The 144,179-nt window shown below is 38.3% G+C and overlaps 3 protein-coding genes and 2 long non-coding RNA genes across 8 annotated transcripts in view; 4 read left to right on the forward strand and 1 right to left on the reverse strand.

The window, feature by feature from the left end:
• The first annotated feature begins 4,756 nt into the window (after nt 1-4,756).
• Nucleotides 4,757-35,047, forward strand: LOC135479026 (LIM and senescent cell antigen-like-containing domain protein 1). 4 transcript variants are annotated; one of them, XM_064758735.1, is made up of 13 exons: nt 4,757-4,868; nt 21,500-21,610; nt 25,279-25,324; nt 26,595-26,661; nt 27,148-27,268; nt 27,720-27,791; nt 29,242-29,319; nt 29,746-29,841; nt 30,080-30,134; nt 30,537-30,629; nt 31,827-31,875; nt 32,732-32,807; nt 33,890-35,047. In XM_064758735.1, exons 1-13 carry the CDS (start codon nt 4,858-4,860, stop codon nt 34,002-34,004), a joined length of 990 nt encoding a protein of 329 aa, XP_064614805.1. In that variant the 5' UTR covers nt 4,757-4,857; the 3' UTR covers nt 34,005-35,047. The 4 variants fall into 4 exon arrangements, with proteins under 4 accessions (XP_064614805.1, XP_064614803.1, XP_064614804.1 ...); XM_064758733.1 differs by lacking the exon at nt 4,757-4,868 and adding an exon at nt 12,238-13,880; XM_064758734.1 differs by lacking the exon at nt 4,757-4,868 and adding an exon at nt 17,769-17,809.
• Nucleotides 35,048-58,074: 23,027 nt separating this feature from the next.
• On the forward strand, nt 58,075-69,065 carry LOC135479591 (uncharacterized). The gene is made up of 13 exons (XM_064759482.1): nt 58,075-58,081; nt 59,748-59,864; nt 60,155-60,272; nt 60,669-60,837; nt 61,903-62,047; nt 62,695-62,832; nt 63,432-63,635; nt 63,935-64,063; nt 65,258-65,368; nt 66,375-66,494; nt 67,305-67,386; nt 67,985-68,110; nt 68,722-69,065. Exons 2-13 carry the CDS (start codon nt 59,754-59,756, stop codon nt 68,829-68,831), a joined length of 1,563 nt encoding a protein of 520 aa, XP_064615552.1. The 5' UTR covers nt 58,075-58,081; nt 59,748-59,753; the 3' UTR covers nt 68,832-69,065.
• Nucleotides 69,066-72,925: 3,860 nt separating this feature from the next.
• On the reverse strand, nt 72,926-114,992 carry LOC135479883 (uncharacterized). Its single transcript, XR_010445881.1, has 3 exons — nt 114,872-114,992; nt 99,805-99,978; nt 72,926-73,425 (listed from the first exon to the last, which is right to left on the reverse strand). It is a non-coding gene; the product is annotated as an uncharacterized LOC135479883 (long non-coding RNA).
• LOC135479444 (uncharacterized) lies at nt 94,655-97,540 on the forward strand. Its single transcript, XR_010445851.1, has 3 exons — nt 94,655-95,205; nt 96,178-96,231; nt 96,509-97,540. It is a non-coding gene; the product is annotated as an uncharacterized LOC135479444 (long non-coding RNA).
• A 23,343-nt stretch (nt 114,993-138,335) lies between the features above and the next one.
• LOC135479716 (HHIP-like protein 2) overlaps nt 138,336-144,179 on the forward strand; it is a 13,143-nt gene continuing 7,299 nt past the window's right edge. The window contains exons 1-3 of the mRNA XM_064759619.1: nt 138,336-139,280; nt 139,795-139,880; nt 143,615-143,793. Of these exons, the coding sequence (XP_064615689.1) occupies nt 138,336-139,280; nt 139,795-139,880; nt 143,615-143,793 (1,210 nt within the window). The remainder of the gene's footprint in view (nt 139,281-139,794; nt 139,881-143,614; nt 143,794-144,179) is intronic.

The raw sequence follows: 144,179 nt of genomic DNA on the forward strand, positions 1-144,179 counted from the left end.
GTCCACATGCTGATATATAAAATTTTTCCCATCTGTGACCAGCTTAGCTGCAATGGTAGGGAAGTATGGAAATTTTAAAACTTCTTCTATATGCAAGACCGTTGATCCGGTTGGTAAGCATGCGCAACGCCTCTGGCGGAATCGAGTTTGGAAATTGTATACACATCTGTTGAGAACTGTGGATTGGTCGTTTAAGTCGTTTAAGTCACGTGGTTATCTGTTTTTGAATTTTGAACAAACAATATAGCAGTTTTTTTATAGTTTGACCTTTTCTCTTTTCTGCAGCGTATAATTTTTCTGTAAATTGCAATTAAACCCCGAAGATGTGTGGACTTTTTTTGGTTTCTTTTCAAGGTTACGTGACCGGAGGTCATGAGCTATATCAACTACATGAACTGCTTTTCAATGTTGCCTCATGGGAACGTATGGTTACGGGTGATAGTTTTGTCATAAAATGCGTTTAAAAGCTTACTTTCTACAGAATCACGTTACAGCAGTTTTACCCATGACAAAGCCAGCATGCTAGAAGGGCACAAATTACTCCTATGAGGCTGAATGTTGGTGACGGCAAAGATCTGTATTTGGTCTTACTTTTAGCTGAAAATAGTATACAGCTCTAAAAAAAAGATTTGAGTTATAGCCCATGTGTAATCTACTTTCCGCCATATTGCCATCGACAAGCAGCTTTTTGGTGTCTTTTTTGAGAACGGCTAAGGCGCTTGATTGAATATATCATGAGACCCGAATTTTCTTTTTGGGGGAGCATTTATTTCTGCACATTTAGAGATTTTCACAGATCAAAGATCTGCCTGTTACACAATATTTTAGGTATACGCAGAGAAAAGACGTAGAGAAAACAATTGTGGAAGCCATGCGGATATCTATATACACGGAAAATCATTTTGGTCAAAACTGACTAGCATTATTTATTTAGTATGCACTTCTATTTTTGGGGACCTGTTTCTGCTTGGCAGACTTGACTTTCTCTGTGTTATCTGCATTCAAGTTTCAAGTAATGTTATCTTTAAGATTTGTCTTAGCAGAGGCAGACTTGACTGGCTGTGGTGTTCTGGCTGGAGTAGGGCCCTGGTATGACTTGAACAAATATGTGGGGGACATAACTGGGCTAAATTCAGACCAGTTGTTGTTGTTGTTGTTATAATCCCGACAAACATCACTGGAATTTGTATCCGCCAGTACATGCGGAATTTTAACAGAGCTACAAATGTTTTTTGGTTGTACAGAATCGCCAAAGCCTTTCTTCAGAATTTCTCGCAGATGCAGTAGAAATGAAAACCACGAGACTGGACAGGCCAAACTTCCCTTCTCACTCGTCGGCTTGAGGGCATCAAAGGCTTCTAGCACGTCCTCGTACCTGGCGGCCTCCATGTACAAACTTGTCTCGAACATTTCGGCCTCCATCTTTATCGCGTAGATGTCCGCCATCACCCTGTCTCTGTCAGCCTCCATTTTTCTCTTTACCACTCTCAGGTTTATCAGTCTGTCATGTTCTCTCTCAGTGTTTTCTCCCACCATTTCCGTTTCCCTGTATGAAAGAAAACTATTTCTCAAAGCACCATCATTAAGATACAATTAAGTATTCATCCGTCTTTAAACCGTACTCAAGAACTTTGTATTCAAATATTTTATTCTTTTTAATATGTGTCCTCAACCAGCTGGAGGTATTTACCTTGAGAATCATGTGAATATTTAACGGATTTGGCTGGCTATAACGTTTGACACTCCGGTGATCTTCTTACTCACTGGCTGAGGAGTAGTTCTTGGGGCCTTCCTGATTTTTGTATGCTTATCCATATCTGTGAATATCAAATGTGGCAAAATCTCAATTGTGCATTATGCCAGATTTTAGTTTGATTATTTTATTTTGATCAGCTACTATAGACATTATGGTTAGTTACATTTTAGATAAGTCCATATCTTCGCTTACCTAAAGATCTGCAGGTGCCAACGCTCGATTTGAAGACTGTAGGGGATGGTTTTCTGGGAGGAATGGGCGACTCCTGAGAGGCACCATTTTGATTAGCTGCTTTGACCGCAAGTGTTACGTGGTCAGACACAGATCGCCGACTGAGCATGTCTAGAAATAGAAAGGAAAAGAAAACAGTTATACACAATTTTCCTCACATATAACATTTGCTTACATATTAAATGAATCTTGAATAAAATAAATCTTTTAATTCCCCACTCCTCTGCTTTAGTTTTGTTCAGAACTTACCTTGACACTGTGAAAGGCGTTTTCTGTTATGGCATTTGTTTTCTGATTTGTTTCTGATTTGTTTTCCTTATGGCATGTCTCTTATGGCAGAATCCTCTTCTGTAGCGGCTTTCCGTTCTTGAGGAATGGCGTCCCATTTTTATCTTTCCGTGTAAAGTAAATTTCCTAAAGCAATAAATAGTACATGGTCTTATATAAAGCAGAATTATGAATATGTATACAATGTAGTGTTGTCTCATTTATGAATACTGCTTAACGGACTTGAGCTATTTTAGTCTGAACGTAGTTCTGATAGTATTGCAATGCACACAGACGTCGCGTGAAAGTTTCGTCATAACAAAAATGTCATCACTAGGAATATGCCACCAAAATAACAGTTCCATAGTAACAAAAGTCTGATGTTACCCTAACTGTCCCGAACATGCTACACAGCTAAGCAAGCTAATCGTAACCTCCTTAAGACAAACTCCTCACTTTGTTGTAAAAGATATCGAATTGCAAAAATATACATCGTAAGGATATGTGAAAACGTTTGATTCATTTGTCGTACCAATAGTTAAATCTGTCTTAAAATAGGCCATGTTTTAACCTCGGTTCTGACACAATAATACGAAGAACTCAAATCTGAATTAATAAAAACAGAATAAACTATGGGAAACTATATAGTATGATAGGTTGACAAAGAATTCACACGATTTCAACAGATACTTACTTAATTTACGCATTTGTAAGCTTTGTGCATTGCTGGCTTTTATCAAGATATAAATCGGGGAAGTGTCCTGGCGTCACATCCGTGTGACGGACACCAAGACCGGGGGTGTACTGCACGTGACATTGTTACTTGTATTCTAACGGCTTCTGTGAAGACTTGCATTACCTCCCCTTATTGCACTACATGTCAACCGGGTATCAACAGGGCAATAGCCAACTATCTATTAATACCACACCTACAGACGTCACACTTGGTATATTGAGGAAGTCCATACGTGAACGATAGTACGATAATACGATAGTATTATGTAGAGATATAGCCCAGGTATCTATTTGGACAGCTATTGAGAGAGGCTCTCACTAGTGTGATTATTTATTTATTTGATTGGTGTTTTATGCTGTACTCAAAAATACTTCACTTAACCTTATGCGACAGCGGCTAACAATATGGTGGAAGGAAATCGGGTAAGCCCGGGGCCCTAGTGGGATAAATAGGGGTTATATTGGCATCAGGTGACAGCTAGCCCGAAATATAAATACCGGTATCATCAATTTAGATTACCAAGTGTGAAGCCCGTAGGTGACGGTATGATCAGAGAGAAACTCATATCGCCATCCAAAGAGCCGCACCCTGTGGAGTGTGCTAATCAAATACTGTGGCTGGGTATCAGGGGATAACCCGCATTCAGTGTTATTGAATTCAGAAAGTATGAAAGCTGTTGGAGTAGTCTTTACCGACAAGACGTAGACGCATATATTAGGTCTGCTATTTTCAGTGGCGCCCACTGAGGGTGATAATTAGGAATTATGAGTGCCACGTGATGTATATCCCGGATCCAAGAATGTTTCACTTACACGAAGACGTAATTTATACATGTATGGAACATGTGCCGGTAGCCCCCTTTATGTAGTCTTGCCGTGCACATTTATTTTCAATCTCATCGGATCAGCAGTTCTGGGGAGAAGTTTTTCTTAAAGATTTCCATTCTTCTTCAATGTGGCGACTAAGTGGGTCACAGGTGCATAAAGTTTTATACACCGGCTTGTAGTCCAAGCGATTGGGTGATTTGGTTCTGTCGCCGTTTTCGACAGAACGACATGCAAAAAAAAAAAATCAGAGAAAAAATACTAGCGAAAACAGTTAACATAATTCATTAACTGGAATAAGCCTAACATATAGTTTGGACCCTTATTTATGGTAGCGAAAGAAAGGAGTTATTTGGTAAGCAATAAGAAATTTTGAAGCCAATTTGAGAATCAAAGGTTCACGATGCATAGGCCCCCAGGCCCTGCCATGTGCCTGCAAAATAGATCAAGGTGGAGGGCAGTCTTGAATCAGTATGACAATTATAATTTGCATGTCTCGTAATCGAGACATATCTATTTTTCTGTCTTTTCGTTCATGTAGGCCAACAACTGGCTCTATTTGTAAGCCTGTTTCTAAATTTACAGGAATGTACACGTTTCCGCATGAGTGTAGCCTATCTATAGGTGTGCATGTGTACCGTACGGGTCCTACTAGTAGGCCTATACCAGGTAACTTAATTAACGTTAGTTGGATGGTGTAAATATAGGCTATTGACTTGCTTTTTCGTTAAATATCGGTGTTCCATTTAAAATAAACAGAAAGAAGTTTTTAAAAGCCTTGCACAAGTTTCGGCGCAGTCTGTGCCACAGGCAACACTGCTGTAGGCCTATGCTTGCAACCCTACAAAGTGAAATCTGATCCGTTCTTGACCGTAGAGAGCCTCACAAATCAGAGCACAATCGCCTCCAACGATTTCCTATTTCGTCTGCACCGGAAGTGATATCACATTCAAGAACTTCGATGGCAGTGGGCGAGCTTTTCCCCATCTCTCTGAGCTTTTGAAGGTTTGGTCACACGTCACAAGTGAACAACGTTGTCCTACATGACAGGCAGGTAAGTAATATCAGTTCAGATAATCGGCGGTTTGTTTGCTAACAGATAAAGCTTGAAAAACAAACTAGAAATGCGATCTCAAGTTGTTGTTGTTGCATATTGTAGTAGAAGAAGTTGTACACTATAAAAAGTTTTTGCAATATTTCGCATTTTTTGACAAAGTTTTTTCATCATTTATTATTCTATTAATATTAGGTTAATCGGGTATTGGTTGTGATTTTTACAGCCATTGATTAATCAAAGTATGACTTCATGCAGAGCATTTGAGACGGTTGTACACATACTTGTTGTTGATGCAGGTTGCAGGAATATTAGCCGCATCTGCTGTGATGGTTACTGTACCACTAGGAACGAAATACCTCCCACTCTCTCTCACCTGAACAGGTCTCCTGCCACCATGCTGTCACCTACGCAAATCAATTTCGTTCACGGTACAGGATGGACCAACTCTAAAAGCAACAAGGTACGCTCTACTTTCACATGGAATTTGACCATTTGTGAATAGTGATGATGACAAATTGATGGTCGGTGACCTATTTAGGTGAGCTAGTGGGAGGTATTTCATTCCTACCAAGGTACAGTGGCATTGTGAGGAAAATTTGGTCAGGTGGCGCGCTTCCCTAGTGTTTCTGCCCTAGGGAAGCCCGCCCTCATGTGTAGCACAGTTGTAGGGACGCCTGGCCTAAGTTGAACAGTACGGGGATGATCTAGTAGTTGTACACTGTGACATTGTATTACAGTGATGCTTGTGAGATTGACAGCGCAGGCTACAGGAGTATCTGTGTAGGGTTACTACTGGTAGTTGTACACTGTCACACTTTATTACAGTGATACTTGCGAGATTGACAGCGGAGGTTACAGGACTATATGTGTAGGGTTACTACTAGGGGTTGTACACTGTCACACTTTATTACAGTGATACTTGTGAGATTGACAGCGGAGGTTACAGGACTATATGTGTAGGGTTACTAACAGTAGTTGTACACTGTCACACTTTATTACAGTGATGGGTGTGAAATTGACAGCAGAGGTTACAGGAGTATATACATGTATGTAGGGTTACTACTAGTAGTTGTACACTGTCACACCTTATTACAGTAATGCTTGTGAGATTGACAGCGAAGGTTACAGGAGTATATATGTAGGGTTACTACTAGTAGTTATACACTGTCACACCTTATTACAGTAATGCTTGTGAGATTGACAGCGAAGGTTACAGGAGTATATATGTAGGTTTACTACTAGTAGTTATACACTGCCACACCTTATTACAGTAATGCTTGTGAGACTGACAGCGGAGGCTACAGGAGTATCTGTGTAGGGTTACTAACAGCAATTGTACACTGTCACACTTTATTATAGTGATGCTTGTGAGATTGACAGCGGAGGTTACAGGAGTATCTGTGTAGGGTTACTAACAGCAATTGTACACTGTCACACTTTATTATAGTGATACTTGTGAGATTGACAGCGGAGGTTACAGGACTACATGTGTAGGGTTACTAACATTAGTTGTACACTGTCACACTTTATTACAGTGATGGGTGTGAAATTGACAACAGAGGTTACAGGAGTATATACATGTATGTAGGGTTACTACTAGTAGTTGTACGCTGTCACACCTTATTACAGTAACGCTTGTGAGATTGACAGTGAAGGTTACAGGAGTATATATGTAGGGTTACTACTAGTAGTTATACACTGTCACACCTTATTACAGTAATGCTTGTGAGATTGACAGCGAAGGTTACAGGAGTATATATGTAGGGTTACTACTAGTAGTTATACACTGTCACACCTTATTACAGTAATGCTTGTGAGACTGACAGCAGAGGCTACAGGAGTATCTGTGTAGGGTTACTAACAGCAATTGTACACTGTCACACTTTATTACAGTAATGCTTGTGAGACTGACAGCGGAGGCTACAGGAGTATCTGTGTAGGGTTACTAACAGCAATTGTACACTGTGACACTTTATTACAGTGATGCTTGTGAGATTGACAGCAGAGGTTACAGGACTATATGTGTAGGGTTACTACTAGTAGTTGTACACTGTGACACTTTATTATAGTGATGCTTGTGAGATTGACAGCGGAGGTCGACAGTTTCATAACCGGCATATTTATTGAATACTCTCTCCTCTGTTGTAATGACATAAATGGCTAATTAAGTTGTGATGATGTTAAAATTTATGACTTGACATAGTCATATTCCCCAGTCTTTTGCAGCTCGATGATAATTTGAGATTTAGTGGTTGAAAGTTATAATGATTTGGCTGACATTCTGGGTGCATTCTGCTGATGAGAGGTTGGTAGTTTTCACCTAGGCTGCCAAAAAACAGAAAAAACTCTTGTATGAAGTCAAAACTATAATATACTAGCCACAGGGTTTTGTTGTATAAACTGGATTTTGGTCATGACAGTATGCTAATCCAATCAGTTTAACCCTGATGCTTTATTTTTTACAGCAAAACACCAATCAAAGAAATAAACAAATTTCTTTCAGAAAATATATACACTCAAACAACACTTACCTTGAACCTTGTTGTGTTCTGCTAAAGCATTTTATGTATTGATATAAATCACTAAAATCTGAATCTTAATTTGGTAAAGTATTCCTTGATATGTCGATACTCATGAGAATTTCAAATGGCAGCTTTTAACAACATTAAGTTGTGCTGTTGGATTTCCTAAAAATGAAAATGAAGAAGAGCTAGACCTGTCTTTACCATCCACTAAGTGATATTCCTAAGAGGGCTAATGATCTGTAATAAGTATTACTTTTATTTTTTTATTTGATCATTATTTAAATCTGTACACAAGAACTTTTCACTTATATGGTGGTGAACAGTTTTATGGGTGGATCAGGCCTGGATTGAACCTGCACCTTGTAAATAAATTATAATTACCTACTAGTAAGGTAATGACTATCTATATCATAATGCATCCACTTAAGATAAATACCTGTGCCACTGTCTTTAAATGGGACATGCAGTCCAGTTCTACTCAGACGCTGCTTCGGTGGCCAATAAATGGTTAGAGTGCCTGTCTCGAAGTCGGGAGACCGGTCATGAAACCCGGGCCAAAAACTTTAAAAAGGCTCCTTGTTGCTAGCTCGCTTGGTGCTCAGCACTTAAGGGCTAGAGCAAGGAAACGGGACTGGTTAGCCTAGTGTCAGTATAATGTGACTGGATGAGGTGACATGTCTGGTATCTTTGGCATGATGCTTTAGCAGCAGAAGCACTTTGGCTGCATTGACTTGACCTGCCACAAGAAGACATAGTGTACTTGTATACACACCTAATGACTTGTCGTAATATGAAATACATGTATTGTCAAGTGTGCCATTAAACCCCAGGCATTCATTCATTGATTTGCTCCAGTTCTACTTTGGAGAAAATGAACTGATTATCATTAAAATCAAGATACCACGTAGTGTTACATACTCACATTTAAATGTATGGAAAATAATTTATTATAAGGAAGTGCATATATGTAGTTATGTTGCCTGTAGATAATGAATATACTGGTTGATGCGTGCATATATCATTGCACAACTGAGCACCAACTTAAAAACTTGCAGCCCTGTGTCATATAGCTATCCACTACTTCTGATCAGAATATTTGTGGTTGTTAAATTGATTGAGTCCATACATGTACATGTGTTTGCTTGGATTAGTCCCACTGGGGACAGCATTGTCCTCTTTTGAATATACGTGTACATGTACATGTATGATGTGCAATGTTGTCTTCATTTTGACTCAATGTGGCTGAAATGCATATACTGCCAGTTGGGCATTAAGCCACATTCATTCATTCATTCTTTTCCTTACAGTTCACAAAAACTTTGATTTTATATTTAGCTTGTTTAACCAAATGCAAGGTTGATGATGGAAAGATTCGTGGCTCTCTTAAATATTAGCATATTAAACCGCAAGCACTCACTCAACTCTGTTAGTGGTGAATCCGTTTGTATTTCAGGTGTACATGGTTATTTAGTTTAAGAGGAGGGTATAAAACAGTGTATAGTGTTGAATTTTAAGACATGAAATTCAGTGGTTATCTCTCTTACAGGGACTAATTCCTCAACCTTGTTGCTTTTGAAAGAACAACTTTTAGTGAGATTTATGCACCTTTTGAACTTGCTTTCAAAGATTTATTTATTTATTTATTTTTCTGATTGGTGTTTTATGCCGTACTCAAGAATATTTCACTTATACAACGGCGGCCAGCATTATGGTGGGTGGAAACCGGGCACAGCCTGGGGGAAACCCACGACCATCCGCAGGTTGCTCCTGGGTCATTACGCTGCGCTAGCGCGCTAACTGACTAAGCCACGGATGCCTCGCTTTCAAAGATAAAACTACGTTGAGTGAGTTGACAAATTTCGGAGCTTCAGAAAAAGCAGAATTTTATCAGTCTACACAGAATAATCTTCTCAGAATATGCTTGAACAAACACCTTGCAAACATGCGGAAAGTTTGAAGAGTTACAGTTCATTTATGTTGTGATTTGTGGCTGCAGTTGAAATTTGTTTTGTTTTTCCCCTGATTGACACCTGTAATTAGCAGTACTTTTTTCCTCTGTCATTGTTGTCAGACTCGTGTACTCGCAGGTCCTGAGCATCACATACATGTATGCACAGTATGTCAGTGTGTAATAGGTAGGTTTGGAGCCAGCTGGAAATAAACGTGGGTTAAACCAGATTCTGTCTGCTGAACTTGTAGACAAACAAGTTCTGCAACTTTCTACATAGGCCTCTGCATTCTATAAACCAGATACATATAGATATCTCAGGCTTTACTGTATCATTTACATCTACATGTATATATGTATCAGGCGCACTGTACATGTAAAAGTTTCCCTCAATCTATAAGTTTTACATTTTGAGATTTTAACATTGTGGTTTTACCTACAAAGGCTAGCTAAGCCTGTGACATCCTAACATCTGGAGTTTCTACGTGTGTGTATGGTAAGGTGGCTAAAATAACACCAGGGGGATTTTCTCACCCAGGAATTTGTGCAACTGGTTCCATGTGTGGAAACAGTTTCCTGGAATTTTGAAGACTTTGTCCTGTTGGTCTGCTTGTCATTGGAACCATGCCTGTCCATGTGTCAGAACTGTTGTGAGTATAGGATGTTCACATGTGCATGTATGTAATTAATATTGAGGTGTTACATTGTTACACGTTACATGTACGTATCTACAGTTCATTGTGTACTTACATTCTATGATTAACCCACTTATAATGAAAAGAAAACACATTTCATTTTAAGTTGCTGTTTAATGGCCATCAGTAGAAGATTGATGTCAGTTTGAAACTTTATAAATATATACAGGTACTTGCATACATCTCATGAGAAATGTATTTATTTATTTGATTTGTGTTTTGCACTGTATTCAAGAATAATTAGCTTCTACAATGGTGGCCAGCATTCTAGTGGGCGGAAAACGGGCCTACGCCCATCTGCAGGTTGCATGCAGACCTTCCCATGGAGAAGAAGCAAGGATGACCTGAAATGATTGTTGATTGAATGATTGCTTGGGGTTTACATCGTACTTAACAATGCTCCAAAAATCATGTGACGACTAGAAGCTATTAGGCGTGTGCACATATACTGTGTCCAAACATGACAACCCACCCACTCACATTATGCTGACACCACGCTAACCAGTCATGTTTTCTTGCCTGTGACACCCTAACCTCTCAGTGCTGAATGTCAAGCGAAGCAACACCAAGTACCGTTTCAAAGTCTTTGATATGACCTCAGATCTTTCGACTGCAAGGTGGACGCTGTAACCATTAGACCACCGAAGCAGAAGCACAACATGGACTTGAATGAATAAATGTGAAGTACATGTAATACAATGCATTCTCAGTTACACACAGGTGCTTGGGTAATAAACTTCAGGCTTCTTCACATTCATATTTGTTGATTTTTCAAGTGACACATTTTGCTTGATTCTGATTGATTTCTCCACTCTATGAGGGCCATGTAAGATGTTCTAGTAACATTTGATTAATTTCTTGTCAGAAAAACTTCAGTGTTTTAAGGCCTTTGTGTGCCTCTGAAAGTGCATTTTTACAGCCCAAACTTAGGTGAAATGCTGAATTTATTTACAGGATAATTGGCTTATTGCATCATACTAACTTTGCATGAAATGGTTGTATATAGGGTTAGAATATCTATTCAGTCAGACATTATTGCAGCACTCTACCTGAACTTTGATATGATGTAAAACTTTGGCAAAACAATTTATTCATTTCAAATGTACATACTGTAGTGTACAATAATGTATACACTTGCAGACTTATTTTTACGCGTTTACAAACTTGTCTTTAATGATTCCACAAAAGATGGATTTTCACATTTTGCATGAAAACACTGTGAAGACTTGAAAGTTTTATATATCTGTATTGTTTTTCGGCGGAAACATTATATTTGTCTGCATAGTAAAGCAGTGAAGCCTAATCAGATATACCAGTACATGTACATAAAGTATTAGGCTGAGAGTCGTTACTGTCAGTTTTCTTTTTAACACATTTTTAACAGTGTAACTCATACAAGTAGAGCCACACAAGGCTGTCACGACTGATGCCAATTTAACAGATGTCTGTATGCCTTTCTATAATTCCATTTGTTACACATCTAGATAATACTTTACTTATAGTAAAACATTTTTGAGTGTGGCATAATCGAATAATGAAGTAAATAAACCTGCTTGTAAGGGAGTTTGATTGAAGTTCCGTGAGGAATTGTATGAAGACAAAGTGAGTAGCTTGGAGTGTAAAGGGGAGACAACTTTAGCCCATAAAGCAATCTGAACTAACAAGATTTCTCTCCCTTGTTTAGATTTCTCAAACAGCATTGATTCTGTCCTTATAGTTGCATACACATGCAGTCACAGATTTACCCCATGCTGTGTTATTATTAGTTGTCACAGTTTGTGAGTGTCTGTAGTTGTATTATTCAATCATGAAGGGTTTTCTCTTATAATTAATGTAATTATTATCTACATGCTTTTGTTAGATAGATATTTGTATATCTTCTCAATCACTGTAATCGTCTTTGGTTCATGTCGTGAATTTAGTGTACCGGGATACCAAAGCCTACAAGAAATGAACGCACATGTCTGTATAAAGTTGGCTTTAGTTTTGCGTGAAGAAGTTTGCCAGGTTTACACTGGTGAGCTGTGGTGATTTCGCACAACGTTCCTCCACTGAAGCAAATAGATGTAAGATAAACAGTGAACTAGGACGCACGTATATACACTTGGCTGATTTATACCAACGGTATTGAGAAATTACTTGTAGAATACTGTCAATGACCTAAGAAATATACATGTAGCTTATGATGTGGAAACTTAGAAATATCTGACATTTAAAGATAAGAGGACTGCAGGATGTGTGTTGGAAATTTACAGTCCATTTCCTGAATCTCTTAAGTACACCCCCTCTTCACTGAAGTTGTGGTTGTCACATGTACATGCCTTAATGTGTAGGATGCTGATTTAGGAGGGGCAATTTAGGAGTGTGTTAATTCTGTGTACATGATGAACTTACATGCATTCAGGTTGCGAAGGTTCATGTACTGTACAATTTACTATTGGCCTTGAAAGAGTTGACTGCTGATGTAGTAGTCTTAAATAGATAGCTGATGTGATCTGTGGCCAGAGGGTGCATCTTCAAAGTGTGTATGACTCTTCTGTGGCTGCATCTGCTAACTGTGTAGGACTTTTCTGTGGCGACATCTGCAAACTGTGTAGGACTTTCCTGTAGCTACGTATGCAAACTGTGTAGGACTTCTCTGTGGCTACATCTACAAACTGCGTAGGATTCTTTTGTGGCTACATTTGCAAACTGTGTAGGGCTTTTCTGTGGCTACATATGCAAACTGTGTAGGACTTTTCTGTGGCTACATCTGCAAGTTGTGTAGGACTTTTCTGTGGCTACATTTACAGACTTGTAGGACTTTTCTGTGGCTACATCTACAAACTGTTTTGGGCATTTCTGTGGCTACATCTACAGACTGTGTAGGGATTTTCTGTAGCCGCATCTGCTAACTGTGTAGGACTTTTCTGGGTGTATAGGTGTATAATTTACAAACCATATAGGCTGGATAAACAAATTGTGAATGACTTTTCCATTCGTACCCTGGTTTGAGATGCATTGATTGACAGTCAGACATTGTTACCAACTACATGTAGATAGATGTACTTGCTGACTTGTCTTCACAGCATTTCTCCTGCATTGAAAGGCACTCTCTATACTGCAAAGCCAAACGGATGTACCTGTGCTTAATAACCAGGGTATACCAGATACCCTGTAGGATGCTCATTGTGCATTGAAGTACTTTAATAATTGTTTAGTTTGTACTTGTATCATTTTGTCTGCAAATTTTGAGAACTTCCATCTTACTCTGACATACAGATGTACTGCAGTATTGTTTGTGTATACAGCTAGGACCTGAAGCCACACTTTTTGTTGGTCACTGGCTGATTGTGACATTTGTGTCCAAGTGTCGCATTTTGTATGAGTTGTCAGAAGTTGTCATCTTGTTCTGAAATACAGATGTACTACAGAATTGCACATGTATACAGCTAGGACCTGAAGCCACATTTCTTTTTGGTCAACAGCTGATGGTGACATTTGTGTCAAAGTGTCAGTGTGGTACATGTATGTCTAGGGGCGTGTAAACATTGGGATGCTGCTGTGACTGACTAGACCACAGGTTTGCTGCTGTGACTGACTAGACCACAGGTTTGCGTGAATATCAGACCTATTCTGTGCTTACATGCAATCACATTTTTGCCATCTGGTATGAAGGAAGAGGACAGTTCCTATAGTTGAGTTCCGTGGTGTAGAGCTAACTTTAGTTGATGTATTGAGGAGTGGCATTAGAATACTCAACACGCCTTTTCTCAGTGTTTTGATTTAAATCTTTGTGAGAAATTGTTTGTGTTTATGATTTGTCCATCATGATGGAGCAAGGCTTAAAGGCCTCTTATGGGTAAGTTGAATTTTTTTTTTTCCAATGTATGTAGTACATACATTTTTACATTTTAGAGTTGCTCGGAAGTATAAAAATAGGCAGTGGGTCGTTAACTGCATAGCAGCAATGATGAGCGAAATCGTAGTTTTTTGAATACGGGCATTTGGTTACAAGGTGTGGGCAGTTCTTGTAGCAGCCGTTTACATTAGATTTCCCATGATCCACTTTACAATTTCTAACCAAGAGGTTGGCATATTTTTCCACCAGGTGGCTTGAGCTTCTACAGATGACGTAACATGTACTGTGCAGTGGAAACTAGATATAGGGAAGTTGCATATTTCTGAGTAATGGACATCTGACAATATATATATATATACATATATATATATATATATATATATATATATATATATATATATATCAAGAATCTGTAGCCTGGCTTTAATATACTAATACTGTAGCGAGAACAAAATGAATATTCATGAGAGGGTAGTTATTTATTACTAATAATGTGACAGTTAGGTGAGGTGATGTTTATGACAAGTGTGTATCTGACCTGTACAATATGTAGAAATGATGAATGTCACTGACATAGTCTGTAGAGGTGTCATTGTGACAGGCACCTGTCTGCCACAGCAGTGTGAAATGTGACACCCTGTAGACTAAACACACATGTATATTTACAGTGTAACAGGAGTTACTATATTGATTGTTTTTGTTATTAAAATATTTCTGATGATGTTGTAGGGTAATAAACCTAAAATTTTATCCCGAAATGTCCATTTTTAGAGACAAACAAATGTACATATCTACGACTTTTGCCAATGAAACTTACATTTTTTCCTCAGCACTTCATAGAAAGATAAAGCGAGAAACAGGACTGGTTGGCCAGGTGTCAGGATAATGTGACTGGGGCGTCATGTGTGTATTGTCTTCAGCACGGTACATCCGTGGTGACAGTAACTAGCTAGCTAGCTCTGCCACAAGAAGGCACAGTATATGTACATGCACCTAATGACTCCTCCTCGTCGCATGACTGAAAAATTGTTAAGTACAATGTAAAGTCCCAAGTATGCACACACATACATTCATATATGTACACAAAATTTTCCTGCAGGATACCAGCCGACAACCCAAACAAACATCAAAATACCTTTATTTTATAAGATGAAAAACTCTCAGAATCCGGCAAAATGTGCGAAATTTTAGGTGATTTACTATACACATGTTTATTGTATCTACAGAGTGTGAGGATGCTCATGAAGCCTGCTAGTGTGCAGCATGTGAGACTGGATGCCGGATGTGTTCAGGGTGTAACCTCTTGTGTGATATGATATGTACAACAGGTGTCTACCTGTAGCACCCCAGTCGGTAGTGATAACCTCTCACCTTTTCTGCCATGTCAAACAAATCTTGTGGAGCAAAAAAGTAGCTATAGCATATATTCAGTGCTACTTGTACATGCATGTGGACAAGTAAATTTTATACTTGAAAACATCTGTTGGTAGTTTGAATAACAATTCTTAAATCACTTTCATGTACATGTAATATAATGACATGCATTTTGTGGCAAAATACACAAAAAGCAATAGAAAGAAATACATGTTTGTTTCTACTGACAGCGTATGTAAACTTACAATGATTTCAAATAGAATAAAGTGTAAGTTTATGCATGATCAGTTTCTGGATGCAAAACAATAAAACATCTATGATGAAGCCAAAATGTAAAGTTTTATTATATTCCATGTGATCTTTTGCCCTTTTGAATTTTTGAGCCTTTTGATGTTGGTGTTACATGGTGTTGAAAGAAAGTAGCGCCAAAATATGTCGCTGAGGTATCATGCTGGGTCACTTCTACATGTAAATGCACATGTAGGCTGTTTCACCTTAAATTTATATACATGTATGTAGTTATAAGAAAACCTTTGAGATACTTTTTACTGGTATACATGTACATGTAGCTGTATTTAAAAATCTTATATTTCAAGCCAGGTGTAGTGTATAAAAGCAGCAAGTGTGCAGCCATGAGTTTTTGTCCGTTATATATTCTAGCACTGACTCGATACTGTTAAACACCCTGCTCTTGATATTACAGATAATTAATAATATATACACATTTTCACTGCAGGTGCATGCATACTGTCTGGAAATGTTAACAATTTCCTTATTAAAACCACATGTTTTACAGTATGTAGTATGAGAGGTTCAAGGTACTGGCTTATCACTGCATGGTCGAAGTGGTTTAATAGGCAAAGTAAGAAAGGCTCTGGAAGATGCCTTTTACTCCAGGTAATTTTGTAATGACAAATTGAATTTGTCCACATTTTCCAGGTGTAGTAGGTTTTATACAGTTTGCATTCCATTCAGGTATTGTGACAGGTAGCATGGGGAGATAATCTCTTACACTGACAGATAACAATGGAGGGGCTGTATTACACATGGAAGGGCTGCTTGAATGAATGGTCCACCCTTAGAGGCATTGCCATATACCATGAATACTCCACATGAATGCGTTCACCTGTCGTGCCTGTTTAGTATAAACTGAGAGTCGGTGAAGGGTGACAGTGTATAATGTATAATACCCAGTATCATATGAGTGGCTGTTAATCATGGATTTATTGCACATTATGTGGATGTGTACCTACATGTACATGTATATATACATGGCTGCTAGTACTGAAGACAATTAAGCTGTTGACAGCATCATCAGTGTGATAGAAGAGATTAATTTCTTGCTATGGGGAGTCTTAAGTACATTTGTTCCAGTGATAATAACATTGACCTGCAGTGTTTCATGTAACACTTCAAGAAGGATTACCTATACCTTGATGTATGGCGTAAAAACAAAACGGTACATACATGACACAATGTGTGCAAATGCATGCACATATGTATCCTGTCACAGCGGGTGTCAGATATTACAGTCCATGGACCAAGGCCCAAAATTTCAGATGTTGGCACCACCCAGTAGGGCCTAATTGACTTGGCTATTTTGAAGTTGATACATGTACATGTTTTTAGTTCATATTTTGATATGATCAGGATGATAACTCTCACAGACAAGTAGCTTTGTATAGGAAATGCCCGTTTTAATAAATGTACAAAGTGTTTACCGTTAGAAATATGTCCTTAACTAATTTAAAGTACCGGTATTCTTCTCAAACATAATGGCAGATGTGTTGATTGAAATGACATTTTAGCACTCTCTGGGTTGGGAGAGGGGTAAGCTACAAGGGTGAGAAGGACTGCATCAGATATTACATGTACACATATTCTAATTACAGATGTAGCATCCTGTTTCAGTGTGCATCACCACATTCATACCAGCACTAGATGAATTGTAGTGCAGGACTTTGTACAGTACTTACTTGTACATGTAGGCGGTCTAGATTTGATATTACAAAGGGATCATTACACAATTATCATATATACTTTATAGGTACACTTGTAAAATATCCATAGACAACACTTCTGCCAGTAGGGTATGTACATGTACACTTGGCCTGCATACTTGCCAGAGGTTTATACATACTTAGAAATCTGCTGACCCAGGCCATGTCAGTACAAGGTGTGGTGTTTACATACTGGGACATTTAAGAATGTTTTAATCCTTATTGTATTTTGGCTAGAGGAGAGTTACCCTCTACCCCTATATTGTGTGTGCCTTTATCCTTGCTTGCAGGCTTGTTCAACACAAACCTTTAACACAGGCAAGCTACACCTCAGTGGAAGCTGCCATTCTCTCTGTTCTTTACCTGTCTGATGAACAGATGTTACAGAAGGCAAACTACCTTTAGTCACAACGAGGATTTCAAACTCTGTCGTGTGTTGACTACCGTGGCTGTGCAGAACATGCGTCCCGGAATGCTGACATTTGAAATGAGAGGAGTATAAACAGAGAAAGAGGGACAGGTTAACGGGATGGAGTTTTGTTTCGTTGCGTTCAGGTAGATAGTGAATCTAGGTCAGGTAGAGCTCTGTAGTTTTGAAATGTTACTGATAGTGAGGAATTCAACCCACTGCATACATGTACCTTTAATAGGTTGTTGATACTTGTGCATTTTTGGGGAATGAATTGTGTCCAGTTTGTGAAGTATGACATTTTTATGAAGCCAAGTCAAAAGTAGTGTTTACTATAGAGCTGAAGTCAAGTGGTTGGATTTACCTTGAATTCACCGTGTAAACTTTGTTAATTTTCACCTGGCTGAACAGGTGTGTCTGTTATATGAGCCCTACACTTGATACAGCATGCTGTTACGACTAGGGTCATGCCAATGTATAGGCACACAGCATCTCTAGATAGAGCACTCCAAACACAGCCTGTGTCAAAGTCATTGACAGGTTTTGTTTATTTACCCACTCCTACCTCATCTGCAGTAATTAGATCACCACATTGCGCAACGGCGGCGACCAATCATATGGAACATTGGACAGGTGGTGTGTTGACCTAGGCTATTCTCACCTGAGCTCTTTGTGATCAGTTTAGTGTATAGCCCTGCTTAGATACCATTCTGCCAAAGACAGACATTATGTCGCGTTATGGCCAACGTTCCCTGTTAAAACCACCAGCAGCGATGAACTTGCGAGGCAAACTCAGCCTCCAAGACTTGAACGAGAGGACGGAAAGTCCGCTGTTTCAAAGGCGTATGTTACATCGGCAGCAAGAAGAGTTGAAACTTTTGGACGATCATGTGTTATCAGATATCAGGTGAGAATGTTATTGAACAACAACAACAACAGTTGAGCACAATGAATAGGAAGTACGTGTGCAAAGTAATGTATATATGCACAGTAGATAATTGTTGGCTTTGTAGGTTGGGGTCGGAAATGGTCAACTTTAAAATAACAATGGCTTTCATTCTACCAAAGTTTTGAAACATAGCAACACCATTATTTGCTTTTTAATAGAAATACATAGTGCACATGTGAAGGGAATGTTGAAAACCCAGCTATTTTATTAAATATGTGATGTTAAATCTATGAAAGCACTGTTGTGCTTGTGATGGCCATCTTAAAATTCTACATTCTGTCTATGACGTGTGCTGTTGACAGATAGCGTACATGCGGATGTATGTATCTGTAAAGAGGCTTCATCTTGAACTGTTTCCTCAGCAGTAACCAGTAGATTGGGCCACACTAATTGAAATTGTTTTCCAGGCGGAGTAAGTCTTTATTCAAAGTTGGAGGATATAAGAAAATAAAACTTCATCTAAATTGTGAAAAATGTGGACCATCCCAGCAATATTTCATTTTTAAGATATATTTATAATGAAAAGGCTTGAAGAAGTTTCAAATTTTTGGGGGGTTGGATTTTCAGCTCTAGTTTTATTCCATTTAGGGATTTTACTAGTGTCGCCTTGTCTGTAAAACACACAAAAAATGTTCGTATCGCTGATGAGGTTCAAAACTGATGCTGCATTGATGAAATTACTGCACGTATGAAAGTAATATTAGAACTGTACCTGTGATTATTACCTGATAAATGTCAACTGTCTTCATGCACACCTGTACATATATTTGATGTTTATTGATTGGGAGAGATTGATCTGCAGAATAATGCATGTATATGTATATGTATACTGTGTATGCACGTGTACCTTAAAGGACAAGACAGCACCTAAAACATATTTCAATCAAAAGCAGGCTAGTCAAGCTTTGTAAAAAGTATCATAGTTTATTATTTGAATGAGATGCATGAGTCCAGTTGTACGGTAATTCTATTGTAATTTTGTAAACATTTAATAGGGGTAAGAATTACCGGTACCAGCAAAACCCCTCCGGAGGCTACGACGTGAACCAGGGATACCCTGGCTGTGCATCTGAAGGCTACTCATATTTAACTGTATAAATGAAATAGCAGGCCTGCTGTATAAAGAGCTCATGCAGTGGAAGAAATATCCTTCCAGTCCAATGTCTGAGGAAGCTATCTATCACTTGATCCTTCTTTGCCGAAGTCCACAACCTTAATCTACCATAGGCTTCTGCTTATACTATCATACAGGATATACCTTCGATGTTAGAGAGCTAAAGTTATCGTCATCTTGCTGTCGATAATGGAGGCACACTGTGATAAAACAAAGTTTCATTTAACTTTTTCTGGTTTGAAAAAAATGTTTATAAAATATTTAATGCTGGTTTAAGATACTTTAAATGATAGTCTTGCAGAGGTCGTAAAAATTAGTCAGGTGTTGTCTTTCGCTTTAATTCAGAATATTAAACTGTCAGCTTCAGGTGTCCAGGCTTGTTACCAGGGTCTGGTTTCATGAAAGCGTACTTACATGTATATTCAACAAAAATATAAACGCACAAACTTAAAATGCTTTATTTGTTCAAATAACCTTTTGTGAAATGTTCCCCTACCCCAAAATATTTAATTGGGTAATAATTGATTTGTTTTCCTCAAATTAACCTAATTGTTGAGTGAACATGTCATTTAGAAATGAGAAAAAATAAAACAATATAAAAATAAGAACTCACTTGGCTTGGAAGTTGCAGGTTATGATTAGCGGGCTAACTATGTGCTTGTCACTTACAAGTGTAAAGTGCAGTACAAGTAATCGACTTTGGTGTACATGTAATACTGTACATATATGTGTATTGTACACGGAGGTATTTTTGAATCATGTATTTAAAGGCTGGTGTACATTTACATGCACATAAGTACATATTTATGTATGTTTGTTTGATGCTTTAATAATATTTGACTGTGTTTTCATAGTTTAGGCTTACAGTTCATAAAGGTACATGTATCTATGTACTTGTGTTTTGCGGCTTTATTCTGGTAAAATACCGACTTGACTAGTCGTGGCGTATTAATTTTATCTCACTAGTTTTCATGCTTGAACATCTCCATCTTGATTTATGGTCCATTATGGCCAGTTTATAATATTAAGTATACATGTGGTTGTCATTGGAAGCAGTGGTTTAATGGTTGACTGGTTTGTCCAGTGAAGGATGTTCTACTGGAACACATGTACCTCCTTAAGACATGATAATCCATGCACAGCTTTATACAGACTTATATACATGTATGACTGTGTATTCTTTTATAGATTTCAAAGGTTGTTTGTTTAGTGTCCTGATGAACAAACAAATATACCATGGTGTTAGCACAGGATAAAAGATTCCCACAGATCTTGTGTAATAAAAATGCACAGCACTGTGCTAAGAGACTTAAAAGGTACATGTGGAGCTGAGGCTGGGTTGTTGCCTCCACAGTATAAATGAATGACGCTTATCTTTCAGTTGCATTTTAACACTCAGGACTCCTTTTCAGTTCCAGCCTCTAACAGGGAATTGTAGCCTGATCTGAGATAAAAGTTTGGGGCACCAAGATAAGATTCAGTTGAGACAATATTGATAAATAACTACCTAAATAAGGCCTTTCAAGGCTATCTCAACACAAACCAAACTGATCATTTGGATATTTAAAGATCACCCTTGCCTGATTGAACCTCAAACTAGTGACTTCACCCAAACTGCACAATATAAGCACTTAGTTGTATTTTAGTCTTTTGGTGATGTACCTTCAACCCACTCGGCATTCAATCTGAGCTCTGTCTCCATGAAAATCCAGTCACACATGCTGGAAAGTCTCCCCTACTTTTTCTGACGTTTTTTCTTGTTTCTCATTGCAGCACCACAATGTCTTTGGGCGGGGCAGCGTGCACTCGCTGCGGAGAGGGTTTCGGCATCCACGAGCAGATCGTCAACTCTAACGGAGAAGTCTGGCACACCCAGTGCTTTGTGTAAGTTATCATCATATAGCAGTATCAGATTTTATCTACAGTTACCTCTCAGCTGCAGGTGCTTGATTGATATATTCTACATTCCAGCAGTATAATGTGCATCGTGGTGTTCTTAAAGCTTGTCAGTAGTAATGATATGTGTACATTTAATACATACTCTCTTCTGTACTCACAAGCATTTTGCTAATTGTCTTTAATAATATAATGAAGCTATGAGATCCAACCTAGGCCCTCATCTAGACAGTTATCATGCTTTCCTAATCACTGTTAATTTCTCATGATTTTGTAAATGCCCATGTCAGCTGCTGTGTCTAATCTGCTGTGAAATCTTTACAAGTATGAATTGGTTATGCTTTAAATTTGACATATTGACACTGTGCCAACAGCACATGTTATAGTGCTTGGAAACAACAATATGTGCCACAGGTAGATTTCTACAAGCAAGTACAGAGTAGATGACTACCAACTGTCCATTGTAGCCATCTGGCTTTTTTAAACTAACTTTCTGAACTTAAGAAGGGGATCATAGTACATGTGACAAAGTGACAAAAGCGGTTGATAACTCTCAGGAAAACTGGGTCAAGCTGTGACAACAAGCATGTTGAGCATCAGACTTTTGAAAATTTGGCCATTGTTTTGATAGTTTAGAAAGAAATTGTATACAAAGCATGTAAAGTGTATTTAAAGGATAATGAAACATACTACATGCTGTGACAAAAAGTGACAAATTTAACAAATGCATTTTGACAAATGTAAAAAAAAAAACACTATGCAAAAATGACAAATGGGCCAGAGTGGGAAAAAAATCCTGTAAAAGTAATATCATTAAATCTATGTGGTGAATAATCCAATTCCTGGAAAATTTATATGTGTTTGTTAAATTGAGAGTTTCATCTGAAACTATAAATGTACATGTACGTGTTTAGCGGTTGAAAATTGAAAGTACATCATTGGCATCTGAACCTACTGTTAGTAGATTTATTGTACACAAAGCTGTACATGTACATGACAAAATGCCATTGATATATTTATCTGTGTTTAATAGTGAAATATTAAGGCAATTGTGCTAATTTTCCCCGGTTAACAACTCTGACATTGTTTGCATGGCCTCCCCCTCTGTCAGTGGCTTTACCCTCGTACAGTCATTCCAAAGTTATTCCCAAAGCTTGCCAGTGACCTCATTCATGTCATTATGAGCTATTAACATTTTGGTGTCATTCTCACTTCCACTCGCCAGCGTCTATTTCCACTTGGAGCTGGCATTGTCCATGTACATGAAAAATGTACCCAATTGTACCAGCATTATTAAACCATGCTCGCTGTGTAAATTGTAGATGTAAATGCGTCTTTAAGCTGCTAACGCAACAAGCGTGTGTCACATGTGCTATTAAGTGTGAAGAAAATGTAGTGCATGTAGTTTGCCAACATACATGTAGCTGCTTGTCTACCGTATAGTCTGTTGTGAAGCTAGTGGCATTTTTTTGCTTTCGTAGTCATATGGAGACCAAAGTAGGAACTTTGGAAGTTGCGTTGTTGCGTACTTGCCAGGCACTGCTTGTTCTCATATCTCCAGCTGTTCATACCCCTTTACCAAGACAAGGTTAATACCCTTGAGTGAAACCGCAGTATTGTCTGACTATGCATGTATAGTGCAAGTCTATGCCGTGAGCTTTGGAAGCATCTTGACAGCAACCCTTAACTTGTCTTCGATTGTTAATAACATGGCTACTACGATTCTTGGTGGTGGATCTACCCCATCTTGGGGCTTCTGTAACGACGCTTTCTCTAGGCAGGAATGGCACAGAGGCATGATGGCACCTCGTTTAGCGCATGGTCAGAAATGTCATGAGCGCTTAGGCCCTCAAGAGCAGATGGTGAATTACAAGGGGGAGATCTGGCACCCCCAGTGCTTTGTGTAAGTATGAGTGGAACTGACCCCTTGACTTCTCCATACAGTAGATGTACATGTATCTACATGAATCCCAGTCCTCATGTCAGTCTTTTGAAAAATGGTTTTTCATGTATATATGTATTAACCCCAGTCATGTGATATTCTGTTTTGGTTTGTACAGGTTGGGTGTAATTCTTAATCCTGTGTTTTTCATTGTAAACCCTCTCATTCATTTGAACACTGTTGAATAGAAATCCCCTTTTTCCCCTCCTTCCGTTACCCCTGGAATGCATACTCCATTCTTTGCTCTTCAGAATTGGAGACTTTACATGTAGAGAAAAGGTTTTGAAAATGTTGTTTTTTTTTTGAGGTGAAGTCACTCCACTATACATACTCATGTATGAGTAAGGAACTGTTGAAATGTGAAGTACAGTAGGAACCTTGGATGTCTGAGTTATATGGTACCCCCCTCTACCTTCTGGCATATGAAGGAACAACTTTCAGTATAATTTATGCAGATGCATAATTTGGAGACAAAACTACATTGGTTGGATGGGTTTCACAAAAAGTGTAATTTTATCAATCTGTACATAAGAATGCCTTCAGAAAAGCCTGAATAAAGGGCTTGCAAAGATGTAAAGTCGTTGAAGAATTACAGTATTGGGACAGATAAAAGAACATAATATAATGACAAAGTCCTTTTATTATTAAAAAGTAATATTAAATGTATTGACTTTTAGTGTGTACATGTACATGTAGGTGTAATGTGTAACATATAACAGTGTTTTGATATTATGAAAGTGCTTTGGTGTTCGGTACATCTATATCTGCTATGAAGCTTTATATATTTGTGCGTGTAGTGCTTTTATCCTTTTTGTTTGAATTTATTAACATAAACAAACATGAACATGTGAAATGTAAACATGTAACACTGTATGATAAGCCCTAATATATTTGATAGACTTACATGTACATGTATAGGGTTCATGTTACCGATTTACACTGATTATAAACAACAGTACATATGTATTAAAGTGTTATATTATGCCACAATATTGTGGCATATTTACCTTAACTTTGTCATAGTTGTGCTCATTGCATGCTTTTTGTGTTGCCTGTATTGTCTTCTTTATTTTCAAGTCTTGTATATTATCTAAATGTTTTAGCATTAATACATTAACCTCACATCATGTCCATTTCTTCAGTTTTATACAATTTCAGCAGGATGAGAGTAAATCAGAATTTAGTTGTTTGCATGCATTTACATGTAGAAATAATTTAATTACAAAGTAATATACAGTACTGACAAGAATCTTACTATAAGTGTACATTGGTACAGAAATTCCCTTTTGACCAGCAGGGAATGTCCAGGCGATTGTTTTGTACTGATATCCCGTTACATGTGTTCATGATATGGATATGTCATGTGACATGTGTAAATCCAGGCTGCTAGACAGAGAAAGCCATCATCATTTAAGTGCAGTGCCTGTAAACCAGGGCCCACTTTCACTAAATTTCTTTAATCAATTTTTTGTAACTTTTGGTAAATAATGTCGCCTTGTGACAACGTCTTTTTACGAAATTCAAAAAGTTAACAAGAAATTTGACATAAGAAGTGTTGCGAAAGTGGCCTCTGGCTATAGGGAGAATATAATAACCATTTTTATCTTAACGAGTGAGACTGTTGCTGTCTTATTCTTACTTGTTCTTCTATGTATGTAGTAATGTCATTTTGTGTGTAAAATGAATTAGTCATCATAAATCTTGTTTTCAACAGGTGTGCCCAGTGTTTTCAGTCATTTCCTGAAGGAGTTTTCTATGAGGTAAGGGTTAATGGCATTTTTTCTGAATTACACTGTAAGTGTTGCAGCCAGGCATGCCAGGAGATGATAGTGGGCTATGGTTCAGTGGATCAAAATGCACTTGCCATTTAATGACTAAGATACAAAAGGTGCGGGTTCAAACCCACCCTTTGGTAGTGGATTCGTAGATTCCCCTGATCTCATGGCTGTCACCACACCCATGTGGCTGTTTACGCTGTCCGATCTTCGTTGAAGATCACTTGTCTGCTACCAGTATGGTGGTCAGATTTTTTACAGTACATGTATCTCTGAGGTGGGAAAAGTTTAAATACCAGAGACTTGCCTAGGGTTGGTGATTTATGTCTGGTTTGCTCCACCTACGAAAGCAGTTGCCATCATCAAGTAAGTAAATATATGTGGGAGGCCAGCATTACCAGTTTGCTATCAAATGGGATATTGTTTAGCATAGTGTAAAACTCCAATCAGATAAGTAAATGTATACCATGAGATTGTCGTGCCTGCACATGTACATGTACTGACAGTGAAGAAGATTGTCAAATGCATACATATGTAGCAAAGCACAATATTATTAACCTATGTTATGGACACCATGAACTTTCCAGTTTCCTCCCCCCCCCCCCCCCCTCTAAGTCTGTAACTTCACATGTACATGCAAGTGTCCGACTGGTGAGTCATTCACTCATTCAGCTCAAACTATAAATTATATGATCTCAAAGAAAGCCCAGGCTCTTACAAAGATGACATCAGATCATGCAAATATTTCATACGCAGCTATATAAATGATTGTCTGTTGTATTTTGTGTATTCCCACCTTGCTTTACAATGTCTCTATAATATAATGGAATCTAATAAATGTCACACCTCGTACTCATGATTAGATTTTTGTTCAGGGTAGCATTCTGAATTAATCACAAATATCATGAATATCAAACACATTGACCACTTACATGTGGTTGAAATATTCTCCACTCCAAAGTCATAAACATGTATATAATTCAGATAATAGTACAAATTCAGCTAATAAATGGCCCCATGCATGAGGTCACAGGCTCAAATCCAGCTCTTGCTACATGAACATGTATTTCAGCAGTGCCCAATGTCTGGCATTTCATGACTGTAACTGACAAGGGCAGGTGGTTTATTCAAAGTACTGCAACAACTACATCTATATTGTTCTTCAGCCATAAACCTGGCAGCCATTATATTCAGTGACTTTTAAATTACATGTAAAAAAACCTGTTAAGTCCAATACAATTTTTGTCTGTTTCAGTTTGAAGGCAGAAAGTACTGTGAGCATGACTTTCATGTTCTGTTTGCACCCTGCTGTGGCAAGTGTGGTAAGCATTTTGTTTTCTCATGTTCTACATACCATGCTGTAGAAGAAAATGTTTTCTACCACTATACATGTACATTCGTCTTTGGGATTTAGTTTTCTTTCAAACTTGAGTGCATTCTATGCAACATTTTTCGTCTGTTGTTGTTTTGTGAGATAGCAAAGCATTATATAACATTATGGAAGAATTATTTATACTAATAAAATGTAATTATACACAAATAAGGCATACATCAATGTAAAACTCAGTGTACAAGTTTTTTTCAGAAAGATGATATATTAAAGCATACCAGTGTGTATCTCGGACAGGCTTGAGTGCAGCTTACATGTACATGTTATGGAAAGAAGTTAAGGATTCCTCCTGTTCCCTTCTTGGCTTTTACAACTTTTATAACCAGTTAGCATCAAATAAGTAAAACCTGAAGCAGGATGTTAAAACAATAATCACCTGTAATTGCAAATTGTTCTGTTATCCTCTCCCTTTTCATAGGAGAGTTCGTGATTGGCCGAGTCATCAAAGCCATGAACAACAGCTGGCACCCGGACTGTTTCCGCTGTGAACTGTGCGTGGGACCTCTGGCTGATGCTGGCTTTGTCAAAAATGCTGGCAGGTAGATAACCTTAAACTCTGTAAAAGTAAACAAGCATTTTTGTTTTTAGTGGGAAATATTACATTCTGTTGTTTGCATTAAATTATCAAATAACTTTCACCTCTCACCATGTATTTTTCCATATATTTTTGAAATTCATTTCACTTCAGTCTCTGTGAGTCATTTTTTGGTCACAGTGCTTTTCTGGTTACATGGCAACACAACCATTAAGGTTGCAGGTTTGATTTAAGGTATTGCTGGTTTGGTTGCAGGTTTGATTTAAGGTATTGCTGGTTTGGTTGCAGGTTTGATTTAAGGTATTGTTGGTTTGGTTGCCGGTTTAAGTCAGGAGGTTTACTAGATACCTGGCAAAGTTTGAGGGTTTATGCTCATTTCCTCCACCAATAAACCTGATTGCCTTCGTGTAAGTTAATCACAAAAAAAAAAAGTAAATAATTATTCTCTCTTCCAGAGCTCTTTGTCGAGAATGCAATGCCAAGGAGAAAGCAAAGGGCACCGGAAAATATGTCTGCCACAAGTGTCAGTATGTATCACAAGGCGGGTGAATTATAGGCTGGAGTTTGTAAACTTGTAGGGGGCCTCAGTGGCTGAGGTATTTAGTGTCCAAGCATGGTGCATGCGCATTGAACCAAAAGCCTCTTACCAATGCGGTCGCAGTGAGTTCAATCCCAACTCATGCTGCCTTTCCCTCCAACTATACATGGAAAGGTCTGCCAGCAATGTGGGGATTATGGGTTTCCAGAACCCAGTTTCCTCCCATAATAATGGCATGAATTACTTCGAATTTGTAAACTTGAAGGACTTACGGCAATACAAATGTTTTATCATGTTTATGTGTTGGGCATTGGAGATATTTGTCTAGGTTATTAATTAAATGATTAATTGTTGATGTTTTACTCTTAAATAGTAAAGAAATTTGAAAATTTTGAGTTATCAAATTTATATCAAAATTTTATGACCAAATTGAATGTATGTGTACTATCGTTTGCTGATTTGCGTTAAAGGGAGATACTGCTGAAAGAAATTCCGAATTTTTGGGTTGGTTCAGTTAAAAACAAAAATGAGCTGCATTTGACTCCTTACTAAACCTCCTGGGCCTATATTTTCCAGAAAATGTCAATTAAGAGAATTCTAAGGGGTAATCTGTGACTGGTCTAAACTGTCCGCCCAACGAGATAACGTGCAAATGAGGCAGCACAAAGGTTCCCCATGTAACATTGGGTCATAGATGGCTCATGGAAACAATTCAGTAGATTGAAAGCAAATTAGAAGTCAAGTAAATCAATACGATCTTCCTCTCTATTGATAATGTTTTATGAAGTACTCGTAATTGCCAATGGCAGAGCTGAAGTTACACGGTAGATCGCATACCTCAATCCACCTGTTTTGGCGCAACATGCTCTTGCAGACCATACGTCAAACATGCATTCAGGTAGAAGACATGTAGAGATGGTACTTGTGCTAACATTTCCTTGCTCACTGAAGAGTTTTAGCACGGCTTACAGGGCACACCGTACATGAGATGTGCATTCTGGCAGTAGCTGTGTAGTGATTCTACTAGAGCTAACAGTTGCATGTTAAGGGAAGCATCAGTGTGTTTATTGGTCTTGTCACAGACATGCACAATGTTGTCAAGACACTCCTCAGACCCCCACAGACCCTGAACCTCTCCCGTCGTCTAGACAACAATGAGAGGTAACTGACTAAAAAAGATCAGACCTTCCAAATACAGCAATTTGAGTGAGTTGATGGCCAAAGGGAAACCACAGATAAAACTAAACATTCCATCCTTCACTCAGATTCAGATAGGTATCAGTAGACATTTGGAAGCCTGAAGTGTATGTAGATGAGGTCTGAAATAGCAGCACAATTTTTGGACGTCGGCAGTAAGTCCCTTTAACAGTCAAGATGGCCATACTTGAAATTATATAAGTAGTTCTAGATTTTTATGTGTATTACTTTCCTTCCTTCAGTTCTATCATTGAGGAAGGTCACATCAAGTTCAAGGGGGAAGCGTATCACCCTTACCACTTTAACTGTACCTCATGTGGGTAAGTGTCATTAGTGCCATTACAAAGAGGGCATGTGTCAAGATAGAAAACTCTGAGTGACAGCTGTGGTGTAGTCTTCGATATGGACTACAAGTGTAGGACACTTGCCCTCAGTGGACAAGTCCATGGCCCAGTTTGTATGAAAGTTTATTAGCTAATACTGGTATTAAGTCAAACTTTATAATAAGATTTTAGTTAATTTGAGCAGCCGATGAAGTGTTAAGTGACTGTACACTTCATGCCCTAAGTTGAAGACTGTGTTGATCGAATGCATAAGAAAGATGTACATGTATATGGGTTTAAAAGGATAAAAGGGAGAGTCTTGTTCCTATCATGAACTTCAGTGGATATTTGTCAGATGTCCAATAGGAATGTTGAGAAATGAAATCCTGTTTTAATTTTGACAACTTATTTTCACTTTCCCAGGAGTGAGCTGAATGCAGATGCAAGGGAGAAAGGGGGAGAACTCTACTGCCTACGTTGTCATGACAAGATGGGAATACCTATTTGTGGAGCATGTCGGTATGGTGATTACTGTAAACGTTTGATCATTTTCTGTTGGCAACATGTTGAGTGCCCATGTTAAAGTGATTTGATGGATTTAATTTATTCTCCATTTTGGTTCTGGTGAAATAATATTTTGTCATTTTTTTTCAGCGACCTTAAATTTCACAGGCCACTTTCTTACCTTTCAAAGGTAAAAATGTACATAACACATCTTTTCAACATTACATAAAATCTGTCTTTTTTGTTTTTGTAGTCGGCCTATTGAGGAGCGTGTTGTTCATGCTTTAGGAAAGACCTGGCATGTAGAGGTACGATGAAATTCTTTGATTGTCCAATTTCCTTATGCTTTTACGCATAAACATAAAGAATGTTGTAGACACACAGTGTAAAAAAATATTATTTCCACTACATATAAACACATGATATTACTGTATTGCAATTATTGAATTTTTTATGTGCATCTCTTCTAATCAGGTTCTTATTTTTTAGGACTTCTTGGATATATACGAAATATGTTTCACATAAATAGTGAAGTTCATTGCCCTGGAGTATGTTTGAGAAATTGAAGATGTCATTTAAGTCAAGGAATGTGGTACACGTGAATTTTTCTGTAATAGGAATTTAAAAAGTATGCTACAGAAAACCTCTGTGTATAATCTTGATGGCTGTAAAGGGGTTGTTTATCAAGCTGTGGATTCTTCTGTTCCCAGCATTTTGTCTGTGCTAAATGTGAGAAACCGTTTCTGGGAACCCGGCATTATGAGAAGAAAGGTCTGGCCTACTGTGAGATTCATTACCATCAGGTAAATAACAAGGACAAACACAACTGCAAATATGAATGTGTCTGAATAGGGTTTGAGTTCTCATGTGTGCTTTCTAATCGTGCCAGAAACAGCTTTCAAAACTGGGCATTAAGTCTAATTTGTTCCGCTGGCAAAATTATAGTGACAGGAATATTTCATATTTGGGAAATAGGGTAATAAAATGTGCTGAAGTGTTCTTTTTTTTTTTTTAAATGTGGACAAGTCTGACTGTTGTCAGATAGCCTGACTTCAATGTAAGGAGGCCGAAATTAAGGCCTCTCAGGCTTGAAACTCTATTGTGTGGATAGAGCAATGCAAACAGGACTGGTTGGCCTGGTGTCAGTATAATGTGACTGGGTGGGGTGTGAAGTGTGGTGTCTTCGACAAGATACTTTTGCGGCTGCAGCACTTTAATGGCATGGATTGGCACTGCCACAAGTAGGCACAGTATAAGTACGACGTTAAACCCTCAAGCATACATACATATGTGCAGACATTATTATCCTTTGAAAAACTGTGTTGCATTCTAGGGAAAAATGTCAAATGAAACTTTATCTTTTAGGGTAGAACTTTAAGTTTGTACCCTGCTTCAGTCAGTTGATGGCCATATTGGATTTTAATGCAAAAGCTTTAAAAGGATACTTCTCCAAAACAACTGCATCTACTGACATAGGAGTAGTACAGATGTTTTCACCAAAAATGAAAAACATTCAATAAATGCAGATTAAAACATTGTCTAGTACACTTTGACATCAGGATTATTAATCTGCAAATTATTAGTATTTCGCTGTGATATGTACATGAAGCCTTCACGAAATTAGAACACATAATCTTCATGTATGATTGCATGAAACATGGGATCAGACTTAGATACATTGCTTTGTATTGTTTGTGTCTGCGGCTACCAACAGTTGATATTTATGTGATATCAGCCGCGCAACAATGTTTTCTTTCTGTCAGTAAGTTCGAGCCCTACTGATGAAATTATGCCAGCAATCTTTTTATTACGTTTTTAAATGTCTTATGAAAACTGGAAATGATCATACGCCGGAAATAATACTAGACACATGGAAATAATTCCACCGGATATTCCACTGAATGGTGACAAAACTGACTTAATTAGAAATGACATTATTGTTACCTGAAGAGCACCTCACCAACAGTTTTTTATAATTAGTTTTGCTGTTTGTTTTTCAGCTGTTCGGTAACATATGCTTTGTGTGTAACACTGTCATTGGTGGAGATGGTAAGTCACTGTCTGATAAATAAATACCCGTACCGGTTCTCAGTTTGTGAAATTTCAATCAGAATTGTGTTTTTTTTCTTGCACATGTAAGCCTGTATGATAAATTTGAAAATAGAAACTTAGCTGGCACAATAAGTTGGTAAATTCTGCCTATAGGTTATCCAAGTTCATAAGTCTGTCATCCCGAAATACTTACATAATACTAATATAACACTTATACGATATAAAATTATATTTTAAATAATGACAATGTACCAGATTTTACTTCAGCCTACACGTGCATTGTATCTTGATTTGCTTCACTGAAAATAGTAAGTTCACATATTTTGTTTTTGAGATACCTGTGTTTTTGACAATGTAACTCCACTTGATGGCTTGTGTAGTTCTGTCGCCCTCACAAAGGCCCTCTGGCTATGTGGTTTCAAAGGTTGCTGTGCTGAAGATCATTAATGCTTCATTTAGTACTGCGATGTTGAACCCCAAGCACTCATTTACTCACTCACTCATTTAGTACTATGGTTTTCTGATAGGTAGGGCTGATTTCACATTTCTGACTTCGCCACAGTGCTTGTTTTTAGGTACTGGAATTTGAAAGTTTGGTACATTTATCTCAAGATCACATTTATGAGGTGATGAACATTTTAAATTATTGAATCCAAAAATAATGTCTGAAATTGTGTTTCAAATTTTGACTTATCAAGCCAGTAATGGTAAATTTGTGGAATTGGCCCCTGGTAGATTCACTAGACAACCTTAAAGCCTTATATACACCTGTGTTTCAGAAACTGTTTGTAAGAAAAAAAAAAGTCAAGAAATAAACATGTTAATAAGTAAAAAAATATCTTTTCTCTTACAGTATTTAGTGCCTTCAACAAAGCCTGGTGTACACACCACTTCTCCTGTTATATCTGTGACAGAAAAATGGGACAAAAGTAAGTGTTAAGCGTATCAGTTCGCTGCATAGTCACCTCTTCTGTAATATCATAATATTGCTGTATGTATTTCACATCATGTTCAAATTCACATTGGGGCATCTATGTGCTAGAGCAGCACAAATTAGGGAACCTTTGTACCAAATCAGTCACTGTGAGTTCAAATCCATCTAATCCATCAAATCCTCTCCGGTCGCACGAGGGGAGGTTTGTCAAAAATGGGCAGATGTCCTTAAGTATCTCCAGGGCTCAGCTCATTTTTTTCCCACGTTAACTGTTGACCGCCATTGTACAAATGAAATATTTTTGAGTACAGCGTAAATCAGCAATCAAATAATGAGATTCGCTATGGTCAGTATTTACTAAGCAATATGTAAGTTAAGCCAAAGAAAAAAACTTATTTTAGACATGAAAACCTGTATGTGCACAGTTGTGACTTTTTTTTTTACTTTTCAAGGTTGTTGTTATATGACTGAAAAACTGTTATGATGTTAAGCTTCAAGCATGCATGCATACTTTTCAAGGCAAACCATTTTATTTATTTATTTATTTATTTGATTGGTGTTTTATGCCGTACTCCAAAATATTTCACTTATGCAACGGGGCCAGCATTATGGTGGGAGGAAACTGGGCAGAGCCTGGGGAAAACCCACGACCTTCCCACTTACGGCCAGAGAGGAAGCCAGCATGAGCTGGAATTGAACTCACAGAAACCGCATTGGTGAGAGGGTCCCGCGTCATTACGCTGCGCTAGCGCGCTAACTGACTGAGGCAAACCATTTTAAGTTGTGAGGCACACTGTATTTCACCTAAAGTTTTCTTATGTCAAAATGCACTTCAGAAATCGAACTTCACCAAAAAATTATTACATGGTTATATAAGTTGTATCAATCAGTCAGAATCAAACAAAATGTATCACTTGGAAAATGCTAAAGTTAGGTAAAATACAGTAACTCTTTAAGTTATAAAAGTCTGCAGCGTGGTATTAAACATCCGTGTTGACAAAATAATAAACTCCTCAATCATATGGCATATCTTATGTTCTTTATGTATTATGTTCACTTTTTTCTTTGTCTTTACAGGACAAAATTTTTCGAATTTGATCTGAAACCAGTGTGTAAATTATGCTACGAGCGTTTCCCTGGTGAGCTGAAAAAGAGGCTGAAGAAGGCTTATGAAGAACAGAACAAGAAATAGGCTAACCCACTTTAGCCCCGAATGCCAGGCTGTTTAATGATACATCAGTCGTGGCTGTCTAGGACCTAGTCTTAAAAGGCTTATGAAAAACAGAACAAGAAATAGGCTAACCCACTTTAGCCCTGAATACAAGGCTGTTTAATGATACATCAGTCATGGCTGTCTAGGACCTAGTCTTAACATGGTTAACATACAACTGTCCACATATTTATTGTTGTTGTCATTAACATTTGTGTAGCCACAAATGTATTGTCCGTGCCCACTGGTGTTCAGTCCTGAGGGTATATTTCGCTAAACTAAATGTCTTCCCTCTGTTGTTGTTGTTTTTTTATTTTGGACCATTTTGATATTCGTTTCTTAGGTGAATGTGTACCTCAGCAACTGTTATTGTCTCATGGTTCACTCCAATTTTTGTTCTCTTTATATGGACTGAAACTCATGCCATTCCTTTCGCAGAGGTCCAGTTTCAAAAATGGTTAACAGCAGTCCCTCTTTTAAGCAGAACATCCCTTCATACCCATTAGCGGCTCTAATGATAATTTGTTTTCAGTCTGTAAGGAATAGTGCTTAAAAAGCCTTACTATTGTTATAATTGTGATTGATTCTCATCATTTATAGGATTTTCAAAATTATGCAGAATTCTGTGTGGAGCTTTGTTGCCTTAAAAGCAATTGTAACTACACATGGAGGCCTAAAGGTTAAATTCCTTTGAAATAAAGAAAAGGAATTTGTCAACCATTTCCGCCATAGGACATTTTGTAATGCAGACAAGACCTTCAGCCTTTATGCCAATAGCCTTAAGGCTTCAGCCAATATGCATTGATATTTATGGCCTCAAGCCTTTACGCCATTATGCCTTAATGTACATGTACATGTATAACATGTTAGTAGATGGCTTACTTGGGGCCTATCTCTCCAAAACCAAAGAGGAAAGGCCATTTTTATGGTTTGATCATGCTGCCAAACTTAATATTATTTTTTTTTTTTCAATTACTGAATGTTCATGTAAATGGTACATGTAGTTCAAGTGAGAAGGTTATGTTCTCTGAATGATTACTGATAGGTATGGATGGAGGCAGCTTTTTCCACACACTGCCGACTTTGGCCCAAGCGAATTGACCATTGCACTGTTATAGTACATAGGTAATATGTTATCAGTTTGCCTAGAAAATCCCATTACAATGGTAGGAGTGAACAAAAGACAACCCAGCTTGGCCTGGCAGAAGTTCTCCATTATGGCAATGGTTCTCCATTATGGCAGTGGTTCTCCTTCATGGTAGTGGTTCTCTAATATGGCAATGGTTCTCCATTATGGCGATGGTTCTCCGTTATGGCAGTGGTTGGCCAGATTGCTTTACTGTCATGTTGGGAGGCAAATCCCAGAACCCTGGTTATTCAGAGCTTCTGTAAGACGGAACTAAATACCAGGGTCAGATTGTCCAGAGCTTTTGTATGACTAAATACCAGGGTCTGGTTGTCCTGAGCTTTGGTATAACTAAATACCAGGGTCTGGTTGTCCTGAGCTTTGGTATAACTCAGTACCAGGGTCTGGTTGTCCTGAGCTTTGGTATAACTAAATACCAGGGTCTGGTTGTCCTGAGCTTTGGTATAACTCAGTACCAGGGTCTGGTTGTCCTGAGCTTTGGTATAACTAAATACCAGGGTCTGGTTGTCCTGAGCTTTGGTATAACTAAATAACAGGGTCTGGTTGTCCTGAGCTTTGGTATAACTAAATACCAGGGTCTGGTTGTCCTGAGCTTTGGTATAACTAAATACCAGGGTCTGGTTGTCCTGAGCTTTGGTATAACTCAGTACCAGGGTCTGGTTGTCCTGAGCTTTGGTATAACTAAATACCAGGGTCTGGTTGTCCTGAGCTTTGGTATAACTAAATACCAGGGTCTGGTTGTCCTGAGCTTTGGTATAACTCAGTACCAGGGTCTGGTTGTCCTGAGCTTTGGTATAACTAAATACCAGGGTCTGGTTGTCCTGAGCTTTGGTATAACTAAATACCAGGGTCTGGTTGTCTTGAGCTTTGGTATAACTAAATACCAGGATCTGGTTGTTCAGAAGCGTATTATACTATGCCCTGTCTATAGTGATTAACATGCATGTACTTGTGAACAACTCGACCAAGATCTTGGTATAAAAAGTCCATATTTTGAAACTTGTGATTTCTTGATTCTTGATTCTTGATTTTATAATAACGTGTATCCATTGTAATTACATAGATTTAAGACTTCTGTGTTAAGTCCGGCATTTTGCATAAATGTAACTGAATACTGGTGCATTTATTAGTGAAGACACATTTGAGCAACTGCACAGAGAATACGATAGGGATGCGGATCTAAGCTTGAGGCATTATAGAATAAATTATTATGGCATACGGCCACTTTGGCAGTTTGCCAACCGTGTCTTGGAGACATTTTGTCATAACAACGTTTAGAATGATTTCGTCTTACATGTATGTCTGGGTAGGCTATCAGCCCATAGCAAGTTTTGTGATGTGGACATTTTAGACGGGGTTTGCCCAGTTTCATGGAGAATGGCAAGGTGACCTTCAGCTTATGACTGATCAGCATTTATAAATATATATAATGATTAATGTAGGTATAAGTAGATTGGACAGTTGTACATGTATTGTAGGTAAAATAGCATTTTGTTTAAACATAGCGTAATTTGTTTATGCATGGAATACGGTATAGCTAAGAATTTCAGGTGATGCTGTATTTGTCATTACTTTATAGCTTGTAGAAGTGTTGGATTATTTTTAATTTTCATTTTACGATGATAGTGTGGCTTTAACCTGATGCCAACTAATGTGAGAAGTTCATTTAAAGGTTTCGGAATAACTTCCGTGAAAATCTTGAAAAAATTTTCTGGCTTATCTCTTGGTAAAGGATAAAACACTGCGCTCTAGTCCATGCATCATCTGGAGGTATCCAAAATGTCAAATATTCGATGAAATACATTTTGTTCTGTTTTTTTTCTTCATATCTTTTGATTCAGTTTTTAATAGATTACACAAAATGCGGTAATATTTTAACTCCTGTGACTTAAATGTTTTATACAAGTTCACATTTATGGCAAGAAGAAAAGCATAGAAACTAGCGTGCGTTATTTGGTTTAGAGGCGTGAGTGGGGGCTAGATGTGGAATTATAGTGCATAATATCTAATGTGGGTAAATGTAAATAGACAAGCTGCTCCATATGTCAAAACCCAACATGTAGATATGTAGTAAAGAATTTAATGCATCAAAGCTTACAATTCAGGTAAAGATGGTTTATCATCTGCTTTGTTGTCTCTTCATTAAGTAAACGACATCAGCTCGTGATAAATTATTTTCATAATTTGTCGAGATTTTTGCATATTCACGTAAATAATATTACGCATGTAGTGTGTTGAAACGGAAAATGGAATTTATAACGGATGGCCATAAATCAAAATATTAAAAGGCAAATTAGAGAGTGTTGTGCAAGCGCTGTTTACAGAATATCTGGAATTATATCACGGAATTCAAGAAAGATAACTCTGTACTTTTGATCTTTGGCACCGATTGAAACTACAGGGACAAACAACAGAGATCATGAAATGCATCAGTATTTTGTAATTTGTGTCGCAAGTAAGTATCACAAGTAATTTGTGGACTGCTAACACGGTCGGCAGAAATGTAACATTCAGTTTTGGTACATTGGATTTGTATTTGTGTGGTGTACATCCCTTTATCTCGATTACTTACCAGACGACCGATGGTCATGTATACTTTTGCATGTTACGGTGACTGACCCTTGCCTTTTGAACAAAGTTGGATAGCAATTCGGTTTGCATTGAAGGTTGTCTGAGATCGAAGAGAGATAATAAAAGGGGGTATCACTGCGTGTATGTGCATGTTATACTGTAGTGCTGGTTAGCTCATATTATTGGCTTCTAATAAACTGTTTCAACAGTGGATATTATCTTCGAATGATTTGTCATAGAATGCTGATTATTTTAATTAGTCGATAGTGCTGTACCCGTTGTGAAAAATTACATGTTCATGCCATTGTGCTCCCAGACTATAAGTGGCCTCAGTTGTACATTACACCATGTACCGTGAGCAACAACATCTAGGGTACCATTCGGTCTACATTGTTTCGAGCCGCGTATGTTATTTGACGGGTGCTCTGAGTCGTACTGTAGACTGTTACACTAACACTATGCAAACTGTTAACAGACAATGAAAACCAGACACATGCTCTTCAGCTACTTAATAAAGAGTCAGCGAGAGCGCATGTCAAGGATTTATTATCTCAGAAGTGATTAGTGTCCATTAGTGTACCGCTAATCCAGCTATGATCAGTTATTCAGATTTCTGGGAAGGACTGCCCGAAACATGGAGAAGATCGATGGTTCCAAGGGCCCGGTTTCCTCCCACCATGATGCTCACCGCTGTTGTATAACCGAAATGTTCCTGAGAATGGCGTAAAATAGTAATCAAACAAATAATTGAATAAATAAATTATTCTGGCTAAAACATTCACCCACTTCACCTCTGGAAAAGGGCACGAAAGATCCCGTTACTAAGCTGCTTTGAAAGCTTATTTCAGTTCAGTGAAGAAAATGTGCAGGCACTGAAGGCGTAGAGAAGGCGCGGAGGAAAATGATCCATCGTACCTTCAATGTACATTTAATAACTCTGAAGTTGTCTGTCTAACGTTTCACTTATGAACTGTTGACTTACGAAGATTCAAACGACTGAAATATATTGTGGCAGCCGTACGTAGGTCTGCCGCAAAGCTGCGATGGCCGTGTGCTTTCCTCAGCCTCTGTCCGGATTCCTTCCACCATAATGATAGTAACCGTCGTATTAGTGAAAATATTCATGAGTATGACAGTAATCAAATAAATAACTTGTACCTTGGTCCACATACAAGTAAGATATAGCGGGATGCACTCGATCTGGGTTGTTCAACGTCACTTACGCCAACCGGTGGTTGACTGCAATATGTCATGGCAATGTTCGGGGGCCACCACGATGACCAGAAAAGACGAATAAACTCTCGATATTAAATGCTCTGCCTGTCATTTCATAGATTTGGAAAAGAAACATACTTGGAGCCTTTTTGGCAAAACATTTCGTAAATTTATTTTTTGTACATACAACGCCGACGTTATGTAAAACTGTGCCCTGGTAGTGAGCCCTGTCAATATGGGTCTCTACGTTGTCCATTTCTATGATGAAGTTTGGATGAACGAGATTACGTCACATGATACTGAATTTTAGATCCATTTTCTTCTTCACTAAGTCATCAACATTTCACAGTTCCCTCTATGTTAACACAGTATAGTATCTACAGTTATCTTCGTGTGAGCGTGGACATTTTATCATGCCGGTTGTTCCACACTTCCATGCCCTTTGTTCCACACTTTCATGCCGGTTGTTACACACTTCCATGCCCTTTGTTCCACACTTTCATGCCGGTTGTTACACACTTCCATGCCCTTTGTTTCACATTTCCGTGCCCTTTGTTCCTCAATTCCCTGGTCTTTCTCACGCTGTTTGATTTCTGAGAGCAGGCAGGCGGAATTTACGTGCCGTAAGCTGAAGCGGGGGTGGAAAATTGTCCATGACCTTTGGAAGTCTTATTTCGCAGAGGTAGTTCTCCGTGACAGATGATTGGATAACAACACGCGGGATTCTCAGATATTCCCGAGAAATGTGCTGCCGCCTGATGAACGTTCCTACTGCTGGACTGTTTTCCATCGGGAGACTCGTTTCTTGTAGGTCGCCGTCAACAAGCTTCTCTACAGTGTCACACCCTGGCAAAACAACGCGGAGTTTCAGACATTTCATGGATGAGTTTCCGTTGTTTTTAGATGCGGTGATTTCTTTGCTAGCTTTCGTGTGAGACTTGGGTGGATCCGTCGCTTTTGAGGAATTGCCAGTGTTTGCCTCGTTGAACCGTTGTCGGTTTGTTGTGACTGTTTCTCTTTGGTAAATTTTTTGAGGTTCAGTTTTGACAGTTATGGTAGACATATCAAAAGGTTTGAAGCTGTCGGAGATATTTTCTTTCCACCTTTCGGCTTTCGCTTTGCTCTTTGCTGAGGTTTCTTGACTTAACAAAACGCCCCTCCTGAAACTCGAGTTTGGAGAAATACAACCGATGCTACCATAACTTCGGTTCTCTTCATCTGAAGAACCAGGAGTCCGTCTGGTTTGACCTCTTGACCTCGTCCCAGGCCTACTGCTTTCCTGGCTCTCGTGTGATGGTTGGATCTGATTTGCCAGATACCTGATCTCCCGGGACAATTTACCCATGTGATCCAAACGGCTTCGCGTCTCGTGTAAAAGATTTCTGGCGTACAGCATGTATTTGTCGTGACATTCCTTCATGTTTAACACTGTAAAGAAATAAAACATACACCAATAGTTGTTTTAACATATACATACAGTTGCCTGAGGTTTTAAGAATACATTTTAACTGAAATTACAATGAGGCCGTATTAATGTTGTTTATTGACCATAGGGACTATACTGAAGGGAAACACTTTCAGATATATAAAATTAGTTTCCTATTAATAATTTAGCTAAAATAGGTTGAAAATAGGAAGGTAAAAATAATGCTAAAGAGTGCATTTTTCTTCGTAATCATATTTTCTGAATGAAAAACTTAAATTAAAGGAAAAACAATCTACAGAAAAGGTTGAATATAACCCACATCTGGTCACTCCCGTTGTGTATATGTGTAACTAAACACTGCTGGTGTCGTTGTCGTATATTGCCCAACCTCTTGAAAGACTGGGCTATTTTTGTTTAAAATCAAATTGTGAAACAATACTAAACTCTGTCAAAAAAGAAACGCAAACCCCGTATTTTAGAGACTTTAATCTTTAGTTTTAGGACGGCACAACTTTTTTCTTATTGAAGACAGAAGTCAGATATTTGGCAGAATAATAATCAAGATGGTCATGTTTAAAACTGTCTTTTCAAAAGTCATCTCACAGACACCAGTTGCTCACCAGGGGACGTCTTCCTCAGTATCCCGTATGACCACCACGAGCTGCAATCACTGCAGGGCATCTCCTTGGACAAGAACGGATAAGACGCCGGATTCTCTCCTGGGGAATGGCCCTCCACTCCTCCTGTAACGCAACGGCGAGCTGTTGAAGCGTCTGTGGCGGTGGCTGACGTTGACGCACGTGTCGATCCAGAGTATCCCACAGGTGTTCAATAGGGTTGAGGTCTGGTGATTTAGAGGGCCACGGCAAGACATTGACGTTGGAATCCTGCAGAAAGTTCATTGTTGCACGTGCAGTATGAGGCCTGGCGTTCCCCTGTTGAAAAAGCTGTGTCTGTCGGTCAATAATCGGGAGAAGGTGAGGCTGTAACACGTGGTTGATGTAACGTTGGGCAGTCAGGTTCCCTGGAACGATCACCAAGTCTGATTTCTGGTTGTACGAGATGGCTCCCCAAACCATAACACTGCCTCCGCCAAATCTGTCCACCTGCCGGACGCAGATGGGCGCAAAGCGTTCATGACGTCTCCTATACACACGCTGTCTTCCGTCGTGACGTGTCAAAAGAAAACGGGATTCATCAGAAAACCAGATGCGCCTCCAGTTTTGTAAAGTCCATATCCTTACGTTGTTGCACCACCTGAGTCGTAGGCGTCGATGTAAGGGGCGTAGTACAGGTCCAACAACTGGTCTACAGGCACGTAAACCCGCTTCTTTCAGACGGTTCCTAATCGTTTGAGCCGACACTCTCCTCAAACCTGGTATTTGTGTGGCAGTCACGGTTGGTAGGGCATGCCGATTACGCAGGTGAAGGACCCGGATGTACCGATCTTGAAGTGGGGTCGTGATTCTTGGCCTTCCACTTCTCGGGCGATCGTTGGTCGAATTAAAGTTGTTGTAACGGCTCCAAAGTCGGGATATCGTTGTTTTGTGAACATTTAGGTGTCATGCAATAGTACCAAAACTTTCTCCGGCTTGAAGACGACCAATGGCGATATTTCGGTCGGCAGCACTCAGTCGCGGCATTTTACCGACTGCCTTTCGTCGACGAATGAATGAATAAAATACGAAAGCACATGGGCTTTTATACACCCCCACACTATAACTGCCATTGACATGATTTGCATGTGAATGGTTCTGTGTGCGAAGTCAACAGGGTCAGTCCATGCGTTGTGTCGTAATAAGCAATAAAATACACTTAGGAGAGAAAAGGCAGTTGTTTGGATGGTAATCTTCATTAAAAACGTGTATAATTTCATTACATTTGGCTAAAATTTAGTTTGGAAGCAATAACTTTATTTTTGATATCCGAGGACAGGGGTTGCGTTTCTTTTTTGACAGAGTTTACCTGAAATCAAATTGTCAATAAGACAAAACCATTTGTAAGTTGGAAACTGTATCAATCTCGTTTAAAATCTCTTAGTTATCTTTTAGTAAGTATAATTTTGGCATAATTCGTATCTCATTGGTGTTATGCACTGTACAGAATACACTTCCTCTTTTAAATATGCCGACTTTAATATAATGCTCTTGAGAGAAATTTATTTAGGCAGTACGGTTTTCAAGACTAAGTTGTATTGAGTTTGTGTGTCAAATAATCTGTGAAATGCCTATACATGTATATATCAAATAATCTGTGAAATGCCCATAAATGTATATGTCAAATAATCTGTGAAATGCCTATACATGTATCTGTCAAATAATCTGCGAAATGCCTATACATATATATGTCAAATAATCTGTGAAATGCCCATAAATGTATATGTCAAATAATCTGTGAAATGCCTATACATGTATCTGTCAAATAATCTGCGAAATGCCTATACATGTATATGTCAAATAGTCTGCGAAATGCTTATACGTGTATACATCAAATAATCTGTGAAATGCTCACACATGTATACATCAAATAATCTTGGAAATGCTTACATATATTAAAAAATCTGTACAATGCTTGTATGTATGTTTGCTTACCTCCATTGTTGCCCTCGCCATCTTGATTCCGCATATTTCCACCGCTCCTGACGTTATCCTGTCACTGTTTTCGAGCCCAGCGGCTTTTTAACCACTCTGGCGTTTCGTGGATATTTCTTTGATCTGGTCTGTCTGGGACTGAAAAACTGAGCTGAACTGTGCGGCTAGGAACTATGTTTACACAAACATATTCCTAATACCAAACTGATTGGCATGCAGGTTGCATGTGTCAAATACAGTCCAGGTGAAATTCCTGCTTGTAGTTAACAGCTGCAATAGCGGCCACACCAGACAATCAGTCCTACCACGCAATTAGGCAATACAGATCCTGTGAAAACCTAATCAATTATAAGCCCTACCCATTTGGCTCATGCGGCCGTGTGAAACTCCGCGCATGAAACATTCATACGCCTTGGAGTGTTAATATTTATTTACTGACAACGTTGGCAACTGTTTGCAATCTGTTATGGAGATTTTCAATCTTCTAAAAACAATTTCACTCCAAGCTTTAAAACCCTTTTGGTGGCTTCCGTGGCTCAGTTGGTTAGCGCGCTGGCGCAGCGTAATGACCCAGGGGCCTCTCGCCACTGCGGTCGCTGTGAGTTCAAGTCCAGCTCATTGCTGGCATCCTCTCCGGTCGTACATGGGAAGGTTTGCAGCATCCCGAGTGTTCGAAACTACATCCTGATTCCTACGGTACAACATTACATTACACACTGTACGTGGTTTACCCGAACGATAATCGCATTTTGTTGTCATTGAAACATTCTTGAATACAGCGGAAAAATTCGGTCTGACTGTCACTGCATGACCAAGGGCTGTATGAGAAACATAGCTCCTTTACAGATAGGGTTTACGTGCTGCCTGTTAAGTTCAGAATGCGATAGAAAACAATGTCGCATTTGAAGATGATAGCCCGGGGCAAACCCACGACCATCCGCAGATTTGCTGGAGGACCTATCCACGTACGATTAGAGAGGAAGTCAGCATTAGCTGGACTTGATCTCACAGCGACCGCACTGGCGAGAGGCTCCTGTAATATCGTGCCGTGCTGGCGTTCTAACCTCTCGGCCACGGAGGCCCCAATTCATTTTATATGTGGTTCCAGTTTCGTCTCACTACAATGTGGGGTGAGGGGTGATAAATAAAACACTCAAACACAAATCAAATCGATGATTTCAGTTGGATACGATATGCAGAAGCACGTTTGTTCTTGTCATTCTTGTAAATGACTGAGAAAGTTTCTGTGGGCATTTTGCTCTGGGGTGATTGTAGCCTTCACATTTCTCAAAAGTTTTTCCAATGCCGGACAACATTCCTTTTCCAGATATCTTTTAATCCACAAAACTTGTAAGCGCGAAGCTTTCTGTGTACGTATTAATTATATTAATGAGTGTGAGTTGTGCCAGATGAAGCAATTTTGGCCTGGATGTATTATCCACAATGGCGATGACAATCCTACCTCTGATTAAATCACCTTCCAGAGCAACATAGTTGTAGATTTTGGTTCATGGACCCAAAGTAGCCGCATAACTGTCAATGTTTTAAGAAAATTCGTGAGCTATTTTGTGGTAAATTCCATCAGTGTCCAAATCCGAATGTCTCAAAGTTCTCAATAACAACAACACCATCGCTGGAATTCTCATCATCAGCAAATATCGGTCTATCAAAGATAATCAAAGCGTAAGGTTAAAAAAAGCAGTTGTTCTTTGATTAATTTCCTGACAAACAAACCAGCTGGCGATTTCACAATTCACCCTTATACTCATAAAACGCTTCTAGCCAATTTACAATTCAGATCTAAATTCGGCGCACACGGGATGTTTATATGTATGTAAATCACGCATGGAGGACTGTTAATAAAATTTTCCCGTAAACGTTTGCTGAAAAACGTGCAGTTAGCCTGCAACCGATTCAGTGAAGTTTCACTTTACTTGAGTGTATATACATTTACTTTTGTAATGTAAATCGTGGTAAACCGCTCATGAGTAAACCTATGCTGTTGCAATTACGTAAAGAGATACAGCCTAGATTTTAGTCCGCATTCGTGCTTGCCTCAGTAGGCCTATAGGCCTATATTTGCTTTAGGAAAGCAGAGACCAGACGTTTCTGTAACCACTAACCACAACGAATACCGTGGGTCTAACATTTCTGTCACCTTATTCCATTACTTTTCTTTGCGTTAGAACTGGCACAGTATCATCACGAGTAGGAAAATTGCAGACAGGTTGCATTATGTAGTCCACTTTCCGAATAAAGTCCGACATGCGTACACCACCCGTAGACCATGAATGCGGTTTCAAGTCGATAATAGCAATTTAACAAAAGTCTTATTGCGCAAAGAGTAAAACCGGAGCGGCGACAACAGTGTGATAACTGGCAAATGGTCACACGTAATCGGTGAAATGCGGCATCTTTCCAATTTTACTCACCTCATTTTGGTTTTATTCTAAGTTTGGTGTAATTGTTTAAATTGTAACAAATCTCACGCCTCCTAGCACTACGATTTAGCAGAATTAGGTAAAGTAAGCTGTGATCGTCTTTACTATACATCAGACGTCACCGATCTAGTGTGTACTGTGCATAACATACATCACATAGACAAACGTATACTGATAATAAGAATAATAATAATGATAAATGGGCTTAAAGGCTTAAGAAAGTGTTTGAGGTGGAACGTTTGAATAAAAATCGTCACACAACGTGAATTGAGGAAAGCAAAAAAAAATTCTCGTTTAATTTTACATAATTTCTAGGCGTCTTACCAGGTATTGTACGTAACACGTCAACCGAACAAAAAGCGTGAGATACCGACAACCATAAGGATATTTCCCAATACAAAAGTGAAGGGCAATTCTCATACATGCAAACATAACAAATTTACAAGGGTAGCTGTGTACATGTATGAGATACAGTCTTCTCTTTCGATTGTACATATACTGGTAGCACATTCACCGTGCTGTCGGAATTTTAAAAATTCAAACTTACTCAAACGTTTATGATGACGACATTTTTTCAGTGATGACGAAGTTTTTTTCTCAGATACTTCCAATCACAATAGCGATAATAAATAATAAGCCTCAGACTACCGGGTTGTTCCACTGACCTTACACACTTCCGACAGGCATCTGCTTAGATGAGATTGGCAGTTGGCGTTTAAATTGTTACCTTTTAAGTATGAACATGTAGTGTTAAAATAAAAACCATGCCGGGATAAACAGAGACTGGATAGCATCTGACTTTTTGCCAGTTGTTACTGATGATGACCTAAGCGTCTCCGAGGCGTCGTCCCTTTGCGTTGTTTTGATGTTATTGTTCGTTAATTATGGCTCAAAATTGACAAGAGGTTGAATTTATCCGCTTACTTTTGATCATTTGTCAATTATAACAGTTGCCTAGGCTCTTGGTTTACTCTTCCTGCCGTAGCCTGTTACAACGTATTCCTACATAAGCTCATATATTCTGCTGACGTCTCTCTGATGTGTTTTCATGTTATTGTTTGTTCAGTATGATAGCACTGTATTTTCTGTACAGAAAATATATATATTTTCTGTAGAATATATATTGCCAGGAATATATATATATATATATATATATATATATATATATATATATATATATATATATATATATATATATATATATATATATACATATATATATATATATATATATATATATATATATATATATATATATATATATATATATATATATATATATATATATATATATATATATATATATATATTCCTGGCAATATACACGCGCACACGCACACGGACATTCATATATAAATACATACATACTTATAAGCATAGAGAAATTAGTCTAAATGGCGACTCCATTCCATGGAATGATTTGCGCCAAGGCCATTCTTATCGACAATGGTCAATTCACAGAGAACTATTGTCGATATTGGTTTGGTTTAAACTCTGTTGATCCTCCATAAATAATCTCCACAGCTTTAAAAACTAAACCTGCATTTTTCTTTGGACATTGAAAGGCATAGTTCTCAGAGTATGGGTTAACATCTCCAGCGTCTAGAAGATCAGAAAACAATATTCGTCCCTGAGTAGTGTACCGCGGACATACGAACGCGGACAAAAACATGATGGAGGATATACTATATCTTAATAATAATGGAATCACCATAGTTAATTAGCAGCTTGCCGGTAACGAAGATCATCGCCCCACGTTAAGACGAAACCTGTCCCTCATCATGGCCATTGTGAGTGTAAACAATGTCGCCTCCCGAGTGTGGAGAATTCCGCATTTTCCACACCCAACATAGTTCAATTTGAAGCCTTCAACTACTGCAATATTTAGTCAAAAACCTACTCCATCTGTGTGGTCAAAACTCACTAGTTCACCTTTGTAAAATCTTAAACAGAGCCAAATGTTCCAAAATGACAACGAAAGCCATTGTTCAAATTACGGGGCGCAGTCGCCATTGAAGGATGGTTTCGTTTTAACTTGGAGTGTTGATCTTCGAGACCAGCAGGCTGATATAATGAATGAAGATGAATCCGCCGAAATTGTAGCGTGCATATTTGTGGAGATCTGTACGAAATCCGAATGTTAGCGTTATGGAGGGCCTCAGTGGAGGCCAGCGTTATGGAGAGATTAAACAAGACAGAGCCCAGGCGAAACCCATGATCATCCGCAGGTTGCCGAGCGACCTTCCCATACATGGTCGGAGAGGAAGTGAAGTCATTGAAATGTGATGCAGGATTTCTAGTAGATGTATGACATGTATGATATAAACCTAGTGAAAACATAGGCCCTTTTATCTGAAATACGAATTTGTTGCAGGCTGTGAACTCATACCGGTAACACTCATATTTAGCTACCACCTCCAATGCAGATTAATCTGGACGGCCTTACGTCTTAAACTTGTGTGGCTGATACTCTTTTCCGGCTTATAGCTTTATACACCAACACGGATTACTCTCCATGTCTGTTGCTCTGACAGGAAAATCTGATATCCTTATTTGCATATTATTATTCATTAACATGCAAATGTGAGCTGTGAATAAAATTGAAGAATGTGCTGCAAAGCCTGTTAAAGACTTTTATATCTGACTTCATTTAACTATAAAACTGAACATTTTTTATGTACGGCATAAAAAAACATTGCAGAATTAGTTAAAAAACAATTTAAGAAGATGTACCACATAAATTCGCTGCATGTGCAAAATATATGCATTTAACAAATGTATCAATATACACTGGGGAGCGTGAAAATCTACTTTACCTTACATGCAAGAAACTGGACGCGCCGGAAGAGATGGCAGGAGGGGCAAAACCTATTTGTAAGCCAATTTGCCATCTCTGGACAAGAGACCCACAGATGGTGAAATGAGAACGTGGTGTCAGAGTCTAAAAGAAGGTGACAAGTGCCTGAGGGTCTTGAATGTATGACAATTCAGGGCATGGATATTTGGCAGCTTACAGTTATAAGAAGGAGGCAGAAATGTGGTCTAGCCTGCAAAGACTGTGAATGTGTTCGCTGCCTATGCTGTTGCTTTTGCAGACAGAAATGAAATCGCATAGAGATTACACAGATAGTTAAATAAATCAGGAAGCAATTGTTTGTTTAAGTGATTTAGAAAGAAAACTTACATGTTCTTCCAAATGTGAATAGAATGTTGTTATTAAATTTTACTTGAATGCAACCTGAAAATGTCTTGTTTTTAACTGGCATGGGAGAATGTCTCCCTGTCTCTGCAGTTTTTATGAATACAGCTATAGTCTTTTCTTCACTCCAGATGGACTTTTTGTTTCAAGGTCATAATCATATGCAGGACAAGCCACATGCTGCCTTCCGGGAATCACAGACACCAATTCATCCTCCGAGTACTCCTTCACGAATTCGCTAACTTCACATTTAAAGCTAGGTTTCTCCTGAAGCTGGAGCTCACAAAAGTTGTCGCCGTTTCTCTCTGGTACGCCTTTTCTATTGCCGTTTCTAGAGACGTCACCACATTCCCACTCCTAGCTGTTTGAAAACTTCCCAGCGTGTGGGAACTAGGTGATTTTTCTATTGATCTAAGATAAGTCTGTGTCATTGTTTAGAAATTCAGTTTAGCCACATCTACTTTTGACAACATGAGCTGCACAATGGGGTGCCATAGTCAAGCATGATTTTCTCAGTGTACAATAAAATATCAAACAATTTAACCATTAACAAGTACAGTTCAGTGGTATTATCTCTGAACAGTTTATCTAGTATTTTTCAGAAGTATAAGCATAAGAGTTTAGACTTGAAAGTCATATTTTAGTTATATTTTACTTCAGGTTTGTTAAGGGTTTTATTTCGACAGAACGTTTAGTCATTTCAAAAAATAAATAAACTTAGACAAATTTGGTGAATTTTATATACTTTAAATAATTTGTATATATATAAAAAGTCAAAAAGTAATCCAAAGGATTAAAATAATTTATATTTTACCACTATTTCAGCTTTCCGATCTTCAATCATCGCATCAAATACCATTGGCAAATTGTCCACAGTTTTCCGTGTTGAGAGAACATGTAGACATATGCCGAGGTAGTTAAAACACTGAAACAGCTGAAACAGATGTGTCAATAAAAAGGTGTTAACCAAAAGATGCATTCTCTTCAGTAAAATGCTCAATAAGATTAACCTTTTTTGTTTTCTTTCCAAATGAACTTACCTGTAATGTCTTCGAGGAACATAAAAGCATCTAGGGGAATCACACTGCCACAAAATGAAACAGAAAAAAAAGGAAAAAAATTTTACTTCTCATGTGTAGTATTTTAATAGTCATAATTCAACACCATGTAGAGAGGCTACAAAGTTGTACTTTTTTACTGTTTTTATGGTCATTTTAGTTCAGATAAAAAAGATTTATTCAGGTCAATATTTCAGAAATCATACAAAAATTAAATCGCCTTTAAATTAGTTTTATGTATATATATACGCTCACGTTTAACGTCACACTTAACAATTTTCAGGGGGCCTCCGTGGCTCATTTGGTTAGCGCGCTAGCACAGCGTAATGACCCAGGAGTCTCTCACCAATGCGGTCGATGTGAGTTCAAGTCCAGCTCATGCTTGCTTCCTCTCTGGTCGTATGTGGGAAGATGTGTCAGCAACCTGCGGATGGTCGTGGGTTTCCCACTGGCTGTGCCTGGTTTCCGCCCACCATAATGCTGGCCGCCGTCGTATAAGTGAAATATTCTTGAGCACGGCGTAAAACACCAATCAAAAAAAAAAAAAAAAAAAAAAAACAATTTTCAGTCATATGGCGATGAGGAGTCCTTGGCATTTGTGTATACTGTGTCTTGTGATAGGTGAGTCCATGCTGCCAAAGTACCGTTACCACTGCCAAAGACTATAGACATGACACCCCACCCAATCACATTATGCTGACAATGGGCCGACCAGTCTGTTCCTCTGCTCTAACCTCTCAGTGCTGGGCGCCAAGCGAGGAAGCAGAATATGACCAGACCCACAATCGACCGCGTTCTCCAGACCTCAAAGCGAACGCTCTACAACTACACAACAGTGGTAGTTCAGTTGATTTTAGGGAGAAAGCAAGACAGAAAAAAAACTATAGCATGTTCACCACAATTATGAAATAAAACAATACTAGTAATAAACAATGATGGTGATATTAATAAACAAACTTACTCTTTAATCAATGATGTCACCGTTTCTTTACTACATGCTCCACAAACAGCATAAAAACAAAATCAGTAGGCTGCTGGAAAATCTGGAATAACCTGATTGCAGCTGAAATTCTGGATGTTCTCAACAATCACATTCTGCTGAGGTGTTCTTCTGCATTGGCCAAAACTAGAAACTTCTCTTTTGACCAAAGTGTGGACAGCTGCCTCAAGATCCCTAGGGGCTTTACCACTGTTCCTATACAGTGTCAAGCTTTTGGAATTGGTTCCCAGTAGCCGATCCCTTGGATTTACAAAATTTTGTTCTCTGTAATCAAACGAAAAAATAACAGTGGCGTACAATTCTTGCTATGCGCATTTCATATACTTATAATTAAGCTGTCTTTTTATTTTCTAACTGGCTTTTTTTATTCTATCTAAGTTAAATATTTTGTTAACACTCAAGTCAGACTCAGGGCTAATGTAGATCTCAGTATTATGCAGGTCAAACTAACAGGGCTTTAATCTAGATTTAAGTCTAAATGATCGATAAGCTGAGCTTAAATGTTGTCATAATTATAGAGGCTCCGTGTTACAGTTTTCCAATACAGCTATCGTTGTGAAAATGTTTACTATTTAAAATGTTGTGTGTATATAACATTAATAGTTTAATGTTTCCATTACATTAATAGTGTTAATAGTTTCCATTAACACACTAAGTTTGTTTAGAATATACGATTTCATGTTAGATGAGATTAATTCAAGTCGTATCTATTCTATTTCGCCTTTTCTTGGTGTCTGTGTGTCGCTGAAAAGAGTGGGCTGCTCGCCATATCAACTTTTTTTTTTCATTGTAAGGGCTCTTTGCCATCGTCGACAACATAATGGTGGTTTTTCTTTTTAACTCAACATATCCCCAACATTCCATCTTTTCCAGAAATGTGCATTCTGAGGACTTGCCAACTGTTGCTTTCAATAGCATATGGTAGAAGTCTGGACAATAAATCGTTCTGCATGTCGCCTGTACACTTCTGTGATGCTTGCCACATACTTTGGCAAAATACTACCTAGGTCTCCGCGCACTGTAATGCCTGTGGTACCCAATTTAGAACGGAACGGACGCCGAACATCGCCCACCTTTATTACTACGAACTTAATGTGACAGCTCGAACAAACTGTGGTGTCCGTCATTCTGTCTCATAGTCTTCAGTCCATTCCAAATTCGCGCCTCTGCAGTCAAATAGTTTTCTGTATGTCAGAACTGACAGCCAGCTGATCAAAACATACTCACGTCATAAAAGGTCAACCAATAGCACGTGCACGGGAAGCAACAACCCGGTTTATTAGGTCACGATGTCGACCCGACATTGAGCAGAAGTCATAACTGTGTATTATCTCCAATTTACCGGCCTTAAAGGCTACAGAATGTGGCACAAATTAGCAGAGGAACTGAGAATATCTTGGTGAAGATATTTTGTTGCAGTTTTACTCGATAGATGCATGCATTGGTTTACTTTGCTCGGATTTCGTGGAACAGAGTTTCTACGCGCTAAGCTGTTTTTAAACACCAGTTTTTTAACCTGGAAATCTCCTCGGCTGTGATCTACACCTAACCCCATGTTAAAAGATCACAGCCGAGATCCTTGGCTACAACAAGTACCATTTAAAAAGTCTTTGGTATCACCCGACCCAGGTTTTATCTCCAAACTCTAACCATTAGTTTACCGAAGCGGTCGTCTTGATGTCGAATCCAAGCTTATAGAGTTGAACATAGTGAATTCGAAAGAGTATCTTAACAGCCTTTTCTTGGTAATAATATGGACGTTCAAGATGTCAGTTTGTAGAGCTTGTTGTGTTGCATGTCACTAAAGAAAGAAAATTTTGGTAGCGAATATGACTGATCTTACAGATAGCTGAATAAAGGCGATTGGTTAAAAGAAACAGATTATAGTAGCTTTTGAGTAATGAACCTAAGCCTTAACCTACCTCAGAAAATCTTTACCCGAAAACGGACTCATGCATTCATAAAATATGGAATCCACATGTACCATAATGCAAAGTTAAATAAAACATCAATTATACTATTTCTGACGGCTTTAATTAGCGAAGCTATGAGTGTTCTTGGCACGACGGCGTTCGTCAATGTAGGCATTGCCACTATATAAATACCCTGATCTGTCAAATATCAGTAGGTGTAGTACAAACCCTTTCATAAGGGGAGTTTCGAGTTTGAACTCTTTTATCGCTAAAGGTAAAAAATGTGTACTGTATTGTCGTCCGATCTGTTTGACTTTTCGGCGCTGCTCAGAATGCTGCAACCTCCCGTTTGACGTCGGTGTCAGCTCAACGTCTGCCTATACGTCACACAGGCAAAGTTGTGGGAGTAGGCATGGCGTTCGTGGCAACTGGAAGCTGGTTTATGGAGTCCTTTGTCAAGCCGTTTTTCCCGATCACCTTGAGGGATTCTCCCTTACTGTATTCATAATTCAGGCCGTCTTTTTTTGGGATGTGCTTTTTCACTTATAGACCAGATAGTAATAAAGAGGTGGACCTCATCTGTTCTGAGATAGACCTCGGGGAAACGTTGCCGCTAAAACCAGGTATGATCCGGTCAGTGACCAGTCAAACCAGGTCGGATGCCGGAAAAAATCCATGAAGTGAGCAGAAATTCCCAGCGGTAGGTGGCCTTTAAGACATCTCTGCAACAGATTTACAAAAGATCCGTGTTGGCACAGAAAACATTCGGTCGGATTCACAGGAGTTTTCGGCAAATAAACCAAAGAAAGGGGCAGATGTTGACAGTTTTGGTGGAAATCCCCTCAACGTACAAGACAGTATACGGCATGAGTCACGTGAATGTTGCGAGAGTCACGCTCATCACACTTTGCCGGACCCTGCAGAGAATAATGCAAGCGACATGATCAGATCTAAATATTTTCACCTGACGTTTCGACCGTCCGCTGTCACATACAGCTTGCTGTACATTTACGTGAACAATATCACTTCTATAGCTCTGAGTTTGGTTTGAATTTTGACAAATTGCTTACAGGCTCACTGTTCACAGTCACAGGCGTAATTCTTGTCATCACCACACTCAATAACGCCAGCATTTATATCGTGACGTTTTTCGTTGGCATTGGGATTTCCGTAGGCTTGACCATACCTGCCACAGTGATGGCCGTTCGCTTCGGCCAGCGTTTAATTCCTTACATAATGGAATTTATGTTTTGTGCTATCGATTTCTCCTGCTTTTTTCTTCAGTTAATCATTAAAGTTCTTTACGACGGAAATTTAACTCCTGCTGGCGGTTTCTGTTATGGGCCAAGTTGCTACTTATGGTCTTCCGTAGTTCTACTGATAGTCTTAGTCATTTCAAGTGTTGTTCATCTAATAATTGGTTTACTGTATAACGCTTCAGTTTTACTGTGCTTACGAGAGGTCTGACTGATTCGCTCGAGATATAATGATGACTCAGTTAGATAGAGCGTACTTCTCGATTCATGAGGTAGATATTCCATATGTTCATAATACATTGGTTACTACCCATTTCAAGGATTTACCTACGGTACTGAGACAAGACTCGTGTATAGATGGGCACCATTGGCGCAGTGATTTCCCACAAAATTTGGAGATAATTATTGACAGAGGATTATCAGATATTTAATAAGGGTTTTCAGATTCCTGGAGCCTAAATTTCTTCCAATGGTATAAAAATCAAGCACTTACCTGTGTCTGAATTAATCAAAAACATCCAGTCATTAGCTAATGAATATTAGGTTATTCAACATGGCGGCACCCACGAAAGACAGCAAGAAAAGAGTTCGAAGAAGTAATCACGTATGCCATGGCAAGCGGTGGCGTTTTCGTAAAGTTGAAGTCAAAGCACGTCACTGCTCTTCGTCTGACAAATAAGGGTGAAGGTGTTATTGCAGTCTAATCAACAGCGTATGGCAAAAGTCCCGTATAACAGATATTGCCTCGGGTCATTCAGCGTCGAGAAGACAGCGAGGAACCCATGGTAACTATTGTTGCATCCCATCTGAATTCTGTTATGCAAAATCAATTGGTAAGTGTGTAATTCAATACCACTGTTATCTGCAGGCCGTGTGCAAATATACATATTAAATAGAGTGAGTGAGTGAGTGCTTGGGGTTTAACGTCGTACTCAACAATTTTTCAGTCATATGACGACGAAGGAATCATTAGGGTGCATGCACGTGTGCCTCCTTGTTGCAGGACGGATTTCCACCGCTCTTTTATTTAGTGCTGCATCACTGAGACGACTTACCGAAGGCAAGTAAGCCGCCCCGCCCGAGCCATTATACTGATACGGGTCAACCAGTCGTTGCACTGTCCCCTTCATGCTGAACGCCAAGCGAGGAAGTTACAACTTCCTCTTTTAAAGTCTTAGGTGTGACTCGACCAAGGATTGATCCTGGATCTACCGGTCCCCGAAGCGGACGCTCTACCAACTGTGCTATCCGGGCCGGTCATATTAAATAGACGTGACCTTTCAAACAACATTGAGTGTGTCACGCAAAACACCGGGCGGTACGTTTACTTCCCGAATAATATTATTTCATGCCATTATTTCTACAAATAAAAGAATTTGAGTTTGTTTACATGATAGTTTCACTTTTATAACTGATATTAAGGTGAACTATCGGCATTTCCTTCAGCGATAAATCTGTTGTTTCGCACAGTTTATAGATATCGCATTTGTTTTTTGTTTTGTTTTTTACGTTTTTGTCATTTTACACTCAGATGCCATGGCGTGGGAAAAGAATCGGTTTTTTCAGGACGTTCCAATCTGAGCTCGGCGGTATGATGTCATAATACATGTACAGTATGCTTTTACATTCCTACGTCACGCAAGAGTGAGACATGACGTCATATATACGTAGCCTTGGAATATTTAGGTCAGCTGGAAGGGTCTAGGTTTGTCGTTGGTTGGTCTAAAATGCATGACCTCTGCGGAGGGAGTGAAAGAGAATGGCAGCATGAAATATTTGCTTCATTTTCTGCCTTTCTTTGGGGGCAGAATAGATTTTAACACCTTCGTCTTGATGTTTATTGTGTAATCTGATGCCGCCGACGTTTGTTTTATACCTCATGAAATCCCTCTAATGCTGCGCATTCTTGGGATTTGACTCCGTACGAAACAAGAGTCAGCGTTATCGGATTATCGGGTGTTAAACGCTTAAATATATTTAAATTGCAATGGCTCAGCTTGAGCGTAGACAGAGATGATAATAATACCCACGAATAATACCTGTATTGAACTTTAATTATTCTTGTTTAATTGTAGTGTAGGGACTTTGAACGTTACTACTTTTTTAAGCATAGACGTCAGCAGTTGCAATAAAACCCTAATTCAGGTGAAATGACAAGAGGCCAAATTTCGCTATTTGTCAATTATCACATTGCCGTCACTCCTATGCTATTACTGTCTGTGTTGTAGTTACTTATTTATGTGACTGGTGTTTCTGCGCCGGACTCAAGAATATTTGACTTATACGGCGATGGCCAGCTTTCTTATGAGAGGAAACCGGACAGAGCCCGGTTGAAACCCGCAACCATCCTCAAACTGCTGGCAGACCTTCCCACGTAAGGCCAGACAGGCACTGTACTGTAGTCGTGTCTATTCTAAATAAGTGATACGAATGGTGTCTCGGTCAGATGAGCTCATCATTGTTCCTTTGCCATGCATGGGATACATGCTACCAGGCTGTCTAACAAACGTCGTAGCAAAAGGGCATTTTGAACAATAGACTGCACAATTTACATTTGTGGCCGGTTTCAGGAAGCTTACTTAGCTAAGTATGCCCTTAAATAATGTGACAACGTATGTTGTAGAGATATGAAGTCTACTTAGCTAAGGGCTACTTAACACTAAGTTTGCTTCAGTTTCTTATCCTTTTTTTCTTCTGCTATATTTCTTTATATTCGTACCCGCCCGAGCTGAGAAGAGCAGGTCATTTTACTTAAAACATTTGATTGAAAACTTATTCTTAATCAAAAACAGATGGGCGTCAAATAAATTACATAATACAAACCATACGTCTTGTTTCAAGTCTAACGTGCTGACATTAACCGTTTCAGATTTTCTTCTTGTAACAATATCGCGTATGGAAATTTGCAATTATTGTTGTTATTTTTATTACTATTGCAGTGCACATGTTATTGTTGATGTTGTAATTATTGTTGTTAACAAAAACTATGTTGAAAATGGTATTGTTGGTCATAAAATGTTTGATTATAGCTTTTATTATTTACATTTAAGGTTTGGTATTATTCATTTATTATTTTCAATCTGTTATCGTCATTAATAAATTATCATATATTATTATCATCACAATCATCATTGTTGTTGTTATCACGTAAGTTGCAGTGGTTGTCATCTTCAAATCTATTATTTATTTGATTGGTGTTATACGCCATAATATTTGGTGTATGCGACGGCCGTCAGCATTGTAGTGGGGTGAACACACGATCATCCGCTGGTTATGATTGGTGTTTAAATCAGAAAGGAAAAAACGGTTCAACCTGTGTCCAATTTTTTATTTCATGAAATTTAACTATACAGCTTACACTTTTAAGCCAACACATTGCGGAGTGACACAGAGGTTGACATGCATGGGAGCAGTCAGTTGTCAGTGAGCAGGAAGTTTCTAATAACTATATACACATTAGTGAAATCAGTAATTACTGCGTGACATTCGCATACTGAGGAATCCATGCCTACAGTAGTTGCAACCCCAAGTAACCGTGCTATTTCAAAGTGGCTCCCAGTTAAGTAAGTAGTTCATAGATTTAAAGCAAATATATAATACCGTATTAAGAACGACCTTACGCGGGCCCAACGACAAGGACAATTAGATCGAGGTAAGATGATCACGTGCAGGTTGTGTCGTATCTTAAATCTGGTATAAGTATATGTATTCTTGCGATTTTACGTAGCCATTAGGTCTATAGTAGATAAGCTTTATATCGGCGACCCAGCCACTTGTAGGCCAACTAACATGTCTTCATAGAAATTCATAGGAAGAACCCGTGATTATCTCAAGAGTTGACTTCAGGTAGGTATGCATATGCAAGTACTGTTCATGTACAATCGCTGCATTCTTCGACATGTATAAAGACTTGTAATATAACACGACTAAGGGCGTATAAGAGACCCTGGGGTTCACGAGGTCCGATTCACGGCCATGGTTTATCCAGGAAAACTATGGGCGTCCAGCCCATTGTGGTAGTTGTAGTTGTCGTTACAACGGTTCTGCTTTCAGCAAACGAATAACGCCTTCGTATCTCTAGCATATGTGCGCAAATCCTGCTTCCTGGTATATGTATGTCACTCTAACCTTGTGCTTCAGTAATGTTGCACATATAAGCAATGCTACATGTAAGTAAGTCGCCTGTCGTATAAGTAGGTAATAGGTAGATGTATGTATGTAAGGTCAGACACAAACTTGCACGTGAGTATAAATGTGAGCTCAACCAAGTATTCATGTACAATGGGCGCGCGAGGCCTTTTATTTACATTTATGTTTCAAGGGACTCAAATGAGGCACTGTAGCATGCATACATGCGGACTTTGACGTCCATATTGATGATTTATCAGTCATGTTACGACTAGGGGCCATTACATGTCTGTAGATATAACGTGTCTTCATGGTAGAAGACGTGCCGCCAAACTGCTGCCAACACTGGAGTATCATAATCAAAGACAAACAGGCAGGACCCCAACTCAGCCCCATTATACCGACACCGGAGCGACCAGTAATATCTCCTTGCACAAATCTATTAGTGCAGTGACATTTTTAAAGCCTAAGGTTTGATACCGGGGTCTCTCGACTTCGTGGCGCACGCTCTAATCATTATGCAACCTAAGCGGAAGGCGATCATAACAGTGGAAAGAAACGTGCTAGTGCATGTCTATGCAAGAATGTCTTTATTCAATTAGCTGAATATACTCAATTACTATAGGCCTAATTACAGTTAAAATAAACTTGACGATGAACGTAAATAACGTCAATGACTCTTTGTGTACTCTTAATTTAACACTCTGCATGACACTGTCCATCTATAAGTATATCACAAGTTAGCAAAATACTGTTATATCTAACTGACTTGCAGAATGTGATCTCAAAGGTAAATAAAGGGTTATAATTGTCCGGCCCGTTGCAGTTGTTTTGATTGGATAATATTTACAGAGCTGCTCTCTGTAAAATTTAGACAAACTGCAATGCTTTCAATTTTTGGCAAAGATTGCTTTCAACTAACTTCTCCCGTTGTTTTTATAAGACTACACACGAGAAAGGTTTCTTTGTTGAAAATAATTCAGCATGTGATTTGTTTTCTTGTTTTTGTATGTCTTTACAAATGCCTAAATTAACTTTGTATGGAAAATATCTCTCCCTTTGTTTTTAGAACATCGTGACGTCACTAGTGGAACCGATCATCAATGTTTTAAAAAATTTTGACAATCAAATGAATAAATCAAAACCACGTTAATGCCACGACGTTCCAGCATCCAGGGAAAGAGCCCTGGCGCTTAAAGCAAATATAGCCTTTTTGCAGATTTGTGAGAGTTGTTTCGTGCGCAATATATGTTACAACTTGAATACACATATGTAAAATCACAATGATTTACGCTAATAACTGTAAGTTACATTTAAAAAAACCCTTTGCTATCAGCTCTAAATGTAATGCTCAAGTTTCCAGTAAGTCAGAAAAAAAATTCGTTACTTGCATTTTGAGTTATGCATCCGGGGGTCTTTTATAGGGGATAATGTATGCAGTATTTGCCCGTATACTGGTAAAGAATGTTGTTCTGTGTTTAATGGTGACCACTTTGCTTTTTGTTTGTACCGACTTTTCTGTTGTTGCTGTTTCGTTGTGGACGTTATATGTGACAGAGATGCAACTTGAAATCCGAAACCTGTGTAGTCCAGTGGCCTTCAAAAATCACATTATGTTCATCCTTGACATTGTCCAGATTAAGGAAATTATATTTCAGTGATGGTACATGTTTGTCGGCCATATGGTTTGCGGTAATGGAGGTTATGATATCTGAATCCTATAGAATGTTTATCTTAAGAATCATGGTGTTGATCTACATGTACTTGTTATGGTTTACAGATCAGAATGGCAAATCGAAATCTGCACATTTCACTAGTGACAGCAATAGGCCTGAGCTTAACTACCCTTGCCTATTGTAAAAGCAAGACCGAGTGGGAATCCAGGGTTATCTATCAGGTGCAACAATAACACGTCTTGTTTACAGATTTACTCTTATTGCTATTACATAATGATCTAGAATATTCGTTCCGTAAATGAATGAACTACGGAAATATCCGTTCCAAAATAATTCGATTACGTGTACTAAAGATAATAAAAATCAGTTGAAAATAATTAACGTCTACAAGGTTTGAGAACAACGAAGAAAGAGTGTTGACACAATTTTCGAAATGATTGCAATGTTTACTGAGGGTGTTTGCACATTTTTCGAAGAGATTGCAATGTTTACTGCATACATGTATTTGCAGGTACTCACAGACAGATTTTCATCAACAGATGGCCCTGCAAACTGCACAAATCTGGAACACTATTGTGGCGGGACGTTTAGAGGACTGATCAACAAATTGGACTATATTCAAGATTTGGGTATGATTCTGCAGAGTCCAGAAGTATGGATGTGCGCGCAGTGTTGTCAGCAGAATTTCTAAAAAAACATTAACTTATATGCTGACGGTTTAACAACCTAATACTTGTTCAGTCATATGACGACGATTCTCGCCTAAAGAAACTCGAGTCTAAACTATAGAAGTCGGATGAGGACATTTCGGTCAGCTCCCCGCGGGTCGCGTTCGGCATCACCGAAACAGAGCAAATCGCGCGTGAATAGAGGTGTCCTCAACTAAAGATTAAACAATGGAGAATAGTTATTTACAAGCAATGATGATGAATAATCGTTAGAAATCAAAATACTTTGAAGTAAAACGTGTGGAAAAGTTGTCAAAAACTGTTTGAAATTGTGAGATTTTCTTTATGTTTGTACAGGAGCCAACGCAATATGGATATCTCCAGTGGTGGAAAACACAGAAAACGGTTACCATGGATACTGGGCTAAAGACATATACAACATTAACCCTCACTTCGGAAGCTCTGATGACTTGATGGCTTTAGTGGATGCCTGTCATAAGAGAGACATTTGGGTCATGGTGGATGTGTGCGTATTGCAGGCAGTATGCCCTATATATGGCTGAAAATAATTACATTGCATATTTTCTGAATTTACTAATTAATTCTTCTTATATTTCACTGGGTGAGCTTCTGTGATCTGGTGATTAGCGTGCTAGCGCAGCTCAATGATCCAAGAACTTCTCACCGATGTGGTCGCCATGACCTCAAGAGCGGACCACTTAAATAGCAATACAAAAAGTCTAAAGGCTATGCTTAAAGGGCTTAAACTCAGTTAGCCGACTAGCAGTTTTGTTTAACCCTTTTCACAAAGACAATATCTGGCTATCGGCTAAAGCTTTTGTCTTGTATTTTGAAAGTTAGCCCAGAATCCCTAGTCACCTCCTGAGGTGCCTAGGAGACAGCAAAGTTTTTAAAGTTTATTTATTGATTCTAAGAAAAATAAGATTAAATCACTTTATTAGAGCGCAGAAAGGTGTTTTCAAAGCTCACAAACCACCAAAATGCATACATTGTTGTCATTTCGCATCGACCATCTGTTGTTAGAGTTATTGCCTTTTGTTAACAAACTGTGTCAGAAACGAAACTGAAGGAGAAATTATCACCTTTTTCTGTTATTTATATATCGGAATTTAATGTATTTATGTTTTGTATATAATTTAACAATTGCCAGCATTGATTCAACCAATAAGAATGATACAGAGCAGCCACATAGACGTCAGAATCTGGTAAACTTAAAGACAGTTTTACTTTTGTGAAACAGCTGAGTCAATTTTTTTCGTAGTCTACTTCCGGTAGTCGACTAAATGACTGACTAGCCGACTAGTATACCTTAGACGGCTATAAAAGTTTATTTTTGTGAAACGGGCTCCTGGGCCCTGCCTGGGTTCGTTTCAGCATAAAACCGCCGATGTACATATGAACCATTTCAGAGTACGTCGTAAATCCTCTATTAAATAAATAAAAAGCAACATTTAAGCCAAATTAAAGCCCGTGTCGTGACGAGACTATCGCCTTCGAAGGTCCACGTGATACAAATACCAACTGTGTGTTGTGGGGCTATTTATATTTATTTTATTTGTTCACATTCCAGCGTTGCGAACCACATGGGTTATCCACCTGGATGTCCTTCATGTCCGATGACACAACGCCTCAATTTCACTGGCTTTGTGCCCTTCAACATGGCAGCCTATTACCATAACTACTGTGAGATAAAGGACTGGTCAAACCAAACTCAGGTACTTCGTCGTCACTCATGAGAATTACTGCATCTCATTTACATTTAAGTGGACGGTTGACGGTTAACTGATACAGAAGATGCCCTGGGGTCAACAAAACTTCTAAAACGTCTAAAAACAAGTTTAGACCCGTAATTAGTGTTGAACATAGCAAAATCATATTTGGTACAAAATCATTCGTTTAAATACATGTATATTTTACTCAAAGATTTCTGCCTTCTCTGCATTTTGAGACTTCTTCACAATGCAAGTTTGTTTGAACCACTTGTTCATGTTTTTTTCCTATTTCGTCGGGATCATTTACGATTGATAGCGCGATTGAATGAAATTTATTTCAGCGGAAGAAGTTTCTTGTTGTGTCATTATATGCTGTTCAGTGAGACTGCGTATTTGAATATAGCTGTCGACTGGCGAATCTGAGACATTATGTATGAAATTGGACCGTTTCTTGGCGATGTTCGTTTTCAGCTTTGTGAGTGAATTTAACCTTGTTGTTCTGTTGACCGTTTTAAACGCCACCCGTTTAGTAACTACGCCCTCAACATATTGCAAGACAGAATGAAATTGTTTAACAAAAAAGATCCAATTTATAATTGCATCTGGGAGAGATATTTTACCTCCATACTTGTATTTGAACTTTTGTTTAGGTGGAACTATGTCGCCTGGCGGAGCTACCTGACCTGAATCAGACCGATAACCTCGTGCGCCAGTTACAAGTGGTTTGGGTTCTCAACCTCACGCGGTTTTATCACTTCGACGGTATTCGAATCGACACAGTACCCGAGGTAAGGTACGGCTGTTGTGAAAAAGTTATCCAATCTTCATAGTTTTGTCTGTGGCTGTGGAGGTATCGAACCTACTTCTGGGAGAAATTCTAATAAAAATACTTCTATCAGATTAAAAGATGATGACCGGAAATCAACCTCAAGACTAGTCAGTCAAATAGACAATAAAATTGCAAATTTTGATATCTAGTAAAATTTAATTTGCACATTCATTACAAATTGAAAACGATAAATGGAGCAAGACATCTCTTACCTGACCAGATTCTCTCTCCTGGTTTCCTCCACAAGTCATCCAAATTAATGGTTTCTATGAAACATTACTAAGTAAACGCTTTTCTCAAAGACCAAAAAGTAATACGGGCGTTATCCTTTAAAATGGTATAAAGTTTAATTATTGCTTCATTTTTGGGAATGGAGTTAGTGACATTGTCTTGTATAGAGAGACACCCGTGAATTTATCGGTCCGTTACGGTATGGTTGAAAGTCGGTAATATGGCGAGGAGTGCACACCTGTACGAGAAAACTTTATTTGGATCAGACATCGATACAAAACACAAATACAGTCAAGAAATCGTAGATGTTTTTGTTCGCTGTTCAAGGTACATAAGGATTTTTGGAAGGAATTCTCTCAAGCCGCGGCTGTTTTCAGCATTGGAGAGGTAGACAATGGCGACATTTCTTACAACGCTAGATACCAGGGGCCCATGGACTCAGTTCTAAATTATCCCATGTACTTCACTTTGCGTCATGTCTATCAGGAGAAGCAGTCTCCGTGGTTGATTAATCAGGCACTTAGGAATGAGGTAAGCGCTGCTAATCTAATGATATGATAAGTGTGCAATGAAAAAATATTTTGTGTTAGTCTTGGATATATGTACTATATTATATCCCAGTTTCAACTCGGTTCTATTTGAACTAACAGTTACGTAAAAATATCCATAATAATCAGTCAACCTTCAAATATTTAATAACAAAGGCGCAAAATAGATATCGTTATCAGTTCAAAAGGCTTTGTTTTTATGCTGTGCTGTGATATTAAAAAGTGAAATTACAGAAACAAAACTGTTCTTTATTTTGTTAACTATTTTTACCGTGAATTCAGGCGGCCATATTTAAAGACACCAAAGTTCTAGGTGGTTTCCTTGACAACCATGATAACCCGAGATTCCTCTGTATCAATGATGACTGGACTTCGCTAAAAAATGGTCTAACCTACTCTCTGATGGCAAAGGTGAAGTGCGTCTAGTTACATTCTCTTTTATTTGTTTCATTTAATTGTTGTTTTCACGATGTACCATTGCGGTTTGTTTTGTTGGTGGAGGAAACCACGGAGTGCCCGGGGTATATCACCGATCGGTAAATTACTGAACTCATTTTAGACTTTAAAAAATGAACAGACTTGCTCATTAAATTGGTAGAATATAATTGATCTCACTGTACGATAGTCTGCCCAAAAGTCCGCACGAGCTAAGATGACTTTTTTTTCTGTTGACGAAGCTCGACAAAATCTTTTATAAAGTTGTGACTTCCTGTAACGATCTTGCAAAGTGGCACCTGACCTCAGTAAAGGGGTTTGCCTTGGGGCGTCAGACAATTTGTATGCTTCGAAGCGTAAATGTTGTAGCTTTTCAGTCTGCAATCTCGTGAGGTAGCACCCAACAGAGTTTTTGTACAGAAATGTATTCAGTTTCTAATGATGGTTAGGAAAAAATCGCCTTAGCGTGTGAATTTAGGTCAAAAACTACAATTTGTGTGGCTGATTCGAACCTGTACCGATATGTTGTCAGTTGTGCGCCTTAACTCCTCGGCTACGTAATATCTTAGTATAAGTTTATTTTACCGTTGTTTTAAGCCGTATTCAGGAGTGTTTGAATTTCTTTACATAAGATTGCGATTGTGATTTTTGAATTACAGAGGAAACGGGATCTACAAGGTCAGGTATTTAACAATCATGTCTTCTTAATGAAGTCCCGCAGAGTATAAGGGAGAGGACTGCAAAACATGTTTTACGTCCCCCCCCCCCGTCCACCCCTCACCCCCCCCCTCCCAAAGAAAAGGTAATCGGATTAAAATAACCGTTATTGGAAACTTAATTGTGGCACAGGGCCTTGGGTGCTGAGGTGGTTAACGCACCAGCGCGGGGCAATGACCTAGGAGCCTCTCATCAATGCAGTCTGAGAGTTCTAGTCGAGCTCAGACTGGCTTCCTCTCCGGCCGTAGGTGGGAGGGCCTTCCAGCAACTTGTGGATGATCGCTGGACTTCTGCCCGGTTTACTCCCACCATATGGCTCCCAGCCGTCGTATAGGTGAAATATTCTTAAGAACTAAATAAAATAAATAAATAAATAAATTGTAGCTGTAATGACATTCTAATATGAGTGAGGTAACACTCAGCTGACCTTCGCCACCCTCTGTTTGTTAACAGTGGATCCCTATTATTTACTACGGTACGGAGCAAGGATTCAGAGGCTGTAACGACCCAAACAACAGAGAAGCCCTGTGGCCACATTACGACAAGCAGCATGACATGTATCAGGTAGTACTTTTTACTCTTGTCCTTTTGAACAAAGGCCCAAGCTGTACCACTGAATGTGTGAACAATGAGGAAATGTGGTAACACTGCGACAAACAACATGGCATGCATCAGGTCATGCCCTTTAGTCTTGTCCTTTTGAGCAACGGCCAAAACTGCACCATTGAATTTGTGAACAGGGAAGCACTGTGGCAACACTACGACAAGCAGCATTATGTATCAGATAGTGCCTCTAATCCATTTCCTTAAAAATAATCATGTAGTAGTACTTTTTAATAAAAGCAAATATTGCACTATTAAATATGTGAACAGGAAGGCACTGTGACCACACTACCCTCCAAGCACCTTGTTATGTGACTGGTAGTGCCTATAACTCGTGTTCCTTAGAACATCCAGTTAGTAGGCCTTTCGAACATTAGCCTATACTGTATTATCAAATGTGTGAGAAGAAGGCACTGAGACTTCCACACTCCGACAGAAAGTATGACATCTATAAGACGGTGCCGTATATTCATTTTCTTCAAAATAATCAGTTAGTGGACTTTTTTTTTCAAAACGTAGGCCTATATTGGGCTCTCAGATGTCTGAAAAAGAGGCTCTTTACTCACTTTATAACTATCTGCATGACTTGTATCAGACACTTCCGGCCTAATCATGACTATCGGAAGTCATTTAGTGGCCATTGATTACAAGCATATGCCATATGCTGTAATACACAGTCCTCCAACTTGTGGATGATCACCGGACTTCTGCCCGCTTTACTCCCACCATATGGTGGATTGAAAGTTAAGTCAAACTTTCAAATCTCTGTGCTCTCTAAATATGAAAACAAAAGCATTCCTGGTGCAAAAAAAAACGTTTTTTTTATAGACTCTGCGATGTACAAATTAAAATTCATTGAAAAAACTTTAAAGAAATAAGTGAATGTATTTTCACATACAAGTTAAATGGTTTTTCTACTGAGGCTTTACTGATTGTATTTTTATCTTTTTTCTTTTTCGTTAATAAGTTTATATCCACGGTTCTCCGTTATCGTTCCTCGGTGGTACAGGATTTGATGGCCTCTGCTCAGACAGAAAGATGGGTAGACGACAAGATATACGCCTTTACTCGAGGAACGGGAGAAAAAGTATGTCTTTGTTATGCCAAAGCAGGCAATAATAATTTGGACTTGTCCGTCTGTCTTAGTGTCTTCCCATCTGTCATGCTATGTTTTCCGTACAGTAATATTTTACCTAAATATTATTTGATTTTGACAAAAAAATTGCATGCAGGTTCAATCTGTGCAACGGCAGATCTACGGCAGATGAATTTCGAAAAATCAATCGGATCTATGCATAAGTTTGAATTAGACCGCTCTGGAACCCATCCGGTTTTTACCACTACACATACAGCTACTTCATTTCAAGGATAATGGTTCATTGTGTTATGTTCAGAGTGAAGTATTAACGACATAAATAAGTGGAACTATTCATCCGGGGGAAATAAAATCGTTAAACAAGGCCACAAAAGTAGTCAATAATCAGCAGTGTGTATAGCGAGATGAAGGAACCCAACTAACCGGCTATACCATCTCCAAACGAGCCCGAAGTTGTAGTTAGCCACACATACATATACAATACTAATGAACTGAATCCAAAAGTTTCAAGTGAAAGCTGCACCGAGCATATATTATTGTATAGAGGTAAAGCCGAAAGTTTTTCCCTTAAAGGTGACCACAGGTCGGGAAAAAAATCAACACAAAAACAAAACAGCCTTCCCCTCCTCCCCCGAAAAGAAAAAAAACACAAAAGAGGAATACAAAAAGTTGATATATAATTGTAGAGACATCAAACAACACCCAGGCACTTTACTTTCAAGATCACGTTTTTTCCGTTGCTTCGTCGGCCTGTATATAGAATACTAAAATACTCTCCTACATTGTTTTGTTTGTTAACAGATTTTGGTTGTGACGACTAACCAAGGTTCTGGTTCAACAGTGGAGGTCACCATCCCGAACCTTCCCTATCCCGACCATACCGGTATGACCCTACAGAAACAATTGTTTATAGGAAAGCTATGTTGGGAAAACGTAACACTAATATTAGGGAGTGCTGCAGCTGTGTCATGACAGCGTTGTTTGTGAAAGAGCAGAGGAATTACGGAATAGTATGAAATGAGATATGGGACGTTGCAATGTTTGCGTACGGGAAACGCTCTGTCGGGATGGTATGTATGGTTGAATAGGCGGGGGAACACCATGGCATGGCAGAAGATATCGCCACATTTGTTTTGGGGAAGGTATTCTGTTCCGAAAATATAGCGGAAAATGTTGGCAAAGATTATCATAGCAGAAATCAGGAATACTTGCTCACCGCGGGATTAACACCGTGGAAAACAGACAGGAAAAATATTTAAGAATTTAGGTAATGTAAGACATTGGAACTGTTTTCGTAACAGTCTTAAGGTATGATTAGACATAAAATAAGGGAAAATGGCGATGCTTTTATGAAGTATATTTTGGATTATTAATGCTACCAAACTTGTTTTACGGAATCACATAGTAATAATAATAGACTGATGCAAAATGATCAACACTAATATATTTGTAACTTTTGTTGCATTGTTGGTGGTGTGCAGTTTTGCAGAATGTTTTGGATGAGAGTGAAAAGGTGGAATCCAATTTCGGACGAGTGACTCTGACCATCCAAAATGGACAGCCGAAAATTTACCACGTTCTGTCGGGGCAATTTACATGGAATTTAGGTAAAATTGTTTATATTTGTTCTTTTTTTTAAATTATATTGTTTGTCCATTGACTTGTCGCAGAGAAAAACTATACTTTTCTGACTTTGACTTTGTGTTTATATCAAGCGTAATATGGCAATAATCATGTAAACTTTGTTTCTTTATCGGTTTCTTACGCTTAATATAAACAGACATTCATTGTTTACTGGGCTGTTTGTGTTTTCTGAAAATAACCATCACATTACTACATCCATGTGAAGGTTTTACATGTTTACGATAATAAACAAATCTCTATAGTTACTTAATATGTAATTTTTATGAACAACACAAGGTCGCGTGACAAAAATGAGCTTAAAAATGAAACCTTTAGTTTTAGTTCGTAATATGTTTTTCTTGACAAGCCGTGTACGTGTTCAATAAAATGACTGATTGGTGAATCAGCAGTCTGTCAGCCTGCGTGGGAATCAGTCAATCTTTCAGCCCCCTTCACCACACATTTCATTTGACAAGCCATGAAGTACCTTTGCTGAGCAACATCCAACTCCATCATGCTGTCAGCCATGATGGCATTTGCTCCAACTGTTCTATGAGCGTTTGATTTTTTAAAAAATCATTTCTTGTATTCCCAGATGCTGGTTATTCGACAGGTGTGGACTACAAGGTGGCTGTTATTGTTGGGATCTCGGTCGTCGCTGTTCTGGCTTTGGTTGTATACGGTGCGAGTCACCTACATACATAAAACAATAACTACCTTCACTGTATGTTGAAATAGTTGCCATTTACGATGACGTTGGCGGCGAAGCTGATAAGGTGGTAATGGTAACCATAGTAACAGGGGAGACTATCAGGCGGTACATATATACCTTCGCCTTGACAACCGTGCATCGAATTACCCCCCTTTGTCCGTAGTACGCCGTGTTAAGAACTGCATACCTAAACAGCCTTTTCAATCCGGAACAATAGCCATGAATAAAATGACCTCTATATACTGTCGCCAGTGTTTTCAGTTTCTGCCGTTTGTTATGGGAATCGCTAAGTAATCTCCAGAAAGCTGGCCAAGTTGTCAAAGATTTTTGCCCGAGATGATTAAAAGTTAACCAATGATGTCGTGTATTCTCGCCATACTCTGCCTGGCCCCACTCCCGCCTCGAGTCATCATGTATATTGGGTGGAGTGGTTTCGCCTTGATTCAACTCCCTACCATAAGAACCAGCTGTTAGGTCAGACGAGACGTGGTTTTGCCTTGAAGTGGTTTCGTGGTTTCCTGCTATGAGAACCAGCTGCTAGGTCAGACGAAACGACGTGGGTCCAATTCCATTCTAGGACACAGAGTTTTCTAGATTCCGTTGCTTCCATAGTTTCAGAGGCCTTGGTGGTAATAAGCAGTGGTAACCTTACATGAAGTTTGCTGAAAGCCGCTTGTGTTCTAACAATATGACATATGTGAAACCTGGAAAAGGTTGCTAGTACATAATAACTTTCTTAAAGGTCTATGGTATTGCAGTTTCCTCCCACCCATAGTATATTGTCTGTCATAGAAAAAGTAAAATAAAATGCTTGAGCACAGATGACTTGCACATACAGACACAGAACAATTCCATAATTCCTCCTGGAGTGCGACTTTCACTTGGAGCACTGAATCATTAAATACTTCTGTTAAATAACGAACATGGCCGCGACCGAAAGTCGTCTTTAGCAATTTAATAAATTCTGCACATCTCAACGCCTAGTAAGTGAAATGTTTTTTGGTACAGCGAGAAATAACCCCTCCCAAAACAAATTGTCGGTAATATATCTGAACTACAATATCCACGCTGCCTTTCGCCATCTCTGATGCCACAAGTCTTCATCTGAACTATCGAGTGAAATATTAAAACTGGTATTACGACGTTTTTTATTTTTATTTTTTCAGGTCCGCTTTCCTCCCGCCATAATGCTTGACGCCGTAATGTAAATGAAATATTCTTGAGTTTGGCGTAAAACGCAAAATAAATATTTTGTTTCTTTACTACCAAGTTGGTGTGTCCTTGCTGCTTCGCAATTCCAAAGCCGACACACTTATAATACTACTCCATGCTACACGTGCGAATCGGCACAAGGAAGACACCATGCAGACATGAACATATTGATAATAATAATATGTTCTTTATCAAAAGTAGCTCAGTCAATTTACAATGAAACTTCTTTCCCAAGGCCTACACAGAGAAAACAAATATAAAGAACACGTGTACTTCAGAGTGCAGTCAAAGAATACATCAATATACATAACACAAGATAAAGCACCATGTAGTTCGAAGAGAAGCTATATACATTCACACATACAAAAAAGAACAAGGATACAACAGTTGCTGTCCCTCAATCAGCAGGAGAAGTAGTGGGAAACGACACATTAACTACCGAATGCACTACGCACATGTACAGAGAAACAAACCAAGTGGAAGATGACCCCTCTCCCATCCCCTGCCAGGTTTGAACAATGCACATGTGTGCAAGGGGGTTAGAGGGACATAGCCTTATGAAAAGCTTTTCTATAATAATAATACATCTGGGTATACTTGATACAGTAAAAGCATATATAAACTGACGGCCAAAAGAAACTTTACAGGGAGTTCAAATCAATTTATTTTGCCAAAGCAAAGAACTGGGTGACTGGAGTTTAATATACTGAAAAGACCAATGATGCTGAATATAGATATTGAATAAGAACGGACAAAGCAGCCCTCAAATAATTTTACAAGTGAACAAACAGAGCAGGGGTAGAAAAATAGCCATTCCATCTTGGTTAACAATGGGAAGAGTATACAAAATGTTGATTTTTTTAAAAATCAGTCAATATCAAAAGCAATCAATATCACGTGTGGCCCCCCCCCCCCCGCCCGCTTGCTTCAATGCATGCAAAAATTCTCCGACGCATAGAAAAAGTCAGCCGTCTGATGAGATGACGCGGGGATTCGTTGCCATTCATCCTCGAGAGCGAACGATTGGCTGCAAGGTGTGGCTGTTGTCTTACTCGACGACCCATGATATCCCACAGGTGCGGGGAACATGCAGGCCACGGCAAGACGTTGAAATCGTTGGCGTCCAGAACGTTCTGCACAATTCGGGCCGTATGGGTCTGGCGATTTCATGCTGGTACATGACACCACGTGGCTGCTGTTGAAGGAATGCCAGGACGTAGAATTTCATCCACGTAACTTAACCCGGTTAGGTTTCCGTAGATGATGACCGGTGGTGTCCGATCCTCTCCACAAATCCCATCCCACACCATCACGCTGCCGCCACCAAACGGTACCACCCCCTGGATGCATGATGCAGTCGTTCGTTCGCCTCTTCGACTGTAAACTCGTTGTCTGTCATCGGCTCGGAACAGGCAGAGGCAGCTTTCATCCGTGAAAATAGCACGTTGCCACTCACGTAGCATTCAACGGCGTACAATTCGAGCCCATCGCAACCTCTGGCGACGATATTCGGCTGTCAACAACTGCCCTCTGAATGGTCAATAGGTCCTAATTCGGTGAGCCATGAGCCTCCTGGACTCGGTCTGCCGACTGGCCCGGTGACCCAAGAGATTGATTGAAGACTATGTCACTGTCAGGAAGCGGTTCCTCAGGTGTAAGTTGCGCAGGTACCCGTCTTCTCTGGGCGTAGTTACCCTAGGCCCGCCTGTCCGATGTCTGCCCTGTCTGTCTGTAGCGTTGCATCAAGTTTGACACAGTTACAGCAGGCGAAGGTCCTTCTAATGTGGGCATGGGTGGATCCCATGGATACCATACCCAGGGCCCTCTCGCGTTGTTCTGGAGTCAATCGAGGCATTACTTTAGTGGTTTTTAGTCAATGTCCAGCACACTGTGTATTCAGTTGCGGCCATCCATGGGTCACGTGATTTTTCAACTTTCTACGTTGTCTCAAAACAAATCCGTGTGGGCGTATATGGCGCTTGTCGCACATGGGAATATACTTCGTACAATGTTTTCCTACAATAATTTATGATTAATTTGCTGAAAAGGCTGGTTAAATTTAACTCACGGATTCGTAAAGGTTCTTTTGGCCGTCAGTTTACATACATGTATTTACATTTCATTCGTTATATCACCCTAACTGTGATTTTAAGTAGCGTGCTTGAAACCCTGGCAAAGAAGAGGCTTCTTTTACGTGAAGAAAGGTACTTGGTCTGTTCGCTTGTGCCTAGCATCAAACCATGTAGTAAGTTATGGAAATTGGCGATTTTAAGGTCTTAGGTGGGATTCAGCCCCAAACTGATTGGTTGATTTATTGATTGATTGATATGCGTTTAACGCCGTATAGTGATTCTCATGCTTCCCTCTTACGATTTATTTATTGGATTACTGTTTAACACCGCAAGTATACATTGGTGGTTAGTGTTATAGGTTAAGGAAACCGGAGTGCCGCATAAAACCACCGACGTTCGGCAAGTTACTAACGAATTATCCTGCATGTGACGTAGAGATGTGCATACGATATTTGTGGAGGACAACCGGTCTTCAGCGAATATAATACTACTAAATCGGCCACACGACTGTCGTCGGCAGCAAACTGTAATTGTCACCAAGAGCACGCAACCAGTGAAAGCTGGAAACAGGGGAACTTCCTTAGGGTTTTCTCTGCAGCTAGATCGTTTTCGTTTAACTGACCACTCTCAACTCTCGTCTCATGATCAAAGTGAAGTTTCAATTAGAAGTTTTGTTTGTGTGTTTATATGTTTCCGAAATATCATGGCGGTGTCTTCTAGTAACAGGTTGGGGCCAATGCGGACATGTCTGCTGTGCTGTCTCACAACGCCATACCAAAGACGCCAGACACGACGGCATACCCAGTCACATCATACTTACACAGGCTAAACCTAGTCCTGCTAGGGAGATCGCCACAAATGTTTTACCATGAATCCCGCAGGTGAGCGATTTCCTCCGTCCAAAAACGAGACTGTGGTATATGAATAGTGCTGTCTCACTGAATCATCATACCGAAAACGCCAGGCATAACACCCAACCCATTTAACGTATGCTGCACGTGTTCCTTCAAATAAGGGTGCCAAGCCAATTCTGTACAAGTCATATCTTTATTTTTTGATGGAATAAATTCCGTAAAGATACGGTTTTACAAGTTGTAAAATGAAATTTGAAATCTCAATTACACACGTTACAGAGTTTAAAAATTTCAAATAAATAAAGTTAAAAGTGCTATTAGAAGAAATGTCCTCGGAGTCTTTATCAATGAAGTCTCCGCCAGATCGGTTAATCACGCCAAACATCTGACCACACTGCTTCAGCTCTTGTCGCCTTGTTTCTTCGCTACTTCTTTCAGCTTTGTCTTCTCTGTGAAAGAGAATAATGTATACGACAATGTGAAATAACAAATGAAAGATAATAATTTGAGCTGACACAAAGGCAATGACAAAAATCAGGACACAAAAAAGCTGATGCAAATGAAGAGACATCAATTTGTATAGGTTAAATATTACAGTGGATAATTATATTCTTTTTGGAGATTATATACTTACTCATTCAAAATAAAATTCAGTCACATAATCCCTGCAAATCTAAAAATTTTCCTGAAATTTTTAGTTCATTTGTTGGGTCAGAATACAAACTGCGACAAAATTCAAAAGAAATCCACAGTTTGTCTTAGAGCGTATATAGCTGGCCAATTGAAACACTAAAATATCGAAACATTTGGTTATATTATTCTAACACATACAAATTCTACCCCAAAACATTTAGCTAACACACCTAATACACACTGGATATATAAATACTGCTATAAAAACTCTTGTCTGGTCGAAATAAAATTTGGTTACATGATTCATAAAAATCCAACTATTACACAATCAATATACTGTTCTGTCACATAATTTATGCAAATCTACAAATTGTCCTACACTATTTATATTGTAAGGTTGAAGTACAATTTGGTCACATAATTAACATAAATCTACGGATTATCGTGAGGCTGTAACTACTTCCGCTTGATAAATTCCGGCTGGACACAAAATTCAAACGAATCCTTGTCGAAGACAGCAATTTTTGCGAATGCCTACACGACACACATTTTGGAAGCATACATTCTGCAAAATCCAGATATGAAACCTTTGATTTATTGATTGATTTGATTGGTGTTTCTGATGATTGTCCGGATGAAACACTTTTTGGAAATTCATACAAATAAAAAATTATCCGCAAACGTCGACCATATATAAATTCATGAATTTTCCTGAAAATTTTCGTCAAACATTTTCATATTGTCTGACCCAAGCACCCTCTGAACAGACAACGAATGGACCTGGAAATCTGATGTTTACCACAAACCTTTTACCGTTGTCCTGTCCGATTACAAGTTGGTTACGTGATTAATGAAAATCCACAGACTTTCTTAAAAAGTTTACTATGGTCTGACCTAAACACACTCTGAACAAACAATAGATAGGCTTAGAAAACCGAGGATTATTCCAAATCTTTTATTCTCATCCTGTCCGATTACAAATTGGTTACATGGTTATTTAAAATGTATAGACTTCCATAAAAAGATCGGACAGAGACACACTTTGGAAACAAAGTTCAGGCAAATTCATAGAAATACTGTTCTCCGGTCAAAACACACTTTGGACATATAATCATTAGGAATTTTAAAATACGTACATATACACTCTACACTCAACTTTGCAGCCAGTTTTTATATGTCAAGTAGCATAGCACCGAATATTGGTATAAATTTTTGTGTACCATTTGTTCACAGCGGCCTTTGCAAAGCACAACTGTATACGTGTCCAGCAATATCATATATACATGTAATCAACTTTACTCAATTTTGCTCAAGAATATAATGATGAGGCTAAAACAGACAAACGGATGGATCCTACCAAAATGCAAACTGTGTGTTCACTGGAGAATATGAATCTGTATCATCAATGCGGTCGCTGTGAGTTCAAGTCCAGCTCATGCTGGCTTTCACTCCGGCCGAACGTGAGAAGGTATGCCAGCAACCTGTTGATAGACATGGCTTTTCCCCGGGCTCTGCCCAGTTTACTCCCAAAAATAATGCTGACCGCCGTCATAAAAGTGAAATATTCTTGAGTACGGTGTAAAACACCAATCAAATAAATAAATAAATAAAATAAATGCATCCATATCAGCGACGAGGATAAAATCCTAACTGAGGTAAACGGACAAGAGGCCGTAATAATCAGGTTACCTGTGACCATTTTACTCTTTATTGTAGATAGAGCTGTATGTTACTTCTATTTACTGACTCTTTGTTTAAGGCAAGGAACCTGACCCTATAGGTATATTTACTTTTGAAAACTTTCCATTTGTATGCGTTGTGCAGAAATTATGATATTTTAAATACACATTAAAACAAGGAATTCTAGAGTGAAAATGTTCGACTAACACTTTGTTCACCAAAAATATCTGTAGATATGTCATAAAATCAATTACATATAACTGCACTGATGTTGTAGATATTTACGTCTATTCTTTGCAAACTAGTTGTCTATATTCACTGATATGTGTATAAGACGGTAGTGAACATGCAACCAACTAGCATGGTGAATAAAAGTTTGCAACTAAATACAACATATACATCTTTATCAATAAGTATATGGTAAATGCAGTTTGCTTTTAGTTTAGACAATTAAGAGACAACTATCTGCGATGGTCACTAGTCTTATAGAGTTACACAAAAATTCAAAACACGATTTAATGCCGTATAAATCCGAAAACAGTAACCTAGCACTACAGTCTGACAAGGGCCTCGCTAATGCATTGTTGTATGCAATTATTGAAAATATTTTCTCAGAAAAGAACTACAGTTGACAGCCATAAATGTTAAAAAACGGAATTTAGAGATCCACTGATGTATATCTGTTCAGAAATGTCGATATCTGTTTGGATATCGACATTAATCTTTTGAATTGGAAATTACAGGTTTCACTTGACTCGCAAGATCTGTGCTGCCCTCTTTGTTTCCCTCCCATATACAGGGTGTCTCAGAAGTCCCGCACCATCCTGATTTTCATTTTTTCACTGTGTTTCAGATTTAATACTGATTTAAATTTTTTTTTACCAAAGTGCCAAAAATGTACACATATCATGTAAATGACCGTAAGCACACGGTTAATAAAGAAATGAAACGCCTGTGACGTCATCGGTGTTCATCATAATCGATATGGTATGCAACGTTCCCCCTTAACATTGGACTGTTTGAATGCATTTTATTCTCTGCATGAACAATTCGCAAAAAAACATATAAGTTTTAGTGGTGTTTTGGACAGCTTGAAAACGGAAACAATAAGCTTTTTAATAAGGTTTTATTGACATTTGCTAGCAGAAACTATGGAACAAGGTTCATATAACGTCTTTATTTGACCAGGACAAGAGCAGGACTGTTAAATAAAATATTCTGAAGGAAGAACATGGAGATATCAAAAAAATCACACCAATTACTTGGGTAGTTGATTAAATCTTATCCTGTAAGAAGTCTTTATGTCATACCCTTTTAAATTACATTGTGCTGTACATGCGAGAGGCGTAATGTAGCCCGTCCTGAGTGAAACGAAGATACCAAAAAGAGACGCCAATTATTTGGGTCGTTAGTAATGTCTTATGCAAGGATACGTTATGTCATTTTCTTTTAAACCACACTAGACTATAAATGCAAAGAGAGCATAATATTGTCTTGAAATTCTGCAATAATATTCCTATTCGACACATGTCATGTTTGTCAGAGTGAGCGCCGATAGCCTGTAATGTCATGTTCTTTCATATAACTGTCGTATATATATAGGAAAATCCAGCATTTACGCTTACATTTTGACTGCACAGACTGCAAAGGAAAAAGGACAGAAAAAAATTGTACTGTTAGATGTACCTTAAATAGATGCAAAAGCTTGCAGCATCCGAATGGTACATTTGTAATTGATCGAATCTGTCACTCAAATTGGAGAGCCTTTAGCTGACAGCACAATCTAGATGTGGGCGTTGACAAGACAGGGGGCGTTCTGATAATATGCCAGACTAGCCAATAAGTGGCAGGTAAGTATAAGTTTGCTTAGCAAAAATTCAAAGTATATACGTGTAAAGAGTTCTACGAGAGATTAATTGTAAGAAAAGTCACAATCTCGGATAAAGCCGGAACAAGATCAGGGCAAACCAGATGGAGACATAAAAACAGAGAGGAGAGCGAAGGGGAAAATGAAAAAGAGGTTCCTCTGCAATAAAGACCTTTCTAGTCATGTTTATGACGGAGGTAGCACGAGGACTAATCCCCCTAATCCTGATGGTGGTGGGTCCACCTCTTTGTGGGTTAACGTTCTTTCGATTGTTGTATTTGCAAAATCAAAATCTGATTGGTGCTTCTTGGGCCATATTTATACACCTAAATTTGTCGGATCGGAGTGAATTGGCTGTATGGGATCAGAGTTGTAATTTCTCCTGTGTGGACAAATCTAATCAGTTGAACCTAAGACACAGATCCTTTTCTGTATCATGGCAACATGCAAATATCACCCGAAGTTTACCGCTTAGGTTCTGGGGTAAAGTAATTCTATGTGCTAGATTAAAATTTATTCTGTACTCTTCAGTGTTGCAACGTCGGAATTACATTTTATCAGGAAGATCAATTGCAAACTTTTCTATACTTAGTTTGAATTCGTTATAAAAACATAAGACTATGAACCAGAAGCCATATTCTTACTTTGTCATACATCAAATCATTTGGTCGGGTAAGGCATCGAGTAATCGGAATTATTCCCCTGGGGCCGGTTTCATGAAGCGTAATTAGTGTTAAGTTGTCCTTAGTTAAGTGCACTTTATGTCTCTACAACATACTTTCCCATGCTGGTTAAGGGCTTACTTAAATAAGTGTGCTTCATGAAACTGGCCCCTTATACATGAAATAAGTCAAGATGTTTACCATTCCTTGCTAGTTATCTTTAGAATCGCCTATACGATGAATATATAGCTGCGGGTTAGGAAGAGCGCTTATGGATTTTTTTCCAATGAAATGTATAAGTAGGACTGCAGATAGGAAGTCAGATTCGTCATGAATGCTTCGTCTCCTTTGGAATGGGCCTGTTTATGGGATCAAGTTATTTTTGGACTATCCCACACAATATGGTAATCAGACTCTCCCGCCAACAGGAAAAGTATACACACGTCAAGGAATGTGCATCTCAAAGAGAAAGGAAACAACAAAGGTAAAAAACAAAAAGAATCATCATCTCTATTTACACACTTTAATTTTAAGAAAACTATAACCTGCTGTCACATAGTTAAATGTGTAGAAGTTCTAATTTTAAACCCAGATTCAATTTTACAATCAATATCAGCTACAAAATGCACGCATGTCGTGTAAAAACATCAATGCCCGTCATATACCTTCCGGAAATGGTCAAACGGAATCTTTAGTTTGTCCATTGCCGGTAAAACGTAGAAAGAACTACGGTCTCCGTAAACACTGAAGTCAACTTTTAAACATGATTTTCCTTAAAATTTGCTTGCAGAAATTGTTGAATAAAGAAGTTCATTTGAAGTTTTCATTTGACAAAATCAAGAACATAGACTCAAAATGAACACGGAGATACCAAAAAGAGACACTAATTATTTGGATTGTTAGCAATATCTTATCATGTAAGAATGTCTTCTGTCAGACATCTTTTATACTACAAAGGGTACTCTATAAATGCAAAGAGGGCATAACGTAATCTGTCTTCAGATTGTATAGTAGTATGCCAATACGAGACAATGCCTTTGTTCGTTAGGGTGCGCTCCAGGGTTGTGATGCCATGCTGTGTCAAGTTACTGACGCCTTCCATATGCATTTAGACATGTGCAGAAGTTTGAGGCATTCTAATGGTGGAATTCTGTAAATCAAATTTGACAGCCTGTAGCTAACATTATAATCTAGAATTGGGCGTGGACAAGACAGGGGCCGTCTGATATATAACACGCAAGATTAGCGGTTAAACAACATTGGAACTACATGTCTACATGTATGTAATAATCTTCAATTGTAATCCATGATCTTGGACAATGTCGGAACAAGATCCCAGCAAACTTTATGAAGACTTAAAAACACCAAAGATAATCAAGGGAAAAATGAAACGAAGTTTCCCGATAACTATGGCGCTCATGATGGTGATGGTGGGTATGAGCGAACAGGAACCAACTGAGGAACGGAGAGCATGCTCTGGAGGAGGTTGTTGCCAGCGCAATTGCCCAAATCCTGACTGTAAGTTTGTCTTCTTATGAATTCAAGATCAGCTGACCTGTGTTCTAATACGCGGACACGACATAGTTTACGCCTGTATTTGTATGTATGCATATTGATAAGTATTCGCTTTTTAACTTTAGCCTTTGATCAGGTAACTGAGGTTGGTTTACGCAGGGACTTTAGTATATGTACTTATGGTTAATGTATTAGTGCAGCACAATGACTCAGCAGCCTGCCGTCAATTTAATTTAATTCTTTATTTATTTAACGAGGATTTCTCACAGCCTGATGGCTACTACGGAGATCTCCTCAAAGCAACAATTAACAACATAATAACTAACGAAGTACATACATACAAATATGAGAATAAATATATCAGATATAAGTAGAAATAAATTAATTATTATTTACAATGAGAACATCGTTATTACCATTACCATGGTCATAAAATCTTTCTGTATCTATCATTGATAAATTTATGCACACATTGAAAAACGAGTTTATTATCTTCGTAATTTAAATCTTTAGAGCCAAACAAAAGTATATTACATATATATGGTGAATATTGTGGAATAAAAACAGAATAATTTGATCCCTGTGAGTTAAAGTTCAGCTCATGTTTGTGTCCTCTCCGATCGTACATGAGAATGTCTGTCGGCACCTGCGAATTGGTCTTGAGTGTCACCTAGGGCACCAGTGCATTGTTCATAGTCACCAATGCATTGCATGTAAACCATATATAGCATGTACAAAAGAATGTGCCAACTGTAGTAAAGCGAAATTTGGACAATATTCGAAGGCGTACATGCAATGTGGCTTTTGGCACATCTCAGCAATTCTCAGCTTATGTGCAGTACGTATATATATGCATTTTAACACAGCAATTTTCATCTTTACAGCTGTTACAATTTTCTGACATGTGACCTGCAAAACTGGGTGAAATTGTGACTTTTAACAATTTGCTCGCAATTGTGACAAAAGTATACATCGCAGGAAACATAAGACCGGACTGATGATCAAAGACGTCAAACTACCCCAAGTAACATGTTTAGAATCTACAAATATAAATTTTCAGTTTTCACATGAAATCAGTTCCGCTGTATCAGCTAAAGCTTAATTTCCACACACAATGCATTCTTTTTATCCCTAGATAGTCTCCACGAGCACTTGTTACGTAGGCTATTATTGAAATCAATCCAACTGACTTTAAATGTAGCATACGTAACAATACATAAAAATACCATTTTTTTGCATTTTTTACTTCCGGTTTGCTAATGTCATTACCGGCTAGGTAAAATACATGCTCTTGTCTTGGAATGATGTAAGGCCTTAAGATTGCGCCTCTAGCTTCAAGGAAATATAACTACTTCCAGTTTCTAGGATGTCACTTCCGTTTGTGCAAAAATTGCATTTTTGGGAACGCCCAAAAACTAGTTAGAACTATTTGCATTACAGAAATTATTAGGTAAAAAAAGAATTTTTTGGTCATTTTCACTCAGTAGCGAACGAATTTCAGCTGAGAAAGTTTTGTGCAAGTGCAGTTTAACTTTCAGCTCTGGAGAAACGGCCAAATGTTTCCAAAAGTTAAAAAACACACCTTTAGGCCCTTCCCTAACCCATAGTGAAGTTTCAGGAATGTATCATTTGTCGTTTTTTTTTCACAAATTATATCACAAAACTGCCGCGAATAAAAATAATCTTATCGATTTCAAGGAGGATGACGATATCTTCACCAGTCCCAGTTTATCTGTATATCTGTACATCTTTATTAGTCAGTTTATTTCATTTATATGTCATAGATGTAAAAAGTTAGGGAGGGTCGTTGTTTTTTTTTTTTTTGTGTGTTATTTTTTTCTTCTATCATTTTTCGATATCAGAAAAAGCTTACTTTTATATCTATAAACTTATTACTAGAATGTAATTCTATATCCACAGGGAAATGTTGTTCTTGACAGATGGCAGATATATTTGGCATATATATAAGGTAGATTAGTTTGCTGTGACATTAAACTATCAGTGTACAAGGTAATGACATACGTATATTTTCTAGACTGGGGCCTAAGGGCTAATGGTTTCTTACCGAATGTTCTCTTTGATGAAACATGTCGAGTGCACGAAGGGATAGAAAAGTGATTGTAACATTTTAAGATATAAACGATTGAAGTAAGTCCGATTTTACCTGTGATCACATACGCGAAAATTGGCAATTAGCAAAGCCAGAAATACCTTAGGATTCATGGAAACATGTTTTTGTAACGTACAGCTTTGATGTGTTGAACCAAAAAATACCAAGTTCGAGGTTAGTGAGGGGAGAAGTACAGAAGCCGATTCCGCAAAGGCATTTCTGACTTAAGTCAAGATTCAAAACCTCTTTACACTGCTTAAGTTTGGGGTTTTGAAGCAGATATTTGAACACTTTTGTCTTTTGCTAATACTAATGAGGTGGACAAATTTTAATTTCTTCATTCAAGACATAAGCTTTATGGTGGTATTTCAGTGTTTTGGCTTACGTCAGATATGACTTTGTGAACAGAGCCCCAGCTCTGTATTACTGAAAGCTAAGCTGAAAAAAAGGAAACAGATCTCAGGTCTAATTCATACCGTAGATTCATCCAGGATGTAATAAAACGGACTGAAAACCTTACTATATTTACAATCAGCAATAGAATCTGAAAACTTCATTCACGGAAAACTGTATAATGTAAAGAATACAGAATAATTTTTCAGGGTCGGGCTGATGAATGCTGAAGAGGTTTTTGTTTGCTGTGAAGTTTGTTGTGGAGAAGCATAAACTATCGAGTTTGAAACTGGGTGTCTACAACTATGACTGCACGGATTCTATTCATGCTTTGATGTAAATAATTAGAGAACTGTCAACTTGTCAACAATAGCTATTGTATTACAATGACTGGCGGATGATGAGATAACCCCTATCGTCACTCCCCTAATTAAGCTCGTTAATATTATTTTTAAGCTATTTGGTTATATATGTTTAGCGAATTTAAGATCCTTATATAAAAATAGAAAAAAATGCTCTCTGTTTATTTGGCTATTTACTTAGTAATAAGGCCAGGCAATGTGCTGTAATAAATACAAATATATTACCTTCTCAGGAATGAGTCTGAGAGCCAGCATAAATGTGTTTTAACTCTGTGAATAAAGCTTACAGAAGATCTATATATATATTGTACATTGTTATCTATGTACGCCGTAATACCTAACATTACATACTACAGACTGTAATACTGTGACTATTTTTCCAGACATGAACTTTTTGTGTTCAGTCTCTATAATGCCAGACCTTAACTACGTCAGTGCGAAAGGCTTCAACACAGCGAGAATATTAACATGGTGACAACAGTTTGTTACTTACTCGGCAAATGGTCACGCGCAATTTTCAATTTTTACAGGAGTTAATGGTTTTTTTCTAACTGTTCACGTAAATGGTTAACGACTCCAGCACGTGTCTCCTTGCACCATGGCTTAAGCAGAATAACAAATAATAATACATCACTAGTCTAACACTTAGGTATCCCGTTACATCACGATATTAAGAACAATACCTAATGGCCATTCATTACTGGTATTAAACTATACTCAAAATACTTATCTAACCTAGACTTCACTGGCATCGTTAAGTCAACCAAACTGCTACAATGCCAAAGCTTCAATTTAATCATTCACACGAACATTTTGTATGAAGTCCTAACTGAGGTAACCTGTCAATAGGGTGGACTTCACAGAATATTTGTGACAATTTATAAACTATCACAATGCTGTACCCGGTCGGTCTGGTTTTCTCAGTTTAGTTCTCAGTGCATTGTATAGAAATAATCATCGGTGCTTTGCTATTAAAGACGAAGAAAACATATAAAATACATAAACTTGTGATGAAAGAGTGCGACAAGTTCGTTGTAGATGTGGTATTCAGTATTTTTTTTTATTTTTCTTATTTATATTTTTAATACAAAAAGTCACTTGAAAATTAACTTCTTTATGGTGGGTATTCAGTACTAACTCTTGCTATATAGTGTCTTGGTTTAATGTTATAAACAAGGATGTGATACATGTTAAATAAATACATATATGTGTTCTAGAATTTGTCATTTTGATCCAACAAATGTGTTCAGCATGGATTTTTATCATGTATATTTTTAATATATTCATAAATATTATCATAATTCAAATTAAATGCATACGTTTAGCAATACAACAACACATTTACATTCAAATTATTCAATTGCATCCTATCCTTATTTAGAGACGATATATATCAAGACGTTGTCCCAAATACCCGAAATATAAAAATGTTTTCAAATACCCTATTATCCAAATGGAGAAAATCAAAAACAATATTATATATCGTATTTGCAATAAGAATTCACTTGGTAACACTTTTATGTTTTTTTCTCCTTTAAATGACGGTTGTGTTCCAAATATCCCCCACCGATTAATCTCCACGTGTACATCGTTTTAATGAAAGCCAAATAACCCAATAATAACATAAAATTCACTGAAGATCAAATAAACAACCCAGTGTACGCTTTTTGCAGAAAAATATTTATAAAATGCTTCATGGGAGTGAAATGTACGTTGTCCTTAAATTCGTCAAGTGACCTGTTTTTTTAAAATTCATCTTTAGTATATATATATATATATATATATATATATATATATATATATATATATATATATATATATATATATATATATATATATATGGCTGAACTTTGCTAACCCGATGCATGGCACACATACATTTGGTTATTTTGCTGAAATTGTTCACTGCCGGATATTTTGCAAAAAAAAAGGTCAAAGAAGATTTTACTGATATTTTAAAGTCATGCGACTGTCATAGAGCAAATACAAAACTGACATTTCGAGGAATCGGTACAGTTGAATACCTCTGTAACTGATCCGATACCTCTGGTGTGAGATGCAGTGTTCGTTACACAGCCAAACACCTCATGATGCGCACTGACCTCACGTCATATAAAATATGCTCGCTATTTCAAGTAATCTCTCTGAAGTCTGAGAGGTCAGATGGTATGAACTTCAGTCATAAGAAAAGTTACATATGTAAATACATGTACACTTTTAGGATTGCTAATCATGATACTATACCATGTCTGGCGCATTGTGGTTGTCAAGACAACCGTCGACCTGGGGTCAGTCCGCTTTGTCTACATGAGACGTTATATCAGGTGTCTTCAGCAATGTGTGCCAGTAACACAAAACAGAAAAACGTATCGGTATTGTTAAATTGTCTGCTGGATATTGCCAAAAATGTTTCTCAAGGACTCTTCTCGGTGCCCCCCCCCCCCCCCCCCCGCCCCCATAATGCTGGGAATTGTCGTATAGATGAAATATTCTTGAGCACGGTGTACAACACCAAGGGAATGAAAAAAGAAATAAAAAAAGTGTTGAAAGTAATGCTAAAAAACCAAGAATGTAAACAATCGTGCTGACACACCTAAGCCTTCTCAAGCTTTAGACAGGCTGCTCTTTCTGCTATTTTGTTTTACTGGATGCGTGTAAACTGTTGAAGTTGAATGGTGAAAGTGAATAAAAGTTTGTTTTTATTTTTTATTTATTTTGAATTTATTTTTTTCACCGGATCTTTACACCGGATAGCCAGTATTATGGTGGGGAAACCCACGACCATCCGCAGCTTGCAGACAGGCTTACCTACAGGAAGCCAGCATGAGCTGGACTTGAACTCACAGCTATCGCTCTGGACTAGCACGCAAACCATTGTCAGAAAGAGAACAAAAAACGTCCCGGGATTTGTGGAATAAACATCAGCAAATTTTAATAATCAGGTGTTCAAGTACAATATTAAAGATTAAGTGGGCACTGCCTGCAAATATCAATTTTGATGGGCAAAGGTTTCCCGACCAGTTTTTATTTTGGTTGAGCCGTAATGTTTTTATATGAGTATAATAGTGGGCATAGCGGAACTTGTTTAAATGATGGCGATAAAAATTAAAGCCTTTTTGCAAAAGTCATTTTGTTATTCTCTGCTGTCGACTATTGACAATGGTCCAAATCCAACATTTGTCACAAAACCTAGTAGCTAAGGGAGAAAACCATGAACGTGTCATAAAATTTAGTCATGGCACATTTTCCAGACGCGAAGCAGTTTGTTCATGTACACTGTACATTCACAATCATAATCGTATCAGGTTTTGTTGACAACATCCCCCCCACCCACCAACATGACACAAACCCACCACCATCACCACCACCCATCGCTCCGTTCTACTCTCACTGAGATGTGGGGCACTAGTCGTTCGCTCAGTTTAAGATTTGTTGGAGAACACCTGCTTTCCACTAACATGGAGTTCACATAGGAAAGTTCGTCAGTAACTTGCCAGTAGTGAATGGTTTACCTGTGGCATTTTGGTTTCCTACACCCATACCACTGGCAGCCATCGTGTTGGGGAAATTGATTGATTATGGGGTTAAACAACAGTCAAATACGTTAAATATTGTCATACATTATAGCAAGACACCACTGAAAAAATTTGTTCGTGTGAAGTGATATTTTACAGGTTACGTGTGACCATTTGTCGCTGCTAAGGTTTTGCAATACTGCATTATTTTATATTCCCATATTCATGCAAGTTTAAATATTAGCAAAGGATGTTTACAAACCACATATTTAAATGTCGAACAAAATACTGTTGATAACTACCTTTAATACTATTCCACTCATGATGACGTAATTGAAACTGAATTAATCTGATATCCATTGAATGATGTGTGTAAAATATCAAAATCTTACGTTTTTAACGTTTTGAGTAATTTTGAATTTAGGAAGGTTGTCGACTTTCTCTGGCCTAAAAGATATATTCTAAATGCCTAAGCCATACCTGAATTCTCCCAACTTATAGCTCTAGTCTAAAATGGCTGCCGTGGTACGATCGTGACTAAGGGAATTCATTTGCTTTAAGCGATGATAGTCAGCTCTACAAAATCACCCAACAGTCTCTGACAACTTCTTGATCTTTTGCCCGTGATGACAATTTTACCTGAAGGTTTGGCTTCGGCCCAATTTGTACGGTAATCTGTCCTGAATCAGACCTGTGGGCTATAGGTGCACATATAACATATGAATACCAAAACTATTTTTTATCTGGAGCTTAACAGACACTATAGTGCGCAAAAATGCACCGTGCACAGCCTGTTATAATACGCCTTGTAGTCGGCATTCTATTGGATGTTGTAACTGCTTACATTAAAACGATATCCTAAGGTGACAGATCATGACTGACAGGAATAAAGTAGTACGTGTACCTTCTTTGTCGCTCTTTTAATTTGAAACATATATGTTGCTGGTGGAAACTGTCAATCACGAATGTAAGCTATACAGACTAATGCTGTGATTGGTCAGAATGGTGAGAAACGGCATATATATTTTTCTGTGTTTCTGCTATGTGGGCTCCTAAGCATTAATTTACAGAAAATAAAAATTGTTTAAGAGCTGATACTAGGTTATCGTGGGGGATTGATCACTTACGATATCACCAGCAGTACGACGTTGCAGCAACAAAATTGTTTAATTATGGGGTCCAAAGGGAAAATGAAAAGAAGCTTTCCTATAACGCAGGCATTACTGGCGCTCCTGTTAATGGAATGGATGTCGATGACAAAGGAAGGCCCCACTACGCGGAGGAACAAACCTTGTCCTCATAGCAATGGTAGGGCAGTTTACTCTGTGACTGACTAGTTAAAAATCTTTGGTCTTTGTATATATATATATATATATATATATATATATATATATATATATATATATATATATATATATATATTGGGGGTGGGAGAGGTGGTGTTTAAAAAAATGTGATTAACACATTTTCTCTGTGACTACATGCACCGCAATAGCTTTGTTTGTCTGAGATTAAATGATATTCAATATAGCACTGAGGTTTTCATTGCAATGACATAAACAGGACGGACGAAAGCATTCTAAATATTCTGGACATCACTGGGATGGAATAAACTTTCAAGTGTATCAAAGCAACGCCGTTGCTTATAAATCAAAATCAAACTGCACTTCCTCACGTAGCCAATTTTCTGTTCGGCATACTTGTCCCGTCCGGTTTTTATAGATACTCTTAGATTTTGTTTCTAGATTTAAGCATATTTGCACTATTAAATCCACTAAAATTCATTCATATATCCGCTTATTTCAATTAGCTTCAATAAAATAACCCAATTTCCAGGGTCATTGTCAGGAATAGACAAAATTTTCTTCCCTGTTTTAATGAGTACATTAAAAGAAATATTTTTCTTATTTAATGATTTTAATTATTTACATATTTGTTTACTTTTTCTTGACAGCCATTTTATAACGTACTAAAAATATTGCCATTGCCATATTGCCGAAATATAATAATGCAAAATTTTCTGTCCTTATCCTTTTTTTCTTGAGCTGCCTGAAAGAAACATTTTTGTTTTTTTTAATTATTTTAATTATTTATTTTATTCTTGACAGCCATTTTATGGCGAATACTGCAGTTATATGACGGAAACTAAATGCATGTGACTGTGCTGGACCCACCGTTCCTAGCTCATGCAGTATATCGTCATCGAGGCGGGGTGTTTTACTACACGAGAGTAGATACCCGGCATTATCAATGTTGTACGCACACTTTATGTCGTCTCATGTTCAGAACTAAATGATATTTTCGTGCGGAAGTTGAAAGAAGGTCTTTGCTCAAGTCCTGTTTATCTTCAGATTTTTGTCTATGATTACAAAACAACAACAAAATACTCTCTAAACAGTTTTTGCCGGAGGTTTTATCTCTATTTAAAATTAAATGAAATGAAAAAACATCACAGAATTCAGAGGGAATTTATGGCGAACTTGTAACCAAAGGGGTTCAAAGCTTCCAAAGCTATAAAATCTTGTGGTTTTTGCTTTTATTACGTCACAACTGTCGGTGGACATGCAATGTGTGCTTATAAAGCATATATGAGGAACACAAGCACAGCAATGTCACAGAGGAATACCACGTGACCTTCTATGTTTCTTGTTCATGAGTCTCCAATTGTTTCTACATAATGTTTTAACAGAAACAAAACAGCACGGGAACAAATGTATATATGCCTTAATAATATATTATTCATGATATTTAAAAAAAACGTATCCTTGTTATGATTGTGATGTTGCTTAACCGAGATTTCGCAGTTCGAAGTAAGCCAAATCGCCATTTTATCAATTTTTACACGTCAGGCCCGATTATATTTTTATCATCGAGAACGCAGCTGTTTCCGCTGAATTTACTTTCAGCCGTTTGAGCGTGGGCTAGGAGTTTCTGAGTTCTGTGGTATCCAATGGCCTAGCAAGAATTCCACAGTGCAGTTTATTTATTAAGTCAACATGTATCTAGCACGTCAGATAAAATGGCGAGGACCACTCAGATCTGCTTCCACCACTCTTCCGCAATAACAAAGGTTACATTGTTTGTTGTCTTTTCTTCAAAGAACAAACTTATTCCACTATACCTGTATTAAAATGTTATACACTTTACCTGTTTTCAGATGGAGGTTGTTGTTGCTGAAAGTGGAGGATAAGATAGAATAAAGTAAGTTGCGTATCTTTTCCTGATTTATTACCGGGCTTCTGTTGTTATCGCTTTGCCTCGCGCCTTGTCCATGTACACATCTTTCACTATGTAAAAATTTTACATTGGGATAAACTTCTGATAACAGGACTAAAATTTCAGGTTCCGAGGAAATATTGATAAAACATAATATTTGTGATTTTGTGTATTTTCTTTCCAGGTTTGCCAGTGTTGCATCTGTGATGGAGGTTAATTTTCTGCCCCTCGTGTGTCTGAAGTGTGTAAAAATTCTCTACAGATTGAAAACTTAAACGTTATATCATGACTAAAATTTTGACCCGATATTGCATGTTATGAGCATCATGAAACAAAACTTGGTTGTACAGATGTACCGCATATAGTTTACCGCCTTCGTATCTGTTTGGAAACTTGTCATCCGAACCGTTATGATAGGCGTTTACGGATTTGAAAAGTTGTCTCCATACTTGTAGTGAGCATTTCCATACGTGAAAAGTTCGGCTGTGCAATTCATTGCTTGAGACCTGTTTATGATTTTGTCTTCTGCAGTGGTATATTTTTTTCCTCCAACAACTCTTTTTCAACGACAGTGTTCTTCAAAACGATTTATTTAAAAGTATAAATGACAAAAAAGTTTGCTGTGCAATCAGATGAGGTAAATTGCAAATATTTTATGGCTGAAAGAATTTGTGTGAACAAAAGACACCTGATCACGTTGTCCAGGAGACCATTACTGCTTTTGACTTCCTTAACTATTATCAATAAAGGAAGTTTGCAAATGTATTATTAACTGTGCTGTTATTGTACAACCCCATCATTTCATTTTTTACTTGAGTCTAACCATTAGGCTCAGAAAAAAAGCGGCCGAGGTACTGCGATGCATAAGATCAAGTTGGGATATAACACACATATATATCAATGGTTGCCCTGCTAGCTTCAGGCACAGTTTCTCCGTATGTAGGCTGGGGTCACCTAGCTTGAATTACGTTAGATAGGCTTTGTTAGTGGTAAAGGTTAAACTGACAATGGACAATAACCAAGGTACATACAACTATCACTCATAGCGATATTGTTCCATTTAAAAAAATATAAAGCGAAGTACTTGATCAGTGGTTACAACCCCAATATTTCCAGTCACATAAACCTCCAAAAATGAACAAAAAACAGCACTTATTTGAGTTTTAACTGCTATTTGTTATTTTGAAGAATATGGATAGTAGAATAAAAAACAGAAACCAGATCGTGTTCAGCGGGTCAAAGTTTATCTGAATGCGTTACTCGTGTATTTTAAATTCAATAAAAGTTCACCTTTGACGAGCCTTGTACAGGTTTCATTGTAATCCAATCGCTTTTGCAATTTTGAATCTGTGGGAATGCTGTAAAGGTTACCAAACCTAAAACCATACCTTACCATATTTAAGCTTGATCCCTGCTGTGGTTTTGTAGAAGATTATTAAAGATTTTCGTCATTTAAGAATATAGGATAAAAATTAGGTCACATCATTTAGTTTCGTTTGCATACTACTTTTGTTTTTGACTATCTGCAGTAGTTTGGTTCAGCCTTGACAAACAGTTTTCCGGATGCTGGGTGAAAAGTGGATGGTGAGAACATTTCTTCAATCGTCCGGGGGGGAGGGGGCTCCGTGGCTCAGTCGGTTAGCGCAGCGTAATGACCCAGGAGTCTCTCACCAATGCGGTCGCTGTGAGTTCAGTCCAGCTCATGCTGGCTTCCTCTCCGGGCCCTACGTGGGAAGGTCTGCCAGCAACCTGCGGATGGTCGTGGGGTTTCCCCCGGGCTGTGCTGGGGATCGTTATCAAAGTGACTATAAGCACTTTATTACAAAAAATCTAAATGACATACAGTGTGATGTTTAGATGTACAAGAGTCAATCAGCGGTTACAAGTTCTTTGCTTGGAAGCCTAATAAATATCGAAACGAAAAATAAAAATTAAAAAAAAACCCCCGACCACCAAAGAACCACATCATTACTCTAGCTTAAAGGGATACATAATTGTTTCCTATTGGTTGATTTAAGAGATAGACAAGTCCAGGCTATGGCCAGACTAAGCTGTTTGTAGGTATGGCAGATTTGTTGAATCGTTCTACATGCGTTCACCCCATGAAAGCGTGGCTCCACTATCAGTTACTCATTGTCAAGTCTATATCCCCTTTTGAAGATCTATGCATCGAAACGGACATTCGTAGACCAGCCATCAACCAAAATGGACGTTGGGAGTCAATAATCGCAAGAACATATATATAATTATGTTATATTATATACAATTCCCCGGAGTAAGTGGAATTAGTTAATCTTCGAAGCAAAATGCAACAGATTCTGGAAGCTCTGTTCGTATTTTTGTATGAGAATTATCCTCACCATAAAACTTAAGAAAATTAAGTGAAGGCGTTTGGTGGGACAAACCATTTTTTGCAGTAGGTCTGATAACTTTAGATGTTGATTGAAATCGTCACACAACACACCAGATTTCACAAATGCTACAAGGTGAGAGATGTACACGCCATTTGGAGTACTTTTCGGTGTATTGCTCTCAAAGAAACGATAACTTACTTTGTCAAAATTGAAACTTGTCGGAATGTCTGCGTGACAGCAAACCGTTTTGATGTTTGTACAAATACAGATCCAGACAAGACGGGCTATGGTATTGTCTGTCTGAATATCTCGGGAGATGAAATTGCCACCCCTTTGTCAGCTTATGGCTGTCTAGGGAAACGGGAAAAGATGCAATGTACCGGCTTCACGCACGCAATAATCTATTAGCAATTTATTGAGGTGATATTAAGATGTCTAGATAAACGATTGTGACATTTGCTGCGTCGTGCTATAAAAGGATAGTCACCACGTTAGTATTTCAGTATCTTGAATATTGGCGAACAGTTAATTGTCGGAAGCGTAATGTAAAAAGCAGATCAGTTTTTCATGACTCCAGGCATAGGTTGAGGTCAGACGAAACGCAAATCTAGGCCCTGACACAAGTAACAGCTAATCAGCATATATACAAAACAAACTCAGAGCGTTTTCAGCTGGCGTTTAATTCATTTACAACCATGGCTGCCAAAGATAACATGGATTTATATTCCATCAAATATATAAGGACTCGTTTTCGTCATGGGCCATCAACAAAACCCAATGATGTCATCCACTCTGACGAGGATCCAACTGAGGATGACCCACCGCCGCCAGTGTATCCAGACCGAAAATTTGTTATGTAATTATGATATCGCCAAATGATTACACACATCTGATTCATTTTTATTGCCCATCAAATACTGAAGCAAGAGAAAATCTCATGAATGTTAGCAATATATTTATTGTTAAACCATAAAAAATGTTATGGACAATAACTGGGTGTATAAAGAGATGAAGGGAAAAGCCTTATGCTGGTGATTTGGATTGATAAGGAGAGGCCAAGGAAGGCAACTTACAGAGAATCAGGCAAAACCAAATTTTCTCAGACCCGTAGGCCTATAAAATCTCAAAAGGAGGCAAATGTGGAACAGGTCTTGAGATTCATGTACTCTAGAGATCTAGATAGGCCGTCAACAAATCCTAATGGCACCATTTATTTTGACAGCGATCATCCGTCACCATTTTGACGATCCAGACCTAACACCTAGTACGTGATGATGTTGCAAAATATTTAAACTGTTCTAATCTGTTCAGGACGCTGTTACCCTCTTCGTCTGAGGAGACAAAGGAACGCAAATATTAAAGGCAACGCTAGAATTTGTTGTTTTCAGTCAACGAATGTGGTTATCCTGAATTTTAAAAATATTTATATTTTTGATATATGTATATTTACAGATATTATCATAATTCAGATTAAACGCAAATGTTTGGATATAAAAATAAATTCTGAAATATATAAATGAATTTATTCAACATGCATCAGACCCTTATAGTATATTAGGTATTATTGAACAAAATTATATATCAAGATGTACAGCCGCAAGTATCCAACAAACTAAACTATTTTCAAGAAGCCTTTTCTCCTGAAAAAAAAAACGGACAAAAATCATTTACAATTAATCTTGAGGCTCTTTCAGCTTATATTTGCATCATTTGTATGTTTCTTCTCCCTTAAACTTTTAATTGATTGTTGGATGGAATCCATCGAAAGTCCTAATCTCGTAAGTGTATTTCTCAAAACCGAAAGCATGGACATCACCGGTCCGAAAAGCAATAACAGTTAATGGGTTAAGAATCAAATCTGTTCACGGCCAGTTAAAAATCATAGTATTTTTGTGGTCGCCCTGTGGCCAAACTGTTCGATCCTTAAATTCTCATGGTACAAAGTTTCTCATTTTTCTGACGACCATCACTAGTCACCTGCCTCATGAATTCTTATGTCGTATACGACCAAAAGTCGAAATTGTTGGATTAACTGTAATATTTGTTTTACAGGACCACAAAAAAATCGCTGTGAAAATTGTATGAATTCGCGTACAAGGGGTTCACAACAGGTATTATTGTTTAAACAGTCTTAATTCATCCTATACTATCCTAGAGAATTTGTACTGATGCCAATGTTTATGAATGTGAACATAATACAGACGAAAGCAAATATATTTAGGCCTTTTACATGAGGTGCATTCAGTCTATTTCGGTTTTAGTCTTAAACGTTGGCGTGGCTTCATTTTTTCGGTTATTGGAGTATAAATGCAAAAATTGACTACTCGAGTGCTTATGCTTTCAGTTAATTACTTTGCTTTAATTAATTGATTATTTAATTTATTTGATTAGTGTTTTACATCGTACACAAGAATATTTCACCTATACCATGACGGTCATCATTATGGTAGAAGCAACCGGAGCCCAGGGGAAACCCACGACCATCCGCAGGTTGCTGAGGTTATGAGCTGGACTTCAATTTACAGCGAACTTGGTGGTCCTGTGATTAAAGGAAGTTGAGTTGCTTACGCAGATGTCAATTCAAATGCGAGATGTCAACTTACCCCTTAGCACCAAAATCCAAAGCTAATGCCCCTAAAATGTGTTCAGTGTGGGCTTGTTGAAGCGTAGTTTGGTGGCCTTGTGATTAAAACAAATGGAGATATTAACCCAAATGTCAATCCAGATGCACATTGGCAAAACTAGTGCCACGAAAGTGTGCCCAATGTATCTGTGTGTAAATGTACCAAGTTTAGTGATTGCTATACGACGGTTTATTTGGATTTCGTTATAACTGCAGCTGATACTATTAAACTCATTCCTTGGATCATTCTGTCTTTCTGATTTGCATGCTATATATATTCCATTTCCGAGAGAAAATTTAAGTCAACAGGTCAGCTTAGGTGCTCATGAGTTTCAGCAAACACTTGGGAAAAAAAAACATAAAAAAACGAGTCAGTCGACAAGAAAATTGTCTACACAAATTTGTTTATAGAATTTTTTCTCTTTACATACTAGTTATTTTGTTATTTAAGTCTTTAACACACCATACCATCAAAGGTGGTTGTATTGTCTTGTTTTTTTATATAAACCATATATTTCTATGTTAAATGTTTGATCCTTGGCAACCATGGGAAATAGAGAATCTAAGGTATCTAGTTCATGTCCGAGAAAGGATTTATTTAATGTCATTTGTAGCTACCAATTGGACTATAGCTTGAAAAAGTACACAAGTATACGGAATCATTGTAACATTGTTAACTTGAAAGCCCGCAGTTGCCTTGTTGGCTGAGCAGGCTGTTGAGTAATGAAGAAATAGCTCTACGCAATAGCTGTACACCTCGCGTTTTCCATTGTGACATATAACTGGTGTAAAAATCTCTCAGTATAACCAGTTTTTTTATTTCTATACAAATTTAAGCCACAGTTGATATTTACGTATATATTCCAGAAACCTGTCATTAGACATGTTCTATCAAAAGGGTTTTTGTGGAGAGTGGCTTAGACCCGCCTTCGCTGTAGGCGAATCATGGCTGTATGCTTTAACAACTGGTGCAAAATCATGCCATGTCCGCGCATGATCAGTGGGTGATTTATTGGGACGTGTTCCAAAAAATATATTAGTACTTAATAGTCGATCGACTTTAGATTGAGGCGTACAGTCAAGAAGAAAGAGACGAAAATTCAAGGCTTTAGTAAACTGTCTTAATAACAAATGCAAGTATGGCTGGCAAAGGCAAAATGCAGAAGAATTTACCAAAAACCAAAGTCATGGAAAACCGACGTCAATATCGTGACGGGCCATCCACACGACGTGATATTCCAAACGCTATCAACCTGGACGACGATCAGCTTCCAGATGACGATCCAGATAGGAGATGTAGTACGTGGTGATTCGTAAATTCGTGACATCTATCAACGTTAATTGAAAGTTTAAAGATTGTCCATATAAACCATGGAGATGTTTTTGTACCTAAATGAAATTGGCGGATGTACCCTGAATGCTGAAATGTACGAGTGTTTAAAATCTGTGAAATGAACATCTAATGTGGAAAAAGACACCCGAGTATATGAGTGAAAAAAAAACCTATATAAAAACATATATGTTTATTTAACATAATCTCGCGCCCAGTCACAATGTTTCTAAACAGAGTAACGAAATAAATCAGTCCCGGTGCAGGAAAATCTTCTCGAGTGTTATCAGGTTACTTGATAGTCGTTACTATAAGCACCTGTATATATTATTTACTTATTTACTTTGTTCACAGGAACAGATAATCACGATGTTTAAAATCACCACAGTTCACATGCCTGTATTATATACAAATTGTATGTTAATGAGATAGAGCAAGCTCCATGGAGCTTTATTCCCGCCAATATGTTTCTGTATGTTTATATGAATCTCATGTTTTGTATATTATATTAGTGAATAAACAAACAAACAAACAAACAAGGTCAACATTAATGGAAGTATTATGCACGTATGACCAAGAAAATATTTCAAGTATCGAACATTAAGCCGGGTGGGAATTTATGTTCTACTCTTTGAATAGTTCAAATTCCCCATATTTTGGCTCCGTAACTGGACATTGAATTTAAGTTTCTATTCGTATGTTTTGTTGTTTTGTTTTCTTCTAATATTTTCTATCCCATTAAATGAAGTGATATCTCAACCTCAGCATGGCTTTTAGATTTTTTCCGTGGAACAAGAAAGGGTTATATTTGCTTCAAATATTTTCCAAAATTTGAATTTTTTTTCAAATGTCCGAAAATATTTCATATGGCAGTATGCGATGTTACCGATAATGTTATACGTTTTATGTGCACCTGTTTTCCTGTTTGTTCTGGTTTACAGGATGTTCGTGCTGAGGAAAAGAATGTAGAAAGACTCGCAGTTTAAGGAAAATGCGTGGGTAAAAGTTTTCTTTATGTTATTTTTATGTTTGCCAACACGTCAATAGAGTGACTTTTGTATATATTTATACTTCATTATTTATTCCTAAAAATGTTTTTCCATCCATGTATGCCGAGCGCGTAATTATGTCCACTTTTTATCTAAATTTCATAATGTTTCTATACAATGATGTTGTTTTACCACACCATTCACACTGCCATTTATAGCCTAAAATATTTAACTCCTGTTGAGCATTTGCCTGACCTCCGTTTTCTTTTCCTTATATTTGCAGAATGGAATATCAGCTCAACAATTTTCTCGAGAATTTTGGAGTCGACATTTTACAAGTCTTGAATGAAGCCTGGAAACTTTGTGTCTTGGTTTTATCAGTGTTTAACACTTGCAGATCTACTTCTGATTAACAGGGTAAAGCATACTTTCTCTTGATTGTTAACTTGCTTAGATTTTCGTTACATGATTTTTAAAATACATACATATCTTTATTTTAGACATATCACGTGTAACCGAAGTTGTAGAGAGAGCTAATTCTAAATTTGAGATTTCGAATTAATGTGCTGTACTTAAGCTACTCATGTAGTACTTTTATATATCTTAAACATATTTAAACCACGGGTTTATACACTTTAGTAAGGGATGTTAGGTGCATGCGTCCTTAGATACTTTCCATTTGAGCATAGTTTTCAACAAGTATGCAAATTAGGCTTCTGTGGCCATTTTAGCAGATCACGTGACACATTTTACCCTTTCATTCTATTTTCTATCTTAGTTTATCACACAGTGGTGAAGCATTGTGTGCTAAATCCACGTAAAAACCTACGAAAAATGCCGAAAGTGTCTTTGAAAAAAAGCAGAGGGAAGTTTAATATGCCATTTGATATGACAAGTTCAATAGTGCAGGTCTTGTTTCCGCAAAATGCATCTCGATACCTACCATTTTGAAGAAAACTAATTTCGTACTGTAAAATAAAAACTATAAACGCTAGAATGATTGGACTTCGTCTTGTCTTCAAAAATTCTGTAACATTTTAATTATCTGCAAGGAAAAAGTTTCTAAATCTTATAAAATCGTTTGACTGCAGTTCAATTATTGAATTGAATACGATTACAGTTTTTTTCCTGCTTTCTCTTCAGTCACAAAACATACATTATCTTTCTCACCAAAACATTAGCAACTGTAATCCAATTACAGACAGTTTTATGTTATTATTTCTCGGAATACAGTTCTGTCTGTATGTCTGTATATGTATTTTCTGTGGGTGGTATTTTGTTGAATCTAATTAAATCGTGTGAGTTTATTATCTCAATAGCAATATATGTGTTTTGTTTTAATATTTGAAATTCAAGTCGTCAAAATGAACAAAATAATTATCAAGTAATTCCAGTTTCTCAATTCTTCATCGCGAAGGTCGCTGCTTACCTTAAATAGTTTTCGTACAAATTCAAAAGATCATAAGCTGCTACCCAAGTGTATTTCAATGTTGCACCCTACGACCGAACGCCATCATCAACAACAACGCCGCAGTGGGGTGATATAGGTCCTTGTTGCAAGTAAATCCGTGCAGACAAATCATACCAGTCTGGTTGAGTGAGTGAGTGAGTGCTTGGGGTTTGACGTCGTCCTTAAATTTTTTTCAGTCATATGACGACGAAGGAATCCTTAGAGTGCATGTAATGTGTCTCCTTGTTGCAGGACGGATTTTCACCGCTCTTTTATCTAGTGCTGCTTCAGTGAGACGCCTTACCAAAGGCAAGTAAGCAGCCCCGCCAGAGGCATTATACTGATATGGGTCAACCAGTCGTTGCACTATCCCCTTCATGCTGAACACCAAGCGAGGAAGTTACAACTTCCTCTCTTAAGGTCTTACGATTGACCCTGGATCCACCGCCTCCCGAAGCGAACGCTCTACGCTCTGTGCTATCGGGGCCGGTCTAGCCCGGTACTTTTTGACCAAATATTGTTCTATTGATAAACAAAATATTTAGTCAAAACACTACCAAACCAGCATTTCTAAGCCCCATTGACCTTTTATGTTTATTTGAAGTGTTTCAAAAATAAATGTGCTTGCGCTGTAACAAATATGTCAGGACCTTAAAGTATGTGCACATGCAAGTCTATGAATTTTAAGGCTTTACAATTATCCATGTTTTTTTCAAGCATGTAGTTTTTAGACACCACTAGCTAATTTGGGACTAACTATTAGTATTTCGATTAACACAGCCATGTTGTATTTTTAAAACCAACCCAAAACCATTGCTGCCTTGAAGCTAAACATTGACAGATGAATTGACAGCAGCCCTTTATTTTTCACCATTTTGGTACAACGTAGGCCTGTCGTTTTGGTGTAAACTGCGTTTAAAAATTTGTCATATTTAGAGTCGCATCACTGTGTCTAAATTCACAGTCTACCTGTAATCCTAAAGTGCTACTAGAGCTGTGTTTCACGGAAATATTATAAACAAAACTTGTATTTTAGGTATCTGGCGCTATGTTTATGTATAAGAAGTAAATAAAATATAACGTACTAATTGTAAATATTAATTTTAAATTTCAATTTATATTTTTGGGAAACTTTTTTGTACTAATTAAACGGTTGTATTTTATGTGTGAATCCAGTTTAACAGCAAACTGTACAAAACAGAAACAATAGCAGATTTCCATTTTGCGCGAATGGTGGACAGTGGTAAGTCATTTTCTCCATTGGTTACACAAGGGAAATAACCCTTTGACAAATTTTACGTTCACATTTACGTGTATCTAGTAGTAACTACGTGTGAAGCTTTGTCGAATTCGGAAATTTGTTAAGTTTTAAAATATCCCCCGCATTTTATATATTTTGCTAAAGCTATAAACATTTTAAGTATATCAACCTAATCAATCAAAACAAATCATTGAGACACATTTGGACATACCGGAACTTCCGAGTTGAGGCATGAAATGGACATAAAATAAGCATGACAGTAGGCATCACATAATAATGTTACATAATATATATATATATATATATATATATATATATATATATATATATATATATATATATATATATATATATATCACTATATTATATATACTGCATAAAATATAAAAATGTTGAAAAAAAAACCCAACTAAAAACAACAACAACAACTAACAAACAACAACAAAAAAACAAAACAAAATCAACTGCGTAGACTTCAGAAGGGTTAGAGTAAAAAGCAGTGGAAAATATGTACCTTTCCCGGCTTAAGTTTTGGCGTCACAGAAAGTTTAAGCATTTGTAACCAACTTGTGGGGGGCATCCGGTTGACCTACTTTTAACAATACTGATCATACGGTTGGTTGGTGATGTCGACTGACAGAGTGGAAAGATCTTTTGCAAAGTTTACCGGTTTGGCTGTAGCTTTAAGTAAGGATTCTTGACAGGTGAAACCCATACAGATGACCCTCACTCCGTCGTAGGCCCAAATATAGCCTACATACATGTGTATAAATGATAAAATCTTTGATAACATAGTCAAATCAATCAATCTGTCAAGTAAATAATGATAAAAAGCACACAAGGAGAAGCAATGAAATCGTTTTCTGACCTTCTAGGTCCTTCTTGACCTGTATGTTGACGTATTCGTTGTCAGGGTTAGGCTGATTTTGCCGCGGTCCATTTGCTGCTATGGCAACAGCTTCGGTTGTTTTCGACTTGTAATCTTCTCCGGGATTCATTTTGCACTATTTCTTTTAGACCGGGGTGTATTTTGAAAATATCACTGCAAAGCAAAAATAAAAACACTGACATAGTATAAACGATTTGAATGGAACAGGCTAAGGATGTTTTTATCGCTAGATGAAACAGTTTTGTGATTGGTTTTATTTTTGTCCACGGGCTCTGTACTTTTCGTATATTATTATGTTACAAATGTGTTTTTACTGCAGATTTGCTACAGTGATGGCGAACAATTTGGATTACATTGTGGAAGGATATCATTGGTGTATATGTCAGTTTTAATATTCTGTCTTAAAAGGACATGAAGCAAAGTTTACTTTAAAATTATTGCACTGTATATGTACCTGTTAATCTATCCCTTTGATATATCCACTGGGGATTTACGCGGTCCTTTCCCGGTCAAAGGAAAATTTGACAAATTCAACGGTGATCCGGGTTATGTGTCACTGTTGAAGTCGCACTGAACACTTTTTGTGACGTTAACAGTGGTGTGTGGAGGAGAAATCAGGGGAGGCAACTCGATTGATATCATAAGAAAAACCCTTATTAAATTGAGTACTACTGAAATCAAAGTCAAGAGTAAGAGAATCACGTCACAACTAAATCAAGCAAACAATCAATCAACGTTCATGCATGTCAGTAAAATAAAATAACGCGGGGTGTATACCTTTAACTTCATTTACTTTTCCAATCATTGAAAAAAGTAAATGCCGTTTCAAGGGACAATTGACCTACATATATATGTTGATGGGCAAAGATAGGGTAAAATCGCATGTGTTACTAAAAGTGAAACAGGTAAAAAAGGTGAGGAATAATAATAAGTATAAACCTCAGTAAAACATACTATATCCACACTACATTTTTACTGATGGCAAATGGTCACACAAAACAGGTCAGCCATTTGTCAGTTTACCTCAACCAAGAGTGAGTCTGCTTGGGGTTTAACGTCGTACTTAATTTGTCAGTCATATGGTTACGCAATGTTAGACAGACGCCCTGAGCAAAAAAATCAGCTGCCTAAAATACATGATAATACACGAAAGTTAAAACCGCTTTGTTACTTCATATTTTTGACCAATAGCGAGCTTTAAAAGTCGTAAACGACTTTCGACGCCTTTGTCAAACTTCATGTACCTGAGGCCATTCTACAAGAATAAAAAATATAGATCAGTCGGTTCATAAGTTGTTGAGATTAAGACGTTGAAATAAAATTTTTAAATTTCACGAAATCTGAAAATTGGCAAACCGCATGACCAATTTTTCTTCGTATTTACACGGCACTGCTCCTCGACATACCATGAAACAAACCTATGTGTAACTTTCAATAACATCGGGAGGAATTTACCACCACTTCTGGCTGTACCAAAATTCGCATAAGTTTCATGCAGCCTTACACAAACTTGCATGTTAAATTGTGACAAGATTTTTGGCGATTACGTGAAAATTTCATATTATGGGACTAGTTCTTTGAAATTTCTAATTCTGAGATCAAGGAGGTCTGAGAAATGTTTTCGATCTTATGGTTGGCCTGTTTGTGTGCTATTTTCATTGGCCAGCCTAAGCCTAATTTACATACGGAGATACTCGATACTAAAAAATTTTAGTTGTCACCCAGCAATTATCCATTGTGCTAAACTTGAAGAAAATCGATTTGGTGGTTATAGAGAAGAAACGGTTTTCATATACATCCAGTACCTCGGGCCATAGCCAAGTACTGTGTAAAACTTCAGCAGATTTGAACTGGCGGTTTTTGCTGTAGCTGGTTTATAAAATCCTGATTTTCAACATAACATCGCCGAGACAACCCCCCTAATAATCCGAATAGATACAGTACACAGATATTATACTGGAGTTGACACTTCCGTATATCCCATCTCAAGCATGCACAATATGTTTTATTCTATAAATATCATGTGACCATGTATTGGCGGTTTATTTACTTATTTACTTGATTGGTGTTTTACGCCATACTCAAGCGTGTGCATTGACGAGTTAAGTGATATAAAAATATGTCATCTAATAAATGTGAAGAAATAAACTGTTGATGAAAACAAATATTCTGAAAAAAGTAAGACCGTTAAAAATATAAGGTAATGGCATAAACTGTGTCTGAAACAGAGCAAATTATTCATCGAACAAATAGAACAAATTATTCATGGAACAAATGGTGCCCCGTCATCAAAGTAGTGTTCACTAAAAACTGAAATAAAGTTATGTTTCCTGACGAACTGTGGCGAACACTGAACGAACCACAGAAAAAAATGTGTAAAGTTTACCAGATTGTTGGATGTAAAGAATAATGAGTAATGAAAGAATGTAAGAAAAAAACAACAGACATATAATAATTTCAACGAAATAATGAATGTAACAAAACAATGTAAAGCAAACCGAAACACCATGGTACGAAATAATGAATGTCATGAAATAATGTAAAACAATCAAAGCAATGACATAATATAACATAAATGGCTGTATTAAAAAAATATAAACCAACCACAACACTGACGTAAGGCTTTATCAACGACATAATCAGTGTAGTGAAATAATGTAAAACAACAAAAACACTGGCGTATAATAATGCCGTTGAAACAAAGTGTAATGAAACAAAGCCAAACAACCGAACTACTGAGGTAAGATAACAGCAATGAAATAATCATGGTAATGACATAATGTAAAATAATGAAAATAATTGTCGTATATGATAATGTGAACAAAATGAAGTAGCATTGTGAGGTAGAGTAGAGGAAATCGCCGATATATAGCATGCTTGTAATGGTTTAACTAACAAACAAGATAATATAACAGTACATTTTTATATTGGAAATCGGGAAAATATTTCACCTAAAATAATATCATCGAAGTGAGGAAATAGCATTATCACTAAAATGAGATGTCACTACACATGACGAACCAAAAATATGAAATAATAATTAAGCCATAAGAAAGGTGCATTTCTTTTAAATAACATTTAACCGAAATGACATAATTGTAGACTGTAAATGATACAAATTGTCACTAAAAGCATTTCTTAAAATATGTATGTTTAAAGTCAAAAATATTTTTGGACTCTGTGAACTGAACACTTTAAAATATGTTTTATAATGAAGACAAACAATAAACTATTTCCAAAATTAATATTTTAAGAGATTTAGATATCAATTCATTTACACGCACTAAGTCTCCGTATACCAGTAGGAATTTCTTTCTAAATACATTTATTAGTTGTGGAGTGGAATTCTCAAAAAATGGTTGACTATAGTAACGAATTATTATCTTCAACAGTTTATGTAACAGAATTAATGGTGTTCAGATCATAGTGTCATTTTCATCATCTAGAAAGTTCAGCTTTAGAAGTTTACATGCAGAACAATGATAAACCTTCCGTATCGATTTAGGGTCTTGCGAGGATACAAGGTGTATGAAAGACTACAATTCTCAGAGTCGATGGAAGATTTGTGATGTTTAAAACTTTATGAAACGCCACCATCATGATTATCGATGAAAGATTTGTCATGTTTAAAACGTGTGTAAAACAGCACAATCCTGATTATCGATGAATGACTTGTGGTGTTTAAAATGTGTATGAAACACCACAATCCTGATTATCGATGAATGACTTGTGGTGTTTATGACGTGCATGAAACAACACATCCCTGATTATTGTTGAAGAACTAGAACTGCTGTACATATATATGGTGAGACTGTTTCTTAACTTTAATGTCACTGGGTTTAATTTCACGTAAAAAGATCAGTTTCGAAAAATATTTACTGTGTGACCCGCCATACTTCATAGCATGGCACGTTTAAGACGAAATGAGTCGAAAAATACATCTAATTGTGAAAAATTGTTGGACAATTTCCACAGCCTGTGTTACGTTTTATTTGATCTCACATTCCTAGTTGTTTTGTTACATGGGAAAATGCACAGGTAAAAACGTTAAAGAATGTCCATAACAAAACAGAGTAGTTAAGTAGAAGAGACAACACAAAGTGCAAAGAAGACACGAGCCTTTTCATTCCTAAATACCGTGACTAAATAGTATTAAAATATCAATTTCAGTTCCATTTTAAGGCCGTAATTCACGTTCTGTAACGATACCGATTAGGGCCACACGCAAGCTACGGGCTGCCACAGTAACGACAAGATAATCACCTATTTGCAACATGCACAGATAGAGACAATTTAATGTGTGCCTATGGTGTGAAGGCACACACTGTTTCCATACACCGATGCAGGATAGCTTATTCTCTGCCTGTGTCGTATATGTCAGTCGTACAAAAATTCCTTCCCAAATGATCACATTTCAGTTCACAGTTCCGGATTTTTTTACAGCCAGTATGCCAAATTTTCGGAAAGTCAAACATATTTAGACTGACCTTTTGTATGATCAATATTTTGGATACTGGCGTTTATAAAACTTTCATGAGTTTATTAATGCCACCATTAACTGTAAGCCAGTAAATTTAAATCCTGATTGAGGTAAAACGAATAAAGAGTTGTCTATAGCCATGGTCAAATGTCGCTAAACAGTGAACAGAAGTGTTTTGGGGTACGTAATTTGCTATTATATACGCATCTATAAACAGCTAGAATAAAACCCTAATTAAGGTAGCCTGACAAAAGGGTACGGCGTAAACCACTGACCTTTGGTAAGTTGTCAATCGCGTATTGTCACCAAGAACGTAAGACTAGTCGGAGCCGGTTTATTTTCTATTTATTTATTTGATTTGTCTTTTACGTCGCACCGAGAATATTTTACTACAGCGGCCAACATTATGATGGAAGAAAGCCCACGACCATTCGCCGTTTGCTTTCAGACCTTCCCACGTAGGACAGGATAATCAAAGTTGGGATTTTTTTGCTGTTATGTCTATCAAAGGGCTCGATATGAGTCATTTTCAGTGACTGTGTTCTGACCGCGCATGCGATTATGCCGTTTAGTGGTGACTCAGCACTTCAGTTGTCAAACCGTCTTTAGCACTTAGAATTAAAAAGCCAATATGTGGGCGTCCGATATTCTGTCTATAGAAATCAATACAGAGACACATTTCTAATAATTCACATAAGTTCATGTAGTCTTGAAAATTCGTTTAGTGGTTGCTCACCTGTACTTTCCCTGCCCTTAAAAATGACAAAAAATATACACATTTGTGTTATATATAACATAAATTTTCTTTCAATGTCAGAATTTTCTTGTCATTTCATTTTTAGGTCCCGTTTTTTTTCCAGATAACTTGAGTAACATTTGTGGATAACTTCTTTTGTGGATGGAACTACATAAGTAACAATCATAAGTTTCAAGGGTGCTGTTTGCTCGACTTGCAGGTCCAAGCAAGATTAGTCGTCTTCGTTACAATGACTACGGGGAGAACAATAATCAAAGAAAGACCAATTTGGAAAATTGCTCTCAAAACACATATATATGCGGTACTGTTTTAAATCACCTTCCCCGGAGGGCAACGTGTGCAAATTTACGATAACCGAGTGCGAAAGGTCACTGATGATTCATTCTGAACTTGAACAAAATGTAAAATGAAAGCAGAGTTTTCTCTGAGAAAAACTGCATGTACTTGCACCCCTAAAAAAAATCGTGGGCGTTGCTACACCTTGTCTCTACAAACCTATGAATGGACCAATTTCTGAGAAGTGGTGGCACACTGAGAGAAAGGAAAACCTTCACAAGCCGACGCTACCTTACATGTATGTATCTCAAAACGCCTCGTCCCACATTCCCACAGGACAAGATCAACGAAATTTGACTGGGTTTCAGTCGTTTCTAGATGCTTTTTCATGAACACAGCAACAGTGCCCACTTAAATCAGTTTTAATAAAAGCGATGAATTAATTAATCCTGAAACGGAAGTGGCGCAAGTGACGCAACACAATACTATACTGCCAGCATGCGTACACTGTTTGGTGATATAATGGGTTATATGAAAGACTTGTTCCCAACACCTGCGTCATTCATAGGCTGTATTCTGGGTACAGGTAGTGTTGTTTACATATCAATCCGCATATATCCACATCTTGCCCAGGATGGACTCCAAACAGCATTTAGTTTTATCACCTACTGCCTAGTGTTTGTAGTGCTTTGATTGTTTTATTCGCATATCGGCCAGTCATTTGTGTTTCATTAGACACACATAGGTTCGAAACACCGAACCAGACAGCATTTGACTTGCTGACTGTTTACATTCACACTATAAAGCTTTTGGTGTATGGCAGGGCACTTTATGTTAGGCAATATTTCATTCAGTTTCGGGTCTGCCCGTTCACATGCACAGCGATTGAATTCGTTGGTCATCTTATAAACAGAAGTTAAAAACCCATACCCAGAGTGTTTGAAATGTGTGCTTTAGTAGTGGTGGGTGGGGTGGATAGAGCATGATTTTAGGTACTCGAACGTGTGGTAAGAAATGTTATACGATATTTACAACTATATGTATGTGTGAAATATAACACAAATGATAATATAACACAAATATCTCAGCAAAAATCACTAAATCTGCCTCGCAGTGACTGCGGTATAAAACAAACCAATAATACAACGTCGACAAAATACCACATTTCTATGGAGATAACGAGATAATAGGTCTAGTGCATGCTCAGTTATTCAGCTGCATGTCCAGTATAATAAAAGCAATATATAGACATGTGCCAGGGCGGATAGGCTCATCCATTATTAGTAAATATTTGCTATACAACAGAAACATGTATACTTGAAGACAGGATGTTTGATCATTTTTCATTACATAAAACAAACGCTTAGTATTAGTAAGCAATATATATATACGACGTAAGTAAAATGTTTTTGAGCAGGATGTAATCTACAGATCAAAATAAATTTGCATAATGGTGGAATTAATGTAAATCAGGTATGAATATGTACGACTTCCTATACCATTTGCTTTGGTTGAATATGAGTTGACCATATTTCGTTGAAATAACGTTTGTTAAAATTACTCATACTAAGTGTCCGCACGTACCTTTTTAAATGACATAAATACAACTGTGCGCCTAGTAGCCTCTATATTGAGCAACCTAAACCGTGTAGGGTTTCCGCCAACAAAATATTCAGCTGTCATTAAACATTACATTGTACAAATCTGTAGCTGTGTGTACAGATCGTTATGAGCAAGAAGTGAATTTATTTAGGTTTACATAAACAACAATTAATTAACTGTATACAGTATACACCCCAGTGCAGGTAAATGATCGATATGAAAAACACATATATTTGGCAAAAACCTACAAAACAGCTCTGACGGACATTGTGTGCTGACAGCAGTATTGCATTGTTGCTGTACTACCTGCACGTCTATGCACTACATTCGTCACTACCGTTTTAGGGTTAATTAATTACTCGCTTATATTAAAACTGATTTACGTGGGCGCCAGTCTTATGTTTATGATAGGGAAGAAATCCAGGAACAAACAAAACCCAGACGAAATTAGGAGAAAAGCTATGCATGGACTGATTTCTGCGAAATGAAGTGGCACACTAAAAAAAAGGAAAATCCTCAAGACCCGGCATTTCCTTATGTTCCGCAAGTCGCCCAGCATTGTCCAAGGTTTGAACAGCATTTCTCACTGTGGTTGAGCTAGGAAACTCTATCTAATATCAACTAATATTTGATAAATTTTACAAGCCGGCGCTTCCTTGTGCTTTGCAAGACGCCCAGCATTGTCATACATTTGAACAGCCTTTCTCACTGTGGTTGAGCTAGGAAACTCTATCTAACATCAACTAATATTTGATACATTTTGCAAGCTGGCGCTTCCTTGAGTTTTGCAAGACGCCCAGCATTGTCATACATTTGAACAGCCTGTCTCACTGTGGTTGAGCTAGGAAACTGTATCTAATATCAACCAATATTTGGTATATTTTACACTGCATTTCACCTAAAATTTAACATTTTTATAGTAACACATTTTCGCTCTAATTCATTCATATGTCTTAATATAGGGCCACTTTAGAGTAATTGGTGACGTTTGGTTGTTTTTTTATCAGAAAAACGTAAGTGTTGACAGGAAAAGCATCAGTTTTTTGCGTTATCACTTTTGGTTTAAACGTATTTATTTCAGTTGCTTACACCGGAAGTCATGGGTTTATATCGTGTAATATTCGTAATAACATATGCATTGTAAAGTTTTGTAAAAAGGCAAAATTGCATTTTGTTATTTTTCACGTGGTACAAGGTCTAATCTAGAGCTTTTACAATGTAACTATATATAACAAAGTAGCTATCCCATAAGTATATATATTATATAATATATATATATATATATATATATATATATATATATATATATATATATATATATATATATATATATATATATATATATATATATATATATATGTATATATATATATATGCACAAATGGAAGAAACACTTCGAAACAAATCATTATATTCAGCTCAGTGGATAGAAGGCTACAGCCATGAAGGACAGTGGTAGCAGAAATGTGGTCCAAATAACCAGATTGTCTGATATTTTTAAGTACGTTCTCCTTCTGGACAACATATCTGCTACACTCTAAAAACAAAATGAGCTGCCGTCTTTAGCGACTTGCCACAGATACATTTGGGAGCGTTAGTAATATAATTGTTATGCAAATCGGCATTTAGCGAGCTACACCCATTTCTTAATCTACACAAGATAATATTTAAACATCGGTTTACAGCATAATGCCATGCTGGTGGAACTGGCAAATATAATATTTTTTCTAGAGCTATTTTGAATTCTTAATAATTCTTAATTCTTCTAATTGAATATGGCAATCTGTTCCAGTCACGCACAGTTTGTGGGAAAAAAGATTTACTAAAGGTGACTGTTCTGCATTAAAAGTTGTTAATTGGTCTTTTGATCAAATTTGGTACAGATTAAGCTGATGTGTTGGTACTGGAAGCTTGTTTTCAAATACACTGCTAGATGCGTCCTGGAGGTTACGTTGGAAGAATAGCAGGCGATGCATGTACCATCTCTGATGCAACTGTATAAATCCCGATTCTTCCTTACGGGGTAGAGGCAACACTTTTAGTTAAACCAGTAATGACGCGTAGTGCGTCCTTTTGCATGTTTTCTATGGTAATATTGTCCCAAACTATACCCGCATATTCCAATGATGGTCTTATAAAACTTTTGTACATAATTTCTAGGCACTTTCGATTCAGACGATATTTAAGCGCTCTGAACATGGATAGTTTATTACTGGCAGCTTCTATGAGTTTGCCTATGTGATAGGTCCAGTTTCCATTATTACTAAAAACTAATCCTAAGTGTTTATGTGATGTAGAATGGGTTATACTTTCACCTGAAAAATTAAATATTAACTGTGACAGTTGTCGGCATCTTGAAACGGTAAGCGTTACAATCTTTTTTTGCAATGAACTCACCAAGCAAAGTTCTGGCCCAAACAACAATTTTTTCTAGGTCATCATTTAAAAAGCTATTGATGTATTCGGATGTCAGTTCGTCGGACATAACGTAATGACGGGTGTCGTCAGCAAATAACTTAATATTATTAATAGTTTCATGCGGAAGGTCATTAATAAAAACAAGAAACAGTAAAGGGCCTAGTACAGAGCCCTGTGGGACTCCAGCTCTCAATGTTCTGAGATCTTACTGGAAACCGTTCAGTACAACCCTTTGTTGTGGATGTTGTAAATAGTCCGCAAACCAGTTGAGCATTCCACATTTATTCCAAGTGAAATTAGCTTAGCTAAGATGCCTTTGAAATGTCAAAAAAATGAAAAATACTTCTTTCCCATCGTCCAGGGCTTTAACAGTGTCAAAATCAAGATCAACGAGTTGTGCTGTTGTTGACTTTGATGGTAAGAATTGCAAATGACCGGATCCAATAATGTGTTAGAAGAGGGTCTCGTGGGTTCGTTAAACTGGGTCATACGGAAAGTAGTGATTATAGTTGACAGATATTTGTTGGTTGGATTAAGTAAGTTTTCGTTGAGGACGCGCGTCAGTATTATGTTGTGATTTGGGAAAGTGTTGATAACACATACTAAATTCTTTTTAGAACCTCCTATAACCCCACTTCTGTTCCCGGAGGTCTACATATTACGCCAGTGACTGTGGACGGTTTGTCGAATCGCTCCAGCCATATTATGTCCATGTCATTTTGCTCCAGATCAGAGTGACGAGAAAAAGATATCCTTTCGGACAAATAAACACAGGCTCCTCCCCAAGATTGGTCACGGTCACGCCTAAGAGGCTCTTGAAACCCAGGTATTAAAAGAGAACTATTTGGAACAAGAGAAGTAAGATGGGTCTCGGTTAAAGCTATAACGTCAAAGTTGTTGAGATTAGCAAAAACTAAGTCTAATTGGTGTTTGAGGCCGCATACATTAAGGTGTACAATTGACAGGTCCGTGAAACAGGGTGCTTTAGACGGACCCGAGTTCAGTTCGACATCACCACTAAGTAACAGCGCTAAAGACATTAAGCAAAAGCAGATAAAACTTTTACATACCAAACTTTAGGAGAAAAACCATGTATACACTTAAAATGAAGAGATATTTTTTGTTTTATTACATTAAATGTTGTTTTCCTCACACATGGAATTGAAACCGTTATTTATATGCAAGACAAATAGTCCTTGGTTATAAACAGAAACCTAGATTGTCTCCTTTCCACAAAAGACAAACTATAAAGCAAATATGTAAGTTTTTACAGACAACTTAAACGTAAAGACTGAATTTCTTTTCAAATGGAAAGGAAGACATCTAAAAGACAAAAAATTAAATTCATTTGTGATCGACTCCGTGTAGAACCATTGTATGATCAATGTATAATTTTATTCTTATAAATGCTGACTACAAAACCGATAATAACTTTCAATCACATTGGCCATAATCAGGAATGTTCCTTTCACTACAGCGGCCAACTTTGTGACAGGAGGAAACCCAAAAGAGCCTGGAGAAGACACCACATTTCATAGATAGACACTAGATAATCAGCAATTCGAGTCTGAATGGTGGTGGAACAGACAACTGCGACGAACACTTAACGCACTTGACCTATGGAACAACCAACTGCGCCAAGATGAACACTTAACGCACTTGACGTAGAAACAACCAACTGCGACAAGACGAACACTTAGCCCACTTGACGTATGGAACAACCAACTGCGACAAGACGAACACTTAACCCACTTGACCAATGGAACAGCCTACTGCGACAAGATGAACACTTAAAGCACTTGACCTATGGAACAGCCTACTGAAGATGAACACTTAAAGCACTTGACCTATGGAACAGCCAACTGCGACGAGATGAACACTTAACGCACTTAACCTATCAAGGAACCTTATATTTGCATACAATTCATAAACTAAATTACAAAATCGTGTGCTTCTTTTGCTACCAGGTGTTTTTTATTTTCCCTTCGCCTTCCTTGACTGAATGATCGTTTCCTGGCGTTTTCATTCTAGGCGTCAATGGTTCTATTCCAAAATTTACATAAGCAATTAGAATAATACCCTAACTGGGGTATATTAACAAGAGGCCGCATAGTACCGGTTGCGTAGGACCATTTGTCCCTTATTAGTATCACAATGTCGTCGCTGCTTTGGTTTTACTCTCTTTGCCCGTTAAATGCCGTAAATCTCATTTCGAAGACATTCGTATACAAGGTGCTCACCACAATGGACCTTCCGTATCAATAATCGAAAGGCCACCAGATAACCAGAATGTAAAGTTCAAAGTTATGATGGATTTATGAAGAGAAAACCATTGGAGAGTTTTCATTATTGATGAAAAAGACTTTAAAGAGTTCAAAAATAAACTAAAGCTACCCCCACCAAGAAAAAAAATCTTACGCCAATGTTATTAGGCTATTTTGTTTTCGTTGCTATTAGTGACATTAATTAACTATGGCTGTTGCTATGCGCTAATGATGTCAAAACAGTAAAGGCCCTTTGTTCTGTCAGAATAGGCATTGTGTGGTGTAGCCTGGTGACTTTTGCCCTTTTTAACCAATCGAAACTTTTTAAGCTTTTGTTAATTTGGATATTGTACGAAACTTTATAGCTCGATGGAAAGACATTCGATCCCTATGCAGAGCCCCGAGGTGACAGCTCGTGCATTAAAATTGTTGCTTCGGGGGTTCGGATTGGTTCGGAGTTTTGACCTCTCCTAAACAAAAAGGGGTCACAGGGCGGGCTAGGGCAAGGTTTTACATGTATTTCAGGCCCATTTATTAACAGGTCCTTACATGCAGAGAGAAACGTTTGTGGCTCGACCGTACTTAAGGGATGTTGGTTTTCTTGAAGTGTCATCACAGCATATAAGAATGGAAATTAAGATTAATTATTTAATAGAAGAAAAATTAACATTCTCACGAAGAACAAGTGCATGAAATTTCAAATGCGTCATAATCAATAAAAAAAAATTAAAGATAATTATGCTGCAGGCCCCAACAATATACCCCAACAATATACCCCTAACTGAAGTTATTAGCCAAGAGGCCGTATTCATGGATTAGGTGTGACCATTGTTTTCCCTGCTCTGGTTTTACTCTCTCTGCTGTATATTTTGTTATATTATTGATAGAAACACGATTTAGAAGAACACTATTCGGTATAGTAAAATGTATTTTCATGGACTAAGATTTTGAAACGACAACCTTTCGTTCTAGCTGGCAGGGTACACGGATATTTTTTATCTTGTGTTCTTTAGTCAATGTGTCAATAGTTGCTTGGCAACTGCTTGATCGCATGGCTATAATCTGTTTACACGCTTTTTAATAAAGGCACCGGACACTTTACTATATATAAACTTTTCCCATAGCAACAGCCCCTATAGAAATCTATCTTCGGTTGAATAATGTGTCAACTTTGTTCCAATCTATCCTCTTCGTCGTATATACATACGCATTCTATCACGTTTCAATTGGCCGTGCCATCACAGATATTATCAGATAACCTATGAGTTTTTTACTTTGGTCATTTACTGTGCGTTATTGTTGGGAAAATAATTCCGAACCCTGGCTGCTCTCTAGTTAATGAGGTCGCATAAGAAAACTTGTTCAATCATGTAAGTTTAATCTTAGAGTCAGATGTATTGGTTTACTTTTTTACTGGTTGCGTTCTTTGTTAAAACGAGTCGGAATACACATTTAATTTAAGAGAGCGCTAACTATACACAATAAGGGCCGGTCACACATTTCAAAGCAGCCCACAACCATCCCAGGGAATTTTTTTTAGGATATAAAAGTATGCATGCATACCGTGTTATCACTGTCTGTCGAAACACTTCGACGAGACATCGCTGCTTCAAATGGAATTTTCCCTTTGATACTGAAGGCAAAACATATGCCTTAATGGGTTGAGACGATGCATGATATGTGAAGTATTTTGAGTGTTTGCTTTAAATGATCGATGACTAAACAAGGTAAACGTCACAACTGTTTTCACTCCTGGATAGGACGTTAATGTTTCAAGCAATAGCAATTCTTGAATAGACGTTTCAGTCTCAATAGCTCCTCGTTGTTTGACCCTTAAAATTAGTACAAAAAACATCATATGCAAACGCCATATGCTAAAACAGTTATTCACATATACCTCTATATTTAACACAAATATTCATAATTTATAACTGAAGAAAGGTCAAATGCCCCATGCACCTGTAATACTGTGATCGTTCACAACGGTCAAGGATACGAAATAAGTCATAGCCTTAAAGGTTTCAATCAAATTTCAAAATTGCATGGAGGTCAAACAAAACAGGATTTCCTATTGCTAAGGCACGGTTTCTGGAACGTTTTTTTAATTCATTTAATTCGTATTTTGCGTCATAATCAAAATTTATGAGTATGGCGGTTAAAATTATATTGTATAAATTATCTGTATAAATTACACATCATGAAATTTTAACTGATTTATCCATCTGATGCAATCTGTTACAAAACACATTTTTCAATTTTCTGCATTCCTTTTGAGTAAGAGAATATTTTGTTACACAGACAGCGACAGCTTTTGTACAGAATTTTTCACATAAATTAAACCTATTTTGATACTAGACAAAATTTAGAATGGCCTTTTAATGTTGATAAATGTTACATAAATGTAAGAGCTGAAGTTTACACGTGAACAATAACCTGTCGGGCACAGTGGTCTAAGACTCACAGGAATCGATCATTGGGCACGGTTGGTATCAAAACCGTTACCGGTTGGAAATCAGCACTCGTTTGAAATGGTGTGTGCGCGCCAATGAGTCATCATAAAACCTATTTGAACAGGGAAAAGGGAAGTGAAACCTAAATCTCCGCACCCTAAAATATCAGCATTTTGCAACACTTAGTTATGGGCATGTTGGCGTATGGTGGATTTTTTTAATCGAATTGCCGATTTTTTCTTTACTGTGTTATTGGGATGACATTGAGAAAATGTATTCACGTCAAATAGGTTTTGACGCACGTATGCATGAAATATATTTAGAAAATATATGTATAAAAATAGTACAACTCTAATACATAATGACTAATTTTGTCTAATACATTGTCTACATTCAAACTGTAACACCTGAAAACAGTCAAATAATCACATAATCCATGCATGAATCATCTCTATACGTATATACAGAAGACGAGAGAAAGACAGGGGAAAATGGCTGTTCGCACGTGGCGTTTATACGAGAGACTTTGTCAGAGTGTACCAGACGAATCCAGGCCATCGGTTGCCGTTTTTCTGCCGTTGTGTCTATAAGAGGTTAATCTGAACGCAAACTAAAAATAGATATCAACGTTTCTAACATTCAGGTGTCTGGCGCAAGACAATTAATGTTCCTACTCCATACTTAATGAGCCACGTGTTTCGCATATCGAAAAAACACATGCGCACAGAAAGCTGAGATGTCGATAGAAAAAGGAATAAATAATAATGGACAGCGCAATCAAAAATGTGAAATAGCTCACCTGAGTAATTCATATATTTAGAAAGTTTCTGTCGGGAATCTCCCAAGGTAAATCCCTCACGTTTCACAACCTTAGCTGTATTAGGCTGTAATATTCAGGCGCAGACACGCGGCAAAAGATTGGGCGGAGCAAGTGTCAGAGAAATCAAGGGCGTGCCTTTGATATAAGCTGTCTCAGCATGCATAATGACCTCGGGACTGACCTCTTCATTCACGCTTCCTGCTATGTCGTGAGAAGATCGTGAGCATTTGGAAATCTAGATTATTTTCTCCCTTATAAGTATATATCATCATAACTGTCGCCAGCGATGACAGTTGGGGGGCCTCCGTGACCGAACGGTCTACAACGCCTGCAGGACGCAATGACACAAGAGCCTCTCACCAAAGCCGTCGTCCTGAGCTCAAGTCCAACTCATGCTGACTTCCCCTCCGATGGTAGGTGGGAAGGTCAGCCAGAACAAAACTCGGAACCAAACAAAGTTCAGCGGTATCTGGTTAGACAACAAACACCGAGGTGTTAAACCCTTCAGCAATCTCGCGCAAATCCGCGATCGGCTCATACTGATGTCTGTTATATAGCTACTACTTCAAGAAACTTTTAGTTTCTCATGATTTACTTAGGCCGAGTTCAAAGTAAATCCATGTTTTTGGCATCAAAGGGTTTACTGTAGCTTTATTTTGCTACTAGTCCTAATTATAAAGATTATCAACTGTTTTTAACTGTTTATGTTACTGTTTTAACTGTTTATGACTTTAAACCCACAAAAAACAATATATTTACTACCCTTGACGATCTCCAACCGGCCACCCGGTACTGCTCGACGGGTGACATAATAGATGGCCAGCCCACGCCTAGCTGACCTAAATAGGGAGTTCGTATCAAAATGATGCCATTTTCGAGATAAACTCTGGAGTGAGTGAGTGAGTGCTTGGGGTTTAACGTCGTACTCAACAATTTTTCAGTCATATGACGACGAAGGAATCCTTAGGGTGCATGTACGTGTAATGTGCCTCCTTGTTGCAGGACGGATTTCCACCGCTCTTTCATTTAGTGCTGCTTCACGGAGACGACCTACCGAAGGCAAGTAAACAGTCCCGCCCGAGCCATTATACTGATACGTGTCAACCAGTCGTTGCACTATTCCCTTCATGCTGAACGCCAAGCGAGGAAGTTACAACTTCCTCTGTTTAAGTATTAGGTGTGACTCGATCAAGGATTGCTATCCGGGCCGGTGATAAATTCTGGATACACAGAAGCAAATATACTGTAGTATGAATTTAAACCCAAAACGCTGAAGTTCCAATTTTCGACGCCGACATCTTTGGCCAGGCTTAAGATTCCGAGTTTTCAGATGTTGAATTTGATCTTTGTCCAGGCATTTCTAACCACACTGTTAAATACGGATTGGTAGACTATACCTTTATCCTGTGTTTCACTGTATATCATGTGATTTTCAGAATTAAATCTTAAGACTTAATGTTGATTTACTATTCTTTCCCTCTGTCAGCTTCACAATAAATATCATTCTATTTCCAATGGATTCTAAATTCATACCCATATACATAGGCCTCTACGGGTACATGTTATTATCGGCATTCCGAGAAGCCTATTGGAGCACATGGTCGTTTGCAGTATAAATACATGCCCGATAGGGACATCGGCGTTAGAGTTCTGAGATTTACCATCTAGTAGTTTTCGGTTCAGCTAATAGCGCCTTATAACTACTATATATGCATGTGCCCTTGTCGAAATTCAGCTACATGTATATTCGTCTCATAGCTTTCAGCTGTAACACTGTGAAAAATGGAGTTGGAAATCAACACCTTCCTGAGGGCCAAATCGTCTGGAAATGTGGAAAAACTAACTCCAAGCTTCTTCGACCACCTGTTTTTACAACCGTATGCAGACCAGCAAAACATTTCGTAGAGAAATTCGATGTGCTTATTGTCACTCTTGTAGCTTCTTTTAAAGCTGAACTAAATGGCAAAGCTCTGACAACTGGTAAAGATTGGACCTTATGACGTATGACGTAATTCGGCGGAGGCTGCCGAGTGTTGGCGGAAAAAATGCATAAAACTAGCCTCATTATCTAGTGACTTTAAGTGCCACATTTCTCAAATCAATGTACCCTTTCACAATAAATTTTTGTACTCAATTTAACAATATATAAAGGGGTAGCTAATTATGAATGAATACTAAATCTGGACACTAATCCTCTACGGTAAAAACAGCATACACAATGCATAAACAGTTCATTTCATCGTTATTGGAAAGAATTGGAAAGTCTCTCTACATCTTGGTCTACATAGAATAATCATACCAAACATAGCGCGCGAAGTCATGACATCTGAAAAAATACTTGAGGCAGAGATGAAATATGTGGTTTAGAGAAGAAAGTTTATTACCATCACTTCTGTATGTTTGTAGAAATGAGGCTAAACTCGAAAGCTGGCATATTTTTTTACATAATTTAAAAACGAAAACATCTGTAGCTATATACAGTACAGATTATGGAATAAAATAACAAATAATTATATTGTTCAGGTAGTTATAACTTAAATAATATTTTTTGACGTATATTTATCTGATTTATACCACATAATCAGTGTGTTCAGAGGTTGTAATAGTCCCTCTATTAACTGTTTTGGTAAATGCATATTTTGCAAAGCGAATATGTGGCACCTCTTGGTAAATCAGTTCTTTTCTTAACTTATGCATTTTTATGCCCTACACACTTTTTGTTCAAGTATACGATGTCTATCAACTTAATGGGTAACTGAAACAGCTAGGTACAGCCCGGAGAAAATCATTTACATGTACCATAGCCTACCTAAAACTTTGTATTCAGAGTACGGCTGCAAAATATATACGGTACCCATTAATTGCGAGTCTACCAGAAAATCTTTTACAGGCTTCACAACATATTTGTTTTATTCATAGTACACATATACGGAGACACCTGTTAAAAGTTCACTCTGATATCTTAATAAATTACGTCTCTAACAAACCAAACAGTACAAAATTGATGATCCGTAAATGTGTGTGTGTGTCGTATTCAAGATAAATATAGTATACGGTGACAGTTAGTTAATCCACTAGATCGAGGACAATCAGCGTATCACGCTTGTCAATAAAACGCCTTGTAGACCCGCCCGAGAGACCAAAAAAGTACATCTTACGTCTTAACTCCGCCTCAAGTATAGGGGGAGGCATGCGGAGAGGGGTGATATTCTCTTCTACTTCCTTTATCCTGCGAGCATATAAGAATCATATATCATAGTGGTGGGTACGGCGCATGCGTGATAAAGTCATGTCTGTGTGGAACAGGACATTCTTTGAAATGTGACTTACGAAAATATGTCGTGCTCAAATCCATTCGTTACGATAGGGTTAATTAACTTCTCGATTACTTTAAAAATTGGCCAACAATACGTACTTCAAAGGAAGACCGCCTTTTATATTCATCCCAAAGAGACCGGTTCAAATATCTGATGCTGAGCGGCCTAGGGATCATTTTGGACGTATGAAACAAATGCAAAACACACTTAATATATTCAAACTAAACATCACAAGAACACTGAGTCTAAATAAAGATTAACCTTTATTCCAATTATACACTCATGAACTTCGAACTGAATTATAGTAATGTTTCCCCCAGAACTGGGGAAATGAATTCTATTTATTTAAAAGTTTTATCTCTTGTGATATATTTCCATTCAGGTACGTGCTAAACGCAGGAAAGTATAATTGAATTTAACAGGTTTAGTTTCCTTTGCTCATTTATATGCCACATCATCAACTTCATTTGTATTTCTATGTTTCTAAATTCTGTCAGCCTAGTGTAAAATATGAAAGTTTTACTGATAATAACTGACACAAAGAGGGAGAGAAATATTTTCTAATTTTTACAAAAACCTTGAATAAATATAAAACGCTACAACATGGAGAGTAAACGCAGTGCAACAACGACAGTGTGGTTGTTGTTAAATGGGTCTCACGTAACCGGTGAAATCTTTTAATTCGTTCTTTGACATTTTTTATAATATTATATTTTACAATGGTAAGTATACGTTATAGATTTTGTGATCATATAACTGGGTAAATTTATTTAGACGTAACTCAAAAGATAATATTACAAGCAGCATGATCGAGTCAGACAGACTCTCAATAATGCGATAGATGTCAGCTTAGGCCCTGCACATGCTAGCTTTCTCTCCGGTCAAACGTGGAAGGATTTGTCAACATCCTCCGGATGGTCCTGGGCTTTCTCCGGGCTCTGCGTGGTTTCCTCTCACCATAATGCTGGCCGCTGTCATTGAAATATTCTTGAGAACGGTTTAAACAACAAAACAAATAAATAATATTCGTACACAATTTAGTCTAAATATGGAGTCCACATTTAAAATGTACGATTTTAAGTTCGCTGTCTCAGGCGCTAAAGCGTTGTTCTCGCCTCTGTCGATCATCTCTTGACAAAGAAAGAAGCTTCTAGCTGCCGACGATTCCTGTGCTTTTATAGGTAAAGACGCGCTGAAGGACTGTAGTTGGATCTCTTCAATCATCTACTTACTCTCCAAACATCTCCTTACTCTCAAATTATACACATCAAACAACCGTGGTGTAAGTGAAAAGCTTTTAGGCGCAGCTCTGAATATCTGTAAAATAAATTTATTGAAAGACGTAGACAAACCGCTGACAAAGACCTGTAGCACAATGCAGTAATATCTGAAGTCAGAAAGCGAGTGTAACAAAACATGTTGTACTTATTTCGACAGGTACATGTCACACTGCCGGGCCGAAGTAAATTAGTTTTAGATCAAAGAATTTGATAATATTTCAGTAGGGAGAGTGCATGACAAAGCGTAAGGTACCAAATCAACAGCTGACTGCTGAAGCTTGACAATACCATGATAAAGGTGCCGTGTAGTTAAAAGATGCACCACTGTTATATTGTGTGAAACAAGCCTAATAAGTTTTTATATATATATACATAGAAACTATGCTCAAGCAAATATTTTGACATATTGGAATGCTGGTTCATACCGGTATGAATTCAAGCATTTCTCCAGAGACGTCTGCTATTCAACGGGGATAGGTCATTATTTCTACAAAATTATATATTAGGCTATATCTCAATTTGAATTGACATACAGATATCATACGCGGTACATAATTGACACTTATAGAGGGCTGTCACGTCATACATATAATTCCCGATTCTGACACCAGGTGGCGCTGGCCCATATCTCCATTAATACTGCACCTACTGACATCATACTTGGTACATTAATGACACTTGATGTGGGTTGTCATGTCATGTATAGCATTTGCGATTCTGACATAATGGGGGTTCTGTGAATACCTGTCTGAACAGCAGTCTGGCCCAAATCTCCATTAGTACTGCAGATACAGACACAATGCGTGGTCTATTATTGACACATAAAACGGGCTATCACGTGATGCCAAAAATTCCCGATTTTGACACCAGGTGACGCTCCTGTGAATCGCAGTGTGAATAGCAGTCTGACCCATATCTCCATTAATACTGCACCTACAGACATCATACTTGGTAAATTAATGACAGTTAATGCGTGTTATTACGTGATGGTAGTAATTTCCGATTCTGACGTCAGAGGGCGCTTCTGTGAAATGCAGTCTGAAAGGCAGTCTGGCTCATATCTCCATTAATACTGTACCTAAAGATATCATACTTGGTACATTAGTGACACTTAATGCGGGCTATCACATAATGTCAATAATTTTCGATTGTGACACAAGGAACGCTTCTGTGAATAGCAGCCTGGTCCAGATTTCCATTAATAACGCACCTACAAACATCATACTTCGTACATTAATGACACTTAATGCATGTTATTACGTGTTGCATATAATTCTTGATTCTGACAGTAGGAGAAGCTTCTGTGAATAGCAGCCTGAATAGCAGTCTGGCTCATATCTCGACTAATACTGCACCTACAGTCATCATACTTGGTAACATTTTTGTTGATATAAATTGAGAAAATAGTGGTTTGTCCCATTTGAATTGGTTGAAAATCTGAAACCAGTAAAGAATAAAAGTTCACTTAACAATTTAGTGTGATTTCAGATGGCATCGTACGTTTAAACGTTTGACACTGTTTCATTGGGCTGGAAAAGACGTGTTTGTGAATGAAGACTGAGACCTCTACGTTTATTGATCAAGGTGATAATTCCGGTTAAGAGTTAAATTAATACTTGTGTAAGCAATTCAGCAGCGTAAGATGTCACCTTACGACATACTGGTAAAGGCGTTGAAACTATTTAAATGGTTGGGTTAAAACCTCAGTTTGACGGCATCTGACGTCGGCCATTGATAAAAGGCCACTGTCGGGACAAAGGCCATTGATAGCGTTTTGCACGACTTTTAAAGTGTACTGTAATCACCAAATAAAATCTATGTTCTATCTGTAATATTATTTTCATAAGAATTTTTTTTGTAGGAAATAAATGATTTGTATTGCTTATCAGGTGACGTTTGTGTATGAAGTCTGAGCTCTGTACGTCTTTTGCTTAAAGCGCCAATGCCGGTTTTAATATCAAGTTTGTGTTTTCCAGGCAAAGTAGTGGTTTGTCCCTTTGAATTGATTCCTTAAGACGTAAATGCCGTTATACAGATCAGTTAACAGGGTTCGGTAAACATGTCAGTGTGACCTCGCATTAGGGTATATTAGTTCAGGCGTCATAGCCCGTCATCAGTTGGGTTTACTCCTTGGTCAACAATTTAGTGTGACGTCACCTAACCCTGGACGTTGAAGATTTCTCAAGCAAATTTTTTTAGATTAGTGAAGTGGTGTTGGAGAACGAGTAAGAACCCATGTGTATCTGTAACATATTCTTCAATGAAACTACATTCTCTATAGAATGAAAAATAATAAATACTTTTTAAATAGGTTAGAAGGAGGCAGAATTACTGAATGGCTGACAGTGGACATAGGGTTTCCTGGTTAAATCCTCCTAGCCTTCATCACTCTTGAACATATCTTCCATACCTTATATTTATCTCAAGTCCAGTATTGACAGTCAAAAAAAGAAAGGTCGCCCCCTAGTTTTAAAATCGGGAATTAATAACATCACGTAATATCCACGCATTAGGTGTCATTAATGTAAATTAAGTATCATTAATTATTAAGTGCGATGTAATAATGCATTAATAATGGACATGTGGCCCAGACTGCTATTCATAGAAGTTTCCCCTGCCTCCAGAATCGGTAATTTTATGCATCTCGTGATACCCCGCAATAAGTGTCATATAATGTACCGAATATGATGTTTGTTGGTGTAGTGTTAATGGAGATATGGGCCAGATTGATATTCAGACTGCTATCCACAGAATCGCCCTCTGCGGTCAGAATCGGAAATTATATGCATGACATGATAGCCCGCATTAAGTGTCAATAATGTACCGAGTATGATGTTTGTAGGTGTAGTATTAATGGAGATATGGGCAGACTGCTATTCAGACTGCTATTCACAGAAGCGCCCCTTGTGTCAGAACCGGAAATTGCATGCATGATATAATAGCCCGCATTAAGTGTCATTAATGTACCAAGTATGATGTCTGTAGGTGCAGTATTAATGGAGATATGGGCGTGACCGCTATTCAGGCTGCTATTCAGAGTGCTTTTGTGTTAGAATCTGGAATTACTGACATCACGTAATGGCCCACAGTAAGCGTCATAAATGGAGTATGATGTCAGTAGGTGCAGTAATAATGAAGTAATAAAGTACATAATTTATAGAAATAATGACTTGTTCCCGTTGAATAATTAACCGCTAACTGCGAACAGGAGTTGAAATTAATTTACGTTCTTCAGAGATTCTCCAGACACATCTGTAACATACTCTTATCGAAGAGAGTACCCGTCTTCATCAAGGTATCAATGCCTGATAAATATTCACGGACAATGTTTTATTGTGGTGTATATAACATGTGAGAATAACACAGCATTTTGAATCCTAGGCCAGTGACGTTTAATAAATTGCAGTTAACATCACTGCGTTCTCTTTTTCTTACCTAGTTCCGTCCAAGCCATGGTAATAAGGGGTGCGTGAATTGTTACTACTGCATTTATATGAACAGTTAGAATAAAAGGCCTGACTGAGGTAAATTTAGAAGAGACTCTGTTTTGCTGGTTACGTCTGGCCATTTGCCAGCTATCACACTCCTGTCGCTGACCTGGTTTCACTCTGTGTGCATTACACAATCACACAGAATACTTGCACAAATGTCTGTATACTCATTCCGAGACAAGTGCATTTGCCAAAGGTGCTCGGGCATTCAGTGAAAATTTATTTAATTGTTGTCAAGCTCATAAACATAATGTGCGCATCTCTGCGTGGATAGTCTGGACACAGACCCCCATTAGTTTTCCATAAGCGACAATGTTAACGTTTAGCGCTGTAGCTCAGTCCAAAACATTCCATGGCCAATAAGCTTTGGTGCATACCTGGCCCAGCCTTTGAGAAAGAAGCCATAACAATCTTGACGTAGGTTGACCGTGAAAATCTGAACCTTTCCGTGCCGGCAGCTGGGAGGGGTGCCTAGCAAGGGGACCTCACTCGTTGCCTCATCACCACCTGTCTCCTTGTGTCCTCTCGCCCAGAATTTCAAACTTTCATCATTAAAACTCAAACCTGCCCAAAGCTTAGACATTTTCCATCATTTTGATACCAAGCATGCACCTGTGCACCAAAAACGACAGGCTTGCAGCAAAAAAAAGACTTTACACCCTAAAATACACAGAACTACAATCGAAAAACGGAAGTTGTAATGGGAGTCCTATCAAGACGAACATATGTCCCGTCAGCATGATGTGCGTATCTCTGCGTGGATGGTCGGAATTTTGCCCCAGGCTCTTCGGTTTCTGACCGCCATGGCAACATTCCTAAGGGTCACGTTAAGCAACACTCAAAAATAAACAAATAAATAAAAAAATTAATGAATAGTGTAATGGACACATCCCACATTCTGATACTGACATACTTATGTATCAAGTCCGACATATTTATACGTATATAAGCTCTAAATGGAGGTGTGAGGCATGTGTAATAAATTTATTTGGCTCCTAAGCCTAACAAATGGATTTTAATCATTTTCAGATTTAAACGTTTTCATATATATTGTCATAATTTATTATATATGTGTCACATTCTCATTCAGAATACATTTATACGTATATGTGTCAGGCTTGCATTATACCAGTAAATGTATACCAAAGTACATGCATATACTCACAACACAGCGTTTTAAAGAGTACCCACGTATCCATTAAAAAATTTGAAGTATGAGGTGCGATGAAGTGTTCGAAATATTTTTTAATTTTTTAAAATGCAATGAATAGAGGTGCATGTATTGATGGATGTGTATGCATTTCTCAAACAGTGGCTTCTTCATGCGCTAAACCCACACGCGAGGCCTAGTTTGACAGTACGGGGCTATATATGAGATATAATTGATAATTTAATCACTGGGCATGCAAATGTGTAAGACAGATTGGCAATTTTATGTAGTATTGGCTATGTACAAGTTAAGTGCGGTCATGCTCGGCGACCTGGGGCTACTAATGCTAGAGGCAATCAACACGCAATGTCAAGTTTGGCAACAATTTCAAAGGGCAGATAGGAGCGGTTAAAATGTTTGTCTAGCAATAGTATGAAATAATATAAATTAAATTTAAATTTAGTAATTATTGAAGATTATCTCACAAAGCACACTCCGTGAGTCTTTTTATTCTTCACACATTTGTACATCATACACAAGAGAGTTTCGCATTTAGTTAGCCCATACTGGTGGTAAATAAAACACAAAAGTCTACAGCACGGTTTGCCATTGAATTAAGGTTTTATTTCAAGTGTTCATCAAAGTGCTTACAATATCAATTTATACAATCACTGGCGTCATGGTTTAAACAGAATTAGTTTTAAAAAATACGTTATGTGCAATTTATTAGACACCGGTTTCTTACATCGTTAATTCATTCTGTCGTGTATGAATGAAATAATCCTAATAAAACGATATTTAATACTAGTTAATCAAATTATCAAACATCAAATCAGAAAAACTATATATTCCGTCAGGCACATATGATTGCCGTAACAGTCAGTGAACATATCAGTGTCATCCAAATGACACATGAAAAATTGTTGAACACGACGTTAAATCCCAAGCACTCACTTACTCACTCACTCCATCACGCTAAGGAAGGTGGAAAGGAGTGGATTGAAATGCATCTCTGGTCTACACATGCAAGCAAAAAGGGATTGGAATGCATTTCTGGTCTTTACATGTCAGCAGAAAGGGGTTGGGATACATCTCTGGTCTTTACATGGCAGCAGAAAGGGCTTGAATTGCATCTCTGGTCTTTACATGTCAGCAGAAAGGGATTGGAATGCATCTCCGGTCTTTACATGCCAGCAGAAAGTGATCTGGTCTTTACATGTCAGTAGAAGGGGGTTGAGATGCATCTCTGGTCTTTAATTATCAGTAAAAGGGGATTGGAATGCATCTCTGGTCTTTAGTTATCAGTAAAAGGGGATTGGAATGCGTTTCTGGCCTTTACATGTCAGTAGAAGGGGGTTGAGATGCATCTCTGGTCTTTAGTTATCAGTAAAAGGGGATTGGAATGCATTTGTGATCTTTACATGTCAGCAGAAAAGGGTTGGGATGCATCTCTGGTCTTTACATGTCAGCAGAAAGAGATTGTAATGCATCTCTGGTCTTTACATCTCTGCAGAAATGGGTTGGGATGCACCTCTTGTCGTTACATGTCAGCAGAAAAAGGTTGGGATGCATCTCTGCTCTTTACATGTCAGCAGGAAAGGATCAGAATGCATCTCTGGTTTTTCAATGTTAATAGAAAGGAATTGGAATGCATCTCTGGTTTTTACATGTCAGCAGAAAAGGTTTGGGATGCATATCTGGTCTTTACATGCCAGCAGAAACGGGTTGGAATGCATCTCTGGTCTTTACATGCCAGCAGAAAAGGGATTGGAATGCATCTCTGGTCTTTACATGTCAGTAGAAAGCAGCTGGGGTGCATCTCTGGTCTATAAATATCAGCAGAAAGGGGTTGGGATGTATTTCTGGTCATTACATGTTAGAAGAAAGAGGTTGAGATGCATCTCTGGTATTTAAATGTCAGTATAAAGAGATTTGCATGCATCACTTGCATTTCTGGTCTTTACATGTCAGCCGAAAAGTGGTTGGGATGCATTTCTGGTCATTAAATGTCAGCAGAAAAGGGGTTGGAATGCATCTCTGGTCTTTACATGTCAGTAGGAAAAGATAGGGATGCATCTCTGGTCTTTACATGTCGGTGGAAAGGGGTTGGGATGCATTTCTGGTCTTTACATGTCAGTAGAAAGGGGTTGGGATGCATTTCTGGTCTTTACATGTCAGTAGAAAGGATTTGGGATGCAACTCTGGTTTTTACATGTCAGTAGAAAGGGATTAAAATGCATCTCTGGTTTTTACATGTCGGTAGAAAGGGGTTAGGATGCATAATTGGTCAATACATTTAAAAAAAAAGGTTGAAATGCATCGCTGGTCATTACATGTCGGGGAAAAGGGGTTGGGATGCATATTTGTGCAATACATTTCAAGACAAAAAGGTCGAAATGGATCTCTCCTCAATACATGTCAGTAGAAAGGGATTGAGATGCATATCTGGTCTTTACATGTCAGTAGAAAGGTGTTGGGTCTTTACAAGTTAGCAGAAAGGCGTTGGAATACAGCTCTGGTCATTACATGTCAGTAGAAAGAAGATGTAAATAAAAACTTGTATTTATAAAACATAGATTGTACATATCGGCTTCTGGTCTTTACATGGTCTTCAGCCGAAAGAGGTTGGGATGCGTCTCTGCCCTTTACATGTGAGTAAAAACTGATTGGAATTCATCTCTGGTCTTTACATTTTCAGAAGAAAGGGGTTGGGATGCATATTTGGGCAATACATTTCCAAAAAAAAGGTCGAAATGCATCTCTGGTCATTACATGTCGGGGAAAGGGGTTGGGATGCACATCTGGTGATTACATTTCAACAGAAAGGGATCGGAATGCATCTCTGCTCATTACATGTCAGTAGAAAGAGGTTGGGATGCGTCTCTTGTCTTTACATGCCAGCAGCAAAAAGTCGGAATGCCTTTCTGGGGTTTACATGTCAGCAGAAAGGGGTAGGAATGCATTTCTGCTCTTTACATATTAGCAGAAAGGCGTTGTGATGCATCTCTGGTCAATACATGTAAGCAGAAATGGGTTGGAATGCATCTCTGGTCTTTACATATCAGGAAAAAGAAATTGGGATGCATCCCTGGGCATTACATGTCAGTAGAAAAGAGGTTGGGATATATATCTGGTTGATACAATGTTAGCAGAAAGAGGTGGGAATGCATCTCTGGACATTACATGTCAGTAGAAAGGGGTTGGGATTTTCATCTCTGGTCTTTACAACTCGGTTGAATGGGTTTGGGATGCATCTCAGGCCATTACATGGCAGTAGAAAGGGGCTGGGAAGCATATCTGGTTTTCACATGCCAGCAGAAAGAGAATGGAATGCATTCTCTGGTTTTTTACATGGCAGCAGAAAAGTGATTGAGTGCATATCTGGTCTTTACATGACAGTAGAAAGGGGTTTGGGATGCATCTCTGGTCTTTACATGCCAGCAGAAAGAGAATGGAATGCATTTCTGGTTTTTACATGGCAGCAATAAAGGGGTTGGAATGCATATCTGGTCTTTACATGTCAGTAGAAAACAGTTGGGGTGCATCTCTGGTCTTTACATGTCAGCCGAAAGCGGTTGGGATGCATATCTGGCCGTTACATGTCAGCAGAAAGGGGTCGGATAGCATCTCTGGTTCTTATATTCAGGCGAAAGTTGTTGGAATGCATCTCAGGTCTTTACATGTCAGCAGAAAGGATTTGGGATGCATATCTGTTTTTTACATGTCAGTAGAAATGGGTTGGAATACAGCTCTGGTCATTACATGTCAGTAGAAAGAAAATGTCAAAACTTCAATTTATAAAAAGATAGATTGTACTTACAGACTGGCCTCTGGTCTTTACTTGTCCGCAGAAAAGGGTTGGGATGTCTTTACATGTCAGTACAAAAAGACTGGAAAGCATCTCTGGTCTTTACATGTTAGTAGATAGGGTTTGGGATGCCATCACTGGTCATTAAATGTCAGCAGAAAGAGATTGTAATGCATCTCTGGTCTTTACATGTCTGCAGAAATGGGTTGGGATGCATCTCTAGTCATTACATGTCAGCAGAAAAAGGTTGGGATGCATACCTGGTCTTTACATACCAGCAGAAAAGGGACTGGAATGCATCTCTGGTCTTTGCATGTCAGTAGAAAGCAGATGGGGTGCATCTCTTGTCTTTAAACGTCAGTATAAAGGGATTCGCATGCATCACTGGTCTTTACATGTTAGTAGAAATGGATTGGGATGCACCTCTAGTATTTACATGTCAGCAGAAAGGGATTGGAATGCATCTCTGGTCATTAAATGTCAGGAGAAAAGGGTTGGGATGCATCTCTGGTTTTTACATATCAGTGGGAAGGGATAGGGATGTATCTCTGGTCTTAACATGTCGGTGGAAAGGGGTTGGGATGCATTTCTGGTCTTTACATGTCAGTAGAAAGGGGCTGGAATGTATCTCTGGTCTTTACATGGCAGCAGAAAGGGATTGGAATGCATTTCTGGTCTTTACATGCCAGCAAAAAATGACTGAAATGGATCTCTAATCTTCATATGCGGACAGAAAGGGATGGGAGTGCATGTAGTTTTTACATGTCAGTAGAAAGAGTTTGGGACGCATCTCTGGTCTTTACATGTCAGTAGAAAGGAGTTGGGATGCATCTCTGGTTTTTACATGTCAGTCGAAACGGATTAAAATGCATCTCTCGTCTTTACATCTCAGTAGAAAAAGGTTGGGATGCATATGTGGTCATGAAATGTCAGCAGAAAGGAGTCGGAATGCATCTCTGGACATTACATGTCAGTAGAAAGGGGTTGGGATGCACATCTGGGTTTTACATGTCAGTAAAAAAAGGGTTGGGATGCATATGTGGTCTTTACATGTCAACTGAAAGGGGTAGGAAAACAGTTCTGGTCATTACATGTCAGTAGAAAGAAAATATAAATTAAAACATCAATTTATGAAACATAGATTGTACTTACATATTGGCCTCTGATCATTACATGTCAGCAGAAAGAGGTTGGGATGCGTCTCTGCCTTTTACATGTCAGAAGAAACTGATTGGAATTCATCTCTGGTATTTACTATGTCAGCAGAAAGCGAGTCCTTCCGGTAGACAGGATTCAGGGTTTGATGTGACCAAATACATTCGGTTAGTTTCATCCTTTCAGGAAAAAGAGGTGGATAAATATTTTCTGCACTTTGAGAAAATTGCAAATAGTTTGAAGTGGCCTAAAGAGTTCTGGACTATGTTATTACAGAGAGTGCTAATTGGAAAGGCCAGGGAAATTTACACTCAGTTAAGTGTAGAGAATGCTTCCAATTATGACTATGTGAAAGAGGTAATTTTGAAGGGTTATGAATTGGTGCCTGAAGCTTACCGCCTGAAAATTCGTAACTATGAAAAAGGTAGAGATCAGACATACGTTGAGTTTGGTCGAGCTAAGGAGCAGTTGTTTGATCGCTGGTGTGCAGCCAAGAAAATAGGCTAGGGTTTTGAAAGTTTGCGTCAGCTTGTGCTGGTAGAAGATTTCAAGCGTTGTATTCATAATGATGTAAAGGTGTTCATTGATGAGCAGAAGGCGAGTACACTTGAAGAGGCAGCCAGTTTAGCTGATGATTATTCCTTGACACATAAGGTTACATATACGGGTAAGCCATTTGATTCATTTACACGTAGAAATACCCAGTCACATGCAACAGGTAGAGGTAGCTCTACACAGAAGAGTTCTACACCAGTCTCCAGTGGTTCTACAGCTCATGGTTCACGTAGTTCAGATTGGAATGGTAGTCCTCGAAATAGGGTCACTTGTAATTTTTGCAAGCGGGGAGGTCACGTGATGAGTGAATGTTACAAGTTGAAAAGGAGACGGGAAGTTCAGAATGAGTCTAAGCCCACAGGTCTTTGTGTTACAATGCACAAAACATTGCCGGAAGTTACATCAGCAGTTAAAAGCAGATCTGAGTTAGCTGATACGGGATTGGATAAGATTCCCAAATGCTCTATGGATAGCTTCGCTCCGTTTATCAATTCTGGCTCAATGTCGCTTAGAAGCGACATGTCTTGTGCTACCCCTATAAAGATGTTAAGGTATACTGGGGCATCTCAGTCTCTGTTGTTGATTAATACTCTGCCCTTTTCTGAAGAGTCATACTCTGGGGTTCGTGCCCTTATTAGAGGTGTAAAATCTAGTGAGTTTGTCAGTGTTCCCCTTCATGATATTTATTTGTCATCAGATTTGATATCTGGACCTGTCAGGGTAGACATTAAGCCTTCATTACCTTTTGAGGGTATTCATTTGTTGTTGGGAAATGACTTTGCACATGATAAAGTTACTGTTGATCCCTTAATGGTTGATAAGCCTTCTCTGAATTCAGTCACAGAGCCAGTTGAAAGCGAGATAGCGGGTTTATATCCGTCCTGTGTTGTTACAAGAGCTATGTCTAGAAAAGTCAGTACAGACCAGGGTAGTACTGTTGATTTGAGCGAGACTTTTCTCAACAACATGTTGGATGGAGATTCTTCCAAATTAGACAGCCAGCAGGAAGTAGATACTAATTCTGTTAGTGCTGATTAGCCATTTTGTAGGACTGAGTTGATTGCTGAACAACACAATGATCCAAGTATTTCTTGCTTGTTTAATGATGCAGCTAAAGATTCTTTACCTGACCCATGCTACTACTATGTCAAGTCTGGCATATTGATGCGGCAGTGGAGGCCTCCCGATGTTTCGTTGGAGGAGGAATGGGCAGTTAAGCATCAGGTAGTTGTGCCCAAGTCTTATCGTAAAGACATACTGACCATAGCGCATGAAACGCCGTTAGCAGGTCATTTAGGGGTTAGTAAGACCTATCATAAGATTCTCAGTCATTTTTATTGGCCAGGAATAAGGAAAGATGTTACTGAATTTTGCAGGTCTTGTCTTGCATGTCAGTTAGTGGGGAAACCTAATCAGATAACCCCCAAGGCAGCCTTGAGGCCTATTCCTGCAATTGGTGAGCCATTCAGTAGAATCTTAATAGATTGTGTTGGTGCGCTACCTAAGACAAAGTCTGGAAATCAGTATATTTTAACTATAATGTGTACTTCAACTCGTTTCCCTGAGGCAATTCCACTAAGGAATATTACTGCCAAGACTGTAATTAAGGCTTTAGTTAAGTTCTTCACCATGTTTGGTCTGCCTAAGTCAGTGCAGTCAGACCAGGGTTCAAATTTCATGTCTGGTGTGTTCCAACAAGTTATGCATGAGCTAGGTATTAGCCAGTATAAGCCCTCAGCTTATCACCCACAAAGTCAAGGAACACTAGAGAGATTCCATCAGACACTGAAAAGTATGATAAGAACTTACTGCTTTGAGACAGCGAAAGATTGGGACGAGGGTGTACCTTTGTTAATGTTTGCTGTAAGAGAGTCTGTACAAGAGTCACTTGGATTTAGTCCATTTGAGCTTGTGTTTGGCCATACTGTGCGTTGTCCACTACAGTTGTTCAAGGAAAAGTTTGTGTCTGGTGATAGTGACAATGTTAACCTATTACAGTATGTGTCAATTTTTTGTACTAAGCTCAACAGAGGATGTGAGTTAGCCAGAGAGAATCTTACAGCTTCTCAGAAGAGTATGAAAACTAAGTATGACAAAGAGACAGTAAGACGCAGATTTGAAGTTGGTCAGAAGGTATTGGCCTTACTTCCAGTTAGTGGTAAGCCACTTGAAGCTCGTTATTTTGGACCTTATGTATTAGACAAGAGGCTAAGTGATCTTAATCATATTATTTTCACTCCTGATCGGCGCAAATCTAGACAACTTTGTCACATTAACATGCTAAACCATATGTAGACAGAGATAGCACTGATCTCAATGTTGTACATCCTAGTGGAGTTGTTACCTCCAACTTAGGCCCTGATTCAGCTGTTAGGGACGATCAAGATTTTGACTTAAGGTTCCGGTCAGCCAAACTCCAGAATTCAAGTATTCTTGAAGACATTGATTCTGTGTTGGGTCATCTGGAATATCAGCAACGCCAGCAGTTGAAGGATTTGGTTCGTCGATATGAACATTTGTTCTCTGATGTTCCAACCAGGACTGATTCCAAACCGATTAAACAGCACCCATACAGACTGAACCCAACTAAAACTGAATACTTGAGAAAAGAAGTTCAGTATTTACTAGAAAATGATCTGGTCGAGCCCAGTAACAGTAACTGGAGTTCACCTTGTATTCTTGTGCCAAAGCCAGATGAGACTTACCGTATGTGTACAGACTATCGCAAAGTGAATGCCGTCACTAAAGCGGACAACTTTCCCATTCCAAGGATTGACGACTGTATCGATGCCGTGGGAAAGTCCAACGTTGTCTCCAAGTTTGACCTATTGAAAGGATTTTGGCAAGTACCGCTCACGCAGCGCGCTCGTGAAGTGTCAGCGTTTGCTACCCCAGATGGTTTATACCAGTACAAAGTCATGCCCTTGGGGATGAAGAACAGCCCTACCACCTTTCAACGACTTGTGAACAACGTTACATCAGGCCGTAAAGGGTGTCGTGTTTACATCGACGATGTAATTATATTCAGCGACACTTGGGAGGAACATTTAACTATCATGGAGGCATTATTTGCGAGACTGTCCCAAGCCAATCTTACAGTAAATTTGGCCAAGTGTAAGTTTGGTTGTGCTTTTGTCACATATCTAGGGCATGTTGTCGGACAGGGTCAGGTAAAACCTGTTAATTCTAAAATCAGTGCTATCTCTTCTTTTCCAGTGCCAAGTTGTAAGAGAGAATTAAAGCGTTTTTGGGGCATGGCAGGTTATTATCGTAAGTTCTGTTGGAACTTTTCATTTGTTAGTGAGCCACTAACTCAGCTGTTAAAGAAAGGTGCTAAATTCTTGTGGTCCATTGAGTGTCAGAGATCTTTTGATAGATTAAAGGCCATGCTAAGCAGCGGCCCCATACTTGTAGCACCTGATTTTAATTTACCATTTAAGCTAGCTGTTGATGCTAGTGATATATCTGCTGGGGCAGTTTTGTTACAAGAAAGTGAAACAGATCACGTTGATCACCCTGTATGTTTTTTCTCTCGCAAATTTGACAAGTGCCAGAGAAATTATTCGACAATAGAAAAGGAGTGTCTGTCCTTGATTCTAGCATTACAGCATTTTGAAGTATATGCGACCTCGTCAAGTTACCCCATTGTTGTGTATACAGATCACAATCCCTTGACCTTCTTGCACAAACTAAAAGGTAAAAACCGAAGATTGTTACGGTGGAGTTTGCTTTTGCAAGAATTTAATCTAGAGATTAGACACATAAAAGGGAAAGATAATGTGATTGCTGATTGTTTGTCACGTGTCTAGTTGGTTTTCTGCAGCTTTGTTTTTAAAGACTGTGGTAAACGTTATTATTATTCATGATTATGAATATGTTAAAGAAAGTTTTATGCAAAACTTTCTTTCCCTGAAGGGTGGGGGTGTTATGTATGACTATTTAACGTTTTCATGTACTGTTAGTCTGCGGACCTTTGTGAAAGCATAACAGGCCCTGTTATATGTGTACAGCGCGGACCGGATCGAAAGCACCTTGTTCAATGCTTCGTTTATTTTATTGGCTGTTAATTCTGTGTTTAAGAATAGTTGAATCTACCTGGAACGTATATAAGCCGTGTTTTCTGTGCAGAGAGGAGGTTTTTTTGCTGCATCCACTGGGAGCCAGGAGAGTGTGCGACGCTCTCGTATCGAGTCCATTATATTGATATGAGCTGGTGAGGCCAGTTTCGTTTGGGAGGACAGATTTCTATGCCGGCACCGTTTGTGTACCACAGTTGTACCGATGTCTGGTTTAAGTGAATTTCTGCGGAAGTCACGTTTATTGGTGTTCGGATCTTTATTATGATTATACAGTGTTGACTGTGTAATTTGTTTAACACGCTGACCTCACCTGACCGACAAGGTCGTCACGGACTCTAAACTGAAGTTTTCAGTTTTGCAAAGGACGTTCGTTCTGCCACAAGGTGACATTACTCTACGTCTCTGAACGGCTCGTTTGTGAGTTTCTGCGGGAGCTGTGACTGTTCTAAAGTGGATTATACCTCCATGCCTGGATTTACCCTGTGTTGTGCTCTGCGAGTGTGACGTCATTCAAAGGCTTGACTGTTCCAGTTCTGTGTAACCTGTGTACTGTGTTCGCGTTCGCTAACCTAGCGAAGTACCTGACCTGATACATTTTATATACAAAGCATTGTTTACATTGTAATATTGAGTCACTGAGTCTGTTTTCTGTTGCTGTTTTCAATACCGTAACAATATCTGGTCATTAAATGTCCGCAGATAGGGGTCAGAATGCATCTTTGATGATTACATGTCAGGCGAAAGATGTTGGAGTGCATCTCTAGTCTTTACATGTCAGTAGAAAGGGGTTGGGATGCATCTTTGGTCTTTACATGTCAGCAGAAAGAGAATGGAATGCATCTCTGGTCTTTACATGGCAGCAGAAAAGGGATTGGAATGCATATCTGGTCTTTACATGTAAGTAGAAAGCAGTTGGGATGACTATCTTTTCTTTACATGTCAGTAGAAAGGGGTTGAGATACATCTCTGGTCTTTGCATGTCAGTAGAATGGTGTTGGGATGCACATCTGGTCTTTACATGTCAGCAGAAATTGGTTGGGATGCTTCTGTTGTTTTTACATTGCAGTAGAAATTGAATAGAATGTATCTCTTGACATTACATGTCAGCAGAAAGGGTTTGGGATTTATTTCTGGTCTTCTCATGTCAGTAGAAAGGGATTGGAATGCCTCTCTGGTCATTACATGTAACTAGAAAGGGGTTGGGATTCATCTCTGGTTATTACATGTCAGTAGAAAGAGATTGGAATGTATCTCTGGTCCTTACAAGTGAGCAGAATGGGGTTGGGATGGATCTCTGGTCTTTACATGCCAGCAGAAAGTTATTAGAATGCATCTCTGGTCTGTACATGCCAGCAGAAAGGGATTGGATTGCATCTCTGGTCATTACATGTCAGTATAAAGGGGTTGGGATGCATCTCTGGTCTTTACATGTCAGTAGAAAGGGATTGGAATGCTTGTCCTTTATCTACATGTCAGTAGAAAATTGTTGTGATGCATATCTGGTCATTATTTGTCAGCAGAAATGGGTTGGAATGCATCTCTGGACTTTACATGTTAGGAGAAAGGGATTGGAATGCATCTCTGGTCTTTTCATGTCAGTAGAAAGGGGTTGGGATGCATCTCTGGTCTTTACATGTCAGTAGAGAGGGGCTGGGATGCATCTCTTGTCTTGAACAAGGATAGAAACGCGCTCTTAAGAGAGAAAGTAAGAAATATTCTCACAGAAAAATTTGTTCGACCACTTTAAAATGTTTTGCAAAAGTGATTATTCTAGTAAATATCTGTCAATGTGAAAGTTATACTTAAATAATTTGAAATTGTAGTACGGCGTGTAGGGTTTAGTCTTTTTGGCCAGGACTTGAACCTGTAGCCTATCTGCTATGGCAAATGGCTAGTCTTGTGATCAGAACGTATAGTGCCCATTTGATTTGTGGAATGACTGTAGTGGTGCTGGAAGCATTCTCGCTCTCTTTTGTACTGAGAAGTACATAGGTTTATCTGGTAAATAATATGCACGGAAGCGAGTCAACTTTGCTGCGAGACCGCTGGGTTAGGTGTTGTTATACCTCATACAAGTAGAGTGATGCGTGGTTTCCACTGAAATAATATGTAACACACGGTCACATAATGTTCTCCAAAACATGACCTACAACCATAATGAAATCTTGACTTAAGTCTAAGATCGCTTCGTGATCCCGTGGTCAGGTGTTTAACGCCGTACTCAAGAATATTTCACTTATACGACGGCGGTCAGCATTGTGGGGGGGGGGGGGGGAAACCGGGCAAAGGCTGGGGGAAACCCACGACCATCCGCAGGTTGCTGGAAGACCTTCCCACTTACGGCCGGAGGGGAAGCCAGCATGAGCTGGACTTGAACTCATGGATCCTGGATCATTACCCTGCGCGAGCGAGCTAACCAACTAAGCCACGGAAGCACACTAACACACTAATAGCACACTATTGCTCACTAACAATACTCACTAATAATGCACATAAGCACAATACCTTACTTACTGATAATTAGGTTTCCAAGCTAAAATCTTGTTCGGACGATTTAAAGAAATAGGTTCTCTGCAACCTGAACCCACTTTTTACTGAATTAATAAAATACTTTTTGTCAAGACTGGCCCTAAACTGGTCAAAAGGTTAGTCAAAAACAAAACTACTACTCAACTGTTAACAAATGATATTCCTGTGCGACCAGCTTTTTCCACCATATTGTCAGGTGACAAAAGCAGGTAACAATCTAACTCTTCAGAGAATATCAAAGTTTGTAATGGGAGTTAAATTCCAATGAAAACCCAAGAAGATGGTCATGTGACGTTAGGTTTTTATGTATTTTTTAATTTTAAAGCTATACAGTTAGGTGCAGTTTGGACTGCTGAATTAGAATCTGGTTTTGTGATGTTTATGATTTTTCTCCGATGTACAGCTTTCCTGAAAATAGCAGTTTAAGTTAAGATCTGAGGCGTTGGATGTGTTTAAAAACTTATTGTATTTAAACGTGACATCATATCCATCAGTGATAATAGCTAAGAGGTGCCTGTGGAAGGTAGACCGGCCCCAATGGCAGATTTGGTAGAGCGTCCGTTTGGGAGAGGTCGTTCTGTGGTCAATACTGGGTCGAGTCACACCTAAGATTTTAAAATTGGAAGTTGTAACTTCCTTGGTTGGTGTTCAATATGAAGGGTATAGTGCAACGGCTGGTTGACCCGTATCAGTATAATGGCTTACTTGCCTTCGGTAAGGCGCCTCTGTGTGTGCGCGTGTGTGTGTATGTAGTTTGTAGTTTAAATCATTACTTTCTCTTTTGATTTATTAAATTGTTAAACCAACCATTTGAGTGTTTGAGAATGTTACTCTGCTTGACCCAGGTTAGGCTCGTTATCGGGAATTGATTTTGGCTTATTATACCTTTACCCTAACAGTGTGTTGAACCTTACTTCATATTTTAGCTTTCTTTTACTTAAAAAAACCGTGTGTTCAGACCTCCTGAATCCGGTAAAACTGCATAACGTTCAACATTAATTTTCGATTGATAATTTTCAATTATACTGATTTTTTTAATGATGGTCACAGATAATGTTCATTTGCAACGCTGCCGGATATTGCCTGGTGATAATGTTCAAGAATAATTGGCATACAGATGTTTGTTTACTATATGTTTATACACTCCAATGGTCGAGGCTATATTTTGTTTTGACAACATGTTGTCACTTACACGATAACAGCATGTACGTGTAAGAATGTGCAATCTGCTCACTCAAAGCCTTTCATAATCCTGTAACGCTCGTATTATTTGTAGACAAATCAGGATGCTGAAATGTTACCATTAAATAACGTTTAATGGGTGACTCGGAGATTATCACGTGATTTGGTGTCCTCTGGAACATTGGGTAAATATTCCTGAAGTATTCTTGACAAAGGGCGTAGAGCATTTGTTAACTATCACACAGTCGTCGTTGCTCTGAGTTTACTCCCTCTGCTGTCGTTTTTTTTTATATTATCCCTATGTTAAAATGATCAGCGAAATAACGTATGATAAAGGAGACATTTTTCGTCATGACATGTAGTACTAGATACTGCCTGTGGCCTTCTGTTCTTACCGGGGACACATCCGGCCAAGAGGACTATATTATATACGGTACTACAGCATGCAAAGGCAATAAATCGTTCAGCTTTATTCAGGTTTCCCATAAACATTTGAACCTTGTGATGGAAACGACTGTCTATGATACGACTTTACAACGAAAACAAGCTTACAGGCTTTGACGTGTAAATAATTATAAATTATAACTTCATGTCCCTGCAGTTTGTTTACCTCATGCTCGCAGCAAAATGTGTAAATACTCTACAGCCTACGTCTGTGAGGGTGTTACGCTCTGCTGACGCTCCACGCATCAGTAATTACAGATTCAGTTTTCTCATTAGCAATTTTTAACATCAAAATTAAAAGCATGACAAAAGTGTATCTAACACATGCGCAGGCCACATGGATGAACTTCCTGATGACGAACTGCTGTAGCAGGGTAGAATACCAACTAGATTACAGGTCCTAACTGGTTGGAGGTCATGCTGTATTATTGGACTTGCAACGCAGCTGGGAAGATGCAGTTTCTTCCGATCCTGTTAGTCAATGTTGTTGTTGTTTTAGCTCAGGTTATAGAACAGCCGTTCTGCTCGGATTCCCTGCCGCCGTTTAGCTCAGCTGAGAGGGGCCGCCTTTGTCTGTACAAGGATTATGGCTGTTGTACTGACGGCCAGGATATGGTACTCTTGGACACGTACATCAAATTTTACCGCGAACTAAGGCCGCGCGGACTTGGCTTTGAATGCAACGGTGTCATCGTCTCGCTTCTTTGTGAGAACTGCAACCCCTTCGCGGGTACTCTCTTCGAAGTTGGTCACTCACTTCCACTGATCTGCGGGGATTCGTGTCAAACGATTTACAAACGCTGCGCGGCACAAATTCAGCTGGCGATAGAACTGACCACTAACAACTCGGTGGCCATTGCTAGTCTGTCGTCTGTTGCCTCATTCTGCTCTATGATGACGCCCTCTAACCCACGAGCGGGACTGTGCTTCCCACAGTCCCAAACGATTGCTAGGCAAGTCAGGTCGAATCCTAACACACAGGAAAGTTCTTGCATCTGCGTGGAGAAAATAGCTGAAAACTTCCGGAATCCTTTGGCCTTCAGACACGCCAATGATGGCAGTCAGCGTCACTTCATCGCTGAACAGATTGGTGTCGTCCACATCTTGGGTCCGGATGGCAATCGGTTTCCCACGCCTTTCCTGGACATTTCCAGTCGGGTTTTCGTTTCAAGCAGGCGCGGGGACGAAAGAGGATTCCTCGGTTTGGAGTTCCATCCGCGCCACTTTAGAAACGGGAAATTCTACGTGTTTTATTGCACCCGCAGAAGTACTGGAGGCTTCAAGACAAGAATCAGCGAATTTGAGGTGCTTCTTTTTAACACAGACGTGGCCGACCCAAACAGTGAACGGATTCTTCTTGAGATCGACCAGCCATATGGCAATCACAACGGCGGAGAGGTAAACACTTTTTAATACACAGTTGTCAGCTACAAATTTACACAAAACCCTGAAGGTGGGGCAGTTAGACTTTGTCATACAAATAGCTCTTGGGCATCACATTTGCGCTGACTCATAATGTTGTTGTTGTTCATCTGTAAACAGAGATAAAAATACTGCACACTCCTATTTGAGGTATTGGTGACAAATCACGTCGTCAAAGCAGACGGATAGAAAATTGGATACATTTTATGTTCATATGTCATATGTTCGGTGAAGATCACTTGTGTTCCTCCAGTATGGTGGGCAGTTCGTCAGTGACTTCAAAGGGTATTGCTGGTTTCCTCTACCTGTATAAAACTGACCCCCATCCTATACTTAATAAAGCCCGTGTGCGTGGTGTTAAACAGACACAATCAGTCAGTCAAAATACATCACTGACAACTGCTGGCTATTGGCATACATGTATGTATGATTCGATTTCCTCCCAAAAGCAAATCAATCCATGGTTGACTTTATCTTTTCTTACTTGTAGTTGCTATTTGGAGATGATGGCTACTTGTACATATTCTCGGGAGATGGCGGTGCAGGAGGTGATCCACAAAACAATGCCCAGAACAGGTCAGTGCATTGATTGTTTGACAAGCCAGAATGTAACTGTAAACAAAGGAACATACATGCATGTTTATCCGTGTCTCACCTTCGATTTTGCACACATTCATTCACCTGACTGACTTCCTACTTACTGAATGTGTCACTTAGAACCTAGGGAAGCGATGCAGTTTCAGAACCTGCCTTGGACTCTATGTTTGTAGACTTTCCTGCTCTCACTGACATTATCAGTGTGGTGTACATATCTGTACGTGACGTAACGACAATAATTCGACACTAAAGGTCAGAGGCTTGAACTGGATAATCCGGTGTCCTCGCCTCACAAAACGCCATCGTGTCAGTGAAAAAAATGTCTACTTCACACGAAGATGCCTTTTAAACGTGTAAAAGTGTCCCTCATTTTTTAAAAAAATGACGCTTTGATTAGCGCTGTAAGTAAGATGCGCTTTTCCGAATAGCGAATATGTATTTTTTTCGTGTGAAACGAAGATTTTTGATGAGATACATTTTATCGCGTGAAAATCATGCTCCTAGATAACAGTTATGTGGCAAAGCTTATGACTGTAAATGCTCATTTGTGGATGATCGCCAGCCGTGACGGCTGGCGAGGGTATGTCTATATACACATGCCCGAGCGCATAAATTGACAATCTTTATAAAACAAAGCAGCCACGACAGTACAGGCCCATTCGTCTGTTTAAAGGACCAAAAGTGAAGGGATTTTTTTCAGCTCCAAAAGTATGTATTTATATATGTATGTTAAGGGTTTTACGTCGTTTTTGTATAACATATTTAAGTAAAAAAATCATGTAACTAAACCTAATATTAAACATCAAATTTGATAATGTTCACGTTTTATGGTGACAAATCAGTTCTTCGCCGTCACCTGTTTATCTCGCAAAAGCACTAGCCTAACCAGATTGTATTTGAATTTTATACCGTACTCAGTCGCCCACCTATTAAAAAACTGAAATGTGTGGGAGTTGACTGGGTAATTTACGGACATGTTTTTAAAGAATTGTATGCTCTCTGTTTTAATGGATACATGACAAGAAAATCTAAAACTAAGATTGTGGTTTTAAAGTTAATAAAGAAAGAAAAAAAATGAATATTAAGAAATGTAAATATATTGTTTGATGTATCCTCTAACATTAATGATACTTTGGGTAAATAGCTTTTTTTACAATCTATTGTCTGTTGCCAGGGTTTTGATTAATCAAAAAACTTACCCCTTAGGTATTCCAGATCCAGTTATTTGAGTGACGTATTTCTATTATCTTACAAAGTCAAATCCTGGAGTTTTTTGTTTGATTTTTGCTCTTGGCCTCAAAACAGATAATAGACAAACTTTAATTATTGATAGTTCATCCGTATTAGATTATAGACGGCGCCAAACAGTAGCGACATGTTTAAATATATCTTGTGGACGCCTGTTGAAGTTGCTTTGCGCATGCGTATGGATTTAATGACGTTGGAAGCGGTTAATCAGACGTGTGCGGGGAGGAAGTGTGACCAGTTCTTCTATACTCAACAAATGCATTGCAGAAAGTAGGGTGTTTGTCGTACATGGGAATATTAGTAGTCTCTATGGCTATTTGAGTGCGACGCGGTATTTACCGAAGAGGTAAAAAAAAGTCTGAATTCACGTGATGAAATGTATCTTGACGTCAAAAAGAGTCCTCCCTGGAACTGACCTGTTTTTCTTTATGCAGATGTAGGACTTTTGCATATAACTCACAACGCCCTAACTGTGCAGTTGCGCTTAGTTATCACCATTTGGGAGGAAAACACCCAGTGAACGCCCAAATTATCAGCGACAATGCTAGCAGTATAGCTTTAGTATTAATCCTTTACTAGAAAAAGGATCATCGCTTCCCTTTAGTTGATTTAATGCTAAAAATCTAATGAGATAAAGCGTTACGGATTTGTATGGCTCATAATTTTAACCTACAGTTTACAAATATGTGTCAGGTATATGCATTCTACACTTCAGTAATTCTGCTGCGTTGCTTTACACCTCTGCGGGCTATAAACCAGGTATGCCTGCTTAAACCAGGATTCGATCTGTTGGTGGATCATGCATCACCGGAGCCTGGTGTCTTTATATAGGTTCCTTTTGATTGTTTGTTAAATGTGATAAAAACACACCATTTTGAGCACTTCTGTACCAGTGACGCCTTTAGCAAATTGCAGTTAACATCACTGCATTTTTTTATTCACTGAAAACTTTATAAGCCATGATAGTATTCGAGGAGGTTGGTGGGGTGGGGTTGAGAGGGTGGGGGGTAGGGGGGTAACATTGTTACCGTCTATATATGCTTTCCTTTTGTAATGTAGTGAATGTTCCGTTTGGATTTTGTGTATAGAATGAATATTTGGTTCGGCCGATTATCAAGTTTGATCATCCAGAGATGCATTTAAATAAAGTTTAAATAGCATAGTAAAGAGTTTCCTCCCACCATAATGCTGGCTGAAAATATTGTGAATAATAAGTGAAATATTCTTGGACTAATACACCAATGAAATAAATAAATCAAAATAAACAAATTGTGTGTTGTAAATAATGGCGAGTCTATTTTATTCTCTGCTAAAAATTTATAGTTCGGGTAATTCGGTTGTGGATCCACAAACCGAAGGTTACGTCCATTCGGAGGGTGCAGAAACAATCTGCTTATTATAGCATCGGGTTATTTAGTAAACATTTGCCTAAGCATGGCTAAGCGTCATGGTGTTGTCATCACCGTGCAAAGCGCCAATCAAAAAAATAGATAAAATAATATTAATTAATGTCTGACTTTGTGAAAATAACACACACAGTCCAAAAAGACAATAGTAGTCCTAAATTCTGCAAATTCGACGCAATGTGAACATTTTCTGTCAAGTACCGGTACTAAACCTGCACCTTGTGTGTCAAGGCGGTTGGAATGCAGTCACGTTGAACCACGGGACAAAGCTCCTCTCCCTCTAGTACATTGTCAAAAAATGCCCTCGTGATAGCCTTAACTCCCCTCTTAAGTTCCCCTATATATGTATACATGAGTTTTACGTCGTACTTAACATTTGTTTTCTAGTCATGGCACCCTACCAGTCCTGTTTCCATTGTCTAACCTCTCTGCGCTGAATGCAAATCGAGGCAGAAACAAGTACAATTTTAAAAGTCTTTGTTATGACCAAACCTAGGTTTGATCCCAGGTCTCCCGACCACTGTGAGGATGCTCTATATGCTGGAATATATTTTGTTATTGCAACAGATTATTCTGCCAAATATAGCACAAATATTCTGTTAATTCAATATAAGGACTCTATTAGACTAACAGGACATCGTGTTGAATGTAACACAGTATTATGTTATAATAACAGAATACATTCGAACATCACTCAGACTGCAACAAAACTAACGCGTTTGTCTGGAGTGTATGACTACTATCGCCTCTGGTCAATGGAGGTTTGTCATGTACCTGTTCTGGTGTGGTGCATATTGTCTCCTCCACATCTTGGATCTTACATGTACATGTGGTTTTAGCTGTCAATAACCTCTGTATCTATATAAGCCTTCCCCGTTTTGCCACTTTTTGTCTTTCGTTACTTTTTTCATGCCCAGCTTCTTTCGTGTGTGCATCTTATATGTTCACATCTTTATATTCTACTCACGGTATGGACGTATTATTCGTGAAATGTTACACGAATTTATTTTCATCAGAAAAAAGCTGTAACGAGTATTAAAGTTAATCTCTTCTTTACAGAAACTCGTTACTTGGCAAGGTTTTGAGAATAGATGTCAACAGTCGAGACGGGGACTTACCCTACGGCATCCCTGCCGACAACCCATTTCTGAACGATTCTAATACCAGACCAGAAATCTACGCCCTTGGCGTGAGGAATATTTGGAGGTGTGGGAAAGACCCTGGGGATTTCGACACGGGTAAGATGATTGAATGGTTAGGCACTTAGGTAACGTTCGTGTAAGTCTGGTTTATTTAATTTCAAGGTTTTTAATTACTGCTATTGTCCTGCCATAAATCAATGAAGCCGCGTGTTCGAATCCAACTCTCGCTTCCTTGTGGGTTGAACTCAAGAGGTTTGTCAGGAACCAGACGCAGGGCGGTTTCCTCCTACCATTTACTAACTGCGAGTATGTAAATGTGAAAAACTCCTGACGAAAGCGTTCAACCTAAGTCAGTCAGTCAGTCAATCTATCAAATAAATAAATAAATATTTAAATGCTTATCTCATTTCCGGATAACATTTATCCATATAAAGATTTCATGAAAAGGCAATATATTTCCGTCTTCTCTTGTCACTGTAAAC

Source organism: Liolophura sinensis, chromosome 12 (assembly GCF_032854445.1).
Source record: "Liolophura sinensis isolate JHLJ2023 chromosome 12, CUHK_Ljap_v2, whole genome shotgun sequence".
Taxonomy (NCBI): Eukaryota; Metazoa; Mollusca; class Polyplacophora; order Chitonida; family Chitonidae; genus Liolophura; species Liolophura sinensis.

Coding starts and splice junctions, on each gene's coding strand:
- LOC135479591 (XM_064759482.1), top strand. CDS start 59,754: ATGGCAAATCGAAATCTGCACATTTCACTAGTGACAGCAATAGGCCTG. Junction 63,636..63,934: donor ATCAGGCACTTAGGAATGAG/GTAAGCGCTGCT, acceptor CCGTGAATTCAG/GCGGCCATATTTAAAGACAC. Junction 64,064..65,257: donor CCTACTCTCTGATGGCAAAG/GTGAAGTGCGTC, acceptor GTTTGTTAACAG/TGGATCCCTATTATTTACTA.
- LOC135479026 (XM_064758732.1), top strand. CDS start 18,392: ATGTCGCGTTATGGCCAACGTTCCCTGTTAAAACCACCAGCAGCGATG. Junction 30,135..30,536: donor GAAAGACCTGGCATGTAGAG/GTACGATGAAAT, acceptor TTCTGTTCCCAG/CATTTTGTCTGTGCTAAATG. Junction 30,630..31,826: donor GTGAGATTCATTACCATCAG/GTAAATAACAAG, acceptor TTTGTTTTTCAG/CTGTTCGGTAACATATGCTT.